The sequence below is a fragment of the Aphis gossypii genome, chromosome 2 (genome assembly GCF_020184175.1).
Source record: "Aphis gossypii isolate Hap1 chromosome 2, ASM2018417v2, whole genome shotgun sequence".
NCBI classification, from domain to species: Eukaryota; Metazoa; Arthropoda; class Insecta; order Hemiptera; family Aphididae; genus Aphis; species Aphis gossypii.
The window spans coordinates 11,388,433-11,532,611 of NC_065531.1; the positions used below are offsets into that span (position 1 = coordinate 11,388,433).

At 26.3% G+C, this 144,179-nt stretch overlaps 1 protein-coding gene and 1 long non-coding RNA gene across 3 annotated transcripts; one reads left to right on the forward strand and one right to left on the reverse strand.

The window, feature by feature from the left end:
- Positions 1 to 21,325: 21,325 nt before the first annotated feature.
- Positions 21,326 to 27,056, forward strand: LOC114121244 (uncharacterized). The gene is made up of 2 exons (XM_027983485.2): positions 21,326 to 22,623; positions 26,326 to 27,056. The coding sequence occupies exons 1-2, from the start codon at positions 22,473 to 22,475 to the stop codon at positions 26,910 to 26,912; spliced, it is 738 nt and encodes a 245-aa protein (XP_027839286.2). The 5' UTR covers positions 21,326 to 22,472; the 3' UTR covers positions 26,913 to 27,056.
- A 2,500-nt stretch (positions 27,057 to 29,556) lies between these two features.
- Positions 29,557 to 105,995, reverse strand: LOC126550038 (uncharacterized). 2 transcript variants are annotated; one of them, XR_007604062.1, is made up of 4 exons: positions 105,844 to 105,995; positions 97,831 to 97,888; positions 59,371 to 59,523; positions 29,557 to 30,009 (listed from the first exon to the last, which is right to left on the reverse strand). It is a non-coding gene; the product is annotated as an uncharacterized LOC126550038 (long non-coding RNA). The 2 variants fall into 2 exon arrangements; XR_007604063.1 differs by having other exon boundaries at positions 59,371 to 59,803.
- Positions 105,996 to 144,179: the final 38,184 nt, after the last annotated feature.

Sequence of the window (144,179 nt, forward strand, 5' to 3'; positions counted from 1 at the left end):
ATGCACACTAATAAAGTTATATTATCGAAACGTTTTTAGACGTATTACAACAACGTTTTCACAACGACGATAACTGCACATTGTTTTTATTATTATTATAGTTTATTCTTCTGGAATAGTCGAGAGTCTTGGCATTTAATACTTAAACGTGTTATATTTTGAAACACTCCATCTTTCCTTCAACGTGTTTTGCGTGAGGGAAAACTGCGATTTAAACAATTTTGATGAAACCATTTTTGCGCGTTACAACTGTATAAGATAAGTGCTAATATAGTGAGGTGGCTACATAATATTATGTATTATAGTAGTATTATAGTAGTATAGTCAATAGATGAACGATTTTCGACTCAATTACATCGTAATATCGAAATATACAAATATTATAAATTATAATATATTTTATTATATTGTGTTATAAATTATATTTTTGAAATAATATAGATTTATAAACGATCTTATCAATTTATCATTATTTTGCAGATGATACTGAATAGAATTTGTAACTCTTTTATGCTTGTTCCATTATTTTCAAAAACGGTTGGTTTATAACCAGCTACTGGAAGAAAAACCAAAATATTTTGAGCTTTAATTTGCGTGTATAATTTAATTAAAAACAAATGTCTAATTACGTTAAGCCATTGTCATAAATAAGTGATTGATCAATACAAAATATACTATATGATTAAATTGATATATTATGCTATGTCTATATGATGCGGAAATCAAACGAAACACACACTGTACTAACTTTAAATCATATAGTCGTATAATATATTGGCTATTTAGATTTAATTACTATGAGAAGCAAAAATAATATTGATAAACAGATTTCGCTCAAAAATTAAATATTCACTAATTAAATACTATTTGCATAATACCTATGAGTTCAAATATATTAATAAATGTAAACTGCAGAGAAACTGTATTGTTATTTGTCGTAATTAACACGTCTTTGCTATTTCTTGGAAATACAATTAATATAAGTAGTTGTTGTGTAATAATAATAATATATCAAATAAAAGTTAAAAACAGTAACTGCTATTATAACGAATTTATACAAAGATACACTTAGTACTTATGTAATCTGCATGATATAAATAAGATGTTAATAGTTTTGTATATTATATAATATTTGTAACAAAAGTAAGTTGAGTTCAAAACTTATTCAAAAAAGTATAAAATATATTTCCAATCGTTAAGCTACTAATAATATTAATACATAGTAGCATTTTGAAATAATCTAACAGCACCAATTCATAATATATCTATTATCTTCCTCGCTTTGGGCGGTGATCACTATAATCATCTGTGTATTTTCATGATTAGTACACTGTATTACTGTAATATACAAAAATAATGATTCTAGTAATATACATAATGTTATTAATTTATATAAATATATATATGTATTATATAGTATTATCATATTATATCAATGTAATTATTAGACAGAAAAACAAAATATGTGCCACATAGTATCTATATATTCTAAAAAACCTCAACAAACTAACTAGGTAATTTCAAGTGGGCATATCTATTTAATTAAAGAAATGTATTCATTCGGTAAAAAGTAAGTTGGTTAACATTATATAATAAGACTTAAAAAACTTTATATTTTTATACACTTTATAAAAATGTATTAATATTATCAACTATTAAATAACATCAAATAACACTTGTAACGGATATTTTCATAAAAATAAATAGCAAAACTTGTAGTGCCCATAATGTAGTTTTTTTTCTGCAATACTACACTAATTAGGGTGGTTTTTATTTATGTATATAATGTATAATACTGAGTACTATGTTAGGTATTTGATATAATTAATATAATTGCTTTATGTCTAGAAGTCATTGTGAAATTAAAAACAAGGAATATGGCTATACACGTACATATATATATAACAGAATAAATATGAACTTACTAAAAAATACCGTGAAATATTAAGTGTAATATTATGTCATACTCATTGTAGTTAAAATACATTTTGGATGATTAGTATTTTAAATAAAATTTCAATAATGTTTTAAGTTGAAATTAATTACATAATATAGTATGATTTACAATAACATTTTTTATGCATACATTTGAATGGTGAGATAAAAAAAATAAAAAATATTGATAAAATCATAACATTGATTATTTCAACATTTTAAACTAACATTTTATGAATTTTTAGTTTTAAAATAATTAGTACATTTTTGTGATTTTGACAAAATATCAACTTTAAATACTAATAAATTCTTATTAAATATTGTGACTCAGTATAATTGATGATGTATTTTAATTTCTACAAAAACAGCTTTTGAAAAATCTTCTATTAAATATATTTTTAACAAATAAAAAATATATAAACATAAAAAAAAAAACTTAAACCAGTAAATTTTTTTTTGAAATTATCACAATTTAAAATTTAACCTAAATATTTTGAAAATCATATCATATATAATATGAATTCATACGTCGAAAAAATGTTTATAAAAATTTCTTCTACTCGTATTTATGGTTATTTGTTTTAGAGGAATAAAATCGATTTTATTAAAAAATGTTAATATTATATGAAGAATACATTTACATATAAAATCATATGTAAATAGGTATTCCGCTTTTTTGTATTTTTTTTTTAGTTTTACCCAATTATTTTGAAATGTATTGGTATATTTTACTTTGAATTCCTCTCCCACCTTTATCGACAAACTACTAGCTAGATCAAATATCCAATTTGTTACCGGAAAATTGAAAATTGATGTTCCTAAAGATGACGTGAAACACACCACATATTCAAAAAAAAAAAATAATAAAAAAATAAACAAACAAACAAACAAACAAATTTCATTGTAAACCAATATACATTCATCGTTCTATACAAAAATAAATATTTAAGTTATAGGATAGAGATTTAATTAGAAAAAAAACATTTGAATTATTCTATAGACTATAACCTCAGTATAGAGTATTTAACATTTTTGTTTATAAAATCTTATTTGAACCATTATATTATATTATAATGACAGACTTAATTATACGTAACTATAAATCGCATTAAGAATCTTAATAAAAACTATTGAAATTGGCAGGTATATAATATATAATAATATCATCAACCATTTAAATACATTTTAATACATTTATTAAAATTAAAATTAAAATATTTTTATGTTTAAAATCTTTACTGATGTTTTAGTGTTTCCAATCTGTAATTTTCATATTAATTATTTTATTGCATGTTTTTTTAATTTAAAAATAAACGTTATTTTTAATAGCAATAAAAAAATATATGCATATTTTGAGAATTTTCTACATTTTAAAAAAATGCAATGACTCAATGGTAACTTTCGTATAAATAGGATACCAACTGTATTATAGAAAGTATAATACTATCCGTGTTAATTTGATTGATTACAATAAATAATCTAACTTTTTAGATTGTTAGATAATTAATCCATAAATAAATGTATATATATATATATATTAATATTATGAATGATTAAATTATAAAATTATATAATTAAAATATATAATGAACTTTAAATTACAGTTAAAAAGTTTTCTATGAGATTTTACAAAGAGTAATAGCCAATAATTAATAAAATATGTATTCAACCTCAAATAAGAATAGTGTATTGATGTTGCATATATTAACGCCGTGGTTGCTAAAAGCTAACACGCTTACAATAGTCATCAGTTCATTTCGATTGCACTATCGCAATATATTATTAAAATCAGTTTCGAGTATGTATTATGCAATCTTTAGAACTGAAAATGTCAATTAGCTAGTTTCACTGGTTTAGTAGGAGATAGGTATCTTTTTTAGGTAAATACATTTTTTATATAAATACAACTTCTAGTGAATAATGATTAATGGCCCGATTCCAGTTAAAGCTAAAACTTTAAAAAAAGTCTAACTTGTTGTAGAGTATTTATCGGTATATATTATATATTTAATTTAAAAAGCAAAACGGTATAATAGATTAAATATTTTAAAAGGAATGGGTATAATATAATGCTTAAAAACTTGGCCAAATGAATTTCTAAGCCTGAGATTAACCTTAATATTTTAAAGCAAACCATACGAGAGAATGACAAAAATATTGTAAATGATGAGGGTGGGTGTGAACTGTAAAGTAACTTTGACAGGGAAATTATTTTTTTATAACCATATTTATATACCTAACCACTCTTTATTCACATATCAAAAAATGGTAAATGGAACTTTCCTGTCAAATAAATATTTTAAACCTCAAATATTGAAAGTAATAGTGGTTTAAAATTGTAAATTTAAATCAATCATTTTTTTCATTATTTGTTTAGTGGGTTATTAGATTGTGATAAATCCAGCCATTTTAAATTCCGGGCTAAGACTGTAACTTCGTTTGATTTTAGCACGGCAATTGTAGTATGGAGTCACTCATTAAATATTTAACATCGCTTTCATAAAACACCGAAGTTCCTAAATCGCTATTTTCTACACTAAAATCTAAATTTCATAGACTAATGATATATTTATTAATTCTTTTCTCGTTTAAAGTTAAAAATAAAATTATGATACATTATTATACAACGACATACTAGGTTAAACTAACACAATAAGAACTTATTATTTGGAAATTTTTAATATTTTTTCGTGGCTTGCCATTGTTGTGTGAAATTAAAACTTGATGTAGCTTTACAACATAATAAGATGGAGTAAAAATTTCGAATACTCTAATAACCTAAATTTAAATGCTGAATAAAACATATTAAATTATCGCTAATAAATCGGTATATTAAAATATTAATTATAAGTTTAAAACATATGTTAATATTTCTCATACCTACTGTTCAAAATATGTGATTTACAACATATACTATTACACTGTATAGTATACTGAATACATATAATATGGTGTACTTGTAAAGTATATATGGTAAAATTCTTCAGTATAGTAACCACTGTATTATAATTTCGTACCATGTACTCAGCTTTAGTGTGACTTCCGAAATTGATATCAATAAATTGGCCGATATAAAAATGCGTCAACTATAATACTAGGATACTCATGTTGTGCACTTTATACAATAATAATAAAGTATGTATCCTGTCTTTATGTAGTTGTTGAAAGGTATTATTACGTCGGTATACTCGAACATTGATGTACATAAATTATATTATTGTTATCGGGATATTTGACCCTATCATTTAAAAAGAATGTCTGTTTTTCATAAACGTGTCTGAATAATAAAAAAAAATGTATACTTTACTAACATATTTTACGACTCATGTTCAGACATCAATAATTTATCTATATTTTCTGTTTAATTATTACACATTCGTGAGGTTTTATGCTTTTTTTTTATTTAAAATACGTTTATTTACACTATAGGAAGCCAAAAAAAAAAAAAAAATACTTCAAAGTAATAACATTACATAGAGTGCTTAGAAAATCATATTATCTAAACCTCAACGTATTTTATTGACTTTCGTGTATTTTAGTTTCTTATTCTATTTTTAATTTTTAAAATTTAGATGATAAAAAATAATGTTCTACTCGGAAATACTTATTTATATTAATTATGCTTGAGTTTCTTTTTTTTATTAAGTATAATATTATATATATTATATAATATTGTAATGTGTTTTTAAATATTTTAAAATAAGTTTGTTAAAATTATATAATTAAATCAACTACGCAAATACCAAATAGCTTTTATTAATAAAATCGATAAAATAAACACGGCTACGTTAAAATATCTATGATTTAAAAACAAACAAATCAATCAATTCGAATTAACAATTTCATACACATCATAATTTAAATTAAATTTCTAGTATATTCAATATGGTTTACTAAAAATATAATCATTTAGTCTTTTAAGTAAAATAAAAAAAAATGATTTAAAAATCAATTGTGTAGATTTATTTTTTAATTATTTGAAAATCGTCTCAATAAAAATGTATATTCTAAAGCAAAATAAAATCTTTCATAAAATAATGATCAATAATGATCTTAAAAAAATGAAAAGTATTATTTTATTTTTATTTACACTGATAAATTTTGATAATAATAAAAAAAAAATTATATCATATTACACTTAAATACAAATACGATTTTTACCTAGGTATCATGTTGTTATAAGAAGCATAGGGAATTTTGAAATATAATAAATCCAAAATGAAGAAACAGATTTCACAACCATAATTACACTTATAAGTTATAAGGTATATTTTCTACAAGATACAGTATTACAGTCAATAAGATCATATTTATGATCTGCTTTCTAAAATATTATTATGTATTATACGATTTCGTTTATGCTATTTAATATAAGTATTGAAAATTGAGTAAGTATATAATCTAACTAATATTAAAATGTCTATTATTTTACTAACAGGTACGTGACTATTTTTTATAATGATATTTTTTTAATTCTACATTTTTCAGTAGGCTGATGTTAAAATGTAATTCTTTTAACAAAATCCAATATTTATATTTAAAATTTAAGTAAATAATTTGTACAAATAACATTATATAGGTATAGGTAATGTATGCCATACTTCTTCAAGAATTAATAGAATTGAAAAATGAAATTTTCTCACTGTCAGTGTCAGTCATTTCTGTAAAAATGATGTAGCCGTAATATAATCGATCATCAAATTGGTTTCTTAAAAGTCTAGTACTGTCCTACAACAGAGGATTGTAGAGCCATAGTGCTACTAGACTGTCAATAAGTTTGCTACAATTGAGTTATGAAAAAATAGCGTGATTCAAAACCACACACTTACAATTTATAACCACACATTTTAGACCGTTTAATAGGTACTGCACACATTTAATTAACTTAAAAATAAATTATTATTAAATTTGATCTTCGTAAAAATAATATGAGATCTTAAATCATAATACATATCAATTAAAAATAATTCAATGTATTATAAGAAAAAAATTAAGTATGTATACTGTACCTATAGTACATTTATAATACTAAGCTTGGGATAAATTTACATCCTAGTGCTTTTGAGCATTCTATTAAATTAATTTCATTACTTATGATTTTATGATTTTAATTAAGTATGATTACCTAACTGGTGTGCGGTCCTAAACGATAACGTAATTTTAGATAAATATTTGCAATATTGAGCAGTTTGATAGAATCTGTATGGAAATGATGTATAAAAGTACGGATTTTAACGAGGGCTATTTTTCGAAAGTGTGTGATTATCAGGACCACCATGAAAAAGGTCAACATTAAAAAAGGTTCAAATTTGAGATATCCTATCTGGAATCGAATATTTTGATGCCAGACCAGTAAAGTCCATTTTTGTATTTTTCAATACACTTATAATAATGTAACCTAAACCTATAATGTCAAATATTGGTTCCAGGTTGTGTGACAACATACCTGATATTGTTATATTCACTTCAGTTCTTTATTTTTTTTTATGACTCCAATATTACTGTATTGTTTGCAAAATAACTATTTATATTATAAGGTAGATAATATTGGGTATCATCATTCATAATTAAAGATTATGCTAAAATTGTTTTCATTTACGGCTATTACAATAGTTTATTACCAATTGTTTATTTTGAATAAATAATATTACTTAATGATGAGTAACGTAACTATGTAATAAAAACAACCCCATATAATTAATTTACAAACATAATTAGGAGCATTTAATGTTTCATAAAAATAATTTGTGAATAGGAAATTTGATAAGGTTGGTATATATTATTTTTAAGATTTTCATTGTTCAAGTTAAAATTATTTATAATTATTAGACTATTTTTTTTACAAAGTCGATTTATAAAATAAAAAAAATATTTAAATTATATTTTTGTTTTAGCTTACTATTAAAAGATAAATTATTTTATATTAGTTCTCTTGAATGTCAAATCCTTCACCAACGTTTGATTCCATAATATATAATATATACATTGTATATTATTATTTTTAGTTTTTTTAAATTCTATAATATATTATTTTGTTTTTTTTTCAATTTAATTTTTTTTTGTCTAGACTAAGTTTAAACAATTGGTAATTTACTATATGTAGGTACAGTGTATAGTGAAACTAATATTAGCTGGTAACTGCGGTTATCCAATGTTTATAGTCTATAAACTAAATAAAAAAAAAAAAAGAAAGAAAGAAAGATAAAAAACTTCAGTTTTATGATCGACATCCCAAAAATTATGTACCTATATGACTGTATATAATTAAAATAATACTTTATACAATTTCTTATAAAATAATTTATTCGATGTAGGAAAAATATAGATGCAATGGTATGAATAAATAATAATTAAGCAAGAATAATTACCAATAATTTGCATTTTAGATTAAGGTTGACTTGAACATTTTCAATTTTTGTAAACGGATATTTTAATTGATGAAAATTAAAAATTAGGTGTTTGAATTTGATCTGACTTGTTGCGATTTAATTTTATTATACAGAAAGATATATTGAATTATCTCATTTATATTTTAAAAAAATCTAATGAAAATTCTTAGTAATTGGTGTCACTTCCAAGTAATATAAGCATTTTGTTGTTATTCTTTTACAATACATAAATTTACATAAAAATAACTAACTCTAAATTCACAGTATTGGACTATATTATATATTTTGGAATACAATACATAGTATCCATTAAAAAATGCAATAGTATTTTGAATTTTATAATACAAATAATATAGTATTTATCAATCATATTATTGTAATATTATGGTCTCATTTTGATAATATGTTATCACTTAATATTTTAAATAAAGAATGGCAATTGATTAAACCATACCATAATATTAGTTTAGTTTAATAAGCTAATACATCATTAGGTATAGAAATATAACATAGTTAATACATTATGTCGTTGAATATGATAATTGAAAGTATCGAAATCATTCATTAATTTTCTAGTATTCATTGTAATATAAACGTTAATATTCGAGTGTACGAGAAACGTTGAAAGTTTTAATGGTGTCTGTGATAATTTGGATGACACCTGCAGTGACCATTATGATGACTGAACATCATTTCCGGGATGACTGTGTATTTTGATCTGCGTATTGATAGTTGATCTATTGGTGCAATTTTACAGTGCAGTCTGTTAACGTCATTAGAATTTATAATGCCGATTGTTATAGTGGGAAAATGGTAACAAATTTAGGTATGATGTGTAAACTGTGGGAGGTTGTGATGGAACGGTAAAATGAACTGCTCTATCTCTCTGGTAAACCAGATTCCAGGTTTACTCGAATGTCAATTGAGTTACTCGTTATTCGTGTTTGTAATTTAAAAAATCAGACCAAAATTGATAAAGTATTTCTGAACATATTAATAGTTTTTCTCTATGCAGCCATAATTTTATTTATTTATTTAAATATATTACAATGTAGATTGTGTAAATAATAAATAAACGACAGTGACTGACAAAAAAAAATAATAAATATTTTTTCTGTTGTTGACAATTGACAAGGGTAGTTGATTGAAATCAAACATATTACGAGTCACAAGATAAAAATGAAATGAAATATTTTGTATAATGAAATATTTTCACGTGCTATATTTAGTAATATAGCCTGTAGTTGGATTTACTCGCTTAAGTATGATTTTTCAGGCTATAAATACTGCGAGTTGAAATTTGAGCTTAACCACAAGTATCTCAATTTTTTAGCATAATATTACGTCATTTAACGTGAGTTGGCCTGAATAACTAATTCTTAACCAAAAATTTGGGTAGCGAAGATTAAAGCGGAGTGTTGTACTTCTGTTACTAGGGCATCCGTATCGGCTGATCCTTTTATTTAAATTTTTTTCACTGGAATAGGTTATAATTTTGAAATAATGAATTGTTTGTGCTAATTTCTTATTTCTCGGTTAATCGGATGACGGAAATCAAGAAGATATGTTTAATCAACTGACTACCTTACTACCGATACGGTACCACGGTGTAATTCAAACATCCAGTGATCATCGGATCGTGACGCTCCTCCATGACATCATCACGTGAAAGAGAATTGATATCCAGGACCGTATTAAGTATGATTCTTTATTATGAGAGTATACATAACCTCTCATCTAATTGGGTGCATTAATTATTAACTATAACAACTAGCCATAGTTTAATTTGTAGTGAACAACTTATCGTAAACAGTAAATACGCATAGTAAAAATAAAATGTAAAAATACATATTAAATTGCCTATGCATAGTATAGTGTTAATTATTGCAGTCTGATATTGTATAGTAGTATAGCAAAGATATTGTAATTTCATTGATATTCATTGAATATGACAACATTTTTTTTTATTTTTTTTGATTATTTTATCATTTTAATGATTATTAAACTTGAGCTTAATTTATCATTAAAATATTTATATTGCAAAAGGTACAGTTAAAGTTTAGCTCATTATATTATGGTTATAGTACCTACTATATTAATATATTATATTCATTATTTTTATAACCATACAAAACTTAAAGAACTCTTATGTACTGTGTATACAATACATAGATGTTCTATTAAACATTTTTTTGAAGGGTCGAAAAGGGTCACACATTCTGGAACAATTAAAATAAAAACTTTCAATTACGTTATTGGTACACATTATCTACTACACATCCATAACAACAAGCATTAAATTAAGATATCGATTAAGTTTACAATTATCAATCAAGTAACAATAAATAATAATTAAATATGTACATAAAATAAAATCATGAGTTATGGCATGACAACGTATAGCTGATCACACATGATATTGTTGCATTAATTATTGTATGTTTTGTAGATTAGTAGAATATCATGCTAATATTACATATTAAACTTTGTTAGGAAGAAAGAAGAATATTGTGCGCCGAACATTTTTAATTTCTTATTGCTTTGAAACGACCCTCAGTAAACGTTAATATTGTATTAAAACCAACGCTTTCAATATATTAAATTAAACACACAATCAATGCAACTAAAACAAAATTATTAACTAGGTATATAATAAGTCAAATTTACAATTCGTTATAATAATATATATACGAGTATTTTACATTTTATTTACATATTTTTTTATTATGGTGTATGCCGTATGGTGTTGTAATATACCAGTATAACTATTACACACAACTTTATTCCCAAAGTACAATCGTGCATTTTTATGACGGCCAACTACCATAATGTAACACGTATTATATATTTATATTTTCTTGAGAAACAGATCGTTTAATGAGCTGTACACTACAATATGATTTTACGTCCATCACGTGTGTTACCCAAATAAATTACGACAACGGACCGGCCTCCGTCCCAAGATTGCAAAATCGACGTGTAGTATATCATATTATTCATAATATATCACAACAAATGAGCTAGATAGTAATTTATAATATATAATATAGCTTTTACAATGGGTACAGAAACTGAAAGGCACCGTTTGCATCAATTAAAAAATTGTTGGCCCGTTTAAAGTAAATAATACAATTTTGTGACATTGTCCTTGCTGTTTAAGAACTCTGCGAACTCTTAAGCGCTATAGTCTCAATGCCTACTTTGGACTATCAGTGGAATACTGATAATGTTCTATTTATTGCTTGCATATGGAATATTATCATTTACTATTTATGTAAATTTTAATTGGACATCATTATGTAATCGTGAATTATATATTTTATATTTCGTAATTATTATTTAATAATAAAAGATAAGAAAATTGTAAATTAGTCATATGGCATTTAAAGTATATGAGTTTTAATAGTTTTATTAATATAAATTAGCCTACTGTGAATCATCGTAGTTTTGCATTATTCACATCATATATTATAGTCATTATATATATATATATCTAATGGTTGATTTTTTTTCATTCATAATTTATTGTAATTAACTAATTTCGCGTTTGTTTTGTGTAATACTTAATATTACAATTTGTTGATGAAGATCATTCATTTATTCCTATAGAAAATGAATATACAATAATAATTAAGCAATATATTATACATTAACGACTTCTATAAGAATGATAATTTACCAATACGAATAATAATAATTGTTGTATAATGGATGTATTTTTGCTTAATATTCATTTTTCCAACTGATATGGACGTGCTTTACTCAGGAATACTTACAACTGAGACTGCACGCCGCATAATAGTATACACGAGCTGCACATATATATAGTGTATATAATATTATTATACTATGTAACATAAAGCGCATACAATCATACAACAAATATACTGTACAATTCAAGTAGGTACCAATAGGTTTAAAGATTGGTCCACAAAGTACCTATGTATAAAAAAATGGCCAAAAACCTGTCAACAGCCAAATCTCAGGTATTAATAAATAATCATAAAATTTGCGGTTTTAACTACGAATATGTAGAATGACAGGTATTTATTACCTAAATGATTTAAAACTGCAGTGTAATTGTTTAAACTTCTGGTAACAACATATTATTTTGATAAGAAACGGAACGCATTAAATAGCGATCACAACACTGCTTGCTTACGTACCAACAGGTCATTTTTACATATTGCGTTGTTCATAAGAAAAAAATGTTTGCACTCAAATGGATATTCATTTTACTACATGGGACGGGCACAACGGCGACACGAGTATAATAATATTATAATATACGTTAGGTTTGGTGCCTATTTTGACATATAGTCACAAAAGCAAAATGTGTATAAATAAATACGGACAAGTGCCTATTGTGAAGAACTGGCACCGAGTTTTTTGACACTTGAATCATCATATAAAATATCTACGTATGTGTGTGTATGTGTGTGTATGTACCGATGTGTACTTACCGTGGTTTTATGTTGTTAAAGGCGCCACAGGCTCATAAAGCCTATCGGCCATTAAAATAACCGTCGAAGTGTGATTTACCTGCGGCAGCCAGAGCACACACAATATAATAATAATAATAATAATGCGTACGTATAATATACCCCTATTGTGTAAATCACACAGGTATATACCATCACGAGGGTTATGTACGCCATCCGAAGGGGTACGACCACTCGTGTTTATATTGCCCGTGACATTGAAGGGCGGGTCGTTGTATTCTAGACAGCGCATTTCTATACACAATACGTACGTGCATATAAAAAACCCCATTTCAAAAATGAACTGACGCCTCGTATTTGTGTTTGACAAAAACGACGAATGTAAATTATTTAAAAAAAAAAAATCACGAGACGTAAATTATATACTTTGTTACTACAGTGGTGATGCCATTTCTGATAACCGTTGAAATACACTTTTAAACGATGAATATTAACCAAGTGGAATCGATTTATGTTTATTTAGTATATTAAGTACATTTCGGTACAATGCCAGTAATATATATATATATATATATGTATATGTATATATATATATATATATATATTAATATTTAATGCGTTAAAAAAATTAATTAAAAAAAAAAAAAATCAACTGCAAATTTCAATTGTCCATTAACATTTTTTTTTTTTTTTATAATGCCAAATTCAAGTACCTACAACTATTATATAAATTAGATAAGTAGGAACACGCGTATGCCTGTTGAAAGATTTTCAAATAAAAAAAAAGGGTAGTCAAGTGGATTACGTTCTGCTGTATAGTGTGTATCGAGTGGACCTCGGATTAAAGTATGTCATTATAATGGATGTATTAAATTTGAATCTAATGATAGATATCATTACGTACCTATATATGAAAAACGATTCAGAAAGGAGATGATTTTTCAGCCTAAGATACATTTTTCAGTTGGTGGAAATGGTTAAAAAGGTGGTTTATGTTTTAATGATCCGAATACCTCAAAATTAAATCATACCTATACAAAAATTATGTTTCAAGTTTTTACAACTAGTAATTTTTAACTATAATAAAAATCTAAAATTATTTTACTGTAAATAATCGTTATTTATTTTACACGTGAACATTAAATTTTGTAAAAATTTAAACTTAAGATAATTTTTTTTAATTGTTCGACACTCAACTTCTTTTTTTTATTAATATGAGCTAAATTTATGGAAAATCTTGTATTACGTTTCCAACTCTTAGCTACTAATAAAAAATTTATTAGAAATTTTTAACTACAAAGTTATTTGCAAGTATTCATAATTTTGACACATTTTGTCAATATTTAAATTTCAGATGCTAGCATTATTTTGACAAATTATGGTGTAAAAAAACACGCAAAAAATAACACACATCATTGTAAAATTAATACATTCATCACTTCGTTCACAATCTAATACACATAATTTAAACATAATAGTATGGCCACATAAAGAACAACAGCATAATATAGTTATATTTAGTACATTAATGGCGAAATCAATAATATACTGTTCATTTAATTTTAAAAAATATTATAAAAGTACACATCTATACTCCACACTAATAAATTTATAATACTTTTCAGAAGATAAGAATACTGATTTTTAAATGTTTTGATGAAACGTTTATTGTTCTAAACTTTGATAGTTTCCTTTATTTTATTGTAGTACACATCATGAAAGTTCATGTTTTGAATTACAAAATGTGTTGATTTAAAATATTTTCTCTAGTTTGTTATTTATTTACACTTCTTGATTTATTTATCGTGCAGAATTTCGATTAATCAAATTGCGTAGAAGTAGTCAATTCTTCAACATTGTCAAATAAAATGTATGATTTTCTTATTAGAGAAAAAATGTCTGATTTGTTGACTCTTGGTTATGATGGCCTATCACCACATGTTTTTAGCATAAAAAAAAATGTATATAAATATTATATTTTCAGTAAATTTGCTTTTTGTGCATATTATAATATGTAACAGATGGTAGATTTTCGTTTAAATTTCTAAATTTAAAAAAATAAATTAACAAAAATATTTAATTTAAAAAATACGAACATTATTATTAAATAACAAAATAATGTAATATATGCAGGGATTTCTAATTTTAGTTTTAATGCTATTGAAACCAAATATATTATTATTTATCAATTAAGAACATTGAAAAATGTAATTTTATACATTTTTTGTAGGAATATTATATGAAACTTACTAAGGATAGAACAATAATAATATTATGTTAATCGTGGTATAGTGGATCAAGGGAGGTATGAATAATCCCATAGTATTTTTATTTTTTAGAAAACGCTTAAAAATACATTATTGTTATGCGTATTCACAAAAGTTTTAGTTATTTTACAATAATACATTTTCACATACCTATTTATTCTACACAATATACACAATTTCAACATACGAATCTCATATAGTTAGTACAACCATTATACGCCTACAGTCTATATTATATTACATACAACAATACAAGATGTAGAGTGTTGACAAATTATTAATCATCACTTTCATTTAATCTATGGCGATAATAAAATTCAAAATTTTTATCTCTAATATATACTATTAAAAAAGTATTATGTAAACAAATTGGTAAAAATTAAATTAAATTATTAAGAAACATATAACAGTTTTGAAATAATGTGTATGATGTATATAATTGAATATTTATACGTTTAAAAATGATCCACAAGTATTTTTAATTTTCTATTGCTATATATTCAACTATTATAAGCCTTTGCATTTGAGAATAAAGTAGTATTATCGAATAGTTTGTTATTTGAGCAATTATATTTAGCATTTAGAATAATTAAATAATATATTATTATTACCATACATATTATATTGATTAATTTGATAATTATTTATTGCTATTGTTAATTAAATCACTCATATTTTTACGAAATATATAATTATTATGAACTTTTAGGAAAATAATAATCAAATATTATTAATTGACTTGTATTTAAGAGTTATCAAAATAAATTATGAATCACTATTTACTTCTAATTAACAACTATAGTGATAGATATCTGTATGAAATATATAAATCAATTGTACATATTTGAGAATTTTTAAATAGTTTGTTTATGACGGGACTGTAATTAAAAATATTAATTAAAAATAAATAAATAATACTTAACTAATAAAACACAAACGTAAATTTACTTACACAATATTATTTGGTGATAATTATTATTGATGTATTGGCATAATATTATGGCTAAGTTAACCGTAATAGAATAGCCTTTACTTATTATTGTAGTCTATATCACAAGTTTGTACCTAACGCCTAAATGAATAAAAATCACTATATTTATATATCACGGTAACATGAAGGTGTCTTTCATAATAAGTAACATAAGCTTTATGTTATTTTGAGACTATCGAGAATAATAAGATGCACGGTATAAAGTTGCGGCAACATTATTTAACGCCTTAGCGACTTGGAAAAATAAAAAACATTTATCAAATCTATTTTTTTCGGAAATAACAATATTGATCATCTTATACTAATGAAAATAAAATACAGATTACAAACTAAAATTAGAGACATGCAAGTCTACGACTCAGTGATAGGAATCATAAATAATTTGAGGACATCATGCAATTTTAAATTATATAAACTTACAACATTTTAGTATAAAATAACTAATTATTTCAAATTGATTCTTAAACAAATATGTGATTTTTTGATAAATAATAACCTATGAGTAATATTGTTAATTTTATTGATACTATAATTAATTGCAAGGAAAAGATCATTAAAACCTTGCATTGTGAAACGTCACAGCCATATGCCCCTCTTAAGATACGACGCATAGGAGCGCACAGCATATTATATTATTATCAACCTAAAATATTGTGGTTTCGAGTTGGGGAACGATTAACAGTGACTATCTGCCGAGTTTAGCGTGTGCTTACTGCTAAATGTCATTATTCTTAAACACAGCCTGTGACAAGCAAACTATTATATTTATATTTAAACGCGTAGGTAATGATATTATTATACGCCAAGAAGATATAGAAATGCATACCAAACCTGATAAATTACACAAAGGAAATTTATTATTGTACTTCCACAATGGAAGTTTAATTTGTAGGACTTTTAATTAATAATTATTATTTTGAACAAAATTAAACTTAATTAAGAACTAAAAATTTTTTATCGTTTTCAAAATTAATATAACTATTTATAACAAAAATTAATTTATGATTAAACAAAGTTGAAATTATTTTTGAAATGAACATTATTATTGTAGTCATAATATAAAGTCTGAGTTTCTTTACAAAATATTTAAAACAGGAGTATTTACAGTATATATCTACCACCAAAAAAACTAAATATCACCACAGTTTTTTGATACGCACAGCCTCCTTAAATATTTCTTTTCTTAAATACGTTAATATGTTATAATTTTATACCTAGTATTTAAAATTTACTTTATTCGTCAACGTATTTGGTATACTAAAAGTAGCTAATTAATTAAAAAGAACGTATGTACTAACCAAATTTCCAAATTATTTTATACCAACATACTTTTTAACCAGAATTATAAAAATAGTTTTTCTACATAAATGTATTGATAAAGTATTTTTGATAATTATGACAGGTATAAAATATATTATCATGAAATATTTGATATACCTATTAAAACACAAAGCAAAAAATTAAAACATGCCATTATTGGATTCATTTCTTTTGTTTTAAGTAATGATTGATGCATAAGCTATAAAGGAAAAACAAACATAATACAATATTATTATGTGAATTGTAAATATTTAATCAACACATTCATTTTGTAGTAGTATTCATTTATAAAAATAGTTATTTATATTTATGGGAATTTAAATATTAAATGTTGAATAGCATTATTACTTTTTAGTTACCTAAATTAATATTACCTATTAAATTATACATGTATTATATAATTGAAAAGAATCTGAATTTATAAAAATTTATACTACGACTTAGGTAATTTTTTTTTCTTATATAATTATTATTTACAGATAATAGTAGTTTAAACTTTAAATACCGCATAAATTACTATTAAGTACAAATATACAACTGATTACTGAACATCATTATTATAAAATTATTTACAAGTTTATGTGTTGTTATAACTAATATATACGCTTTGACATATTTTGTTCAATCTCAAAAAGACGTTGTTTAATAAACTGATTGCCATTTGCCATTGAAATTTATTTTAATTCGTACAAAAATAAAACATGACCATAAATACATAACAGAGACGGTATAGGTTTATGTATTATTGTGAGCAGCTGAAGAACTATATTGAAGTCTATTAAATGATACGTATAATAAAAGTCTGCAAATATAAAACATTATACTATTATATTATTTATTATAAAATTCTATAATTTACTGATAATTTTTCATACTATTATTGCAGTATACCATATTACTGCATATATTAATGAATATTATACTTAATATTCCTCTTGGCATAGTGACAATAGTGAAATAAGTGCATAAATAAACACGGAATTTGCAGTAATGGTAACTGACATAGCTAGACGATTTGATTCCATGCATTTGTTGTTTTCAAATTAATTTTGTTGTTACTCATTTGTTAGTTTGTTGATTAACATTATTTGAATGATAAATATTTTGTTTACCATAGGGCTAAATGTCAAAACGATTATTACAAAGGTAACGAGAAATTGTTATTAAGGAGTTAAACACGAATAAACTTCAATGTGTGATGAATTGCTAATGAATTTATATATCACAAATGCATAATTTAAAGTATATAAATCTATAATAAAGATGAGTTATGGGTTCGATAAATGATTATGGTATTATAATTGATTTAATTTTACTTTTTAAGTTGTAAATTATAACAACTTACTTAAGTACTATACAGACGATTTGTAAGAAATAAGCCCTTGGGGTTTCGCAGATTAAATTATACTAACCAGAATATTCTACATTGGATTGGTGCTCTTGTCAAGGTGTCTGGGTAATTTGCATCACTAACCTATCTGGTATTTACAAAACCTATGTACTACATCTACGATAATCATATATTCAAGGAACAGTGTATATATTGCGGTTACACAGAAATGTTATGGTAGAGAAATATAGAACAGAATTATACATTTATGTGGAATAAGTATTAAACTATTTTGTGTGAACACTTACAACTATGCTGTGATGTAATATATAGTAGGTATTGCGTAACTACGTAAGGCTCCTATAAACTTAGAAATAACAAGAAATATTATTTACACGCGTTTTTCGACAACAATTAATAAGTAATATTTTAAAAATAAAATAACATTTTTTATTTTTAATATTATGAAATATTTTTAATATAAAATAGTACATCAAATTATAATAGTAACATTGTCATAATTTTATTAGTGTTATTGCTCAGTCAGTCAGATATCACGACAATATAATATAAATGCAAACAAATCTAATATTGTTCGAAATATTATTTTGAACAATTGAACAAATGTTATCGTTGAAACAGTTTTGTAAATGTTTAAAACGTAGTAGGGAAAATTTGTTTGGTGTTTTTTCTAATAAAACAGTAAGTTCAAAATCTTATTTCGGATTTAAGGAAACAACTAATTATTGTGACCAACAATTTTGTACGACGAACACGCACATGCGAAAATCGTTCAATTCGTTTGTATGGAAATGAGCCATACAAAAACAATATAGTGATACTAAAACAAAACTGTACGGTTAGGTACACAAATAATATGATTTACTATGTACAACGATGTTTGATTTTTATTTTAATCATATTTTTCATCGTTTCGTAATATTCTCAATTATTAAGTACCCATTATGGTAAATTCAAAATTATATAATATTTAAGTATAGACTGGTTTGTGATTACAAACTATACATGAATACATATTATAATATCAATTGTGTTGTTTTTCTATACTCTAACGAATACCTTGTATTAGGTACCTTGTTATTAATGGTCATTATTGTAAGTACCTATTATAAGTAGGTACAAAACATTGGTAAACATAATACTTAATGTTTTAATATAAAGTTTATACCTCTGAAATAATATTATTATATGATTTTACTGTTTGCAATTGGTTATTATTAAGTATTTCATTTCAGAGCTATATATTTACAGTTAGTTATTTACATATATTTTTTGTTTTACTTTATTATAATACTAAAAACTATACAACTAAATTATTGTAGGTGGTACCTACTAAGTAATATTATGGTTTTCTATAATAAAATAGTGTCATTCATTGTAGTATATTCTAGGGATTACCAATTAATTTTTTTTTCGAAGGAAACCAATTAAAGGAATTTAGAAAGTTTTCGGGTGCATTAAAAATCGTATATATGAGTTTATTCACTGAAAGCAATGACATAATCCGAGACATAATCCATACATTTAATTAAAATCAATAAAAATGTTTTGAAAATAAATATCATTTCAACAGTCCAGATAAAATTTGTCCATTTACGATCATTAAGTGACCCACTCTATAGTCAATGGTATTAAATTATATAGTAGTATGCTTCCTCTAAAACCTAAGTAATCTAAGTGTTATCTAACAGCAAATAAATTTTCCAGAAAATATGTGCTAATTTTTATGTCAATTTACAATGGTTTTTTTTTAGTTGAAACGGGTGTTCTTAAAATGTACCTTCAACTGTGTATTATGTACCTATTCTCATGAATATATAAGCTTGTTATCTACCAATCAATATGATTTTTTTCATACTTTAATCAACACTATACTACTTGCCATTTAAATACTTACATTAAAAAATATATAATACTAGAATCTGTTCTACTTATATCAATATGTGTAGACGAAAGACGAAGTATTGAATTTCTACCATATATTAGCAACACACGGAACTAGTACCTATTATAGTTGTGTGTACTTCTATAGCAAATGACAATCGCAAGTTAATTGCTGACATTTTAACTATAACGTTGAAATTGAGTTAAAAGATTCTAACTTTAAATTGAAAAAAACAACATAAATAATTCACTAAGATTGTCTTTTTTCATTTTTTTTATTTTATAATGATTTCGAGCATTGTGCATATTAAAACTTTTTATTAATTTCTCGTCTCGCAAACAGTCCAAGTATAAATTGATAGTTCATTTGATTATTACTTCAGTGACGTATCTCTGAGGTGGGTGGCCTTTCAAAAATGCGATTGCGTATTTTTTATGTTATCATACTGTTAAGGTCATAATTTAAAGTAAGTAATATAGGTATGTATAGTAACGTGCATTATTAATAGTTGAAACTATGAAAATTCATAATTATAAATCTATGTGAATAAAAAACTAGATTTTACGACAAGTCTGCACGTATACCTTATTAATTATAACACAAAATATACGCGAAATGCGTTTTTCGGATTTCGGTCTTATGTGATTGGGGGGGGGGTTAGGGGATATAACCGAATAATCCAGGAACGGCGGTGCCCCTGCCCAAAATATAACCACACCTGTCACTAGATCGTCCGTTACCGCATAATAGTTATACCTATACTTGACACGTGCCCTTTTATCGATCCATATACCTACCATCCTTATCGTTAGCGCTAACTTTCGTCGGATCGCGAATAGAACGGTGCACGGTGACCGGAGTCACTGTTGTGCGTGCCGATATTTAGGACGTCGTGAACCCACGTACGTGGAGATCTGACTAAACTGGACGACGGTTTCGACGGAACGGTATATTATGCAATTGCGACACTCGTGCACGTTATAGGCCGATCGGTCTCCGGTGCGGTCGGCCTCCGGATTCGTATACCGAAACGCTCGCGTTACAGTTCTCTCGCGGACGAAGCGGTGACCTCGAGCGGGACAGTCGTCGTGACTCGTGATACGTTTGCGATCCGTTATAGGTTAGGTCTGACGACGATGTCAACTGTCATTGTTATATTATTATCATATAGTACGCAAAGGCGAACGGAATTTCATCGAATTTGGCGTGTGATACGCGGGGGGGGGGGAGCTAGCGTTATCCAAAATAAATGGGCTCGCGACCGACCCACAACAGCTCCACCGACCCTCGGTCGTCCGCCCGAGTGCACAGTGCACCCGTGCTGTGATCGCGTGCGTCGAGTAAATGGGTGATGGGTGATGGGTTACGACGACGTTACATTCTTCGGAACCCGAACCAGACCTAACCCGGTCGAAAGCGACCGTCGGGCGCGCTTGGCGTTTTGGCCGGCCGAGACGTCGTCGTGACGGCGTTCGAACAGCGACCGATGGAGCGTGCATGTACATGACTACAGTATGGGTGCGACCCAGCGGAGCGGCGATTCCGTCGAGCGGAGGCGGCCGTGTCCGTTCACGTTGGCACGACTGCAACAGCCGCCGCAATCGCGGTTGCCGGCCGCCGGTTTGTCGATTCGGCTTTCGGCGAGGCCGTCGTCGTCGCCGCCGCCGCCGCCCGCGTGTAGCGGCGGAGCGGGTAAACGTCCGGTGAAACGCGCGTAAACAACACGCACGAACCACGTCGTTCCGAACACCCGTGCCCGTCAGTGTCCCCGTCTCGCAGAGTAAGACGTACCCACACGGATGGTACGAAACGGTTTGGGTAAATCTAAATCGTAACGACGAGTATAGTGTTCCGGGCGGACCTGCACAACCTCCCCCGGCGGCGCGTCAACCATGTCCGGCAAAGGATCGCTGGAAGTCAGTCGTCTGATAGCCGAGGTGTACCGGAGACCGGAGCTGTGGGACCGGCAACACCCTCAACACCACAACAGGTCCGTGCTGGACCTTCACTGGGATTCCGTGGCCGCCCTGCTGGGAATCACCGGTAAATTGTATTATTATAGCTTAACGTCGCGACATTATAATACCTAGGTATATAACAAATCGTTTTTTTATTTTTTGCGGATGCGGTTGTGACCGTGGTAGGTTATTTGTGAATTATTATTCGCGCAGTACGGTAGTCGTGCCACATTGCATTTGTATAATAGTAATAATAACGGCTGATATTCGCACAGCTCGGCGGCAATGATATTATATTATAATAGTAATATTGCGCGTTCCAATCGCTCTAGACGCGCTCACTCGCACGCACAGTCCACGGGCTCGCGTGTAGCGGCGGCGGCGGTGTTGTTGTCGCCGTCGTCTCCGACCCGCCTCCACCGGTCCTCCCGCCGTGCCCCCTCCTCGTCCTTCGAATCGCCGCGCTCGGAACCAGACGCCAGCGGCGGCGACGGCGGCAGCGACGCGTTTTACAAGAGGCAGCGTTTACACGCGGCGGCCGCTACGGCGCGACCGGAGAGCACGTGGGTATGCGTGCCCGTCCTCGGCACGCACACCCGCCAGCCCGGCGCGCGCCACCCGTCGCCAGAGTTTTTGCGTTATATTATCATTGTATATTTTGTATTATTGCTCTGTAGTCGTTCGGTACCTACGTCGCACGACCTTTGTAATAAAATTTTTTTTTCGGACCGTTCGTCGCGGCGCCGCTCGTCATCAAAACCCCCCCGCCACGTATAGTCATACACAACGTGTGCACCGCACGGGTGACAGGTCTCTCTAGTGGCTCGACGTTTTCGCGGTAGACCGACGTCGGACGGACGGCGGTCAGGCGATTGTATAACAATATTATAATTTTGATCAGAGCACAAGTCTTCAATCTGTTCGGACGACTGTAACGACGGTACCCAATGTTATACGCCGCCGTTTGTGACGAGTACATTTTTTTTATTTTTACTCGCCGCACGAGTGCGACGCACTTGGACTTGGACGAGGACGACGACACGTATACGACTGAATTTTTATAATATCATTTCTCATACCTATCTACTATATTGTTTTAATGTTACAGTCCATTATTAGGTTATAAATTAATGGCATGTACCTATATATAATATAATATTGAACAATACTACCTATTTTTTCACCCGAAATTGCTATAAAATATGATATTATAAAAAATGTTCGTACAAATTCGATCAAACAGACCACATCTTGTATCACATTCGTCCAAGTGGTCTATACCCGTCGGGACCACTGAAACTTCGCAAACGATCAGACCTTAAATTTTGGTTTACACCGAAATACCATTTACCCGTGTAATGGATTATGGGTTATACTGTTCGTTCCGTTTGTCCGATTTGGCGTTTTGGCAGTGTTTACATAAGCGTTTTCTAGAATCAAACTTGATTTACTTGCGGCTTAATTATTAGGATAATAATAATTACTGAATAGAATGTGAATAATTTTTAAGTGTCTACGGTTTCATATTTTACCAACGTGATCGACGTTCTTTTTTCTTTGTGACTACACAACGGTTATATTAATTGTTCGTTTAAAAAAACCAATATAAAAAATATTTTATCAAAAGAACTTAACGTATAACTGTACCTACTTAAATTCGTAGAAATTCGTTCTATGTTTGAATTTGTTAAATTCAAGCAATTACCAGTTGACGGTACTGCATATATTATTATCTTTCATATCGTCTATTTATTATTATTGACGAATGAGATTATATTTTATATTCTACGCTACGCATAATAGTGTATATTTAGCCCGTAACTTAAATTATGAAAATATTGAAATTTATAAACTAAAAATGAAATTATTTCTTATAAAAATACAAAGGTTTCAATTATACAGTTATAGGTTTTAAAAAAAAAAATGAATTAATATCTTTCCTATAACCTACTGGATATAGTACATACAGTACATAATGAAATCGTACAAATTATTATTATTAAATACGCCTCTTCTATTAGAAGCTTTTTCTTATACATATTATATTATAGGAATCGGGTATCATTATATTTCCAAATCCTTCTTTATTTAGTTTGGTTTCACTATATAATTAAAAAAAAAAGGCAATGTACCACTTTAAATATATTATCAACGGAAGTATTATGATAGGCATCTATGGTGAAATTTTAAGCATAGTAATAATATATTAAAGGGCGTATTACATACAATACTTAAGTTATTAATTTTTGTAAATACTGCACATATAAGTGTATTATAATTGTATAGTATCGTATGTAAGGAGTAAGAGATTGTTATTCAACAAAATTTTTTAATAAAAAATAGAGTAGGTATTAATATAATGAAATATAGGTACGTTAGTCGGTACTTAACTATTTCAAGTAAAAATTATGTTATGTAAAAATAATTATATAGGTACCTATAAGCAAAAAAACTTTTTATTGAATTTACTTGAGTAATCACATTATTTTTTACTGCGTTTAATAAGTCACTTGGTAAACATTATAATACTTTTTAACTACTATATTGTAATATAAATAATAGAATTTATAGAATATATTTAGTTACAATCGCATATTATACTATTATGAAACTCTTATTTAGTATATACTATAGATAGGTGTTTTCACTGAATCAAATATAAATTATAAAATAGTTGTTCATTGATTAAAAATACTAGTAGATAAATATTTAATTAGTGCAATGTTTAATGTAATTTACTAAAAAAAAAAAACAAATAAATATTAGTATATGTGTAAATAAATCTTAATGATTTTATCTAATTTTATCATAAATATTTGTTCATTATTCTTACATAACACGTACAAAGGGTTTTAAAAATATAACATTAAAAAAAAAAAAAAAACTGGATAATGTTATAAAAATATAATATAACATGACTAATTACCTATGTATAGGTACTTAGTTATATGAATATTTTAATACATGATTTAACCTTTTTTTAAGAAATCTATAAGTAATACTTTATAATAAGTAAAAGTGTATTTTCTTAGCTCTTATAAAAATATATTATCGACTTTAAAAGTCTTTATCAATACAGTGTACATATTAAATTAAATTATTTAACTTTATGGGACAAGTCTCAAATAATGTTTGAATCTGAATAATTAAAAATAATATTTTCAAATTAACTATTAACCGATGATAAATATTGATTGCTGACAAACATTAAGAATTAAACTTTAAAACGTTATACATTAGGTAACTAACAATTAATATGAGATGACATTATACGTAATATAAAATTATTTTATTTCTTAATTTTATCATAATATAACCTAATTAAATGTGTACTAGGTATATTAAATTATTTATTTCAAGAAAACAATGTCATTGTAAATTTAAAAAGAATCGTTTACATTTAGAAAAAATCAATAAAATCATTCGAAATAAATCTGATAACAACGTATATTTAAATATAAGCGTATATAATCATACTGTCTATTGTTACATTTCCCTAACGATATGATAACTCACTTTTTTTACTGTATTTACTTTAATGCTATACTTAACTATTTGGGAAATAACAATTTCAGTACGTAATAACTTTCTTTTGGTTTCATCCCCAATAAAAAAAAAAAAAAACTATTCAATAGTTTATTTGAATTTAAATTTATTGTTCTGTTTATTTGAACTAAATTATTATTATTATTATTCATTGTATATATTTATTTATAAATCTATATTATTACCATGAAATAAAAAAAATGTAGGTAGTTTAATTAAATATTAACATTTATAATTTTAGGTAAAGCTGCCAGAGGGAAATGGAAAAACTTAAAAGACCATTTCCGTAAAGAGTACAAAAGATGTATGACTAGTATAGAAAGTGATCAAGAAATGTCTAGATGGCCATATTTTCATTCTATGATGTTCATCAAAGATCAGATCTCACACACCGTCACAAATTCAGCATACCTGTCAGATTTACAATATCAAAACATATATCCAGAAGTGGAATTAAAAGAAGAAGTGTCGGACGAAGAAAATCCCTTAAACTGTCTTAACATAGAGTACGACAATCAAAATTCAATTGAAGTGAAATCAGAGTACTCGAATCAAGATGAAAATATTTCTGATGACAAACATTTCTTATTGAGTCTTTTACCGATGTTATCCACACTACCAATGGATAAAAAACTCGTAGCTCGCATAGCAATCGAAACGTCCTTGCTCAACATAGCTTATCCAGATCTGAATACAGTGGAAAATGTTCACACTGAAAAAACTGATACCACACAAACATCGCCAAAAAAGACTGACAAAAGAAAAAAAATGACCGAAGATGAGCGACGACCAAAGAAGCGTTTGGTAAATTCAAAAAAAATTTGTTGATATTCATTATCTATTTAATTAACTATGTTTATAATTAAAATTATATTATTTGTAAATAATATTATGTTTTTTCTTTGTATTATTATTATTTTTTGTAATAAATTTGAATCAGGTTATAAATAAATAATAGTTTCGCTTGTTTTATTTTATTTAAATAATTTTAAAAATAGTAATCGTATAATTGAACTATTTGAGTGTAAAAATAATGAAACTGAGAGGTAAGTAGCATTAAAATCATAAGGCGGAACACCTTTTGTCGTCAAAAACATCCTATTACAAATAATAAACGGGTATCCGTACTAGTTTCAATGAACCTTCTATAATAATATAATATATGAAGTTTATCGCTTTTATTTCTTTATGATTATTTGATACTCATAATAGAGTTAATAAAAACAAAAAATCTAATTAACTGCTATAACGTAATATCTTATGAATTAAGTTCAACCGAATATTTGGAATAAAAATCTACGATTGTTATCAATATTATTAATAATCATGGCTAAGATCTAAAAAATTATGTAATAGTTAAACATAATTACATAGTTATTGTTTACATTCGCAAATTTTTTTTTTTTTTTTTTGTTAATTCATTCCCCCCAAAATATATATTTTTTAAATGTTTTTCTTAATCTTTAATCTTTAATCTTAGATCAGAATTTGGAGTAAAATCACTCATTACAAAAATTATAAAAAATACTATTTTTGGAGATTAATAATTTGTCTAAAAACTTGTTAAATTTTCAAACCAAATTTAAACAAATAATTATAAAATAAAATATGTTACGTTTAAAAATATTATTTTCTATAATTTTTGTTATTGGTAATTTTATTCGAAATTTTTAAAAAATAATATACAAAAAGATATTAAATGAACGCGTTTTATATATATAAGTTGTGCGTAAGTCTAAGAGAGAAAACAAATATTGTGCTAACGTGCACTTAAAAAATAATATCATTAGTATAATCATTGATTAATTAACAATTATACATCATAAACGTGTTATATTATTGTTTGACGTTTTTCATTGCACGGCTTTTGTTTAGAATAAATCAAACGACGTTTTTTGATGACAATAATATTATTACCTAGGCATGTTTTCATCGACGGTCGAATGGCATGCAAAGCTTTAACGACCACTGCAGAAGCTGAATTTTAGTGACGTCCAATAAAATATTTATTATTATTACTGTTTTTTTTTCTTTTTTTATTGATGTTGTCGAGTTCAAAACGACTAAAAGACTGCGTCGTTAACGGTACATTAATATGGGAAACCCATCGGGCGGATTTGCTACCGGGGTATTTTTCGAAGGCTTTATTTTTCTCCACGAAATGTGCCTCGACACTCGCATTCTTATCGTGGGCTCCAAGTGCGCATCCGACCGTCAACCAATTATACACATAGACATGGTATTATTATAATATGTACAGCGTGGTGTTATCGGATATTCGATCTGCAGCTGGCTTGGTCACCCCGACGATGAGCTCGCAAAACGGGCTTTTGTTATCGGCGATTGTCTCCCGAGACCCGTAAAACTGCTGCTGCACGTCCTCCACGGCGACATATTACGTATTTATGCGCTATACTTACTTGCCGAGTGGAAAACAGTTTCGGGGCCGGGTCCATCGACATGCCCGTCTTTTGATTAACTCCGGTCTCCGTCGGTACATAAAATAAACAAAAACCAATTTCATATAAATCACAAGGGTCGGTCCCTTTCAAATGACGTCGCATAAGTACTATCTAATTATGGATTGTTGCAGTGTGTAAGGCTTTTATGGCGAGAGTAGATTAGCTGGGTGGCGTCGGCGTAGGTATAGGCGGCATTTATGTGGCAACTACAAATCTACGAGTTCGATTATAGATACAATACGCAGTGATTAGTAATGATGCGATTTCTACACTTACATTTACGATGATTGCAATCGAAGTACCACCGAACGAGGTGCCGTTTCAAAAATCTCGAGCTTTTGAGATCGAAAATAACGATAAGGTTAACAATAAAGATAATAGGTGTCGGTACTTAATAAATAATATAAAAATGCATTCTGGCAATTATGCCATATAGTATATACCTACGTATTATAACTAATGTATATTTCAACGTTAAAATATACAATGCGAAAGGTATAATTATACAATGGATTGTGTATTCGTATTACTTTCAACAAAATAAATATTCTTTAAATTTGACATTTCAATTTCGAAACTAATTATTAAACAAAGTTTGAATAAAATAAATGTCTTCATTATTTACCTATGTAATATTATAACGATGACCGATATTTTATAAATTTATTGTTTAACTAAATTGTCAATTAATGTCACTTACTTTTAAGATCAAAATCAATGACAATATATTTCCTTTAATTTGTTTAGGTACATTGTTTATTCATTGTTTTAATTTTTTTTGTAGCACTAAGACAGGATAATCTTAATGATAAGTTTCAACAATTGCGTCATCATAAATCAAATTTTGTATTATACATTTATGTATCTACATAAGATATTGATAAATTGATTGAATAATAACATTATAATATAACTTCTAAACATCATAATATGCATAACAACATAAGGTATACTAATAATTGTTTTATAAATACAATAATACAATATATTATTATGTTATAAGACTAAATTGACTTTTTTTTTTTTACCAGTCATTTATGGATTTATTTATTGAAAAATAGCTGAAAATGCAAGTTAACAACTTTTAGTTCACTACACATTGAAATAACAACAATTAACTATACATTTGTACTACTTTGCGGCCGTTATCATTGATATCAATACTTCCGTCGACTACACGTTGCAAACAAAAGACAATATCACAGTAGCGTTTTGGTTTTACCAACTTCCTTTCCAGTTTCTTCATATGTGCTCGGGAACATTTGTACAGTGCATGGGAGAATTGTAACATATAGGTCTATAGCCTTCGTCTTTATTATTTTGCTCAAATCCGTTATTATTGTTATATTAATGAAGAGGTGTATAATTATCGTAATAATTGTTGCATCGTTCTTTGTCCATGGGAAGTGATCCGAACCAGAACAAGCGTAAGTAATTCTTCTTAGCCTTAGTCACTTCCGCAGCTAAAAAAAAAAAAAATAAATAAATAAATAAATAAAAGGGCGATTGTTCAGGTTCAGGGAGTCGTATAAAACACCATGTTGGTTTATCATATAAGGCAAATGATACGCTCTCTCACGTGTCTGCGACCTGCACTCAGCAGTGTATATATTATTATGTGTCACACGTTGTCGAAGTGGTTTCTTTTTCACGGTCAGCTATTTAGTTATGTTCGTCCAGAGTTTTGATAACCAATTAAATTTGTTTACTTGTGAGCGAGTCGAGTTTATCCGTGCGAGACGCCGAGACACATTCGAAATTTGTTCCACTGATTGTATATATACTATATTTTATGATATACAGGGTGTCTCGTGGGAATTGGCGATGATGGATAAAGCAAGCTAATGCGGTACAATCAAGACTTCAAATATTTGCGAAGCGTACTTAATTTATTCACTGAAAAACTTTGCGCTCAAAGAACCTTATTTTGATATACATTATCTTATACACATTATATTCGCCATAGTAGTATAATAATTATACATAAAATAACGTCTTAAAGAGTTACGGCAATATATACATGTATAATGTATATTGTATATTATATTTGATTTGATGATGATGGAATATTTTTTGTTTGACAATGTTAAACATCCTGTGTAAAATCGATATTTGTATTTATTTTCGTTTCGTTTATTATAATATTAATTGGAACGATATTATACTAACAAGCTATGTATAAAACTAATGAGCCTAGGAAAAATAGGAAGCAACGGTCTATCGATTAACGACATTTTAAATAGGGTGTCATGCACGTAGGTTTTTCATTTTTTTTTTTTTTAATAACAATCACGTTATGTGCCTATCAATAATATAATGACCAATATATATTGAAGTAAATTAATCGTTAATTATTCTATTAAATATAATAACTAATTACGCCACTATATGAATTAAAGATTACAATAATAATAAATTAATAATGATTAAAACATGACATTTTATAATAATTGTTATTATAACATCTAAAGAGCAACTGTATACAATATTAGTACAATTGAACACGTATCGAATATTTATAAAAATTAAATATTTGCGATCTATGATACTTGGTGTCTAGGAACTTTTATTATTATTAGCCTATTGGTCATATAGGTCCACAATAGTGTAAATTATTATTACGGTTGGTAATGCTTAAATGTTACTTTTTTTGATCAACTATAAAAAGCATGTTTGATCATTTTAAGAACCATTACATGAAATCATGAAATCTTTACAATACCATTGGATGGCAGAAATAAACGAAAAAATAATGCAATAAAGAGTGTATGAACAGGGAATTGTATTTTTGCGTTTACGAGCATGTAATCTTAAAGTATATTTTCATATGAAGTGCAAGTACATATAAATCTCATAATGGATAAAAAGAAATTGAACTAAATATATTTTGAGGACGCTGAAAACGAATGTAGAAATGGGGAGGAAACAAAAGAGATAAACATAAACATTTGAAATAGATGTTGTAAATTTCGATCATTTGAAGTAATCCCTAGAGCTTCAAAAAAGGGGAAATGGGTCTCATGTCAGCATGCATCTCCTCTTGTCACTTATGATAAGTCTAAAGACCCTCAAAACTTTGTCAGTTTGACTGTAAATATGATTTCATAAAATATCTTAGTATATTGCGTAGGTTTTTATAGTTAATTAATTATTAATATGAAACAGAATTGAATATAAACAATTTAAAATTTGATAAATAATATATTTCAACCAATTATTCAATTTAGTTAAAGAAAAACATATTAAATTTAATATTTGAAATACAATAATATTATACTTATATAATATCTATACCTACTTAAATAGACACTGAAAAGTAATAATGCCAAAAGTTAGAAAGAGTTGATTTTATAATAAACATATTTATTCACAAAATTTAAAATACACAAAATTGTATAGGTAGGTACATTGTTGATGTTTTAACAAAGTGTGTAAGTAGAAGCTTCCATATAAAATATGCAATATCGACTAGTATGTGGATACATGTTTTGAAATCCGGTAAGTACTTTCCGCGTATAATTAATATATTATTATTCATAATCATAACTACCGAAGGTAGAACAATGTAAAAATAATTATTGATATTTCAGGAATTTTTTTATTTTTCATGAACAATAATTAATTTTAAAATTTATTATGAATTTAGGTATTTTTGGTTGTTTGACCAACGGAAAATTTTGTAAATCATTCATAATAATATCATAACCTATGATTTATAAGTATTATATATTTTACATATTATAGCTAACTAAATAGTTTCATATATGTATGAATATCAATGCAGTCATACACATACATGGCTACACAATATAGTAGTGGGAATTTGAATTTATTTTTGGCTGGATTATAATTAATTTAACGTTATATTCCAAGTTTTATTCATTGGGAGAATAATATATATTCATATTATAATTGAATTTTACAGATTTATGGTTTTATATAATATGCTAAAGGTATAATATGTGAGCTACAATAATAATTTTGTTTTAATTTTAAACAAAATATATTTTAACAATTTTTATAATTTTCATACAATTACCGGTTTACATTTACATAACAATGAGTATAACAACATATAATATTTTAGGTACCTATTTATATTTATATATATAGCAGTGTATTTTATATGTGTGTTGTATACCAGTACTACTTGATGCATTTTTTACCGTTATATTCAACGTCTGATTTTTGATGGGCAATATATTATCTTTAGAAATAGATAATCATTTACGTTTTGATGGAAATTATTAGCAGTTTTCTACGTTTTAATTTTAGCGTTATTGTTATTATTATCTGATGTTGTTTGAACATGCGAAATCATTGCAATATTTCCAATATTGTTGCGAACCGTGTAAACACTGTAATCCGTTGTGTATGTATACGAAGTTTTCATGGAAATGTTAAAAACGTACACATATATAATGTTATGATGATATAAAGAAGATAACGTATTCGTGGAAAATCACTCGAGAGTATACAGAATTACAAAGTAATATAAGAGTATGTTAAAAATAAGCAGGTAGTTAGGTATAGTTCTTGAGGGGTCTTCGTCCATAATAAAAGACTGTCTAATGGCCTATTCATCGAATAAAATAGCCGAATTTACTATACAAATTATATTTATGTTTAGTAGGCGGTTTTGAATTTTTGTTTTCTTTTTTTTTTTACTGTTTGTTAAAAGGGTGACTACTTGTTCAACGCACCTGCTAAATAAACGTCCAAGTCACCAGTATTATTATAGGACACAAAAAGGCACATAGCAACAGTCTGTTCAGTCATGTCTGGTCCCATGGATAGAATTAATTTTGTCGTGTTAGATACGCATTATGTATTCTCGTCTTTTATATACCATAGCCGCACTCAATTCCATTCTATTATTTTCAAGGCATAAATTAATGAAAATAATTAGAGAAGTGTAAACTTCACCATATCGTATTCGAAATATTTATAATTTTTACTGACTCGATCAAAAAAAAGTATACATTTTATATTTGCGCATATAATACCAATCGAACTATGTAAAAATTTAATCAAATGTTTTAATATACTTACAGATTTTTAATTGTTTATGTGTAACCTAACTTTGTATAAAAAATGATAAAATATATTCAATGGTTCAAAAAAAAAAAAAAAGATTTACACCAATAAATATTAGTCTATGAAATTAAAACAAAATAAATGCATAAAAATCTATATACAGTGAAATTCCTAATAATTACCAGACACTATTAGTGGCTGAAATGTTGTCCGCTATTTAAATGGAGAGAGGGTTAATGAAAAATGGTATACCAATATGTATATTTATTTTATATTATTTGTATATATAAATATACTTATAGGTAGGCATATATTATTATTTTAAACAAAATCAGTTACCGAATGAGATTGCTATTTTCTAAGATAAATAAGATAAACTATAATAGTAAATAATAATATGTATGTAAAATGTGCATAGTAATATAAAATATATAGATAATAATTACGATAAAAATTATCAAAATGTATCCTTAAAAGTTTCCGTTATTTAAAGTGTATCGTATTAAAGATTTTCCTATAGATATCTAAATAGTAATAAAGTTTTCGTTCTTGAAAAAAATGTCCGAGATATCCGTTATTTAGAGGTTTTGTTAAAGAAGGTTTCACTGTATTTTATAGATCAATATTTATTTTAGCCACTAATGATCACATTACTCGAGTTCAACATAAATAAACAATAGTCAAATCTTGAGTAGATAACCTACTTATTTATGTGTTTCACAAAAATTGCAATGTACAAACATGAATCAAGGTTCAGTTTGTAAGTTTAAATATAAATTTAATTTTAAACTTGATAATTTTTAAGAATGATAAAAATCAAATATTATACTATTTTACATTTATATTTGTCTGCCGTTTTTTTTTATTAACCACGTGATTACTTTATAATTATATAAAATCGATATTATAGGTACACAATTAATTTATATAATATGTTATTTTTGTAATCAACTATGTTAACAGATTATGAGCTGAATCATTGTATAGTTTTTACATATAACATAAATATTGTGATGTTTGATTTAAAAAATAAAAAAAATGAAAACAGGTATGATTCATATCGTATCTTAATATCTATATTATATATTTGATGGATTATTTAATTAAAAACTACTGTGCATCAGTAAATTATTTATTTGAATACTAAACTTTACACATATGTAATTAAATTAACGTTACTGAACAATGTGAACAATTACTATCTCTTTAGAATGATAATGGATTAGTAAAATTATCAATAATAGGTAGTAACGTGTTTATTTATAAAATAAATTAAGATTGATTTATTTAAACAAAAATTAAGGTACAAGTCCAAAGTCAATGATTAAAAATACAATTTTGGGATAGTATTTAAATTTTAAATCTTGATAGCATATTATTTAAGTTTTAAAATGCAATCTTTATGACTATATTTAATAAAATAATAGTTCATAATAGTTAGCTAATAAAATAACTCGTACAATACAATCTACGATACACGCAATCATTTGATTTCAATTATATCTAGATTAAAAAACTGAATAATGCATTAAAAAATAGTTTATATTTTATCATAAAAATAAAAAGCTAAACATGTAGTTATAAATAAATAAGAAAACTTCACCTTGAAAAAAAAACTAAATGTTAAACGACTTTTATCTCATTAAAAAATATACCGTTCTGTATTTTACCAATACAATCATACTCGATAAAAGAAAATAGAAAAACTTTAAAAAAACAAGAATCCGAACTAATGAAGTTTTGATGATAAAAATAATGGTTTAATTAAAATTTAATTAAGAATAGAGTACTAAGAATAGATTTATAAAAGGCCAAAAGTTTGATTTTAGAATCCATTAAAATAATTTCATTATAAAATTAATTTATGTAAAATATATAGGTATGTATCATATTATATTAGGTATTGTGTATATTGCCGTTGTATGTAAGTCTTATGTAAAACGATAGCTTGCTGTATTATTTTCAAAATTACATTTTTTCTTATGACAATTCATTTAAGAACCACAAATATTGCTTTAATTTTATTATTTAAGTAGGTACTTGTTGAGATTTTTTAAATACATAAAATATAATAAATGGGAATGATACAATGATCAAGCGTACAATACCCATCGACTCATTTTTGTTCACTCATCATTGCGCAAGATAAGGATTCACTATGAATTGTAATATAATATTAAATATTATCATATTCAAAAATTATTCTGAGCTGAGTTCAATTAAAACCACGGTTTTGATCCTTTTGTCATAAAAAAAAAAAAAAATAATAATAATAATAATAAATATTGTAATAACTTTTAATACCAATAATATTTCACTCAGAATCCGAATTTATATAAATTGTTTCAGTTGGCACTCTATTTTCTATTAAATATGAAACAATACTTAAAAGTTAAAACTATAAACAATAAGAAATATTTTTATTTTCATTGTGATTTTGATAATCAACTGAAATAAATTAACCGTGATTCAATAAATTTTGAAATTATTAAGGTTTGGTATCTTCTCAATTACGGATAATAATTGTATTAGCTTTTACTTATTGTGAAATGTATACGTATTATTTATAATTTAAACTGAAATTTTTAACAAAAACTCAGAAATAAAATTACAAAATTCTTTAAATTCTACAGCTAAATCTTGTTTTAATTTACTTTTTTAGTGACATAAATCATAAATTTCTGTATCTTTTAAGTATACATACTTAATTGTGTTAATTTATTAAGATTAATTAAGTATAAATAATAATAAAAATTAATATTGAAATAATAATATTCATAATTAAAAATTTGAATAACTATTAAATTGTAACTATCGTTTCAATGTGGACGGCATTATAGAATCAAACAAAAGAGCAATATATTGTATTTTTGTTGCCTTTTTTTTTTTGCGGGCACAAATTGATGTGTCTATCTTCAAGGGTGTAAAATCTTTATCTGCGCCATCCAAAACTCGCAAGCCTATATCCGTTCCATTTAAAATGAAATAAGAAAAAAAATAAAACTTTGATCCTATGTAACTTTGCTGCGAAAGCAATTTCCTGGGTCGCAGAAGACACGGAGAACGGAAAACCGACTAGGTAAATTTACATATTCCTCCTAATATACACGTATAAATATATAGAAATATTAAAATTATATATACACATGGCATACATACACATATGCATTTAAACCGAAAGACTGACCAATTTTCGGTATATATATTATCTTCCCTCTCCCTCTCATACTACCTCACTTAGTGTCTCGAATTCTATATAATATATATTTTACGTTTATGCATATCTTGGTTTCTCACTCTGTATATCACTATTTCACTTTTCAGTGTTAATCCAGGAAATGTAAAATCCGTTACGTTATATAATATTTATGACGGCGTGGAAGGAATACGAAACGGCAGAGAAAGGGTAAATTAAAAAGGAAAAAACTGTACTTGACCGCCGCCTATTCAATTGTTATTATTATACTACATGTGGCCCGCAGGAAATGATTAGCATATCGTCGTTACAAAAAATAAAAACGCTAATGTTAAAATAATCGTCTTTGGCTGTTTTTTAAACAATTTTCTTTTGTTACCCCAACTGCCATAAACATATCGGTCACGGTCGATTCGTTTGAATAATATATTTACGTCTTCCAGTGCATAACCTCATTGCGTGCATGTTTTGTCAACAAACACTCATGTAATTGTTTGCCTTTCGTGGTATAAATGACCCAAGACGCGTGTGCGTGAGTACTGCACAGGTTTTTTTGAAAATTTTTAATTTGGAAAAAAAATCCAATTACAATTTTAAAATAACAAGAATCCATTGTCTCGATAATTATAAATCAATGTTTAACAATTATGGACATAATTAATTGACGCTCGTCTTTTAATTTATTTACTAATTTAATATTTTTAATATAATTGTACCATTGAACTTTACTTAATTCAAATTTAATGCGTAGATATATTATGCATTACTGCAAATTAATTATCTTTTAATATCGATTCCGTTTAAATAATATCAACAAAAATCTTATATTTATATTAATGGATAATTATTTAAGTATCTATTCGTCTGTTACAATTTTCATTACTACGGTATCGATAAATTATTTTTGATCTTATACAAATATTAGTTTATGAATGATGATAACATTTATATACATTAAAAAAAATATAAGTTGTGATTTTCACGTTTATTGAATATTTTAAAAATATATTATATTATGTATAATTATTATAGTAATTCAAAAATGCTTGGTATGTGAAGAAAGAAATGACCTTTAATTACCAAATTTAAACAAAATTACTATATTGGTTACTTTTAGTAATGCCAGATGGTTTGTGAGTTAACTCAAAAATAAAAAAAATAATATATTATAAGTTTCAATTATTTTCAGCATAAAATTGATTAAATGTAGTTTATGTATGTATAATATTATTTAATCAGTTAATTTTTTCAAGAAAAATCGATGAAAAAAAATGCTGACATTATATTGTTATAAGTCTACAACAATAACCTAACAGATGTCACAACAAAACAATAGAAATTAATAATTATAAAATGTATGAGAATATATTTCCTAAAATCTTTTATTCATATTAAAAAATTAGCAATTTCAATGCATTAAAAATACATGTTATCTAAAAAAGTATAGAATTACACATATTTAATAATAATTTAGTTTTTATTGTTTTTTTTTTATTTTTATAATAGAAATAAAATAAATTTAATTTTGATTATTAGGTTCTTATTATATTTTATCTGTTCTAGTAAATAAATTATTAAATTTGAAACAAAATATATTGATTGCTATAAATGAAAAAATTTGAATTACGTATCTTATAATTTTGTACTTTTACTGTAATAGGTAGTGTTTAAATTTGTACCTATTTTAAAGGTATTCTGAAATTCAGGAAATCTGTATATATAAAAAAAATTCTAACATTAATGATTTTAGTGTTTATGAATTTATTGATAAAATATTATTTTTTTTGTTAAGACTTATATTAGAAATGTCTTTTATGTAGGTATTTTGAATCAGTAAAAGTAATGAAAACAATTGATAAAAAGGAGGTTACATATCATTTATTAAAACCCACGGGTTTTGGAAACAATAATGAGCAGTTGTCATATTTTCATGAAAATATATGGTTAAAAGGTTATAGCAGAATTTAAATCATTCGTATGAATCTAAAAGGTTCGTGTTGATATTAAAATTTCATAAAATAACGGATGAAAATTAAAAATGGGATTTAGAACTAAAACGAATGTGGTTTTTTTTTATGCGAATATACAGTACACAGACATAATATTTAAATATTTAATTCGTTTATTTTCCAATTATCATACTTATTATCGACCACAAAGAATTTAACTAAATTATCATCCAGTTAATTCTATTAACGCTTATTTAAATAAAATAAATACGAAATGGTTAATAAAAGAATAAGTTCAGTATAATTGTTAATATTTGATCATGTGATATAATAATATAGTAAAACATTAATGATTGGTAATAATAAATTTCAACTGTTAATTATTTTAGTTTACACTCTTTTTTTTTCATCTTATTTATGTAAAGATTGAATATTTTATTAGTGAACAATACATTATTTTGAAATGAAATTACCTATATCCATTTCTTTTCATATAATATATATATATATATTATATATTTTTATTTTAACAAAATGTATATGATACATGCAACAAACAGAATTTTGTATCGTTTTTATTGGTTTGATGGGATTTTGAATTAAAAAAAAAAATAATAATAATATTTTGCATCTTTAGATATAGTTTACACACAATAACAGTTTTACTTTGTTATGACTTATTACAATGCATAGGTTATAAACATTGCTTAAGATGATCACTTATTGTGTCTAATGTGTCTATAAAATAATTACTTGCATATCATATTATAAATTGACCCTTATTTAGCATATATAAATTTAGTTAAGTTATTATAATATATATTTAGTATGTATATTATATATTCAAATATTATTTTAATGTACATCTAAGTACATTATTATAATTATTGATATATTATACACAGTAGGTATAGTACATATATCTATGTATGGGAAAGTATTTTATCAACTTAAAATTAGTTTAAGTTGTCAAATTAAAAAAATTTAAATGGATTTTATGATTAACGCAGTCAAAGAAATCAGGTATTTAGGTAATTAAAAATGGAGTACATTTAATAACCTAGATAATACGCATTATTACTGAGATGTTCACCACGTAAAGAGATTCATCTAATAAAAAACTAGGTATCACCTATATTGACTAATGTCCGTCACATTGCTAGTTTCAACCACGAAGATTAAAGATATCTTTAATCTTCATGGTTTCAACAAATACGTTATTATAAAAAAAAAAATTATAAAATCATTATTTTTTTTTTAAAACAATCGTTTATAATTAAAAATGGAGTAGGTCTTAAAATTATTTTTTATTTTTTTGATGTATACCTTTTACCTATAGGAGATTTTTATTTAAGCACAATCAAGTAATATCTCTTTAATTCTATCATCGAATAAAATTATATACACGTGTCCTTCGAAAGTTGTTCAAATGATTAATCATAATAACAATGTAATGTTTGGATATTTTTTTAGAAAACTTTTTTTTTGTCTCTCTTACCCGTTCTAATATTTACACTAGAAGTTTTCCGAGTTTCTGAAAAATCTACACGTTAAGTCTTTTTAAAATAATTTAGCAAGTTTCCTTACTAACTATGAAAAATCATGATCTAAAATTATATGTAATAAAATGTTTATTAGTTACTACTAAATATTATTTAATTGGGTTATTAATTTATCTTTAAATAATCCATTTATTAATTATCACTTATAAAGTTATTACCCATGGCGTCATATCATACAAATTAAGATAACTTTTTTTAATGTATATTTCAAAAACATAAATATATTTTATTTCTTAAAGTTTATAATATAAACATTATATTATACCTAATGTATTTATAATATTCATAATAGTATTATAAGTCAGTTATAGTATTCTAATGTAGTCTCTAAACTTTAGAACTAAATTAATAAGTTTCATTTCTCGATAAAAGTTTTCATCGGAAATGTATAACCAATTAAATTTGTCAATACACGTATTTCGAGAAATCAGTTTAGAAATAATACAATAATGCATAGGTATATTATAGGTGTCTAATACGATAATGGATTTGTATTATATCTATTGAACCAGACAATAAGAGACATAACTGTGCGGAATTAAGTTATGTGAGTACTGGGCAGCTGCAACAGCTGCAGCCATGCTATGCAGTCTAGACGTTTTTAGTCGATGGTCCTTGTAAGTAACATAATGGTGTTAAGTAATTCGATAATGAGTATCGTCCTTTGATCATTGGATAATAATTTATTATGTATCCAGTTTGGAAATTTCTAAGTAGACAAATTTGTAAGACTTGTAAGAGTTGTTACGAAATTCGTACCTACTCGTACATAGTTGACTGCGTGAAGTAATAAAACCATAATATTATCTGTTGAATCACTAAGATAAAAAAAATAGATATCCTACTTAGGCCTTAGAATCTTAGATAAAATATTTTACAATACAAAATCAGACAGCCATGATGCATTTTAATCACTGGTACATGGAAATATCGCAGTCTGGCATCTACAGAAATAGCGCATTTCGTGGTAAGAAGTCTTATTGTTATTTATAATATAAATATAAAATTTAATATTATCCTTGAGTAAATGGATGGGTGTCTTACGTCAATTTAACTTATAATGTTTAGTGCACGCGAACTATTGTTAAAAGTATTCAAGGCATTTGATTATTAATTTTGTCATTTTGAGTGTTATCTATGTTTAAAAAATGAATAAAATTGCTTCATATTAACCTAAATAGCTGTAATTTATATTTAAATACACTAATTTATCTGCTTTTATATACATACTTTTCTGATAATGTTATGCGAGTAACTTAGATTTATAATTGAAAATTAAATGATACTTTATCACTCGGTGATAATTTATCTCATTTTAAATCAATAATTAAAAAAAAAAAAAAATAGCAAATATTTATTTAGGTATGAAATAAAAATATAATATAATTTTATTTAAACTGTGAATTAGAATGATTACATTTTAAAGACTTAAAATAATCATACTTAATGTTGTACTACAATGATTAAACGTGTAATTACTAATTACACTCCAAACATTGACATTTTAAGCTAGTCAGTCAATATCTTTTTTTTTTTTGTTTTAGATATGACCCACTTATTTTTAAATTAAAAAAAAACGTCAACTATTAATATTGACATAGGCAGTACACTTAAATTTATATTACAATTTTAAATTATACACTCGACGGTACTTTAAATTCTGTTCATAATATTATAAATAAGGTAATATTTTGAATGTAAAAATAAATATATAGGTACTACATAGTACTACTATTAACACAATTCCAAGAATTCTGTGTTTTTATATAATACTGCAGCTGTAATACTATTGTGAATATATGTATAGATTATGAAATATAGCTAACGAAGGGTTGAACTTTTACATTTTTTTTTTTTTTTTTTTTATAAAATCACATCACCGCCACAGCGTTATTAATGTACGGAATAATAATGTATAAAATAGTGATTATTTTTCGTAGCTATAATAATATAATATCTATACCAGATCGTTAGGTATGTAGTGTATTATTGTAGTATCAAGTGTACCCAAATGAACGAATATATATTGTATGGGCAATGGCCAGTGTAATGTGTGCAACGGCGCATAAATAATGCAAAACGTTTATAATCCTGCAGACGGTTTATCTGCAATACGTAAAAAAGCATTTCTCTCTCTGGTCCCCTCTCGCTCGCCCACTCACCCTCGCCCTTACTCCGTTTCTACCACTCTTTCTCGCCGCCTCTCGTTCTCTATATTATTATGGCTCTTTTGCTATATCGATTCCAAAATACTTATCGAATGTCCAATGGTTTTATACGTATATAGTGTATGTGTATAATACACCTTGTGTTCATGCATATCGGTATATATTGTTATAATAATAATAATTGGCCTATGTTAAATTTTAAGTGAGCCCATATAAAATGCAACACCTCTTGGGACAACATTAACGGAGTAAAAAATGTTTAAATTTTTTACAACTCCTATCTGTATTCTTTATATATAGATAAATTAGTATATACCAACAAAAACTGTTAACACTATATCATCCTACCTTTTTTTTTTTTTTATTTCATGAACTTTTATCATCAGAAGAAGAGTGATCATCAAAAATGACTAAAGTTACATTTACATTTTACTTTATAGGTTAAACAAACTCTCTCGTTTTTTAAGCTGTCGTTCAAACTACAATCGTTTACTATAATTAATGGGGTTTTCGAAAAATTTTCTGCTAATCGACTTTCATACAAAACTAATATTTAGAAACCGATGTTTGCTTCGACCGATGTTACTTGTAGGTACTATGCTTTTCTGTTTTAAATAAACGATTTTTGTTTTAATGAATAGTTCTTTTATCCCTTTAACATAGCATGTTACAACTGAAAAAGACACATAATTTAAATAGAAACAATTTTAATTCACTCGATAATCTTATTTGGATCTTAAAATTAAGAACCATTAAGTTCAAAACAGATAACTAAATTTTTATAAAACTTTGTTTATTTTATATGTATTTTAATGTATGTAATTAATATTTCAATCAATTTACAAGATTAACTTAGATTTTCTTAGATTTATATTTCTGCAACTTCATAATCAATGTTTTACTTTAAATAATCTTAAGTTCAAAGCAAATGTTAACATCTCAGATTAGACCATATTATTGTGGTTTTGAGGTATAGAAACATTGTTTGTGATGGTTGATGACTTGATGTGGTTTTATGAAAATGTGCTCAACTGCTGCTTGAATTATGTATGTTTTATATGAGTAAAATACAAATAATACAATGTTTGAAAAACTTTTATGTCTTAAAATTAACAATAAAGTATTGTATTAATTAATTTAATGTTCATTTTTATCAATTACTTTAGATTCTGTACATATCGTAGTATTTATTGGTTTTCATTTTTTCAATGAAGTTTTTTTTTTTTTATTAAGTTAGTCAGTTAGTTTTGTCTGTTATTATTTTTTTATAGTAAAGGAAAACCTCGTAAAGTTTCATGTGACCTTATCTATGGATTGAAAAATGTAACTAGTTGGCACTTTAAAAGGTCATTTTTTTTATTTTATTATTAGTTTTGCTAATAAAGAAAAACTGGGAAAATTTAAAGAAAAATGGTGAAATTACGATGTTTTTAACAAAATCAATATTATTCATTTTTTCATAATTGAAAAAAAAAACACTAACCCTGAACTTTTGATATTTGTAGCAATCAATAAACATTTGCTTATTTACCAAAAATAATAATTATCAACAACTTATTTTAAAAACGTTTGAACTGATTTTCAATTCTTAAAATATTATACAAAATATTTTATTTATTTACAGTTCTATCTAGTTAAACAATATGCAATTTTTATATCTAATATCGGAGTACAAATTACATTACCATTCATCACTAACCATATTAAAGTGAAAAGATATTTAGTTAAAATTATTGTTTGTAAATTTTAAAATACATTTTGAATAACAGCGAAATTATTTAATGCAATATTTGGATATTGTTTTTGATTTTTCTTTTAATTTAATTTATACCATAAATATTTAACTATTAAAATATGAAATACGAAGTTATTCATTTGTTCATAACAACTACTTATATTTAACTATTAATTATCATTATGACTTTTTAAGTAACTTGATTTTTTAAATAGTTTAATATAAGTCTATCGTCAGTCATTACTCATTAGTGACTCATAACTCATTAGTAATATCGTTTTTGCACCTCACATTGGTAGGTACAAAATGCTGAAATCTTTGATTTATAAAATAAAGCATTTATAACAACACTATATATTCATACTAAATCGACAAACGTAGACATTGAGGCATTACTTCTTTAGCTCTCTTGGATATACGCCAATGCATTACTCATACTATTATTATAGATAGTTTTTAGTTAACCAAATCAATAATACTCGATCGGTTTAATGTTAAATCCAAGCGTGTCATTGTTAAAGTTTTGTCTATGGGCTAGGTAAGTGGTAGGAGACAATGGTATGAGAAGGGATAGTTCCGGCCAGGACATAAATTTACTTAATTACAGAGAATACAAGTTTGGGTAGGAAGTTAGTCCAAGCATATGCATATGCACCATTTAATTTTACACAGATTCAGATTATTTAATAAGTTAAGCAGGTTAAAATGTAGATACAAATAGTGTATAAGCAGCTATAAAGTAATTCAAGAAAAAATTTGAATTTATTTATAGCAAAATTAATGCAGAATATTAATGTTATTATGATAGTAATCATAAAGCCTATTCAAATTTTCTATAATGTTTATTAGTGGTTTTTATATTATTTCCTAAAAAGATTATTAATTATGATTTATATTCATTATTTATATAGTATACGAGTTTATTATTTTTATCATTGTATGTATGCAGGCCGCAGGGTGTTTTTATTTTGATTTCACAGTTCGCCGACTCCCAATTAGCTGACATCAAAATCTTTAACAGTCAGTATTCACATAATTTTAATATAATTAATATAAATAATAAAAATCAATATGTCAAGTTGTATTTCGTTTTCTTTTTATCTGGAACATCGTTTAAAAAAAAAAAAAAATAGCCAATAAATACATATGATGAATAATAAACATACAAAATTGTGATTATAGAGCTTAACTACATTTAATTTTTTTTAATTTTAGACAATTATCACAATTATTTACTCATTTATAATAATCATTTTTGGTTTATTCTGTGTGTGTAATTGTTCACTACAATTTACAAGTGTAAGTCCTGAACAAATGAAATAAAAAATGTTTATGCTTGTTGTATCTATGTTATATTTATATTATTATATAGTATAATGTATTATATTATTATACTGTATGTGCTAAAGTTCACTCAGTGAAATATTACTCCAAACTAAAATCATAATTTTTATGACTACCTAACCGCAGTGGCCAGTGGACTTTTCAATTATTTATATTCTGTGTATACTTATGAATGTATAAAAATTGTATTGAACAATGTCAATAATCGTGTGATAAAGATGTGATACAATATCATGTAACAAGATAATAGATAGTACATTATAGTTGTAAAAATTGCTATGTCAAGTAGCATGTAGCTAATATTACCATTGTTGTCGGCGAACTAAGATTTTTTTAAAAACCATTAAAAACTGTTTTTCTGGTCGAAAAACCGGGTGTTGATAAACTCTTGGAATCGGTGAACTGGGAACAAACCATTATTATAAGGTAAAATCTCATTTCCTCAATAAGTGTTAGTATTCTTGAAATATTATAAAATTATAATTGTATATTTTATTATTTGAATTCATTACAAAACAAACTTAAAAACAATAACTTAATTGTTTTTAATGTTTAACGTTGTCAATTCATTTAATTTTTATTTAATTTTTAAACGATAGTGTACATTTTTAATTTTATACTGCCCCTGAACATTATATTTTACTGAGAATTTCGAATGAGTACAATTAATTAATTATAAATATTTTAAGTTTAGTTGAGTAGAGTGACACAGAAGTACCTACCTAACAAAATATTTGTCCAATATATATACTTCGCTCATTTAAACTTAAAATATTTATAAAATAAAAAATAGTAAAAACTAATTTTAAATGTTATTATGTAATGACATTCAATTATGAAAAAAAAAATATTTTCAAAACTTTTATACTATCTAAAAAATTAATATATTTAGTATTTACTTTTAAGAAAATTAACCTGAGCATTCACAGAAAAGCAAGTTGGCGCAGCATTTATTTTTATGAAAAACTTATCCTACAGGTAATATAAATATTTTTGAACACTCTATATGATAGTAATATAAATATGTATACTTATTAATTTGTATTTTGTATATTATATTACTTCATAACATGTTATTCATAATCTTGTACAGGATTAATATATCAAGTAACATTTTCTTAATTAATTAACAGGTGAAAAATTATACTTTTAACAGCTTGGTAGTATCTTGAGTTTACCGTGTAAAGAGAACCACTCACTAAATTATTAAAACCTTACATTTTGTAACTACTTTCAGCAATCAATGTCATTTAAGTGATTAACACTCAAAATAAACACGTAATGTTTAGCTAAAACTCAAAACATCATAAGTGTCAACTATTAACACAGAAAAACAAATCAGCAAAATTAGCTTAATTAAAACATAATAAAATACAAGAAATTTAAAAAGTCTAAAACTATAACACGAAAGTAGATTTGTATTATTATTTCAACTAAATCGATATTTTAATAGGTATGTTATGATATAAAGAACCAAAAGTTAAATAAAAAAACATAATAGATTTTGATATTTTTTTTTAAATGTGTAATTTATTTAAAATTTATAAGTTAATTTAATTTTTTTTAGTATTTATTTCTAGAATATTGACTACTATAATATGATTATAACGGTATTCACACCAATGATACAACTTATTAACCACACAATTACAATAATAAAGTAATATATTATGTGCGATTATAAAAGTATAATAATATAGACCTATAAATACCTCATTATTATTTTTAACAAACCTATAACCTATATGAATATAACTGGGTACTCAGTGAAAAATTAATTATTTGTGTGATACTTACAAGCTATGAAATTTTAACTTTTTTTACAGTATATGAAAAAAAACTTTAATGTAGTCCAAAAATAGTAGATAATACCTTCGTAGTTGTAAAATAACGATGGATTTAGTGTAAAGTTGTTTCAAAGAAATAGTATTCATATATACTTTTTTAAATTGAAAAAACGTGATGAGAACTAATTTACAGTAAATCATTTTTCATAAATTAGAAAATATAGTACATTAAATACACTTGCATAAGGTAAATCAAACGAAAATCAAAAAGGAAGTAAAGCAATCACATGCAAGTTATAAAATATTTATAAGGGTACTTACAGTGAAAATACAATTTTTATGATCTTTTAATATCAATAAATTGAAAAATATGTGTTAGCACCCATTGAACACTTTGTTATTTTCTTAACTTATTAAAATTCGTAGTTTTAAAAATAATATATTCAAACATTTAATTTTGTGAATAAAAACTTGATAATAATAAATACGTATCAATATTAGAATTACCGTCTTTGGAAAGTGATAACTGATAACTGTTAAATACGTTTTTTAATTATTTATAAATTATATTGTTTTTTTTAGAACCACAAATGACTGAAAAGATTGTTTCAAGTTGTATTTTTTTTTTAACGGAAGTAAATACTGTGTTTATACCCTACAAGTAATAAAATATGGAATTCAATCTTATCCGTTCATAGGGTGATACTTATTTTATGTGATGTTATCGAAAAGTCATTACGTGAAAAATTCCATTTTCCCCTTATTGTCATCACCCTATATTTCATCAGATAACTCTATAAAAAAATAACGAGAAAACAAATAATCGGGGTATAAAACAATCTCAGTTTTTGAATAATTAATATAATTCGTTTACACAAATTTATAATAATTATAAATAATAATAATACCCATTATAGTTTATTGTATACATAAACAACAACGTTATAAAAAAGTACGTCTCGGCTGTAATAATAAAAAGCATTTTTTTTTCGATTAAATCTTGTAGTTCTTTGTAGTTAAATAATTATAGTTATTAAAATTGAATTAATAATCATTATTCGAATTTACATATTGCAACAAATTACAACAGTTCCATTATTTTGTAGCTAATAATTATTTTCATTTTATAAATAGATATCTATATGCTAATTAACTGTTTCTATTACGTGTTTTACATTTTCGTACTAGACATTTAAAACAACAAATTAAATCTAAGTTCAACAATAGCTGCTAAAATATCTGAGAAAATTGTAAAATTTAATCTAAAATCTGATGAATTTTCGTCCAAAGTTACTTTGTATCTTATTATAATTTTCTAAGCAAATGGGTATGCAATTTTTTTTGTTATTTATTTATTATTATTATTTTTTTTTTTTGCTATAGGTATTTAGCTTAAAAATAAAAATTATCATTGAATAATATTGTTTATAAAATATAATATAAGACATTAAAAATAAAACTGTCTTAAAATCGATACCGCTATTGTTATATTATGGTGTGGGGGTAATATGTTATATCGTCCTATTTGATCGACGTAAGCTTTTAACTGACCCAATTTAAACGATTCTAATGCCCAGTAAATTATCGTATACATTATATAATAATACATCCGATAGCCGCGCGATGAGATTTTATCGCAAGTGATAATTATTTTTGTTCGACCATCCGTGTATGTGGAAAAAAAGGATTACTACAATTAAACCGACCGGAACGAGTGGCATACACCGTACATACATTATAGCCGTTCGCGACGACGCAAGCGGCGGTCGACGGATACACATTATCATAATAATAACGATAATAATAAATATAACGAGAGTCGCGCGCGCGTCGATCGGGTCTCGCGCACCCTCCGAACGCGCGTTCGTTATCGAGAAAAAAAATCAAAATCAAAAGGGGGAGACGCACTCACAATAATATTATAGTATAGGTGCACGGCGGGCCGGAGAAAAACACACACTTCGCGATAACAATTGCAAGCGAACGTATTAGATCATTTAGTGACTCGCGCAGCCGTCCACGATACGCGAGTATACAATTTATACATATTATTATATGGCCCCGGGCCCATACGGAAGTGTGCGATCGTTTCCGATATGTATATACATATATATAGTGCGTATAGGACTTGCGGCGCTTACAACGCGCACTTTGGTCCTCGTGACGTGGATACGGCCGACGGCAGTGTGACTACGACGTGCCAATAATATAATATATCCCGGGGACGATGAGAGGGTGGCGGTGAGTCACGCGACGACAGTCGAGTGTGAGCCCCGAGGCGATTTCGGGGGATGCGAGTGGGGCGCAGGACGAGGGGTAAAACGCCGCCGCAGTAGCTTATAACCAGCACTGTTTGTTTTCCAATATATTATGCAAAAAGCCAAAAAAAAAAAAAAACAAACAAAAAAACCTCTTCTCGATGATCTTTGACGCGATGATTTCCGCCGCTACGGGGGTAGGGTACGTATATAATCACGATGGCAATATTCATTTTCGTTGTTTGAATTTCCGTAGGGCTATGGAAAATCGTCGGTCGTCTGATCGACGACCGCGATCCCTTTCGAATGGCTTATGTCGCAAAAACCTTTGTACGCTCCCCCGCAATGTCAACTCGATTTTATTCCGCCTTTGCTCGCAGAAAACCGTCTCCGCGAGCACAATATTATCGTTTGCAATTTGTATTTGTGCTGCGGTGCATATTCCGTCCTGCGATACGATCGACTGTAATAATAATTAATAACAATAATATTATTATATACGTACAATCACGTTTTCTCGTTCTAATTATCGCCTCTGTACGGTTACACTATATATGTGTTTTAATAACGTCCTGTATGCATCGATATAATAATATTATGTATTAACTATGATATATCATTATTATACATTCTGAAGCCGTACATCAGCGAACGACGCATAATCTATACGCGAGTGTAAATGAAAATATGCAAATCGTTGGAAAACTCAGCAGCGTATACCTATAGGTGCACATCGCTTGTCTTTGTGGACGGCTACAATATTGAAGTCTACGGTATTAATATATTATACGACTACGCTGAGATGATAGTAAAATACGTATAACGACGTTAGCGCTGGAAATGTTACGTCTTACAATATTCTCAACTATATAGCACGTTTGTTTGGGAAATCTCGACGTATGTCACTGCCTTTACACTTGAAACTATTGCATTATGCCCACTGAGCGTACACGTTGTCACTGGTCCATTTGACTGACTTTTTGTACGGTTTTTTTTTACGATGTTGTTTTAACATTTTCAACTGTGATTCACAGTGGGCCAAAATATCAGCGAGAAAAAATAGTTTTCGTAATGATATGATGGTGTTTTTAACCCTTTCATAAACTGTAACTAAATATATTTTAAGTAATAAGTATTGATTAGTAAGGTAAAAATATTAAACAGTATTTTAGTACAATAGAAAATTATTATTCGTACACTTCAGTTTTATGTATATAATATTAAAAATAATGTTTGTTAGGTATATAACGACAAATAAAAAATAATTATAAACCAATTATATACCTAGTATTTAACTTTATAAAGGATTTTTGAATACCTACTAAAAAATCTCCAATTATTCATCGCATGATACGTCTCGCTACTGATATGACCGCTAGTCACCCATCATTTTTACCTGATTCCGTTTAACTTCCCCTGAATTGTCGCTTATATGTATTATTTTACTTTTATAATACTGTATTTTGAACCTACCCTGCATTCAATAAAATAAAATACTATGATGTTTTCCCATTATCTATGTTTATAAATATCCTATTTGATTTCTACAAATTCATAATTTTCAATTGGTCCCTTTGATGTATTTAGTATTTTTCATTTTCATTTTAATTTGCAATTATTTGAACTTATGGCATTGAACTAAACGTATAAACGCAATAATTATTATTTTAAATGGCCATGTATATTGTATATAGTTTTAACTTAATTGAACATCATGCAATACTGAAATGCATTCTGATTTATTTATAGTTTACCTGTATTTAGTATTATTTCAATCATATTTATAGTTATAAGATATATCTAAATTAATTTAAGTACTGTACTAGCCAAAATGTAAGGAATGTATTTTCTTTTGATGTGTTGCTTTCTCAAGTGTTGATTTTCGTTCCTTATTATTCAAATATTTCAGTTTAAATAAATAAGTTTAGACAACTTTTGTTTAGTTCAAAGTTTCTTAATCTTTGTGCTATGACGATAAACTATTAAAATATTTCATAATTTGCGACACAAAAAATAAATAAGAATATTGAGTAATATTTATTTTAAATTGATAATGTAAAATATGTTCATAACAGATTAATATTAGAAAAGATATTAAAAAAAAAAAACGTGTTAATATATTACACATACCAATTGCTAATTTCTATGCTTAGACATGCACAATAAATTTAACTGTTTTATTACAGACATTAAAATTTTTTTTATAATTTTGTAAAGTAAGTTTCAAAGAATTTTTAAGAATCTGAATACAACATAAAGAAATAAAATACACGAATAAGTGCAAATATTTAATTTGTTTTTTTTTTTATTATTGATAAAATTATATTGGTCACATGTCACTAGTAAGTAGAATATATTAAATCACGCTGTGGTTAGTTTCAACTAGACATATGTATTGAAATTAAATTTTATAATTATTAGTTCACTTCCAACCGATTAAAAGGTTCATATTAATATTGTATGTATCAAGTAAATATCTTTTCTAAGAATAGCATGTTAACAGATAATATAATAAAAATATATTGTTACCTAGGTATATTGATATATATAAAATACTTAATTTTTAAAAATGTCTCTATACATTTTGTTGGGGGTCTCCTGTCCTTTCACCACCCACATATAAATACGCTGATTGTAACTACCTACTTAATTATATGTTTATTTTTTTTTTATTCCTGTCATATTGAAAAACTGTGTATAGTTTTCACGTCTTTCCACTACATAAAATACGCATTTAATATAATTTATGTAAAACATTGCCACCCTAGAAAAATGTACTTGGTAGTTTAAAAACTGCGCATAATATAGATTTATATTATCATATACTTATTTTTAAGGGTGTATGATAATTGTTTATAATATTTTACAAAATATATATTTCAAAGCTAATTTAAAATTTCCTTATAATAGAGTACGCCTTAAAATATATAACCTATGAATGACTCAGACATTTTTATTTAATGCCATTATTTTGGTACTTATTTTTAATATTTTTTCTAAGTAATAAAGCCTGTTTATAAACTTCAAAAATAATTACTTGATTTTTAAATCATACATTAATGACTATAAAGCGATATAACTATGAGAAATAAATTAACAATGTTATTTATCCGTAATTTGATATTTATTACTATAAATTAAAATACTCAAAAATCAAAATGAAGCTTGAATATTGAACGTTTTTAATGTAACCGAGTATTAAAATATAAAGAATTGGTATGTATTAATATCGTTAAAAATGAATTTTTGCGTTTATGAACTGTCAATCAAAAGGCGATTACACTTTTATAATATTAATAATAATTGAAAATTAACGACATTACAAATCTCAATAAAAAATAAATTGCAAAATATATTTTGATTATAATAATATATAATATACCTATACACATAGTCCCACTTGTATTAAACACATAAAAGTATGTTAAACACATATTGATTGAGTAGGTAATGCACCACAGTTATTACGATTTGATGATATTTACAGTTGAGAAAAACGAAACGAACAAGGGAAACAAAACACGATTGTGCAGTGTGCCCACGTCATTCGCTCGAGTCGCATGGTACATAATAAACATAATATTGTATCTATCTAGTAGGTACCTATTTCCATCCTAAAAACGTTGGGATTTGCAGTGTGATGGAAACGAAAACGAAAGAACGTGAATTCATCAAAATCGCATTTGGCATAGAAACACGACTTCACAAGGACCGTCGGAGTAAACACATTTCGAAAAAAATTAAAAACCATAAGGAAACAACTGTTTAGGTGTTAGGTACCTGACCGCACATTACCTCTTATAATATACGCTACGGGAGAGCTGTGAACATTAACGTGAATATTGGCGGGCGCGAGCGGTGTTTGGCTTATAATAATATGATAGTCCGCGGAATGGCAATAATCACGAAGACGTTAGAAACACGCCGCCGTATTTGTACAATAATGGAACTATCTAACCGTTTCGCTAAGTCCATAAGTCATCACTAATCTTCCGACTCTGCGAATAAAATAATGTGAGCGAGTTGAACGACAACGAAAACCTCAATCCGATTACCGGACGGACTGTCAATACGACTAAACATTGCGGTAGTGCGGGCCGGAACTGACGGAAATAATACACTCTAATATCGCAAAAGTTTTGGACTAATATTTTACTAATTTATTTGTTATTTGTATACTCAACACCGTTGTGTTTTAGATAAAACTGCTGTGTCAATAAAACAACAACGGAAACAAAAAAAAAAAAAAAACAAAAAAAAATCAAATTTAGCCATATAAATTATAAACAACAATAATATTTATAGTCTAAAAATAAAATGTCGATTATAAAGAGAGTTTAAACATTGTTCCGCGAAATGCGAAATCAGTATTACCTAGTAAATTAGTGTACGGGCAGTTTAATATTCAAATAAAAATAATCTGACGATAAAAAACGATAGGTACTTTGAAATTATTGTCATTACAGTATTATTTGTTTTTTATTGTTATGACATTTCTACAAATTTAATAATATTCTATTGCAGATATTGGCGAAAGCAAATTTGCTTGACAAATATCATATTATATAATGATCCGCTAACACAGTATGCAATCGTAAGAAAATACTATTAGATTTTGTATGTACATTTAATAAACGTACCCGGAAATCAGAGTTGGATATAAAATAAAAATGAACCCTGAACACATCCTTTTTCATAATATAAATCTATTGTGAGACAGGTATATGCATAAAAAAAATCCCTTTAATTTGCGTTATTTCACTTCCTGTTTATTATATCATATTTATTTCATTATATAGTTTAAAATATTACCTAAATCGCAAATATAGTAATATAATTCACTATCGAATCTCGACCAAAAAGTGCAAACGTTTATAAGTTATAACGTAACTAATCGATAGATGTTTTTTTAATAGGTATTTAATTTTTTCCTTTAAATAAACAATATTTTCCCTGACGAAATATTGAAATATGCTGTTTTCAAACAATATCACATTCGAGAAAAAAGTATTTTATTATTTTTAACTACATTGCTGTTTTTTTCAGTGACTGAGCGTGACATTACAATGTCATGGGTTTTAGACATTCAAACGCTAGAGAAGACACTTACAAAAACAATTAATTCTTAGTGGTTGTTTGAAACAAAACAAATTTATTTTATATTTATATATATATATTTATTTTTTTTGGCATTGACCGCACGTTTGCCCATCAATTTCGGATGAACATTTACACGAATTATTTCCAGAAGGTTTATTCTTTCAACAACAAGACTATTAAACATGCGTCTTAAAATAAATTTAAAAAAAATCCTATGACTTGGTCACCCTTGAGTAGAGATGTATATATTATATAAGTATACTTTTATCCACAGCAAAAAGTTACATTTTAATTAAATTGCAGTATATCCATTATCCATACAAATTAATTCAAATCAAATAAACTCGATTGTTTGGTAAATATATATTTTTTTTTTTTAAGTACCGTATATATTTTTTATTTTTCAGATGCCACCTTTAAAACAATTCAATCTTTTTCTGACTCTAATTTCCTGTGGCCGAGAATCCCTAATTTATCATGGTTAAAGTTGGGCTACTGGAATGAAGCCAACAGTTTATACTTATGGGTGTACACGGTACCATAATGGAAAAGTTGGGAAAAATGATTACCGCATTTGTTCTTGAACACAAATTGTATTTCTACGTTTAATTTGAAATTATTACCATTGGTTTGAATCAAGAATAAACTTAATATTCTCAGTTTTTGTTTTGTTTCATTTTACCACCCTTCGAAAGTAAGGAAAAGCATTCGGTGATTTTCATTAACGAATCAGATACAAACATTTCCATTACCTCCCCCCTGGAGATCAGTATGTAATATAAACTGTCTCCCTTTTAAATTTGATTTTGCGGAATTAAATAAAAAAAAAAACAACGGATGTGGTTATTTAATCACGGTCTTTGCTTGTCTTTATGTGAAATCCTGATTGATATAGGCCGCCAATCCGAGTGAATGACTCGTTTAATTTTAGCAGAGTCATGTAAGTGAGTTTTTCGAACCCTTTAAACTGGCAAGAGGGAAATAATTGAATAATGCAAGGTTTTGAATCCACATAGTTTCCGAAAAAATGCAATAATAAAAATAACAGACGTGTTTAAATAAATCATGGTTGTATATACTTATTTATAATCCAATTTAATAAGTTGGTAACAAATGTAAAATCATTTTTCTTAGCTCTCAACTAAAATACTCTACCTTATATTAATTAATAATTCAACTTACTTATAAAATAAATAAATTAAATACCTATAGGTACATGTTTACCTATATATATTATAATTTATAGTTCTATTGGTTATAGTGATTAATATTTGAAAATATACTAATTAAACCTATTTAATAGATTGGGTGAACAATCAAAAAAAAAATACTATATATTTCTAATCATAATTTAAATAATTAAACATTTAATAATTAATTATTCATCTACAAATTTGTATTATAAGACACAAAATGTAAGACCATCATATGTTAGATTTTAAACTAAAATAAAAAATTGATATCATATCTACTAAAATATGAAATATCAGACTTACGCTGCGGTTTGAGGGTTGCTAAACCAATTACAAAATATTATACATTTGTAAGAATTCCTATTATTATGAAAATATTGTAGAAACTGTTTTAGATAAATATCTTTTGTTGATTTAATTTGTTCACTATATACTATATACTAGGTACGTATACAGTTCGTCAAATATATATACTTCTAAAATTGTGAGACGTAACGAATAATAACAAGTATACCACTACATTATCAAATATGTTATGTCAGCATTCACAACTGACAAGATTTTTCAAAATATTAAATGCACAAGAAAGGATAAGCTGAGTCATTTAAATATGAAAAACTTGTTGATCCGTCTAAAGCATTATTACAATCTTTGATGCAAAATAAATGTCACCACGCACTGTTCACGTTTTGTGTTTATCATACATATATATTTTTTTTAGAACTTGTTCAATGACTTTCAATAACATTGTGCCTCACTTCTTCTTTAAGATGAACAATAGTATTATTATGTAGATAGTATAAAATATTTTTGGTTGTACCATAACAAGAAACGATTTTCTTGTGTATTGTTTCCTAATATTATTATACCAATATACTGATGTTTTATTCAAATACTATGTTAGTGTTATTATATCATTGTTAAAATATATTTTTAAAAATATAAATTACGCAAACTGTTCACTTATATTAAAACTTATTCGAAAATCTTATATCCAAGTATGATTTTGAAAGATGTGTATTAAGTTATTACACGTCTTTCAAAATAGTAGTTGTTAATAATAACAATAATAACTAATATGTAATAATGCATATGATTTTTGATATTTTACCAACATTTTAAGTGTAATTGTTGACTGAATTGTTTGTGATATTATTAATAACTTGTGTACATTAGTTTATTTGAATCTAATTTAATAATACATAACTAAAAAAAATGCTGAATTGTTGGTATAAAAGTTTTATGGTCTATTGGACTTCAAGTATCGTTATACTTTCACCATAGGAAACACCCTACTAGGGTGAAGGAGACCAGGAAGGTACGTAATTATTTTTCTTGGCTGATCGTAAACAGAAAAGGGCGTTTTGGCGAGAGCCCCGTGGCTAATACTATACTTCCAAAGAGCAGTTAAAGTATGTGTGCTAGCAAAACTTTATTAGTTCTCGAAACGCTTCTCTCTTTAAACAATTTACCACCCTCCTAACCAGCATTGTGATGTTAAGCACATTTTACTCGAATATCGATTACCTAACATTTTTATTTTTAATTATTTGAATTAATACATTTAAAAATGGAGAATGAATTGAAACATGTACTATTGAACCACCAGTAACCCTAAATAGAAAAAACATTTAAATGAAAATAACCATTCTATCTCTTGGGAGAGCTTATTTTTTTATTGCGAAAATACAATATCACATAGTTATTGCTATAAAATCAATTTATTAAATTATTGATAAAAATGTAATATATCTGTTATATTGGAAGAATTGTATGGACAATATAAATATATATATGTAATATTAATAATTATTTGCATTTTTCAAGTTAAATTGTTACCACCCCATAATGTATATTCAATATATCTCTATATAATATCATATTATCTTATAATAAAACTAGAGTTTTTATCTATTAAATTTCATTTCATATCGCTAAAATAAATTACATGGATATCTTAAAGTATTCTTTTAATTACCTTTATATTAATTACTAATCTATTTTGTTTCATTATTACTACGTAAATAAAAAGGTAATTATATAAAGTTACAAGCATACTGATTTTTATCACTTCCTTTAAATCTTAAACTTAGAACTATGGCAATAAATACTACAGTACTTATAGTTGAATATTAGTAATAAAATGTCTGTGTATAATAAAATTATATAAAAATAATAAAAAAATAAATTAATATTTCAATTTTCAATGCAGCTTGTTCTGAGGAAGTACCTACCTAGTTATTTAATAAAAACAATATGATGATATGTATACTGTATACACAGAATAATATGAAATTAAAAAATGAATTATTTATCTTAATTTAGTTTTTTCTGTATACATAGGTACCTAATTAGTAAAAAAATACACTTTAATAAATTAGACATTGTCTTAGCCAAGTGTAACTATTTATATTTAAAACAGTTATCTAGCTAAAAACTTATTGTAGTATTTTAAAATTAACTTATATATTTTTTATTTATTTTCTAATATCGTAACTTAAAAGTTTAGAAAAACAGTGAAATAAAATATACAGCTTCTAAATTTAAATATATATACATGTAATTGGATTATAGTAGGTACTCTACTGAACACATATTATATTATAATCAAGTATAAAGTCTAAAATAATATTGTATATTAATTTCAAGTAAAAAAAAAACAACAAAAACAACAACATATTTTCATGTTATTGAAATTTATTAATTGTATAAATATTGATACATCAAAGCTCAAATTATAGAATAATATTAAAAATAAAGATTAAATAAACAGATAAAGAAATAGAAAATTTCAGTTAATGCGTGTATAAGCTAGAGCGCGGATAAAATTGTTGTTTCGTATTTTTCTCTACATTAATGAAGTTGATTAAGAGTAGTGATTTTCTGAACACAGAGCATCAATTTTAATAGTAAACTTAGTAATTGTTGTTTATGGGAGAAAAAAATTAAATATACTATATGCAAGTAAGGTATATATAATTTTAAGTGCGTATAAAAGTTATAGTGCACTATATTTTCGTTCAAAACTATATTTTTTATGATTTTCACGATTTATTTTTGGAGGAAACTACATGCAATGGAAAATCGGCTTAAAACTGTCACTGAAATGGTTCCTCTCGCTGTTAAGTGTTGAAAACCTGCTATAGCATTATGGACGTAAAGACGTTCGATAATATGTACATTAATATTCCAGAAAAAATTCGATAATAATTGTAATGGTGAACGATATTTCTCCTTAAACAAATGAATTGTTCAAAACAATGAAAATAATGTTTGTTTTTATTTTTATTTTTCCGGACCAACCAGTCTGAGTACAAACGACTTACGAGGGTGTATATAATATACTGTGCTGCAGTGTCAGTATATAGGTATATAACAATAAAACAATCGGATTCACGCGGATCCAAACACGGCAATCCGATAATAATCAGATCGTCGTACGTATGTAATGATAATACTAATATATTATATTATATATTTATATTAGTTATATACCTATTACGTGTGGTATATCCTTCGCCCGCCACTATCGTCGAACCATTAAAATACAACACGGCCCAGCAATTTGTTTTCCGCTGTTATAATATCTCTTTCGCTCGGATGGTAATCGTTTTTCTGTCCATTCCGTCGGTCCTCACAACACCTATTCTGTAATAATAATAGCAATAATAATAATAATAATAATAATATATGAATCATTGTGGTTGGATCTGCCGACATCGCTAAAAGCTATACGGCGACAGTCTCGTTGTATGTCATATGCGTGTGCAACTGAAAATACATATATATTTTTAGCTGTATTGCAGCAGTACTCGAAATTTTGGTAGAAAAATCACATTCTCTTTTTCCCCGGTTCACTGTTCTTCGGACTCATTTTGGTACAATTCACCCTTTTGAATCAATTCTTGGACCAGCCATTTATATAAACCTAGTTAAAAATTATATATATTATGTTTTCGTAAATTTTACTAAGACGAGATACTTTTTTCTAATCTTTTTACATCGTCTTTATCAGTAATTGACAATTTGTTCACCATAGTCACCATAACTTTGTTAACTTAACTTTTTATTAAATATTAACCAAACTTATCAGAGAACTCGGAATATAAATTGTAAATTATACAAACTTGCAAGAACCTAAATCCATTGGGTAGTCTTAACCAGAATCAATATTGAAATATGATTATCTGAACACGAATCACCTGGCATCTTATAATTTGAATGTAAATTTTCTGTTTTTGTCAAGTAAGTTAATGCAAAATTGCAAACTGAAATAATATATTCGATTCTCATTTCTCAGTATATAATATGGGTCTCGTGAGATTAGTATTATGGAGTTATAATATTATAAAGTATTAATTGTTTTTACTTTATCACTAAAATGTAATAACATTTTACAGAGAAAACCATCGATAAATAAATACAATTTTATTAATTCTTATGAAATAAAGATAAATTTTAAAAATATCTATATTTAATACTTAATATAGGTATTTAAGAATCTTGTGTACCTGCACACTACTTCTATCATTAACTATATAAAATATTAATACATATATTCAATGTAAACTACTACGTCTCTACTCTCTGCTGGATTTTATTATGTAATAATGTACTAATCACCAATTTCACCAATCTATTAAAAAAACCCTAATCATTATAAAGTAAAATTAAAACAATAGTTTTTAGAAGGATTGTTTACTAAACATTTCACATAAATTTAAACATAAGCAGAATTAAAAACGTTTTACAGTAATTGACTGTTATAAAATAAGTATAAAATGGTATAATTTTTACTACATTATTCTGTTCTAAGAAATCATAAAGATCGTTTTTTTTTATTATTATTATTTATTAGATAATACACTTTTTAACAAGAAATAACTAACTTCATTTTTTGGTGTTGCAGCATTCATCCATGAAAAAACCACTTACAGAATGATGTTTATGTATTTTGTTTATAAAATAATGTAATTAAACTTTGAAAGTTCAAAAATATTTTCAATAGTGATAAATACTATTAAACCATTTTATTGTAATTAAAACTTAAAAAAAAAAGGTTGTGTAATATTTGATAAGTATCAAGCAAACGTATAGACTTTTTAATCTAAAATATGAAAATGATTTAAAAATATTTCAATTTAAATATTAATATAACAACAAAGTAAACGCGCAAATAATTCATTAATGTATTTCATTTGTTTAAACTTATAAAATGTGTGAAAAAATATTTAGTGAAAACATACAATTCACTATATATAGATATTTAAGTAATACATTTTTCGTATTATGTGCGACAATAATGCAATATGGTACTTATACTAATTAATAAAACATGACATACCTAGAATGAATTAAAATAATTCACTCTCGGACTTAATTAAAAATATCAAATCAAATATCACATTTTATGATATTAAGTGAATAAGTAAGTATATTAATTATATATTGATATAATATTATAAGTATATTAAAGTTATCTATACATTAAATGTTTTTAGTTTTTGAATAAGAACTAAAAATAATGTTGATATATAATATGAGTTTTAAACAAATTGGATTAAAAATATTCAATTCAATTAATATCCATGTGTATAATATTATGGATATTATTATTTAATTAATTATTAAGTATGTTTGTTCGTTATTACTTATAATCTATTTGGTAACTGACCTTTTTCTTAAACTATAAAAATGTATAAGCCATTAGTATTCATTTCTATAATTTTAATCGAAATAACACTAGTGGTGAAATGTAATTTTCTGAAGTGCTTCATTCAAAATAATAATAATAAAATTGTTATGTTTTTGTTAGTTAAGTGATTGTTTTGATCGTTATTTCTAACCCCGACTTTTAAAAGTTAATGTTTTTTCAAAAATAAAATATTTCTCTCGTGAGTTGAAACCATTAAAAATAAAACTTTAATATACACATTTAATTTACAAGATAAAAGTATTGTCACAATATCTAAATAGTACTAAAGCTATATGAAGTTAAGATTTTTGAACTTATTCAATGTATTTATATAAAATCTGTATGATAACAAATGCAATATTTTCCCACTTAATATGTTCTCTAATGATAGCCTAATTATAAGACTGAATCTGATCTTAAGATATTTTATGTATTGGGAAGTTATCAAAAATAAAAATAGCAGTATCATATATTAAGCATATATAATGAAATCATACTTAACTTCAAGTCATAATTTTATGAAAACTTTCCTATGAACTTAAATACTATTATAATTGTATTCACAAAATGTATGATGGTAATTAAAAATACTTATTTAGTTATGAGTAAAAACACAAAATAGTAGGTTGAAATAATTACAAAGACTATCAAATACTTGATCAGTGATAAATTTGTTTTAAATATATAATTATATTTATTGTGTTAATTACTAAAAATTTTTCGACAATATTATTTTATTATTTTCTAATAAATTAGAATACTGCTAACTTAATTTAGTATGTTACATTTTAGATACATTATTAATTTATTTACAAATAGTATATTATGATTTACCTAATATACTTTCAAAAGAACAATAGGTACCAAATAAGAAATATCCATCTTAAAACTTTTATGACATTATTTACTATTTCAATTATATTTTAAAATATATTATAATCAATATTATTAAGTTCATACTTTCAATAGGTACTATATTATTTACCATCGAAAATGATACTGTAAATACCAAAAAAGTTGGTTATATTGTACTTGGTTTTTTTTTGTTAAAATAGAAAATTTAGAAATTCTAGCACATGTACAATAGAAAAATAAAAAATATAACATAAAGAATATCTTATTTACAAGATGATATTAGTATGAGAAGGGACTGTACAATATAAGAAATCAAAATTCTCAAAAAGCGCCGCATTATAGTTAGAGATTTAACAAATCTTTGCACTAGTGTCTTTTTTAACCGATAGAATGGAGATATTTTCTAGAATGTTTTCTTTACCTTTAGCGGCTAATAGTTAATACTATTATATGATATTTACGGCTATAAAGTAGGAAAACAATAAACTACAACATAAACATTTTTTTTTCTATTAGATTCCGATATAATGTAAATAACAATATTATGTTTATTTCATAGATTTTTTTTTTTTGGTAGACGGTTATTTTAATTTTGTACTAAGTTTATTTATTTCTCTAAACAATGATTATTCAATTGTATATTTTTTTATTCTTCCGGTCGTTTTAGGTTCTAACCAGAATGAGGAATGTATTGATTTTACAATGCTATTTTTTTTTTGTTTGTTTGTTTTTGCGTGTGTACACTATAACTTGTTGAAATAATGCTTCAATTTAAAACTTCTAGGGTAGTTATCGATGGTATAGTGAATATCTTTGGTGCATTATAGAGGTCAAAAGTAAGAAGTTTCCAGTAGTTTTAAAAAAATTGTGAAAAACAATAAACAAGTGAAGGAAAAACTGGAATTTTTACTCGAAACCAATTTTCGACTAAATTGATTTTTTATTACAGTTTTAACTCATTAACGAATCATTGTAAATATTTGCAACTTTTACCAAACGTTTGTATTAGTGTTACCTATACAAAGTTAAATTTTAAAAATATTATGGCTTTTTGAGCTATTTATAGAAAACTGAATATTTCGATTTAACTAAATATTTTGTTTTAAAATGTCGATAAAAAATTTTGAAAAACTTGAAAATTTAATTCAAGATTCCTTATATTGTTTTTATTTTAATTAAAAAAAAAAAACACACACAACGATCGTTAGGCAGTCACAATTTAAGTGTTTAAAATTCATATAATTTTTAGTACTTATCAAAGGTTAATAAATTTTATAACAGATTTTCCATTAGTTTCTTAATTTTTTTTTCTTCAAATAGCTATTGAAAAAACGTCATTATACGATAAAATGTTATGAGCGTCTGAATTTTAAATTTATTAAAATATTATAAATATAATATTATTCGTTTTATTTGACAAATGATTTTTACTCCCCTACTATTATATGGAGGTGGTACTAAACCTCGGGTAAATTACTCGATTCTACAACAATTATATAAATTCATAAGCATAAATAATGTTAATTTATAATTTGAAATTAATATGTTTTGTTTTATTTTACCCACTTATAAAATCTAAAGTTATGCACAAAGAATATTTATATGTATAGACCTTAAAGCATTATAAAATGTTATCTGCCAAATATCACACTTAATTTATCAATTTTATGCAGTGATTAATCTAATAAAGGTAAATCATTTATTGTTTTCATATTTTTAAAAATTGTTATGTTTTTTAATGATTTATTGTATTTTAAAATCATAAAATATATATTTAATCAATGAAAGTTACCATAAAAAAATACCATAATATTCGACCGTAGAACTTTTATTGTTTTTAATTTATTTATAGGTGCCTTATATTTAGACAAATGTTAATAAGTCATAATAATTAACTATTAAAATCCCAAATGAATAATATGTTATCCTGTGCTACCCACCTTTTTTCGTTGATTATACTGATTATAGAATCATATATCTTTTATCGATTTATTTCACTTTCAGTTAAAAACTAAGGAAATTAAAAAAAAAAAAATACATTTAGCACGATCTTGTCTAAAATTACTATAGAAAGCAATCAATCACTTCGGTATATTATACAGGCCAATAATATGACAAATGTAATAAAATGTCAAGACTATTAAAATATGAAAGCCGTATTCAATTAAAAATTAATTTTTTTTTCTTATAAAACACAATGATAAATTATTATCTTAAAAAAAAACCTAAGCTAATTCAATAAATTTGATTTTCTATTGAAAAGTTAAGAAGTAAAGTAACAATGAAATTATATAATTTATTCAATGGAATTGAATCCTAAAACAATTAAAGGGTTTTTGCACAATCTAAGATAAGTTTGCAGAAGTCAGTGAATTGCACAAAACCCATTTCGACCATAATGCTGGAATGAAACATCAAATTTAAATTAGAATGTACAACCTCTATTCCAAGTGGTCAAACTCAATAGCTGCATTTAATCTTAGATTAAGATATACTACGCACAAATTTTGTCGGTAGATGGACTTTATTAGTTGAAGTAATTTAGAGAATTAATGTTAGATTATTTTCATATTATTATATTATTATACAACAGTTTAATACGTCTTGTATTTATATATAAGTTAACATTAATCATATTATAAAAGTGTAGACAAAATTATTTAAATTGTATACTAATTAAATATACTTGGGATTAAATACACATCATACATATATATATATTAACAACTAAAATTACACAAAACAATGATATTAATTTTGTAATACAAAACTTAACAACTCTTAATACAATGTTTTCAATATTTTTAGTTAAACAACAAAAATTAGTATCTTTTTTCATATATTATACAGTTAACATCTCTTACAATAACATTGACAAATTAAATTGAAAATTAATCAAATTATATTGTTTGAATTGATTTTTTAAAACTAAACGTTTTGTTTATTTACAATGTTTTTGCAAATGAACTAAAATATAATAGCTGTTTTTGTATCGAATTATTAATAGTTTTTGTAAAATAATTTGAAGTGATGTTCTCACAATAATCCATAATTTTCATTATTATTTTAATAAGAGATTAAAAATATAAACAATCGATATTTTTTCAATTCATAAGTAAATACAACAAATATAATATTAAGTACACATAAACAACATAAATAAAACTACCAAAATAATAAAACATTGATTTCAGTCAACATTTTTATACTAAATTTTATACCATTATATATTATGCAATATAAAAAGAACAATAAGTCTATAGTATCAACCAAAGCATTCAATTTCATTGTTCACCCTACCTATATTCAAGTTGAATTCGGAAAATATTATTTTTTAAACGTTGGTAATATATAGTAGTCATTCCAAACCACCAGAACAATTTGGTTGTTTAAATAATTGCTTTGATATTCACAACAAATATATTTTGTATTTTTATTTTTTAAATGTTCTTTTAATAATATTAAAAGTGATTACCTACTGTTATAATAATTCCAATACCTACCTAGACTATTTATTCATTTTAAACACGATAGTTCTTTTCAATTTTATAATATCATATAATTATAAAAAAAATATTAAACTATTTAATAATCATTTCGTTTTTATCGTCTCATTAAACGATTGTTAATAATCTACATTTTAAGTGGGTATAATATGCACTTTAATTCTCTCTACTCTATCTATCTATCTTGCCTCGTATACTGCAATAGTATTTATATATTATTATTTCTTTCGATACTAACCGTTTTAATGCAAACTATAAAAATGTTTAAATTATACTATACAGACACAATTTTGTTATTTAGAAACCTACAAAGGCCATGTGCCAGTCTGATTGAATTTGCTTCTACTTATAGCGAGCACAGTAAGCGCTGTGGACGTATAAATGGTTTGTTTGCTATTCACTTGAAATCCATTTTCATGCGGCGGATACTTCGATCACTTTAATATAATAGGTTTGCTCATCAACAATTCAAATTGGCTTACGAAATGGACACGTTTCCGGTAATGTTCACCTGTTAAATAAAGGGTGGTATGAGCCATGGGTAAAGAATGTGACACGGTTTTTTTGTCGTATTTTTTTCTTTGTCATTACGGCTTACCAACTATTACTTTGAAAAACGTATAGGTACAAGCTAACTGTAGGCACGCCTACGCGTATTATGGACTTATGGTACTAAATTGTACGGCCAGCACTTACTGGTTATTATACTATAGACAAACACATTTCACAGAAAAAAAAAAAAATGATAATAATAAGTAAAGATTAAGTTTTTGCTTCGTGAAGTATTATACCTATATACAATATACATATCACCAACTAATAAAATATTCGAGACTGCATATTTTGTTTAATTATGTTAATGCGTTTATACATAATAATAATTATAAAAATAGTAATTCAGTAAAAAGTTATGTAAACGGAATAAAGAAACGAGTCATCTTCGTTGATTAGTATAGCAACCGCTATATTTTAGAGCGAAAGTCTGTTATTAAAGCTTTGTAATTTTATTTATTACAACTAAAAATTATAATTATAATAATTTTAAAAAGTCAATATAAATGGATTGTATTTTTTAATAACTATCAATTTTAAAAGCTTTTGGTTTTTTTTTTAAATTTATTACGCAAACAGAATAAAAATATAAATAAGTATTATAGGTAGTCAATTAAAATTTTTAATGACTACAACTGAAGATTTAATTCAATTATAAAACAAGTCAAATAAAATACAAATTATTTACTTTTTTTTTAAAAATAATAATTCACATCCGTTTTGTAATTAGAAGTTATAGAATAGATGAGGTTATTGACTTTACAAAAAAATTGTCTACCCCAATAAGCTTTATTAAGCTTTATTAAGGATGATTAGTTATCAGTGATTAGTTCAAAAAAGTCTAGTTTTTTTTTTAAGTATATTATATTATGTTTTATAAAATTTTGGGGAGGGGTAGTGTGATTTAGTCAGTGACATTAGATTATTAAAAATATTATTATTGATTTAGATAATTCGATGTGTAAATATTTTAGATAACTATTAGTTGTTAAAAATAATTATTAGTTTTGTTAGTACCTATTAGTTATTATAAAACTAAGTTCAGAGAAGCATCAGCAGCTTCATTTATCCATATTCTGTAACCAACCATTTTTATTATACATTTTTAACTAAATTTTTAATTTGGAGCATATCTGTCGTGGAAAAAGGTCACGATAAAAAAATATTCGTTCATTTTTTTTTTTTTGTACACAGAATTCAATTTTTAAAATATTGAGAAGAATTTCAAGTTATTTATAGACATTTGAAAAGGTCGAATTTTTTTTTTCGATAAGTAAAAGAAATAAAATATTAGTTTATTTAAACTATTTGAATAAACCTACCTACTACTCATTGATATTAAAAAATAAACTTTTTACTTGGATGTTTTTATTTCATATTAATATAAACTTATCAAATAAAATAAAGTTACTACAATTTTAAGAGAAAACTTGCTACTTTATTTACTTTAGTTTTTAAATTATTTATAACAATATTTTAATACCATAAGAATCGTCTGTTTATAGTATATGATTTCGCAATATATTTTAATATCATTTCATTACTTCATTATTTTAATCAATTTTTACTAGTTAAATTTTTTCGAAAAAAATGTTGTGGAATTGAAAAATTTAGTAGAGTAGTATGAATTATTTATTTTTAATTGAAGAATAATTTTTATTCAAACTACAAGGTTCATTTATTAGATTTTGTTTATATATTTATTCTAGAAGTGTACTTATTAGATTATTTTCTCGTTCAAATATCTTAAAATTATTCAAAACTTCTGAATTAATTATATACATTTAGTTGTTTAAACTAATTAACAAAAAGTTATTTTTTTTTAAACATAGGTAAACGGTGAACAAATAATAGTTTTAAACACAAATAATTTGTATACAGCTATTAGCATTAATTTACACAACCAAATTTATATCAGCTTTTAATTCACCAAAAAAAAAATAATAATAATAATAATAAAATATTTAAGTACTCTGAGTTTTTAAACAGTTAAACAATTTTAAAGTCTAATATTATTTGGTTTTTTTATTGTAAGATAATATTGATTATTTCATATTAATTTTGTATGTTTAAATTAATCTAGATTTAATTGTGCTATTTAATATTGAATTAAACGCAGGATATCGTTTGTGACAAGTCCCATATTTTTTTAAAAATATTTAAGAGATAAAAATGAAATTTTATATACTGTATAGTATTCTTTTAACGATCATTTTATAATTGTATAATGTGTTTATGTGGATGTGTCTGTGCAGTCACTACTTAACTTTCTAAAGTTAAGATTGATTCGTTTATTTATAATTGTTAATAAAACATAAGATAATTTTACTTAATACAGTATTTTTTCTACGATTTTTCTTTAACCTGTGTATTATAAACATATGATTAAATGTTATGTAGCCAACATCATATTTTTTGCGTAATCTATAATGCAAGTTGTTTGATGAGTATAGAAATTACAATAAATATACAAAAAAATAAAATATCATTATATTTTAATAATATTTAAAAACATATCAATTAGACAAAATAATAACAATAATAATATGTCTGGTATGGAGAGTTAGTGGGATAAAATTCCTTTAAAAGCAATGTACTTATGTAATGTCTTTTAAAGAACCTCTCAAGAATTGCAGCAATTACTGTGACAAAACTCTATTGTAAATTCTGTCGACACTCCAATAGATTTAACGAGATATAAGGGACATGCTGTCACAGATGGTCTAACTAGAGGACGATGGTGTAATAATTTGTGAACATTGAAAAAGGAAAAAGTAAAAATCATCGTGTATAATTATTATACTTTATAAGTACCTATATAACATTTTGAATTCGAATAAATGTAATATAAATCTTATATTTTGGGTAATAAAATCACCTAATTTATCTTTTATACATGTATAATATATGATACATTTATAATAATTAGTAATTTATTTTTGAAAGAAATTATTTAAAATAAATTTTTTTATTAAAACTCTATAATGTGATAATGTGTTTTAAATTGTTTCCATAATTATTTTATTATTAACTAAATATACAATAAAAACTTAAATATTAAAATTTTTTTAACATTATTCATCAAAAAAACAGTTATATATTAAGATTTAATTTAGGTAAAGTTTTTATCATACTCGAATTATATTCGTACAATCCATTAATTTTAAAATAAAAATATTAGATATACATCTATATCTATATATACATATATATAATACAATTATATTCAATTCCTAACAATCACATATAATTATATAATTAAATTGGATAACCCTATACATTTTTTAATATATTTATACATAAATAACACTTTAACATAATTAATACAAAATGTTTACATAACAAAATAGCTTTACAAGAAATAATAAAACATTTATTCATAAAGTTATTTAATTTTTTGTTCACGAATTTAGTGAATAAATTATATTTAAATATTTTTAAAGTAATTTTTTATTTGTTATAATGTATACTATGCCTTGTATCAGAACATAAAATAGCTAGCACATATTAAAATTATATTTAATAGGATTTTTAATAATTTTGATTAAGTGAAAATACAGAATTTTTGATTGTATAACAAGATTTTTGTTATTTATCATGGAATCAATCGTATAAAATAAGTATTGCGTTTGTTGTACTTATTAGTAATTATTTCTATATTATTATTTAAGAATATCTAACACAAAATATATGTACAATTGAAAAATATACCTATTTCATGTTTAACAAAATTTTACATTGAATAATAACAAAAAATAAAACTAGTTAACTCCTTCTGCTGTATATTACATTTTGAGTGTACCTTAATATAAAATAGATCACTATAATAGATTTGTTAAATTTTAATTCAATGATAAAACATTGCATATGGGAACCGTTTATAAGTCTCATCCTCTATTTCTATAGATATTTTTTATATACATTATTTATTTATATTTGAATAAGTTATTTATTTTTACATTAGTAATACTACAGGTTGAACTAATTTTTACCAAAAACATTGCATATTCAATTATAATATCATTCTTTAATAATTATAAGCCATCACCAACGTGGTGTACACAAATAATTTAAAATTAGTCAAAATATTTTTAAAATATAATTGTTTATAAAAAATGGTTATAATAATATGATATTTCAAAAAATTTCAACTCCATAATATAAGTAAATAGTAATCAGTATATTTTTAATTAAAATCAAATAGCAGTAAAATAAAAATTGGTTATTTTGTTGTCTAAATGTTCAATTAGTCAAAAATTTAACTTAAAATAATTATGCTTAATAAACAAAATTGTTATGTTATATTTTCTATTCTTTGAGATTTTTGTAATAAAAATATAATAGAACCTTGGGCTAAATTTTCTAATATTTATAAAATATTTAAATTGAATATTGTGTGGATTATCAATTACTATACTAAATAATTTTCTCAGGTATTTGGATTTTTTCTGGATTTCAGAAATAAAGCAATTAGGTACATGTTAAACTTTAAACATATTTCAACAGCACTTTATGTACAATTTATGTAGGCATAGTATATTATATTTAATACAAACAAAATATTAACTTGAATTATAGACATAATAAATAATAACTAAATCGCTCCTTATAATACTAAGATGGTAATACGTACACACACTTTATAGTGTACCTATATGTTATGTATTTCTAGAAATAAATTTCATTCGCTATTTTCGCAATAATATTTTCATTTATTTAGGAAATGGCGTGGGTGAATGATGATACAATGGAAAAAATCGATTCATTTGTTTTGAGGATTGTTACGGAATTAAGATTACCACTTGGGTTTCTCTGGTACAAGTAAGTATCGCTTCACTGAACTAAATGATAGTGAAAAGTATGCCCCATAGGATTGAAAAACTTTTTTGGAATTAGAAAAAAAATATATTGTTATAAGTCTTAGCAAAAATGATACGGTGTAGTGAATTAGAAACTATAATTTTATTTAATCGGTTTAACATCAAATCCAGATTATATGTAGGTACCTACATAATGAACATTTTTATGACGAATACATAACTGCTTATATAATAGTATAATACATTTATGTTAATTTATTACTGGTTTAAATTCTATTTTAAGAAGATATTTTTTTCATATGTTTGATTTTCCACAGAGCTACTATTAGTAATTGCAACTTACAAGAAGTTTCAAAAATTAGTTATTTTTCAGTATTTAATAATTATTGTAGAATAAACAAAAAATAAATACTTAACCACTATAGCTATAGATTGACCGCAAAAAATTTGCTCATCTTATCAGTTTAGATGTTAAGATATGATGCATTAAAACGTTATTTTTCAACATAATATGGTCAGCCAAATGATTTAAAATATAGTATTTATTTTTTTTTATTTTTAATAATTTGTTAAAAAATACCCCTTATAAATAAGTATGTATTATAACTTACTTTTTATCATTTTTCAGAAGAATAACTTAAATTTTAAACGTAACTCAAGTTACCTCTTTTTTTTTGGAAATAATAATATACTAAAAACAATATTATTGATAATTTAAAAATGAATGTGATTCAAGATATGACATTGTTCACCGGTAAATCGAATATAAGAATTTTATATATGATTTGGTTTATATCCACTTTATCAAAGTAAAGTTAATGATGAACTCAAAGGAAATAAAGAAAAAACAGTATTAAAATAATCTATTAAATATAAAAAAAGAAAACAATTGAGTTATATCCTTCTTATTTGCAAGAGTTGTCGGTATCGATTTGTAAGTAAAAAATAATTAAAATAAGTAGTTATTTAAATAATGAAATTTTTATTTTTATTTATAGTTAATTTTTTATCACACTGATAAATAAGTATAGTTATTACAATAGTTAAATTAGTATAAACTTATATAATTGATCGTCTATGTATTATAAATTATAATTAACATCAAAATATTTGTTATTATTTAATATGTAAATTATTGTTAATTAAATATATTTTTTTAAGTAACTGCTATGATGTGATAATTTTTCAAATATACTAAAATTAACTATAAAGTGAAATGTAAATGTAAATAAAAATATATAATATTCTTATACATTTCAAACTTTATAATTTTACTGATAAACATCAAATTTGTGTTGCCCATTATTATCTTAAAAATGCAATTTAGTATTTGACGAATTGTTTTCATATTTGGACTAAGTGAAGTATCTTATAGTTGTATCTTTTGATTAATGTTTGAAAAATATCTCAAATATTTGATAATAATAAACTATGCTTTTGTATTTTATTTGAACAAATAGAAATAAAAATATTATTTAAGACTTTGTTACTGTATTTTAACAAAACGGGCACCTTTAACGAGCAATTTTAATAGATAATCATGGTATTATGTCAAAACAAAATATCTAATGCCTCAATAAACTAAACTATAGTATAGTTTTGATAGAGTAAAAATATAAGAAAATCATATATAAAATAAAAATTAACACATAACATATCTACTGTACAATAATAACAACCACAAGTTTCATCCCCTGCTCCCTCACAACGTTATCCAATTTATTCTGATGATAACCCATGAGAGCCATATGTGCTTCTTGTGCACCAAATAAGGTTTTAAGCTGATGAAGCCCAAGGGAAAAGTGACACATAGTAAGAGTATACTTGAACCTCAACAAAAACTACAGATTTGATTTTCTCTATAAAATTAATATAAATACAGAAGACCAAGAGTTGAATCATGGCCATTGTCCATACATTTTTTAAAATAAATTTCATTAAATCTGTACAGAAAATTGTTTGATTTAATTATTTTTCGCTCAATACAATATAAATTCTTTTGATGTACCTACTACAGTTTTCTTTATAAGTATTTTATAAATTTCCATATTAAAAATATATCCTCATTATTTATTTATGTATATATTATGTATTTAAATCAATTAATATTTATTGAAATGTCAAAACAGTATAATATACCTATTAGGTATTGACGATACTAGATTAGGTACCTTTAGTAGAACATTTCTAGGTTTTCTTATAAATTGTAAATTGATTTCGAAACTAATTATATATTAATTATGAATTTACCATTTATTTTTTATATTACCATTAAAGTTAAATTTCTAATTAAAAAAAAAAAAAAATTATTTGTTACAACAAGAAAACAATGCTGTCATAAAATGTTCTTTAAAATATCACTATATTAAATAAATTATACAACCGTAAAAGAGGGACTTATGTTGAATGACTTTGTTTAATTATCAGTTGACAGAGTATATGCATTTTATTATTATTATTGTGAAATGAGTGTAGTAATCAGACGGAGACGCTAAAAACGGCTTTCACGCGTCGGTACGTGGACGATTTGATGGATCGAAGCACATGGTACCCCTTCGCCTGTCACACGCCATGCGTAATGATCAAAAATTGCATTTGACATGAAACAAGAGTGCAATGTAATTGCGGATTTGCCGGTTGGATGAAAAAATGCTGGGTGAGGAAAATAAAATAAAAGTTGAAAGTTGAGCCACAAAAATAGGGTTTTATGAAACACTCCAACACTCTAAGATAATTTACTTTTTATATTCAGTGGTTATTTAATGAGTAAGAAAAATTATGAATATAAATTTCCAAAATATTAAACGCTAGGTATAAATTGTATATATGTTTATTAAGTATTCATAAAATAAGCAGTGATAGGAAAGAATGCGTTAATTTTATGTGAACTATACATGAATTCGTGCAACATTCACGAAATTAACTTGGATAAGTTAAACATGAACTACTAAGTTTTTATTTTTACCAATGTAAACGTTACTGGTCCGCTCATTGACAAGTCAACTATCATAGTTAACAATTATCACTCATAACTCATGACTGGCATTTGAAACTATCATTCCATATATGTACCATATTATATCGAAAAAATTAAATATAAATTGTACTAACAGAACAAAAATTTGAAACAATATTAGGTTCAGCAGATTTATTACCTTGGATATAAGAGAAAATTCGGCGAACTATGTTGGTTAAAGTGGTACAAGTGTCAATTGAATCATGATTTGTCAAAGTCTAACCATTTAGATTATAATAAAGAATAACAAAAAATAGTAGGACATGTTGTAAAATATACATTTAATTACGAATGACATTACAAATTTTGAACACAATTTCATGTGCTTACGAACAATTGTGATTAAATTTTTCCCGCGATACGACAGCCTATGTGCGCTGTCTTAAATCTAATGTTCATGGACTGGACAAAATACTATCTTAATTCAAGAACTAATCAATTATACTAAAAAAAACAAAATGATTCGTTCCATTTTTATTGTATAAATATCAAAAAACCGTGAGTTGCATAAGATATAAATGCGATGACCACAGGTTAAAATTGTACAGGTGTTTACCCTAATACAGTTTGATATTATGTGTAAAGTAAATGTTTCCAAGTGAAATTTTAAAAGTTTCGATTTCATTTGTTTTATTCGTGGGCTTTCGATACTTGAAGAAAACTGATACCTTTAGCTAACTGTGAACTGTAAAAGAATTATTTTTATAATTCTTCGTTAGAAAATTACAAAGATTTAGAATTTAATGTTTATAGTTTTGTACAAATAAAATCCCCAGTGAAAAGTACCTATTATGGTATTGATTTTTCTGCAGTAGTGAAAACTAAATTTAGGTAACTTTTAGAATTGTATTTTTATTTACAGTGTTGTGTTGTGTATTATTCAATATTGATTGACGTCTCGATAGACTTTTATAGAAATGTTTATGCAATCGATATTGTAACAAAATGTTCAATTATAAAATTTACTCTTATTTAAACTTGAAGAACTTAAACAATATGGTAAATCTATGAAATTAACTTTCGCATCACTGAAAATAAATACTGTATTTTTTTTTCTTAAAATAATTGAATTTATAATACTAATACATATAAAGTTAATTAATAAAATGATTATAAAATATAGTAAATTTCCAATACATGCATGGAGTCTACTAAAAATAATATAAAATAAAAAACAACATCAACTTTATGAATTTTAGAAAAATAGCGTAAGAATGTATACATTTTCAATATTAAAAATTAAATTTGAGACTAAAACTAATAGCATTATTATAAAATACAGCATGATTTATATGCCTCACTTATATAGTGAGCTCAATAAGACAAATAAACATAACAATTAATAATCACGAAACACTATATAATATGTGTTACTAGTATAGGATAATAATAAGTAAATCAATAGTAAATCTAAAAACAACAGCAATTTATTTTACATAGGTAATAATCATTTTGAATTTTTTTATTTCTATAACTTGAGTTTTAAATTTTTTAAGAAAATGTATTATTTATGATTAAAGTATTTAGTATAAAGTGAATAGATTATTAATAAATAGATCGTAGTGATAGTTATCATTACGAAAAAAAGTGTACTAGCCACTAGGTAACTATCTAAATTTATTTTTCATAATTCCACATTAAAGTTAGTGCATTTGTAGATATTAGATATGTTGAAAATAATTTAGAGTAGTGTATAGTGTTTAATTATGATAAATTTTAATATTAATTTTTAAGCATTTTAATTAATGTTCGTATAAAAAATTCATAATTACAGATTTTGTATTTTAATTTAAAATTTATTTGGTCCGTAAATTTAAAATTTCACATTTTCTCAACTTTCAGTCAAATATTATTACATTTTTAATTTCATTCTTTAGTTAGTTAAATTAATATTCGTTTAGCTAACCTTAATATTTTATTTATCATACATTAAATGAGTATATGATACTGTATCGATGGATCTTATCTACTAATAAAATATTATACAATTTATATGTCATGTATTTTTTTCGATTAAAAATTTATGAAAAAATACGAACATGGTTAGAACACTTTTTTTAAATAGCTACAGTGTTCATCGTTTTATTTCAATGCAATATTAAAATTAAACGAACCATACACAATAAATTTAAAAAAATATATTATCATTCTAAAACAGAAGTCAAGTATGATATAGATAATGGCGTATGAATTCATATCTATCATCAACATTACTTTTTTATATTTATATATAAAGCATATTACATTAATAATAGTTTATTATATATATTATTGTAATTAAAGTTCTATATAAATGGATTAATCGTCATTCATCAGTGTTAATCTCAATTTCCAATTATCCATTGATATGGCATCCATAAAACAATAATTTCCTTCTCAACTCTCGAGAGCCAGACTGAATGACGTGATTCAATTTACAAATAATCCTTTTCTACAGTTAATTTAATACTTGAGTTTATAAATATAATGTGTTTTATCACAGTAAATTTTAATACAAATAAAATTCTCTTATATCACTTTTTTAATTTCTTTTTTAACTACTGAATTACATATAGGTATACAGTAGTATTTATTTTTAATAACACGCACATATTACGTGTTTATATTAGTATACATATTGTTTATTCGATTGTTTAACAGTAGTCGCATTAAAAAAAAATTTATGAAATAAATTTACCTAAAAATGTTACAAATTTGCTTTACATTTTTACTAGAATTTCTTTTCAATTTGTATTGAATTATCAATCCATAAGACAAAACATGAAATATTTTGAGTTTTTTAGTTTTTACTTACCTAAATATATTGTCTGAAAGAATAAAATAACACATCATTATAAAATCAATAACTCTCTCGCTCTGTTTAGAATCTAAAGAAGGTAGCAAAATCAACATCATCCACACGCTGAGTAAAATGTAAACTATTATATTCGTTGAACAACTTTTATCTTATTCAATTTAAAAGGAAACAGTATTGCCACATTTAAAAAACAATTTTCAGCAGACTAGAAAAATCATTTTTATTTCGTTTTTTTAAATTTAGGGGCTAATGTAGAATTTTGAAAACAGATATTTTTTTAAATACATTAAATGTGTAATTTTACAACTTATAATATGATAAAAATAACTTCTTAAAATTAAAATAAATAATCTTTCACATAATATTAATATGGTATAATAACAGGCTATAGATATTAGTGTAACTAGAATTTTAGAAGCCTATGTCATATAATCTTCCTTAACATGTTTAAATAAACAAAAGATAACTATTAATTATTACGAACTATTTTAAATTGAAAAATAAACACTTAATAATAATATTAAGTCAAATAATTTGTTCAAAACATAAGTATAAAAACGGGTAAATGAACACATTTCAAAAAAGTACTATTATAATTATTATTGAGTCATTTGACATTAATTCTAAATGTACAAAAATATTAAAAATATGAATTACAAAATTAATAGAAAAATATCATTATTATGAGTAAGTACATTTCTTTATATCATTATTCTAAATTTTGAGTTTGGTGACGCCTAGGCTCATGCCTTCCGGGGCCTGTGGCATTGGATCACCTAGTCCACACAATATTTACATCATTGCCATTATGTTTTCATTATATTATGTTTTTTTAAGTGTAAATTGCTCCTTATTTCGGTACCATATCTATATTGATCTACGGTGGCTTAGATCCTTAATACGGCTTTGACTAAAGAAAATATATAAATACGAGTATTTATTGAAATAAATTATAGGTATTGTTCAAAAAAATTATTTTTTTTCTTTTTACCATATAAGTAAAAATTTCATGTAAAATAAACTAAATCCATAAATTATATTTTAAGAAAAATTACGTATCAAAATTATGTTTTAAAAAACATTTTAAATAATATATATATATATCATTAAGCTAATTTTATAGGAGTACCTATCTGAAATATTGATATTTTATTATTATTATCAATCACACTATAGGTACATTATATTATACTTTGAAATCAAGACATGGTTGCTAATGATGTATCCCCGCCAGAAACTTTTTGAAACCAAACTCCTGGTTTTAAAATACAGTATTAAGAGAGTTCAAGAGTATATAGTTGTAACGCCTGGTGTTTACCAAAAACTCAATAAACTTCTGTTATGTTGTGTGGCAGCATTTTATGACCATTAATAAACTACAATTTATCGAGATGACTGCGTGGAAATGCCAAAAACCGACGTGGATGAAATTTACAAATACTTTAAGAACAGCTATATAAAAGCTAATGGCATAACAATTTAAAAGACAATGCTACAAAATAAGCATTTAATGATAGAATAACGACACACATTGTGTATTTGTGTGAAACATGTTTACTGTTTAATGGTCAATGAATAAAATATTAAGTTTATGTTGTTTTGCAATATTAAACAAACAAATATAATTATTATTGCTCGAAGCAAAATTGATTAAGAAAAATTTTATCTAGATAATCAGTTGTACATTATTTTATTGAACTAATAATGTATAAACAGAACAATCATAAATAAACATTAAAACATTTATGCGCAGTGAAGAATAACTTTATATAACATAATAAAAAAACAAAAAATAAAAAAATAAAACATAATAAAAAAATGAAAAATAATAGCCACATAAGTATACATTAATAGTTTTATTACGTAACTTTATAACTAGCTGTGGTTTGTGGATGAAAAATATTGCGAGTTAAGATAAACTTGATAGGGCCCTAAACTGTTAATAATATCTTAGTAGTTGTACATAAAATACTAAAACTATTAATTTCGTTATACAATTTAAATTTACAATATCCCAACATATAGATTTTGTCACGATCACAAATTTAAATAATGTTTTGTTAACTAAATTCTCTAAAGTATTATTCTATTTAAAGGTAAGGCTTCTTATTAGCTTAAACAATTATAGGTATTGCATTTTTTCCTATAATTTAGTATAAAATTACCGTATTTCATTACAATATAATAAAGGAGACACACAGTTGTTTTACAGTAGCTGTATTATGTGCATACCTATTACTTACAAACAACAGTATATTAATATAATATACAAGTTCGTTATAGTTTATTTTTGTGGGAGATATATATATAATTATTACTATTATAGTTTGAATAATAAATTAAATGATGCTTTAATTATATCATGCTAAAATAATGTGAGAATAACATGTGGAACTAAGTAAATTATGTTTAATTATTATTTATAATTTTATAGTTTTAGAATAATTAATGCAATTTTAAATTCAACAATAGTTCAGGTAAAACAATTTTAACTTTAGGTACAACTAGTTTGTAAAAATTTCCCATCCTTTGCACGTTGTATAGACATGTTTAATGTTGATAGAACAGTTATGTTAAGTACCGAAGTTTAAATGTGTTGAATACCAGTTTTGTTTAATTAATTAGTTTCACCTATTTCAAATTTTTAAATTTTTATCGGTCATAAAATAAAACAATTAATTGACATTTTCAAGACTTTTTATGTGTGTTAAAATGTTGTACCTAACGTTAAATAACAGTTAAATTAAAAAAGGTGGACAAGTGGGTATTGCTTTGCTGTATAATAGGTGGCGAGAGAGTCACCATAATGAATGTGTTAAATTTGAATACAAAGATGTATCATTGTATTCGAAAAACAATTTTGGGTGGAGATTGTCTGTCAGTCTATATCAGTCTATATCACTGAGTATGTTTCATGATTTATATTTGAATGCTAGTAAAGTAATATATTTCACTATTAGTACTATGGTAGGTTGATTTTGTTGAAAACATTGTATTTATTATAATATTAATACTTAATTATCATAATGATATTTATGTACGTATACCATTATAATACTAAAAAACATTTTGAGTAGATTCATAGTAAAAATATATGATGTCTAAAAGTTAAGCTATGTTAAGTCTCTGCGAATAACTTTTTTGAACTATAACAAAATAATTAATAGTCATCGTTATTTATCATTTAAATGTGTTATTTCGTCTAAATTTAAATTTCAAAAGTGCAAATATTGTCAATAATAAAAAAAAATAAAAATACATTTTGAACATTTTATTTGGTAGGATATAAGAAATAATTATATAAACATATATATGGTAACAATTGCGATGTGACAACAGTTGTTCATTTTTAAATTAAACCAACATTTTAAATAATGATTGTCCGTAAAAATGCCTTGTTTTCTTAATTTAATTGTTTAAATTTTACCGGTTATTTTGAAAAATACTGGAATTTTTTTGAATATTTAACCAACCTTCAAAGTAGTAGCTAAAACCAATTTTATATTAAAAACCATTCTCGAAATTGAAAATTGAAACATTTACTTATCGTACACATGAACAAAACACACATCATTGTAAAACCAATATATTCATTGGTACGTTTAAAATCGGAAACAGTTAAGCTCAGTTCTATTTAAGTATAAAATAATTTATTGTTATTGTAAATGTACATGATATTTATAATACCTACTGATTATAATATTTAAACTATCAATATTTTAATGTTTTAAATATTTTGTGCAACTGTTTTAATTAAATTAAAATACATATTTTATTTTTATTTTAATAATCAATATTCTAAAGCACACTATAAACATGATCTTGAAAACAAATGGTTACGTTTCTTTTCTTCTTTCAAATTATATTTTCCCTCTTACATCTTCTTTAGATCATTAATTGTGTTAAAGTGTGATAATGGTTTTAATGTTTATAAGGGCATATTCCGACCCTACGTATGTCATTACAACGTTAACGTTTGCACATAAAAACATACGACTTACTGATGTCAGATTCTCTATTCACGGTCTGCAGAGCTTGCCAATCCGATCAATCCGACCCCCTTATATTCATGTGGGTACGTTTAGACGTTTTACAAAGTGATCGTAATGACGGATAATCATTTTTTACCCTCTGCCAAATCAGAGTTGAGTACAGGATTTGTTCCGGAAGACAACGCATTTGCCTCCCCTGTTCCGATGATCATGTCTGGTCACGTGGAAAATTTGGGCACTGTGGGTTTTTCATGTTTATTAATATTTGTCATATATATATATATACATATATCATGTGTTTTTGCTGGACTTCAATCAAAATTCCACCGAAGCAAAATTATAAATTATTGTAAAGCGTACATGTTTTTAATTTTAGTTGAATTAAATTATTTTATATTAAACAAAATAAAATGAATATGTTTTTATTTTTATAGATTTCTGAATTATGCATTTTGATTATATAGTGAACAAATAAACTAAATTGAAAAAACTAAATTTTCTTAGCAGGTCAACCTATTGAGTTATAGTTAGTTATTGTTAAATACACCAATGATGCAAATCAACAGTCTTATTTACTTAACTCGACGTTAAAATGACGTCTGTACATAATTTATTAATATTTTGCATTCATTAAGAAGTAAATATATCTTATAATTATTATATTACACATTATTAACTATTTTAAAAAATATCTAATAAATGAAATTATTATTTTTTTAAATGTTAATTATTGAAATATTTTAAAAACATTAGATGGGGAGAATCGTTATGATTCCTCATTATAACATTTTTCTAGTTTCTCTGTCCACGTTTTGTGTAAATAAGAAAACTGCGTCTGATACCGTTTAAATTATGCATCAATCGAACGAGAGAAAGCAGAAGTTAGGTTTAAGTTTTCAGCGAGATTATTTTGAAAACCAAAAAGATGTAGGTATAGCCGTTCATTTCCTATACCAAAATAACTTATTTATGTGGTGTGGGATGGATTTTGATTTCATAAAGATACCCTAGAGATGTATCCCGGAAGTTTTCCTCTTAGATACACCATACATTCATCTTACATCCATGTTCTGTGGAAACCTTTAGTTTAAAAGGATCTTACATGTTGACTATCGGGTTTTGATATTTAAACAACGTATAGGTAACTTAATTTACATAAATACTTTTACTCGTAAGATAATTTTAGGTTTTCTTAAAAAAGTTTTTTTTTATTATATTTATTAAAATTTGAATACTTATGTCTAACTAAATATTTTCATTCCTTAGTTTTAATAATAGTTTTAAATTATTTATTATTTGTACCTACTTATGTCAAAATAAAATATATGTTTTGCTTTAACTTGTGTCTAATAATATATGTTTTATACTATTATTTCAATATAAATACAAAAATACCATATATTTAACAATATCGCTGGCGTATTATACAAGGAGGATGTGATACATATCAGCTCTGAAAAAAAAAATATATATTTGAACTAATTCTATTGTATTTTAGAGAAAGTTCAAACATATTGTTGTTTATTTAATATATTCATATAAAAGAATGAATATATTTTATATATTATAATTTATAATATTATATACACTTAGTAGTAACCAGCAATATAAAAAATGATATGCTACAACTATATAATATATAGTATTGTATATACTCGTACATTCGTACATTACATATAACATAGATAATAATATGTCAATTATTTAGTTTCTTAAATAGGAAAATTATTCATTCCTTGATTCATGCCCTTTTATTTATTTTTTTTTTTCGTCATCGCATTCACTTATTATTCTTTACGTGAACAGAATGTGTAATAAAGAAATTTAAAAATAAAAAATGCATATTATAGATAATATATCTAAATTCCGATTTCACTATCATTATTAAATACAATAGTTTATACCTAATATATTATATTATTATAAACACTTTAGAACGGATAATTTTTATTATATGTACTTATATAAATTTAATTTTTAAAAACACTTATATTTATTATTCACAATAATATTCTACATAGTGAGGGTCATTCTATATACACTTTCCATTTGCCACATAATGATTTTAGAAATATTTTAACTTTTTAAGTTGCTTTTAAGCTTTTTAAATTTTTTTTACATATTAGTAGAATACATAATTTTCAAAATATTTAGACAATTTTTAAGCTAATTATCACAGTCCTATTATACCATTCTATATAATAACGTACCTTGGAATTTAGTTATACGTTATAATAACAGAAATATATACCTAATATTATGATAATTAAGCAATTTTACAATATTTCTGGAAAAAAAGTCTAGGTCCATCTAGGTTTTACTACTAATCATAATATAAATAAATTATAAAATATCTTTAGAATTAGATATTGATTCACAACTCACACTCAGAATCATTTTTTGAGTTCAATTTTTTATCATTGAATTTGAATTTAACACATTAATTTCAATCATCTACTCGATGACAAGAAATACTTGAAACCTACTATGTACCTAGCAAGACGGTTTCTTTGGTTTTTTACATTTTAATTCGTAGACTGTTATTATTTCGTTTTATTAAATTCTAAAATGTTAATCCAAGTCTACACAATGAATGCGAAAAATAAGTTTTATCTTGTAGCTATTGCAATAAAGCCACGTACCTACCAAAAGTACATAATATAAACAGGAGTTAATACAGAATAAATTATTGTATGTATACAGTTTCCTGAATAGAAAAATTCCATATTACCATATAAACACCATACACGCACACTCTTATTACAATGTAAGTAGATACAACTGTCGTTACTTCTTGCTCAAATACACAATATAAGTTAAGTACATAACAAAAATAAATGAATTTAAACTAATATTATATTTCCATTCAATTGATAAGGATTAATAATAGAAAAAAAAGGTAGGATATTGATGTTGTAAACACAAAAAATATATAAAAAAGAATACTATCTATCGGTGATGGGTTTCGAGAAAACCAGGCCGTATACCAAGATTCGATAAGAGAGAAAAACGAACTCGTGAGTCATAATATCTCTTTTAATAACTCTTTCTCAGTATTTGGAGTATGCAACTTTCAAAGGATCAAATGCTGTTAGGAACAGAAGATCCCATTTATTTACTCGATTAAATAATATACAGTTTCACACACACACAAAAGTCTTTAGACATTTTTAGCGCTCATTTATTTTTCACGCTTACCTGTAAAAAGAGCGCGTGTACTTCTTTGTGTTAGGACTTGATAATAATAAAAAAAAAATAAATAAAAAAATGAGAAATAATTATATCATTAATTTTTGTCACCATCCGTACAATTATAATGACCTTTTATTTTTTATTTTTTACATAGATAATTTATTACCCGCCCTAATTTGTGTCCATGTACAATATAAATATTATTATTACACATGTAACAGCCATCGATCGAGTTATATTATTACAACGCATTTTACAATATAGTTTAGGCAGATGTCGTGTTATAATAATATTGTTTATAGCTTATGATAAAAGTTTTTTTTATATATATAATTTATATTATGTAAATTGGCTAATTGGAACAAAGTTTGATAGTAATTTGTGTGGTATTTCGTCGTTACGAGTTACGACGTGTATTCATTCTAATGTCAGACAACCACATGACAGGATCGAACACATATATAGATCGCCTGATCGGTGGTCGATCCAGACATTTGTATCAAATATTATAATATTATTATTATTATTGTGTTTTATTTTGAAATAAATAGTTTACGACTTGACAATATTGAAAAATATGTAAAATAAATAAACAGAAATATTCATGTGTTAATCTAGTTGTGTTAAAAATAACTAAAACTATAAGCTTAGACAATTTTTTAGTGAATCTAATTTAATTAAAACATAATTGAAATTTGAAAATTTGACTATTTAGTTATTTTAATTTTAAATTTTATATTATGATTATTTTAAAACCATCATCGACCTTATTTTGAGATTACTTACACAATTTATAAAAAAAAAACTGAAAAAAGAAGAAAAATTAAAACTTTAGAATATATGTAAATACTAGATTTTTAAAAATAGTTTACTCTTTTGAAGACTGCATCGTGTGCAAATAATTTTTTGGTTTAAACAATTTGAGAAAATTCTATTTATGGATATATATATATATTTTATTAGAAATTTAAGACAAAATAAGAAAATCGATATTATTACTGAAAATTGTTCATTCTTAAAGCACCAATAGGATTCAATTTCTTACCAGAATATATGAATAGTTTCTATTTTATAAAGTGTTTTAAGATAAAATATCACACACATCATTGTAAAATCAATGAATTTATTGGTAAATCATATAAATCTAAAATTAAAGAAAAGTAACTTTTAGACAATTTAATGTTAAAAAGTTTTTAAGATTAGTGATTTGTTCTGATGATGTATCTTAAATAAATATGTTCATGAAATTTATGTGTAATAAATTTACTTAGATCTGTATTATTTTCTTCATCATTCTTCGTGTAAACGCATATTTTGTTACCACACGCCATTTGTTAAAATATTGTGAGTAGCTAAAATACTGGTTGACATAATACAGAAGCTCGAGTATATTACCATTAGCTATAGTGATGTGATCAATAAATTATATATATATATATATATACACGTACAAAACTAACTAACCTAACTTAATCTGTAGGTACATATTTATACATTTATACATCATATATTTTTTAATTTAAACGATAATTTAATCAATATAAACCAAATACATCTCCCTCATATGTTATGTAAAATAATTCCGTCAACAAAAAAATCTGTTTAGAAATTAATTTTATCGTTCATATTATTAAATTTATCAATATTTAATTAACATTTGCTTAAAATTTGGAATTATGTACAGTAAAAGGTTTTTAGCTACCTATCAAAAATAAATAAAATGTATGAGTTTTTTTTTTTTTTAGCAGGTTGTGAAAATCATGTCACTCGTACATCTATATAATACGTTAACTTTATTCGCTTTTAGTCAATTAAAAATATCCTTTATTTTTTGTTACTACGCACGCATGTCAAATTGACAGTTTCAACTTTTCCGACATTATTTTAATTGCATCAGTGTTCAGTGCCTGATGTTTTAACCACGTTTTAATCGTTAAACTCTTGAAAAACACACAGTGTGTTTAATTAAAGAGCAACGCCAATTAACTATACACTGTTGTATTATCATGTTTTCTACCCAGTACCAATTCAACGTTTCCATAATATACTAGCTAATCGCCTCATTAAAACTTCAAAATAGTATTTAGTTTTGCTCTTAATATTAAAAAGCTATAGGTAAGCAATTATTTTGTATATATACTCGGAAATATGCTTAAGTGTACCTATACCAAAATACTCTTAGTTTAATTCGATTTCGAAAATATTAAATCTACGGTTATCAATTTTCACAGTATGGTCTTTCACTATGAATAGTAAGTGATAATATTTACAGTAATACATTTTACAGTCATCGTGATGTTATTATTAGTAATTACATTATTAAATCGGTTGGTAGGTATATAGGTAATAATATTTAGATGTATATTTTATTGAAAACAATAACTAGCAGTCGGTATACCTAATACACACTTCTTACGACTTTTCTACGGGACGAATAAATTGTCTATTACTACAGTCACCGTGGCCGTAACCGGAAACTTATTGCCACAGCTCTGGCAGGATCTAATCGTCACGCAGCGAACACCTCAGGCGCGGCGGCGGCGGCAAAAAATAGGGTCAAACGTAGTCCATTATCCGACTGCGACGACGAAGACCGTGGAGAACGCAACATCTGCAAGCGTAACACCCTCCCTGACACGTTTAACGTTTGGCGTGAGTGTAATTATTTTTACCCACCATAAAACGTTATTATTGTATAGCCATAGGCGCTGATTAAAGGGCTCAGGGAGAAAACGTTACCCCGAGAACCTACTAAAATATCTTCAGAATCGTTTCTTCACTCGCCGAGTTTGTAAGATGTATATTGTATATAAACGTGTTTTCTGAATTTATAGGGTTGGCGAATATAAATTGTTCGTTTCTTATAATATTTCATCACATCTATATCACAGTATAGAATATAGATAAAACCTATGATGTTAGATTAATAATAATATAACAACTAATCTTTAAATAAACTAATATTTTTTATTTTCCAATAATTCTTGTTATGTATTAATAAATGATTTTTCAGAGACCGTTTCATTCTTTTAAGAAATAAAAAGTTTCACAAATAAACGTAAATTTTAGTTTTATTTATTACCGAAAACTGGTAAAAAAATTGTGTAGATTAGATTAGTTTAGGTCTATGAGGGTAGATACTTTTTAGAACCTTCTATAAAATGATAATTTTAATAATTTCAGACACTTAAAATATCCATCAATTATATAATATAGGCAAGTTACTAACTGACAATCTATAGAAAATGTATGTTATAAATTTCTAAACATTTAATATGACATATTATTATATTATTATTATTATTATTATTTTTTGAAAATGAGTATTTACACCAGTTAAGTAGCTAACGAAATACAAAAATAATATATTATAATAACGTGCTAAGGGAAGACACTGTCGCTTGATGTGTCTACTACTTGAACCATATTATTGTCTTTGTATCGAAGACGCCGTGAGAAAGAGGAACCCGCAGCCCATTTTCCGATTGAAATCTAATATTTCAAACAACTTAAGGACACATACAACGTTGTTATATATGTATATCACATTTGACGGTCTTACACTGCTGCCTATTTGTATTATACATACATATTCGCCACGTGCACTTTAATATCAATTTTCTCTATACGCAGTAAAGTTGATTTTTTCTCACACATGTGTGTTTTTTCCGCCGTTCTGTCTTCGACGGCGGAACTAACGCTGACACGCGACGAGAAAAATAAATAAATATCAAACCAATATCTATCGAAGTTTATATCGAGTTTTAAATCGAGTTCGACAAAGAAATCGATCATCGGCCCCGTGTCAACGCGCCGCGGTGAACAGCATATATTGTTTTTAATTTTGCAGTTTCGACTTTGCGGTCGTAGACTTTCGCAGTTTGCACACACTGCACCCCATTGTAGAACTTAAATGACGTTGGGTACGTATCAATCGGAATTATTGTGCGTTCCAATAATACGATTACATACGACCATAAATAATATTGTTTTAGTCGATAAAAATAAAACGCTTAATATTGTGTTTTAAGTGTAATAAATCCATACAAACAACGTTTTTAAAATAATAATTACTGAGATTTTATCTTAAAAAATTTAATTAAAGATTTTACGGTTTAACACGTTTAAGCATTATTTTTTTTATAAAATGTTCAACGACTTTGTCGTTAAATGTTTAGGTGCGTTTATACGCGGTCACGAATAAAATATAATATATAAAAACCTGTCCTGTAGGCTTCCTTTGTCGGTGATGCTACGTGTTGGTTTCCATGATTTCGTCATTAATTAATTTTCACATTTACATTTCGAGTATTATTTTAATAAAATCACGCATTATGATCGATTAGTTCCTTTTAGCTCGTATAATATAATGTGTATACCTAATAGCCGGGGAAAATTATTTTGTTATTATTGTAGTTTTTTGTTATTCCAAACGCTGTCCGTTGAAGACTTGAGTTCAACCTCTATCAATTGCGTGTTTTCAATTTTCCGCCCACGAAATACTTTACAATGATGCAGTAGGTACCTATGTAACAGTATAACGCTTACAAGGAGGAGTAAAATTATAATTGATGCATCAGTGTACGTTTTCTTTACAAGTATTATACGGTTTTGTATAACCGTATTAGTATTTACATATAGTCTGCTTCACACGGGTCATTTGGGTGGTATTATTCCGACGGCTGCCCAGAAAATATAATATGCGCTGCGACAAATTTGGTGTATTATAACTGTACCGCGTACGAGACGACGAGACCATTCACGGTGTGAGTGTGTTATTGTGATATTTGTGTGTTTACAGGCCAAAGATATGAATTATGGCGCATGAAATCGACTACCGGCCTGTCACTTTTTGGTTTTTTTTTTTCATTTAAATACAAGCAGGGTAGCGTCGTACGCGTAAGAATATACGGGGAGGTGTTTCACTGCCACACCACCTCTTGTTCGGAGTAAATAACCGTACAAAATATCTGTTTGGTAAAAGAAACACGTATATAAATATATTATATACGCATAATAGTATTTGAAATCTCCGAGTTGAATATTCATCAGTGCCGAGTACAATGATGGGATAATTTCTATGGGACGGTGTTGCGGAGAAGGGTTATTATAATATGCATTGCGTATAATGTGTGTAGTAGGTACACAATATGTACGTAAATGTGTGCATACTATATTTTTACCACGCGTATAGTTCAATAAACACAGTGACAAAAATTGAGTACATTTTCCTTTTATAATATTGTACCTAGTTTAGGGGTGGTAGATGCTATATAACCTACCACCGTATACGAGCATTGTAAAAAAAAAATGATTTTTTTTCAAATTTATGAAATCTAACCTTAATAATTCTTATAAGTCATCCTTCTTTCTTAAGTATTAACGAAAAACAATGTCTATATTTTGTGTAATTTTGTCATTAAGATTTTCTAGATTTCTGTTTATTCATAGAGATGACTATAAATTCAAGTCAGAGAATTTATTGGACTGTCAACGATATAGGTGTATATTTTATTATAACTGTAACATAATATTCATAAAAAATATAAAAATTATATTTTTAGAATTAAGTTTTTAAGAATAAAAAATATATTTTTACTAATTCTCAATTGAAATGGAATAATTATAGGTAAGTACTTATCAAGTAAATATAATAGTAATGCGATCATTTATAAACGACTCAATACAAAGACAATTTAAATACACGCTAACAACATTCTGAACATTCAAGTAATTAGATAAAAAAAAAAGTCCTGATTTGAACCTTAAAAAATAATTAAATGAATACAAATTATGAATAAATACGTACCTATATATTAGCCTCGGATAAACATAGTCAGTGAGTTCAATTATGTAATGGAAGAATAAATAAAAATATGCATAATAGAACAGGTTATAAGAGCTTAGAATGACTACCGAATTAATTATTCAAGAGATAAATCGAAACTACTACTCTTTTCCCGTAATATCAGGTTTATATTAATTTAACATAATTATATTCCAAGTATTGTATAAAACATTTTCTTATTAGCTTATAAGTTATAGTTTTAGAACTATTCAGATAAGATATTTTCACATATAATTATGTATAAGGCTTAGGAAATAAAGACATTTAATAAAAAGTTAACCGTTTATATACTATATAGATATAGCTAGTTACTAAAATAATTAAAATAATATATCATATTTAAAAAAAAAAAAAAAAATTAGTTGGAGAGTTGAATAAAAGGAAACAAGTTCTCAACACCCGGTTTCTGTATTCCGTATAGCTGTTATTATAATTTAACATAGGAATCGTAATTGAAATAAGTAATTCAGTTGAGGCCGTTTGATGGACAGGTGGGTGATTTCAAGTTAAACATAAATGCAATGCTTCAGATTATAATTAATTCTCCTGCGATAATAAATAAAAAACATAATATTATACACAATTGTTGCATACGTCATACATACCAAGATCTTAAATCGTTATAGTTTGATAAATATTATTAAATTGATATAAACGTTTAATTTTTTTACAATTAAGTTTTGTCCAACTATACGATATAAGTGACGCTAACCGTAAGCTCTGCAGTAAATATAAAATCAGTTAATACCAAAGTGTAAAGAGTTAGAAAATTTGGGAAAGTAATGAACATTATATGGTTTTTTTAAATTATATTATTCGTCTTATTGAAATCAATAGATATTGTATAGATTAATAAGTAATAAAAATCACAAAAAACACTTGCAAACAATACCTAACATCTGACTTCAAATTGAAGCAATAATTAATTAGACAATTTAATTTTTTATTACCCAAGCAAAACAGATCACAAAGTACAAAAACCATTTTACATACATACACTATAATTATGACACAACACTGATATTAAAATTAAAATAAGCTATAAATTGGTTATCATAATTAAAGACGTGATTCTCGCACAGTAAACATCTAAAAAGTGTACAACAAAAGTGTTGAAATTTGGAAAATGTGCAATTATGTTTTAAAGTATTTTCCATAAAATGTAAAAATAAAGTCGTATTTAATAACGATTATATTTTTTTGAAATTTATGTAATAAAAGTATAATTATATGAACAATTATTAAAATTAAAACAGTATACAAAAACATTATATCTATATATAAACAAATAAATATATAAAACTTTTTTTTTTATTTCAATATTTTGATTAACATGTTTTTGTCGAATATTTTCAAGAGTTTTCAATCGACGTTTACTAAAAAGAATATTTGTTTGTAGACTTCGGATCTAACAAAAATTATTGTCAATAGTTCCAAGCCTAACCGATTTTTATTAATAACAATGATATTGATGTACCTACACTTGTTTTTTTCTGCAAATATATATTATTGGAGTCCACAGTCCACTTTAAAATAATAATAATAAAAAAATCTATGCTTTTTCATAAAATAATGAATATAAATAAAAAGCAATTAGTATTTAGCAATAAAATTACAACATTAACAAAACTCAAGTATATATCCGTACAATACGTATACTTAAATGTTACACTTTGTATAAGACTGTGATTTACATTTTTTCTTATTACACGATGAATATAATTTTTTTTGCAACAACCTACTCTGGAAGATTGGATGATATAATAAAAATTTAAAAACGAAAAAGCATTTCAACAATAATCGACTGTTATCGTCATTTATTTATTAATTTCGTATCAATGTCATAATATAACAGTATTATAATATATTTATCATATAGGTAAGATAAATAGGAATACACGTACTCAAGAGATAAAAAAATTTAGCCCGAAGGTCCATTTTCTTGTCTTTTTTCGAAACTTTTGATGTTTCTATTTTTTTACTATACTTATTTATTCCACTCGCTATTTGAAAAATAATCATGTATACAGAATTATGAAGGTGAATCTTTATTTGGTTTATTTTCTTTATTATCATCATTATTATTACTGTAATTTGTTTTTATTTTAGTTTTTCTGTAATTAGTTTTAAAATATATTTAATTAGGTATGTTAAATCTAACTATAGATCATTAAATAAAATAATTGTTTATTTGTTTGAGTACAAACTGATTTTAATATTATTATTATTTATAAGGAGGTATTTAAATCCAATAAATCAAGTATCAATATATTCGAATTAAATATTATAAATATATATATATATATATACATATATAATATATATATATATACTTATTATACATTTAATGTCATAATTTAAGTGGATAATTTACGTCTTATTTTGATGTATTATGATGGTGAAATAAAGAAAAAAACCTAGTAAATTGTAAAAATATTTTCTTGACATTGGAATTTATTTCGTTATATCAATTTTATGTGGGTAACATTGTTACTTTTACTAAAGCGTCGGGTTTATTTTTATGAAGATATCTTATATCAAAAAAGTTAAGACTCCTTTCGTGTAAATTGAAACTGTAAATTGTTTAAATTTGAATTATGAGAAAACCCTCTAATGCAAACAAAAATTAAGTAACCAGCTTGTACTCAAGTATGCATGTGTCTTGTTTATGATTCATACACTGCAGTAAAATGTGTACAATATGATGTGCCATTGTTAAGTTTTTTTTTTGGGGCCTCGCATGTTAAAAGCTAGTTCAGTATAATGGATTATTTATTTTTAGTACTTTAAATAAATAAATATAAAATAAAAAGTTTTTTCAAAGTTTATGATTTAATTTTAATTACCTGCTGTTTTCTCATAGCTGTATTATTCCATTATAATACCATATGGATATTATTTTGTTTATCGAACATTTTGAAGTATTTTATTCAGCAGTAATTAATAGTTACCAGTTACCAGTAATTTCCATATATATTATGTAAATGATAAATAAAAATTTAATTAAAATATTAAGTACCGAAGAATTATTAAACATAATAATATCAACTTAAGATAAAATAAAATTTTTTAAATACACAAATATGTATTTTATTTTATATTTATGTATATACATATACACCTAACCTAACCTACTGTAATAAGTATTATACTTAATACATTCTTTATTAAGTATCTACTTGCAATAAAGCTAATAATAATAAAAAAAGTTTCCTCTTGTAGATGAAATCCAATTAAGTTTTAAATGAAAATTAAAATCAAAACTTATTATGTTCTTAGAGTATTAAAAAATATTTTTATGAACGTTATCTCCTTTAAAAAAAAAAACTTTATAGGTTCGAATAAAAAGTATTTTTTATGTACAGTATTAAAATAATACAGTCCCCGAACAGTTCTTATAGAATAAAAATACAATGTTAACAATAGTTATAATGGTTGTACAAAAATGTGCATTAGTACATTGCACAAAAGCTGAATAGCACGACCTATAAGTTTGTAGAATTCCGGTATTTAATTCATCTAAACTCCAGAAAAGTTGTCCATGCGATAAAAATACTGAAGTCTAATAATATCTGTTTAAGTGACAATGTATTGCTTGACAATCATTTGATGGTATCGAATTCTCGTGAACAACAGCCAACATTTTCCTTATGAAATGATGTGTATTATGTGAGTTTTAGAATATTTTTTACAGCTTTTCATTAAAGTTAACCACTGTTCTTAAAATATGAACACAGAGTGTTCGTATTTTGTGATGAGACTGGACGTTATACTAGGAATGTTTTAACGGAGGGCGTTAAGATATATTTAGGGTATAGGTAAGGTAATATTATGTGAGTCAGGTATAGGTTACCTATTTCCCTCGAGTTTCAGTGACCCTGGGTTGTGCCGGAAAATATCTACTGATACATAAACATACATTTATATATGCGTCACTGTTCATCAATATGCAATGACTAATGATATATTCATACTTCTATTATTTAAAGTTTTTATTTTTTTATTTACGAACAGATATTCAAACCATAAGTTAAATTTATTATTTATACTCTGAATTAAGTTCCCATACAGCCAACCATCGTACCAAGAAATGGATATGGAAAAATCCGTCGTTATTCCAAAAATGCGGTATCGTTGCAACTAAATATTTTGGAGAAACGATAGTATACATAATATATAGATAACTATATTGATTTAATGTAAAAATGTGGCTTGACACGTACCTACATAAATTATTTTATATGTTATACATCCCTTCGTAGAGAATATTATGATTTGTATTTTCAAAACAATATACTATGTACCTACATCATAGAGGAAATTAACCTATATAAAATAGAATAGCGGACGAATTTTTAAATTTTAAGACAGACAATTTTATAATGTCATAATATTATGGATTTAATATCATAATGTGTACTGTCACATTTATTGCACTTACATCAAATAAAGTTAATTAAAATTTCAATCATTAATGATTATTAAAAATTTACCTTATTTTTATTTTTTATTTTATTAATTAACTGTGTATAGTTTATAAATAGCACGAAGTCTGTTTTATATTCTATACGTATAATATATTATAACAGATAAATGCAATCTATTGGTTTTATAATGATTTGTTTTTTTTTATCTGTATGTGCACATTTTTATTGTAAAAGAGTGTTTCTATCATAGATATTGAGTATGTCTAATGATTTTTTAGGTAGCAACTTTTACTTAATTGGATTGGTAGTTCAAAAAAAGTATAAAGATGAAATTGTAACAACTTTTAAAAAATATTTCAAAATGGAAATTTTTACTCAAAATTTATTTTTGACAAAATTGATTTTATTTTATTTTTTTTTTTTTTTTGTAATTAGCTGTAAAAATTGCATTTTCAACAAGTATTTATTTTAACATAGACTTTTAACAATTTTTCATATATTTTGTCCGGTTTTGTGTAATTTATAGACACTGCAATTTCTAAGTTTTTTTCCAAGTTGCTTTTCGATTTATTTATGATGCAATTTTTATTTGTGAGTAAAACGCATGTAAATGTAACATAATATCCCTCTATAGCTGCTCTCATCTCAATTCAACAAATAAATAACCAACGTTAACACATTTTTTTTTAATATTAGCTTTCAAAATGTCTAAAAAATTCAGCGGAACCATGAAAATATTTAAATTATTTTGAGTTTACAAATATATTATTTTTACTCATAGGTAAGGTTTGAAAGTTGGATAAAAGATTCCTATAAGTTGTTTTTTAGAATAAAAAAAAGTGTACATAACTTTTTAATCATAAATAAAATTAAATATGTATTCAATTTTTGCCATCCCTTATTTAAAATATTAATTAAGGGATATTACGTAAAAATTATAGGTATTTAATATTATAACTATAGTTAATAGTTATCACCATTGTTTATATTTTTCTTGTTTTTTATTTTTACTTTTTATTCAATGCGCAATAAAATAATATTTATTCAAATCCAATTTAAAATTTTGCAATACCATATATTTGCTATTGTGCTATATTTGTTATTTACGTTTTTTACTGTTTACTTATAATATTTATTGAGTTATAATTGTGTAAAGAAAAAAGGTTTTAAAAATAGTAATAATTAAAACATATAAATGTCTGAAAAATTATTTTATAAATATACATGCATAAATTATATATATATACATATATATATATATCCCAAAGAAAATTTACTCAGTTAAAACCATTTAAATATTTATAAATAATATTCACTTATCCTCTTTAAAAATGAATTATAATTCCGCATATATTATATTGTTATTATTATTGTACAAATATCACAAATATACACTTATCTGCTGTTGTTTTGTGAGGAAATAAAACGATGGCGAGGGGTGTAGTTAGACTATGTGTGACCGAAAAAAAAACAGAATGATACCTCGAATGTTTTAATATTTAAATCGCGATTATTATTATTATTAAAACGAGAAACTTTTTTCCTAGGTTCTCTGCAGTTTTTCCATCAGTGAGAAAACTTGAATTCCGCAGCAGTCAGGTATAGAACGACTACTGTGATCTTGATAAACTTCGCCTGGTCTCGCTATAGCGAATTAAAAATAAAAAAACTTGGGGGTAGTATATACAACGTAATAAAATACTACAAGAACCGCGTTATTATTTAACTGTCCCGGCCTGTACAGTTTACACGTAAGTACATACCTATAACACCTATATATATTATCATATCCTTATATCCTTGTATAATCCCCGTGTGTGCAATGTGTGTGTGTGTGTGTGCAAGTGAGTATAAAATTTAATGGGAGTATAAAATAAAAACTACAACATCTATCTATGTATCTATCTATCTATCTATATATGCACACAGCGGAATAATAAAAAAAATTATGATACCCTTTAACATTATGGTGATCGCTTTTATAATGCATCGAATGTGTTGTTTTACGGCTTGTCACGGACAACTCGACACTAATTGAATTTGGTGCCAATAAACTACGTTTACATTCCCAAACACGCAGATGAAATCGGTCCTGAACAGTTAATGTTTATCGGCGAATTATTCAAATTTTAAAACAATATACCCGCAACAGTACTTGAAAACTGAACGCTATCACACAAAAACGCATTGTGTATCGTGTGACGTCACTGATATAGTATGCCACTGAATAATTTATCGACAGAATTATAGTCGAATTATAGTGTGGACTCGACAAAATAAACTTTAAATGGTCATAAATTTATAAATAATAAACTATTATATAAATGATAGATATTATATAATATGGGTTTTTAATATTAACATTTTCATGTTAAGATATTGTTAAAAAATAAAATATTTTTTATATGAAATATTATAAATTTGTTCTAAATTATAATCAATTTTTATCTCCCTAAATATTTGCAAAGATATATAATTTTCATAGTTGATGTTATACAGTTACAATGAGAAAATTAACTCTTAGTTGCTCCGGAATCAATTCATCTATATCGAATTAGGTAAAATGGGTAGTTAGAAATCAACACGTACGCAGCCCAATTTTTGTGGCAAAATTCAAAACAATGGTTCATACGTTTTGTAGGTAAATAGTTGCCACTTATTATACAAATAATACATTTTAAAATGTAAAAAATTGATATGCACGTTTAATATATTTTAGTGTTTTTGATTTTATATTATTTCAATAGTTTTTAGAGCATGAACGTCCGAGCCCTAAATTTTTACATTACAAAATTAAATTACAGGTACCTACATTACATTGTAAATTATAATATAATTTATTTTATTTTTATTGTATTTTTTTGTGAAAGAATCGTTTTTAGATTTTTATGTTATATTTTCGAGCTGATTACAGCATTTTTTGTCTTGCCCAATTTCGTGAAGTACCTAACCTGCAAATTCGTTATATTTAAAACACCGTTCCTTATTATTATTATTTTCTGATTAGGATTTTTGTAAGGCTATGCCTAGCAACCGATGATTTTTATAGTTACGTTATCATAAAAACTCGGAGATACATATATTTTTTTAAATCATAATTTAAAAAAAACATTTATATGATTCAATGATTTTCTATACAGCTAAGAAAATATCAAGTAGCACATTTCTTTTTGTTATAGACCTATCGATTTTTGTATGCGTGTATACTGCGTATTAGATATAAAAAAATAATAGGTACATTGTATAGGTACTTACTTTATAAAATAAGCTTGACTCCGCCTATGGTGACGGGTGAACGTCCGTTGACGACTACCTACAACAAGTATATACATAATGTATAAATAATAAATACATTATTATATGGACAGACGACGATACAACAATATTATATCATAAAATTAACGTCGTAAAAACTAGTTTTTTCCGTGCACATATTATGCTTAACACGGATAGGGGAGGTACTGTGTCTTTATAGATTATAACGAGTCATCATTTAATTAATAAAGAAAATACGTACATAAAATGTATTTTCCAGCTGTGTGGCACATCGAATGTTTTCCCGATAATATATTATTAATCTGCAGTGTACATCTTAAGTATTATAAAATATATTATATTATTGTATATATTTTGATTTTGAGAAGAAAGTGGTAACTTATAGAGTGTTGTTGACTCAATGTGATACTGCGTAATTGTATTATGCATTCTAGAGAGAATATTATCTTTCATCATACACTCAAATTTTAAAATTCTACTATTATTATTATCAATATAACCAATTTTATTTTTATCGTGAAATATGCATTTAATATCAAATGTATTATTCTATGCCATTTCATAATATGAGATATTTTGTAATAAATGAATTTGATTTCAAGTGATGTAACAAATATCTACAATGTGAAAAGAGTCGTATAACAATTTAAAACTGTTATAGATCAGATCGCAGTGTCGATAGCGTGAAGGAAAAAATTAGGTTGTCTTAAAATCTACAGATTATTTTAGAAATTGTTATTATTAATATTATTTTTTTTTTAGAAATATTATTGTACATAATTTTACACATAATTAGTTAATTTTAAAAACAAATAATAAGTCATGATTTATCCTCTGCATTAGACAAATACAAAATAAACTATTGATGTCCCATGCTTTAATATTACAGCAGAACCTTAATTGAAATATTATATATAATATTTTTTTAAATAATATCAAATATTATCATATTTCATAGAAAAAAAGTTAATCCTAATGATTCAATAATATTTTTAATCAAAACCATCTTTGTAAAAAATGAAAAATAAAATATTTTATTATTTGTTTTTTATTTTGTGAGTAATAAAATATTTTCAAAGAAAATGTATAGATTATTTTTTTCATAGACAATTGTATGTTCTATAATGAAGGTAATATTATTATATACTATTTAATATTTATAAAAGAAAAAAATATAGTAAGTTGTTGATTTAAAACAAATTATCATACAATTACCATATTTAGCAATTTTTAAACCATTTTGAGGCATAATGAAATGGGGGAGTGAGTTATTATAATCATCATCATAACTATGTTTTTTTCTGATAATAATGAACAATGTATAGCAATTTATCAAGTTTCTGGATCAAATATACGTTTTCTCTCCGTGTATAACTAAAAACCACCATAAGGTTTAAATAATAATAATGTTGTAATGATGGATATTTATTTTCAGCGGCAGTACTATATTTACATTTATGATTAGTAGTATATAATACGAATAATAAACTATAAACTATGTACTTATTCACACTATAGATCTAAAACTGTGCTTGTTTCTGATAATTGAATTATTATGATGAGACTGATTTTTCAAATATTTCTTTCCGAATTTTACCCGTGATACAGTGAAATAAACTAATAATAATTATGGCACTATACGAGTGACAACATATCGGTAATTATTACGTTAATGCTACGTAACCAGCCAAAAATAAAAATAATGACATTAAAACGTTAACGAATAACATAAATAATAGTAGAATACGTTAAACTTTAGTGCTGCCAAAAAAGGAAACGGGGTTTTTGGCAACACAAATTCGCATTTAATATTTTGGCCATGTTATTTTCAGGACATCGTACGCACGATAATGTTAACGCACGGTCACCGGCCGTACACATACCTACATTAGACTATTTATGTAAATAAAATATTATGTTTGTGCAATAATATGTATACGCTGCTTTTACATATTTATATATTATAAATGTGTTTGCCCCGTTTTATCGATATAAATTATCGAGTCATTAACGGAAACCAATAATGACGATATTTATGATGTGTTGGACTTGGATTGTGCGAATAATGCGGTTTCGATAATTTATTTATCTAATGTAACTTTATTATGGTACTATTATTTTAACGGCAGACTGAAAAGTTTTCCAAAAATGTAAACGTTCGTCTACAATCTCATTCAAAGCTATGTGTTCTCTTCAATTAATGTTTAAGGTCTTAAACATCCCGAGATTGGAATATACCGATAAATTAAGTTTTTCAAGTTAGGTTAGGATAGCATATTGTGCTTTGTGCATTAGTTGGATCACCAACACTGTTGCAATCGTTACGAGTTCGACACGAGTTCGCGGTATGTAATTTAAATTTTTTCCTAGTATTAATATATTTCCCCCCTAGAAGCAAGTTTTCCACTAAGCATAATATTTGGTATATTACTTATTTACTACTATAGAACATTAGAACAACTACAAATAGTTGTAAGATTTATTGTTCAAAACTTAATTGTTGTTTTTACTTAAGGTACCGAATAGCCAAATATTTAACAACTCGTGGATATGCTAATAGATCTACAGTCCAAAACATATTCATATACAATTCAGGAGTAACGGTACAAGAAGAAAAAAACAAATGAGGGAAAATTATGCTCGAGGTTTTATAAACTTCACTAACATAATATAATTTTTAAAGCAATATGATTCAAATGTTCGACTTTCCCTCAAAGTATATAAAAAAAGACGATATACTACATTGCATAACCATATCAAAACGATTTTAATTAATTTTAATTTTAAACAATTTCAATGGAATTGCAGAGTGACTATCAACTATCAAGTATAAAAAAAACTGAGGAAACAAAATATGATAATTCACAAAATTAAATAATTCTAATAGATAATGTTTACTATAATCAAATAGTAAATACATAATGAAGTGCTTAGAATCAACTCATACTATTCCTAAATGGACTTAAGAATCAGCTAATATACACAAAATGCAAATGCAATACAGTTAATAATAATTATTTAACAATTTTTTACAATTTTAAACAAAAACTTATTGATCATCACTCATCAGTGGCAGTTATCTTGTGATTATACCCGGGCGATGTAACTGATAAATATTTATTTATTATAGCATGAATTATCTAATAATTATAGAATATTCAAAATGATAATAAATATAAATATTTAAAAATGAATATAAAAAAGTTTTCAATATATTTGAAATCTTCTGATTAAATATTAGTGGTATATTAATGTGGTTTTTGGTACTTGGTGATGGTGAGCACTATATGATCAAATCATACATGATGGTGATAATTTCTGATGTCTTGTAACAAACATAATCATTCTTTGTTGGAGAATAGGTAAGGTTTTTAACAGTATGAACCTAATATTGTAATCAATAGTCTATTAAAAATTATATGAATATTCGACAGTATTCAAGCTTTGATATTTGATAACACATACTTTAACAACTTTTTTTTTAATTTACTTAAATTTGCTTTACACTTTAAATCGACAATATCGAATAACAAAAAATACTTAACTAATTTATTTAAAAAATATTGTTTTCTTAAATGTGACATGAATAATTCATAAATTCGTAAAATGCTTGTCCTTGTAACTCAAATATATATGTTTTAAATTAAAATATCTGTATCTGCACACATGAAACCTTTACGCTTTACAGTATCTTAGAGTTTTTTGCAATAGAGTGAATAGGTATTGTATTTTACTTGTATATTAAGTATAAGAATCGTTTATTTTAATACATATCAACTTAAATAAAATATTATTTGTACCTCATCTTACTTTATTGTAAAACCGTCATAATTACAGTTTAAATTTTTTGAATATGCTTTGTAATTAATTTATTACAACTTAATAACATTTTATTTTAGTATCACCTCCAATCTTATCAAAACCCTGACTATATATTGCATACCTCATATTCAGTCAACTGCTTTAACCAAAGTCGATTTTCGTAGCTTTATTCTCTATAAATATTTCACTATCATATTATGTTAATTTAGATTTTATACAAGAATTTGAGCGATACTAAGCCCTTATTGTATCTACATTATTTTGTACATAGCTTTTTGCCATAAAATTATCGTATTAACCGTATCAACCGTAACTATTCAAATATTCAAATACCTATCAATAAAGTCAGTACCTATTACGCGCCGTACATTCAATTTACAATACCGTTAAACGCGATTATTTAAATTATATCACATCGTACGACGTGTTATCGTTATTTATAATATTCTCTTCAATAATAGACAAAATCATTCACGTGTCAATACTCAGTATAATTTAAAACTATTTTCTTATTATTACCAAATTGTGTTTTCGGATAACGCTAAAAGGTTCCCGTATCGGATTGACATATAACATTGTGAACACAAATTATCGGTTCTGAGGTTGTCAATACATTATTATTATTATACGTCCCTATATCAGCGTTATCTGCATAATAATAAAATAATATCACAATAGATAGGTACATTATTATTATTCCTATTTCAAGGTATATACTATAAAGTGCCATATTATTCTATTCTATTATTATTTATATAACGTTTTGTACTATCGCCGAAAATTAGGTACCTATATAATATAGAATACATACACATATTCAATTATGCGTACTGTCTACATGGCCTATATGGTTATACATTGGTTATTGTACATACTATTATAGCTAGATGGAAAATTTGAAATACTCGGTTATTATGGTGCACACGAACATAATAATAATATTATTGTTTAATCGTGAAATCAAACGATGACCACATCTATCAACAAATTCCTATCAATACGGATTAGATGCTGCATAAAAGATGAAAGCTCTTTACAAGGATATGATATTACAAGATGTAAATATACACTACACGTCATATAGTTTTTCAATCGATATAAAATATACCTAACACATTCCTGTTAATTCCATTTAAAATACAATAATTATCAGATTTAAACCAATGATAATATTTTGTTTAAATAAATCCTACTGATTTTAGTTCCTTATAATTTATTATTCAGATTATTCATGAAATCAGTACAATTTTATGCTTTAATATGAATTCAATTTTTTGTTTTTAAGCCTAATTTATATAGCTGTTTTATTGATAAATTATGCAAATATACTCGCTTATTATATATTTTTTTTCAAATATTCATTATACAATCTGTAATATATACTATAATTAGAATAATATATTAAAATAAAAACTTTAATATCAAATTTTAAAAGCAAAATTAATGTAATTTCAATTTTGTCGTATGTATTTCAGTGGTATTTTATAAGTTTTTAAAGTGCAATTCAAATACATAAAATAAAGTTGAAGTTGTATTCATTTCACTTTCAACATTTGATAGTAAAGTTTGAAATATCATTATAATAATATATACTTCTATGATATACCAAAAACAAATTAATAATTGAAATTTGTTATTTATTACCCAACTGTCCTAACTTCTAGTTACTATATACATTATACTATTATTTATCCAAATTCCTGAACTATTTATTATATACTATAACTGCATGTTTAATAAATTGTACGTAATACCTACAATATGTTAATAATATTTTAGATTTTTACAAAGAATTATCAATTATAATTTATTTAATTATTTTAAATTGAATTCATACATTTATTACAACATTTGCTTATACCGTTGACAATATAGTCAATTACTTTTGCAGTTTTAATGACATTCTTTATACTTATATGATACATAATATCTAACTGGTACCTACATATTATTATGTACTCAGTAAGCAAATTTAATCAATTTAATATTAATAATGAGAGGGAATAATAAATTATGTAAAGTCGTTAAAAGTTAATGGTGGCAATATAGAATAAAGATCATGATTATTTTTAAGTTTGTTCAAGAGACGTCAAAGTTTTTCGTTGTGGTTATAAAAAAAAAGGTTTTTGAAAGTTTTATTCACGCTTTTTATTTGACTTAGATATTCGAGAAGAAAAATATTTCAAAAGAAAATGAAAAAAAATATATATATACGTATATAAAATCAAGCGAACTCCGAGGAAACCGCGCTCGCAGTATACACACTATCTTGAAAAAAAAATAACTAAGTCCACTTGAATATCCTGCGCGGAACGTCGTCTGCAATTGCGGGTCGTATACTCGTATAATATATATTATATATAGTATATACTACATGTTATTATAATCATGCTGCAGTCTGCAGTATCGTGGTGCAACCAGTTTCCAATGGACGACGATTGCTCGCAGGTGTATAGTTTGTTTGCTCGTTAAATAACGCGCAGCACAGTCCATATTATATATCCACGGCGAAGAACGCTTTTTATGGGACTCGAGATAAAAAAAAAAAAGTAAAAAACGAGGGAAAAATAAGAAAATAAATAAAAAGCATGCGACAAAAAAAAAAAGTGAGTAAAAAACGGTGGAAAGCAAAGATTAGGTTTTCGAAACTCCTTAGATATATAAATGATATACATTGTATGTATATATATATATTATATAAATATATAGCCACCGGTGTTTGTTAATGTCTTTTATCGAGAGGAAACATACACGCTCCGGTGAAATTTTACACGGGATATAATATACACGGTGTCGAGCAGTGTACACGTGTGTGTGCATTCTTGTGTACGAAAGAGACTATATAAGAATTTTGAGAAGTATTATAAAATTATTATTATAATACACTGGCGTATTATACTATATGTATACATATATGTGTGTGTACAAAATTTCGACGGCATCGAAAAGAAACTCCAAGAAAATTAGTAAGTGTTAGTGTACGAGGCGGGTTGGAGTGAGGGTGATTCAATATACGTATAGCAAACGTTATTTTTTCCGTATCGAGCGCACGCGACTTGCGAAATTCCCATCGTACAGTACGAGTCCGAAGGGAAATCTTTTTATTATTATTACTATTATTTTTATTTTTCACCGGCATTAACATTTTTATGGGACGAAAAACGGAACGAAAAAAAAACCCCGAATTTCGACATTATAATATGTATAAATAATTATTTATAGGGATAAAATAATGTTATTAGGGTGTGCGAAAAAAAAACAAACGGAATTGAAGTAATCCGATAAACAAATATAATATTGTTTACAGAAGTAAATGGCGCTTTGTTTTACTATTTACGCGTGTATTGTGCGAGAATTGTAAAATTATAACAAAAATATAATACAAAACCATAATAATATATAATACCGGTACACGTCTATTGTCACGCATTTCTATACGAATATACGATTATAATCGCACGTAATTGGTGTAATTTATTTTTGAAATCAATTATTCAACACACACACACACACACACACGTGGTGGCACAGTGCATAAAACAAAAAATAAATTTAAAACGTAATTTGTATGTACGTCCGAATATCCAATAGCTATAATATTATTGTAAACACAATATTATTGCATACCTATCTGTGTAGAATTAGAACAAAAATAACCAAACGGGAGGTTAGGTGTTTTAGAAAAGTATATTTTATTTTATCATTTTTAATGCGGTGAAATTATTCGAAAGAAGAGCAATGCAACAATATCCCAAGGAAGATCATTGTAAATTATGTTTATGATAAAAAAAAAAAAGACAAATACAATAATAGAGCGGTCATTATTCACGAGAAAACGAAAAAACTTATTTATTTTTTTATGAAGTTCTAAAATAATTTTCACGCAAAACTTTCAGGGGGTTTTTTTACGGACGAAATTATTATAAATGTTCATATATACATACAATACATTTGTATGTGTATAAATATTAAATATAAATTATATTATATTTTCGGTTTGCGTTTAACGTGAAAAAATACGTTTTTTAAAATTACATTATTACGTAATTCAGTTAATGTTGTTATTGAAATTATATTTAATAAGCAAATATAGTTTACGACTTTATAAAATGTAAGCTATATAAGACTCGTGTACCTAATCAGTTTGTATAAAATAGTTGATCGTCTTACCAATTAAGGTTTTGTATTTTCTTAATGCTTTCATTGTGATGGCACCGGTATACTCGTATTCCCTTGATACGTCATGTTACTTTTTGTACTCTCCATAACCCACTGTTCTCATTTTTGTGACATGAAACAAAAGTAACGTAATTAACTTGGTGCGAAACCTTTAAAAGTGTTTGGAATATAAGTTTTAGTTTAAAAAATTAAAAAACCGACCGCTGCTTAAAATATACAAAAAAAAAAACATATTTTGTTTGCTTAATACATTATTATTATTATTTAAAACAACAAAAGACTGTTCACTTGGATCGAACATTTTAGACGAAAAGCCAAATCACCATTAATAATAATAATTGAAAAACGTATTATTTATTATACAATGCGTCAGCTGCTGCGTGTGTAGCGTATAGGTTATGCCGCCGGGTGAATAGAATAAATGATATTATAATTGATTAATAATATAAAATATAACAAAGACTTTGTATTCTTTGGTGGCTTTCGTATTATTCCGACAATATTGTGTTATAGTTTTATACGGATTATTTTTAAAGAACAAACAATAATAAATTATAAATAACTATGAAACAAAATAAGAGTAAGGAAGTAAGTAAGTAAGTAAGTAAGAAAGAAAGAAAGAAAGAAGGAAAAGAAACTTGAATGTTCTATTACACGGAAACGTCATTAAAAATAACTCGACCATTAACTTTAGGCTTAATGTCAAAGTGGATTTATAAAGATGTGTGCACCTCAATTTTGATTGTTGATTCAGTACATTTGGTTGAACTCGAGTTTAAATAACCATTGTTGACATGAACCTTATAATGTCTCGTTATTTTATTAAATGTTAACAGAGCTTATTAAGCCGATAGATGCACGTTATTATTGAGCACGTAATATAATATTATCTGGCGCCAACCGGAAGACATTTGTATAGATGTGAATCGCTCTTGGACCCTTAATCTGACCCCGATATGTAGGAAAACTCTCTAGACGCCCCATTGATGACTAATCAAAATGTCCGACGACATCTTATAATTCTTTCTGGAAAATGCAACCGTCTTTAAGTGCCACGGACAAAGAAATTAAGATATATAAATAAATAAACAATATACATAAATTGTTTTGATTTAGGAGGTTCCTCGGTGTATTGTAAACATTTAAGTATAATTAATCATCCTAGCACTCGCAGGACAAGAAGAAACAAAAACAATTATTTACCATAAATGTACATTCAAACTATATAATAGTTCTAACAAGGATTTTCAAACGATTACTTGTTTTAGACTCACCGTCCACCGTAGATATTCAGTTGCTACTTGCTAGCTATTGAATCTAAAACTATTAGCCAACTCGGAACTAAATATTTTAGACAAATTTCAATACAAACTGTAATTCTGTACATCCGTTCTTAACAATAAATTAATACTCATAGATACTTACGTTATGTTTTAACGTGCTCTTTGATAGACCACTTGAATAATTTAAAGCTATTGCTCATCTTTCTGTTATAAAATTAAATATAGCTACAATATACGTATGTCTTATAACTAATTAAACGTATACATACAATTGAATTTCAAAATAAATTAAATTTAAGTCAATCTCTACATATAGGGCCCTAAATCAACCCTAGCCTACTTGCGATCAACTCTTTAATCAGGCCCTGATTACATAACAATAATATTATAATATTTATAATAGGTTTATAACCAATATTTTTTATGCAGTTCAAATGTTGGCTAAATTAAATACTAAACGAATAATAACAATTTTAATTGTTTTGTTGTAATTCAAAAAATTATTAAATTATTATTTTTATATATAGTATACAATACACAATGATATTTTCAAATGTTAGTAAAGCATGCTGTAATACATGGCTTACTGTTACATTGGCGGTGGAGACTTAGGGCACGGGGTGAGTGACAATATTGTTTTGAAAGCTAGGAACGAGGACGTCGGCGGCGTGCGTCAGACGCGCGGGACCTCTACACGTTTCACGGGGTCCAGGACTTCGGCTGCCATCGGATATGACAGATGAGGCCGTCTGCAGGAAATCGGGGGCGAAACCTTAGGAGAGTATATTATATGGACCGCGGTGCGTTGTGCCATGGTCCATCGATGACTCTCTTTTTCAACGATCCGCAGCTGGCCGGTGTGTATCGTATCTCCGGTAGCCGTAGCCTCGACAGATCCTCAATGAATTAAATAATTATTATTAATAATAAATAATCAATAATTATTACTCTTAAAATATTTACAAAATTGATTGTAATTAAATTAAACGAACGTATAATGATAAAGTTATAAGATAATAACGTCACCCGGCGCAGCTTTGAAGTCCAATCATATGGGTAGCAGTGCTGCCAATCAGAACCAACCGAATACCGACACTGGCGTGATGGAAGTGTAGATTTCCCATAGACCTTTTATTAGTATAAGGTCTATGGCAGTGGTCTCAGTCTCAAATTACCAACGGGCCATATATATTTACGTCAAAGGTTAGCGAGCAAAACACTTTTTTTACTCATTTGTATTAAAATAAACAAAATAAAAATCAAAATTTTTGAAGAAATAAATATTCATTGCGGGTCACATTGAAAGGGCTCGCGGGCCAGATGTAGCCCGCGGGCCGCGTGTTTGAGAACACTGGTCTATGGGATCCCACAGTAGAGATGTTACGGCGATGGTGTGTACAAAAACTGGAAAAACGGACGCCGACCACACAAGAGGCGAAAGATGCGAAGCGACGTACATGCAACTTGAAGGAAAGGGAGAAGTTAAATGTCCACTTGGTTCAACGACCGATTTTCGGTGTTGTATCGACCGACACGGAACAAAAAAGGAATGACGATCCGCACACGCGAATACGGTGAAGAATTAACGGACGAAACGTGGTGGTTAACATAGGTCTAAACATAGTTTTAGTAAAACTAAATTTGTGTTATTACTTTTAATTTAATGTTAATAAAAATTTAAGCAGACAATATTGCCCACAGCATTTCGTAAGTTATTAACAACGATTTTATTTTAAATATTATTATAGTATATAATGTATTGATTAACAATATGTATACGTATACATAATGGTCACTAGGTACCTACACGTAGATAATTAGATTATATTTGAATTTCATACCCATCCGATGATAATACAAAACACAACTTTACAAAACAAAAACTATATTTCTTGTTTTCGTGATTGACAATTTGTTAATTACAATATCATCACAGAATAATAGGTACAGGGCTGGAATCGACATTTTTATCAATAGAAACAATGCACAACGCCGTTAGTTATTAGATCGCGCACAAAGCGTCCCACTGTCCATTGTGTTGAGGATGTGTTGTAAAATCGTTGGTACAATCTACCCATACCCTGCACTTCACAGACCAATCTAGTATTATAGTCCGTGACACGCAGTTAACAACCACACGGGCCATTACAATGTACTAGCAAAAATATTTCCTTATACGAAAACAAATTTATTATTTACTCGTTAAATATTATGTAGAGATTTAAAATAATGTGAAATATGATTTGTAAAAAAACTTTCAGAGGGATTAACATTGCCCCCCCCCCATCTCATTTGAAATTACGTGGGTGTAATTTTTCATAATTACATACGATAATATATTATGTTAGTATTGTATATTTTCAGACACAGCAGGATATAAAAATAGGTTTTATCCATCATTAGTAATCTATCTGACAACAATTTGCGTTTATCATAATTAAATCAACGGGAAAATCGTTTTTTTTTTTTTGAACACTGAACGTTCGGCTCGATATAATATAATGTATTATAACCACGTCTTTTCCGATTGACATTTATTATTATGTTTTGCCTCTAAAAGCTACACTAACAATTCAACAAAGAGTTTTCAATCTATCGACACAATCAGTCAGCCCGCAGTGCACGTACCAATAACAGAAAAGTTCTCGATCGCATTCTAACGATTTCCCCCTATACTAGTAATTTCACTGCAGAATATGACGTTGACGCATGATACTTTGATGGATGGGAAGACACAGCGGTTAACACCCACACGGAAAATATAACTTTTAAAATCAATAAATATATAATATTATTTTAGTATAATATGAAACTATTGTGTTATATAACTGATGAGTCGAGGAATTATTGTAGACCGTTGAAATCGAAAGAAACATTCTATATTTGTATAAGATTATTTTATATTTTACGCTATATAGAGATATTCGTTAAGTAAACTACGTTTTTTTTTGTGTTCTCTCTTTTTCAGTTTTCATTCTACTGCCCTTTAAAACAAGACGTGGTAATACAATTTATAATATGCGAATGTCCGTTACCCTTGTCGTAGCCAACATAATAATAATAGGTATATAGTAATACAATATTATAGTACCATATATACATTATTATTATCACACTAGAACGATCGATTCAAAACACTCGATCGGGTCTGTCCGCCGCAGTGGTTTGGGATTTCGCGTTCGAATGAACAGATTTCGCCAAATAAAATATATACATATACGTGTGTACGGTATTTCGACGTGTGTGGTGGTGCCGTCGTTTGGGTCGGTTGGCCGATGCGGTAGAGGAGGAGGAAGATACTTGTCTATATAATGTTGTGCTATACAGTGTTGTAGTGGAAATATTAGTCGTCGTATTAATATGTTATGTGTTGGCGAACGAAAAAAAGGCGGCTGCAGCATAGTTGAATAGAGCAATGGGTCTTTCGATCGATCTTGTGTTTCGCCTTCAGACCGGGACAGATGGGGTCGTCACTCGTCATTCGTGAAATCAATCGGTAAAAATCGGTACCTACAACGGTCTGGTTCACCTTTTACGCGCACAATGTGCGCACACAGCCGAGTACTTACCTTTTTTTTTCAATTATTATTATTATTATTATTATCCTGTCCGTTTTCGTTTCGCCAGGATTCTGCTCGCCCAACCGGTTTCGAGACGAACACCGACGACCGATTGCTCGTCGTCGTTGTGTGTACACATAATGTAGGTTGTATAGGTGCTCCTTAGTCCTTACTATCGGCAGCTGCTGTCAATGCACACAATATGTGCACGCCACAACGCACGCGCTCGTATGGATATTCGTGTGCGTTAAAAGGCACGCTTTGGGTGTGCCCAGCCAGTATTTATGCGGTCGAGTGTCGAGATAATGCCGCGGCAGACGGGGGAGCACGTCGTCGGCGCAAATATTATGAAAAAAAAATAATAACCTAAAACGTCCTAAACATATACACCGGAGCGAAGCATTATATAACGTATACAGGGGGTATGCTCATAGTGCACTCCCCCCTGCGAAGACAGATTTTTATTTTCGATTTCCTGTATACTGCGCGTACGTGTATACACTTTATAATGATGTGAAGGGTTATTCCTATATCTACGAATATACGTCGTTGTTCACTACGAACACAACTAACTGCAGTCTAACTCGATCTAATTTATTGATCCTCGAATGCAGTCGTCCTGTAATATAATTTTTCGACAAACCTAGTTTGAATTTCGTATATTGAATAACTCGGTTTTAGAAATAAACTATTAGGTTATTGATAATATCACTATACTGTCGATTTGGCACTTACGACGGTCGATTCAACGTCATATATTTAGTTTATACTGTTTATATTATCTTGTTTGACGTGCACGATGAACAAGTGAAATGATAATATCTTAATATTGTACTCGTTTCACTAGTAGATAATAAATGTTTATACTATACCATTGCAGATTATACTAAATGTATGGCGATTGACTACCACCAAAATTCGTGTCTTGTAATGCGTATTTTTGATTTGGATCTACAACTGTGTACATTGTATTTATTAGTAAACTGTAAATGACACAAATAAATTAGTTTTAATTGAATCAGTGTAATACACGATTTTGTGTGTTTGAGACACTGCTTTGTGTCATCATCTTCAAACAATTTCTTAATTATACATTGTTATTTCAATGGAACACATTACGCCCACCTACAATCAATATCCAACACACATCATACAACACTTACACTAATTGTAAAGATTGTTTATAGACTGTGTAGATAAAGCACATTTGACTTAAAAGTTTAAATAAACAGTGTTCAGAACACGGTTCCGCTTACCTCAGGACACAATTTATGCAACGCATTTTACTTAAATATTAGTACCTACCACACAGATCAGACAAAACTTTTCAACCGGATATATACCCTATAACAGTATTTCAATAATTACCTTGTTCGAAATAAAATAAACGTATTGAACAAGCCACACGATTTGATACACTTTTATAACATTACGATGATTGTAAAAATATTAATATTTTATTTATTATTAATTGGTTATGGTCTAAATGTTATTGATATCGTTCTGGTAATGTGGGATGTTGCTGTTGATAATTATCATAAATATTATGTTATTTACTTTTTATTTTTTTTGATTCCGCAGTACATTTAGGGTTTTTGAACTGTTTGCGTTTATTTACACAATTCATAGTTATAATTGTATATTTATGACACGGTTCAACGAATCTGATGAATCTAACGAGTTGCAATGTTATTGTGATTAAAACGCGTATAATATTTGCGATTTTTAATGATTTTTCAGTAATATTGATACATTTTCTGACAACAAACAAGCCTACAGTCTTATACTCTTAAGTGACATTGAAATGTAACAATATTTTGTGCCTCATTCATTCTAATGTTAAAAATGACTGTGCTTTATCAAAATCAACAATTAGCGTGACGATAAATAAATGTGTGTAGGTTATTGATCATTTGATATTCATTTGATAATACTAACTTTAAAATTATTACAAAATCGATTTATGTGTAAATAAAATTAGCAACATTAATATTTCAGTGTAAAGAATGTTTTGATCTTGGAAATATGTCGTCACAGTTATAAATTACAAAAATGTGGTAACCCGTTGAAATTGTGTAATACCAAAATTGAAAGACATTTCAATTACAAAACTGATTGATTGTAGATTTAAGTCCTGAATTCAAATTAGATATTTATAAGCACTGAAAAATAGTATATTTTAATAATTATAATATATATTTACACATTATCATATATAAAGTGAAATATTTAAAAAGTATCTTCCTATTTAATAGTTTTACAAATATATTAATATTATGATTTTTCTAAAAAAAAAAATAATTTATGTGAATTTATGTGATATTATTTTGTTACTGATAAAATAATTTAATTGAAATTCTCAAATTCTAATGTGATAGCAATATTTGGGGATGAGTCAATGACAATACTTAAGTACATTTTGAAATTTTGGTATCCTCTATATTATAGAGTCTATAAGCTACAATATAAATATAATAAAGTTGTCTATAATACTTATAGGAGCACACAATACAAAAAAAAATTCTGCAATTTTTTTTCAAATGTTTAATTATTGTAGCTATAGCTAAATGAAATTAAAATTTAGTGAATATCTTATAAAAAATAAAGTATTATTTGTATTATTTGCGAGTCATGATGATTTATGGCGATTCATGATGCGCTGTAAAATATCTATTTTAAGACTTAAAATATTTAAAAAAAACTAAACGTTATATTGAAATAATAATACATTAATCGTCTGAAACGTTTAAAATTTAAAATAAATTTCAAAACTAAAATTTTTAGGTAGGTAAATCGTTGTGTGGAAACGAAGAACATTTGCACGTATAAGATAGGCAATTACGATGGACCGAGCCCAATGACGTCACGTGTATTTTTTCAATTCCTCATCGTTCATTGATGTGAAGAGAAACGTTCAACCTTTATCATTTGTCTAATAATTGATTACTTTTTCAAATAAAAAAATACTTTTTTTTGTGTTAAGTACTAATTTTTACTTATTGTTGTTGCAAATTAAATACCATCTCAAAATGTTTTAAACTAACTATTCATCAACATTGTACAATTTGTTGTACAAGGTGTCTGTAACGAATAGTTATCAATAATTTAAAATCATATTTGTTATTCTGTACAATATAATATTATTGTACATAATTTTAGTATGCACTTTTTTTAATTTTATACACATTTACATTCAAAAATGTATATTATATATATATAAATAATAAATATAGGTTTATACATTTTACATACTATATACTTATAGTAGTATGACGTATAATAATACGCGCAGATAGGATATGGACAGGTAGATACTTAAAAGTTACATTTATTTTATAGCCGTAATTACTATTCATGGTAGCTGTGTCTGCTGTTGCATGTAAGATTTGATAGATAATATCTTCTTTTTATAATATATGTAATATGTTTTATGTTAGAATTATAAATGATAAATCATAATAAACAAATCTTAAATAATATTAATGAATTCATAAGTATACATTTAAAAAAAATAAGAATTATCTGCAATACATCGGTATGATCATATTTTAAGAAAAGACGTTATATCGTCAATCATAATATTATAATAAATAATAATAATGTATAATGTATATAATATATATATTTATATACTTTATCCGTATGACATTTATAACTACAATAATATTGAATGTGTATTTTTATAGTTTTTTAAATTTGAAAGATAAGTTTAAAAAACATCATACCCATAAGTTATTTAATTATTGGTATCATTGAGTCCAAAAAACACTAATTGTGTTATTAAAAATAATAGAAAACTAATAAATTAATCTAACTATAGTATATAATTAACAATTTATTTCAACAGTCATATAGTATTTATTTTGTCTACCTCATATTGAAAATAACGTTTAATAACATTAAACAAACATATAATTCAGATTAATTAGAACAAAAAAAAAATTGTTTGAATACAATTTAGGCCATAAACAACATCCTGTGTCGCTGTTTATATTTATATTAAATTATAACATGTAAATATTTTTAATTCATGTCTAACGGAAAAAGCAATTATTTTTCATAGCATTGTTTTTGATTTTTATAACTATGATAGGTACGAAACACAATAAAATTATTATCAATGACCTAACAATTACATTATTACCGTCAAAGCTGCTTAGAATATAATAATATTTTATATTTTATTATGTACCATGTATATTGTTTAATAACTAATAAGTATCTAGTTGCTTTTATTTTTTTTTTTTATGAAAACTGTATTGTGATTATTGTAAAGTACCTATATGTAGGTTGTTTATGAAACAAAAAATTAATCTCGAAGTACCTATATAATAGTATAATGTATGCATTGAAGACGAGAAGTTAAATAAAAAAAAACACATATAAGTAGTGTTATCACTTATAGTTCCCCTTTTTTTATCCAGTTAGTATCTACTATCTACTCTCGCAGTATTTACTGTTCATTTTACAGCTTATATTACTTATATTATATAAATTATACGTACAGAGTTTAACCACACAGAGTTAGCCTTATCGGAATTCAAATAAGTGGTTAGTGTAACAAGAACCCTCTTGTACATCCTGTTTTTACACAGTTGTTGTGTTATACGAGTACACACACACACACACATATATATATATATATATATATAAATACATATTTTTCAGGGATGGTATTTAGTTGATATTTATGAGATAAGTAAAATTACGACTAAGTCAATAATTCTGGTTTTAAATCCTTTTTTAGATAAAAAAAAAAAAAAATACTATGAGTATTTTTTATTAATTCAGAGAATTCAGAATACTAAAACAATATTCAACTATAATACTTAGACTATTGTGTAGCAGCGTAGGTACCTTATTATGATTCTATATGGTCATAAAATCCCTTATTCTCTTTTAAATAAATGTGTTTTATCATATTTTAATTAATTATTTAATTGTTTTTATAATTTTCGTATTGTAATATTTACTTATAAAAATTTAAATTAATGAAAACTAAACTATAGTACACACTTTTGCTAACCTCGGGGTTTAAATACGTAAATATATTTTTACTCTACCTAAAGTTGAATTGTAGTTTTAATTAAAAAATATGACATCAATAATATAGTTATGCTTATAGCTCATAAGATATAATATTATATTGTTTTCATTTGTATTTTTTTATTTAAATAATTTTACAAGGTTAATTATTTAAAGGTTTATCATAGTATAGTTTAATGCATTTAAATTCTTATAATTACGAATAATTTCGTGCAATCTTATAGAAAATACAAGAATAAATAATCAAATACTTTTTTAGTATTCAAATTAGGTTTTTTTTAAATGATTTTTCAAAGTATTTAACATTCACATTTTTAGCCAAAAAAAAAAAATTTAAAATACTTTATTTGTTTAATTTATACAATTTTATTCTATCACATAACAAAAGAATATATGAATAGATATTTATATCGTATAAGTCATAAAGTATCAATATCAAATACTACGAATTTACTAGAAGTTTTATTATTATTTATATACCTAGAATCTAGGTATACATAGTTGAAAATTTCGTTTTGAAAGACACAGACTACAGACTATTTAATATAATTTTATGTACTATTATATAGTAGCGTATTTAAATTATTTATTACTGCTGATCGATTTTATGGTACAGTTGAAAATACCTTTATTGAAATAAATTTCTAATGCTAGTTCTATCATACGAAATATTTTTTTGTGTCTGTATGACTTATGGGAAATTTAAAAGTATAAAAATAAAAACAAATTGATATGCCAAAAAACTAAATCTTGTTTCAAGGTAAAAAGAAAATAATTTTAGTTATTTTAAGTAACTATGAACTTATTTTTTTAAATAAGTTATCTATATAATAATTATATTCGAATACTTTTTTTTCTACTCAATAGCTATTGAAATAAGTATTTTAAATACTTTTCAAAGTAAACAGACACCTCAATTACTTATCTATACTTGAATCCTTCTTTTTAACTAATTCAGATAATAGGTACAAGGTTGAATGAATATATTTTTTTTTCTTTTATTAGTCTACTCTTGCAGATAGGTATTACAACTGCAGAAGGCACACAATGCCAAATACTCGGATAGTCGGATATGAGCTTGATGAAATTATGGGCAGCTGAAGTTACAACTCTTTTTTTTTTTATTAATCAATTTTACAACCCGGCTTCATAGGCCATTAGTTACAGTTTTTTTTAAAAAAAAAAAAAGAGAAGTTACAATTATCTTCTTGGTGTTGGTAGTTTTACATTATAAAATAGAAATCATACTGCAATATTATAGTATTATAGTAGATATATACATTATACACTAAACAGATACCTGATAAGTGTCTTCCTGTCAACAATATGGAGGTTTGTAAGTTGCGGTAACGTGTTTTCCAAAGTTAATAGCTCGTATACATTTTATAAAAACTGAAATAAACCACAGCTACCTGTTGTCTACCAGTAACGTTTAAAAGTGAATAACATAAAGTAATATTAATAAAATATTTTATTTTGTAAACTTGGGTCAAGATAGTATTAAAAAAAAAATGAATGTGAGCTTAGTCGCCATGCCCCACACCTGAAAAAAATTGTGACACTTAACATGATAGAGTATGATTTCAATAGTAGGAAAACGGTTAATCGTTTTAAAAAAGTGACACATTTATATCAAATAATTACAATATAGTTGAAGTATTGAAATACATATAATAATATTGAGTTAAGCTTTCCACGGATAACGAAATATTAAATTTAATAATTTAGTTTTAAGTAATTTCTAACTTAAACCCTTTGTTTATTGATTATTTTAGTTTATAGAACGTAGTCATCATTATGACAAGGAGTAAAAACAATATTTTTATAAGTAAACAGGTGTCGTCACTACTTGTTCCTAAATCACTCTCGATCCATTCCTGTTACTTTTGAATATTAAAAAAAACCAGTGGCGATGTGTAATATAATTTACCCTGATAACCACAGTTCGTACATAATATACCTGTCTCGTATAGCCGTGTATGTACATTATACGGCCTTTATTTTGATAATGAAATAGGTACGCCGAAACATCATATTATGTTTCAGAAATGGCAAACTAGTTTAAATTGGGTTTACGTTGAATCTAGTGTGGTATTTCCGAAACACGCTTTGTGCATATTAATTTTACTTTAATTAACAATATGATTAATTATACGAGTACCTGCGAATATAATATCTATAAACCATAATATGTTGCCATGGTATACGAGTATATCGTGAAAAAAACAGATACACAAATGTTCTTGGTCAATCGTTTTCAAAAACAAATATTTTGTATTAAAAACATACTTTTAGGTACGATGAAAAACATATTGTTTTTAAATTTTTAATATTAACGATATAGGTAAATGAGTAATATTGTTTTAACTTTTAACAGGTTCCATAAATTATATTTCTATACGTTTCTAATGTAATTTTATATTAATTAAATTTATCTTATATAACGTTATAATTACATAGCATAGTAATGTAAACAATAAATTTAATATATTAGGTTCTAATTACAATTGTAATATTGCACAATTCATATTCGGTACCTAACCTTAGTCCACTGATATAATTATCGTTTTCTGTTTATAAACAATAGTTTGTGTGGTAAAATTATTGTTTAATACATTGTTTTTAATCTTCTACATCATAGTGGCATAGTATTATAGGTAACACAAACATTAAGGTTTAGTTTTAGAAATTTCAACAAGACTAGTGGTGATTCTATGAGAGTGCAACTGTAAAGTGTTGACTCTATACGAATACACATTGCCTACATTCTAAGTACCTATAACTTTGACTTTTCATAGTATACATAATGTTTTATTCCATCAGAGGTGTAAGTAATTATATTATACACTACTAGTCTAAACGAATATTAAAAATGTAAATCATTTAGGAATTAATCAAAATGAAATAAGAATTATTTAGAAAATGCTTTTAATGGTCAAGTTATTAAGCTGCATACGTCTTGTTGTGATCGTAAAAATCTATTAATTGTAAATGTTGTAATAATATTTCGATTATTATAGGTAACGGCAATACGCTGTAATGATGTATATAGTAGATACCTATACACTATACAGACATAAGACATTCGATGTGTAACTATTATTATTATAATAAACATGCTCGTCGCGTGCGGTACTTAAATTATATACATATAATAAATAATAATACAACATTTGGCACGTACGGGCCATAAAAAAATAGTACGAGTATGTATCGTATGTACGCCATCAAAACATTATGAGGCGTGATTTACTGATTAAAGATTCTGCTGGCCGATCGAAGGACAAGATTATGAGATACTCGAAAATTAAACAAAAAAATATCATTTGGCATTTGACGAGTAAGTATTGGGTTGTACAATCGCGAATCACAGCGACATTGCCAACATACTACGAGTACAATACATAGTCAATAATAATTAATAGTATATATTATAATATACTTATAAATTAAAAACGTTTGCAACACAACCGGTGTAAATAACATTGGCATAGGTACAACTCGAACTCGACAATTGCATAACGTAACATTTTATACGTTATACTATATCAATCGACCTCGGTGAAAATTAAATACATAAGTTTCTGTTTTACCAAAATGACGTATTGTGTTTCACTGTTTGGATAATAAATGGATTTGAAATTTGAATCGACTCGTAGAATTATAGAAAATTTGGAAACTCGTATATGTATATATACGTAGATATGATGTACGTGATACGAATGTAATGTTGATAAAAATAGGCTCGTATTTTTGTCGTCGCCCTCCAGTGGTCAACTTTTTATGAGCTTGAAAAACATTTTTCTCCATAGATCACAAATCGCAAAGTGCAATTTTTTTAAAAATATGTAGGTACTTACGAACTGCAGCGTGTACTCGCATGCGGGTAGCCAGTATTTTTTTTTTAAATTTCGTATTTTAATATAACACGTGAAAGACTACACAATCATTTAATTGTGTCTTCATTCTAATAATATAGAACCATAAGATAACGTTTTTAGTATAGAACTGAATCATATTAACATTATATATTTTTTGTACAAACGTGGTCGAGAGAGGATGTTTTAACACCCAGAACACTCCATGGCTACACCGCTCTATAAAAGTACCCTTGGCATTCTATATATTTTATACGTATAATATATACCTATATAATATGTTACAATTTAGAAATATTATAGTATTAGGTATACCGTGTTAGACTATATTGATTTATTGCCTGTGACAGGATAAATGTGCTTTCAGAGTATAAAAATTAACGGCATTTTAATTATGATTTATGAATAATATGTGACGTGAACGAAAATACGTAAAGTTTTGAATTTGTCAATGAATAATCACACGATGTACCTAATATGAATTATTAATAATGTAAAATTAATGTTGTTTGTTGTTCTACGTAAATCAAACAAATTTCTACATATACTTTTATAGTTATGTTTTATAAAATCATAGTCAGATGTAAATTCAAATATTTTCAAAATTTGGTTTAATAAAATTTTGTTTTAGATGATTTAAAAGATAAAGCCAACTATGTGCTTTCCAAAATGTAAGATTTACACATTAACACATTAAACATAAAGTATGAATAGAAACATATTTTGTAAGTATTTACAATCAACCAAATTTAAAATTCAAATTTTTTTATTTTTTAAGTATGATTGGCAAATATTATTTATTATTAATACAATATTATGATCTAAATATTGTGGTCTGCGTACAATTGTTATGTTTGTTACTTTACAGTTAGTAATTTTATGATTTTTTTTTTAAGTTAAATACAATTTTAGTTATAAGAGTAATGACTGACTAATGAGAACAATATACTACCGAGTACATTTATATGTATAAACCTCAAGTGAGTTTTTATTTACGGACTTATGGTTGCCATTCTGAAATGGTGTAACTTAGTAGTCGTAAAACTGAAATGATTGATAAAAATCTTAAAAAAATATACCATGTAGATAAGAAACTACCACATTAAAAATAGTATTATTCATGCGATGTCGAATAATAGAGGTGTTATATTTTTGTAAAGGATATAATATTATCATGTTGAAATAACTTCTTTAATTTCAATAGAATCAACTTTATTATCTGAGACAGATGCAAATCTCATTGTAATTTTAAATACTCGCACTACATTTTTTTGGTTTAAAATTATAAACAAAATTACTTAATATAACTACATTATTTAACAACATATAAGATATAAATTCTATTTCTAATAATTTTCTATTTTTTTTTTCTAAATTAATTTGAAATAGTGAAAAATATTCAACACTAAACAGTAAATCAAAATTAGCCCAATTAGGGCTTATTAGAAATTATATTATTATATTATAATACACTAAAAAAAAAAATAACAATGTAATAATTCACCGTTTTAAATTTATTGTAATTAAAATAATTTTTGTTCTACGTTTTATTTTTTGTCTGTAGGTTAACAATTGTGCGTTTTTAAATATTACATTATTTATTATATTTTTAACGGAATTGAGCAAAAAAGCCAAAAAAAAAAAAAGTATATAATTAAACATTAAAATGAAAAAGATACGAATACTAACAGCATTACATTATCACATTGTAAAACCCTGTATTATTACGTAATATATCTATAATTCATACCATTTTAAAAATTTGTACACGAAATTAAACATTTATTGTGGTGTTGTTTCGAAACGTGACACGAAAGTCAAAATACGATTTCCCACCTCAACTAGTTAGTCTCTATTCTCCCGTGATAAGAATATGACACCCTTATAGAAACGTCAACCAGCGGGTTAAAATTCACGTCGTAAAACTCGTTATAACATGTTAATTTTAACCTTTGGTCGTCATTTCCGCAACAATTTGAAAGATTTTCTGTTGTTTGCAGTTTTCGACATTGAAATTTTGCAGTTGGCACGAGAACAATAAAAATAAAGGACTGTCGCTTTTGCGTATTTGTAAGACTATTAAATTATGTACAGAGTGACGTAATCCTCAGGATTTCGTCGAGATTTTGGTGAACACACAATGTGTTTAAGGTGGGTTGTTTACCTACTAAAGTGTAATTTTTTTTTTTTTGTTCGATTCTCGCCTGAGTAAAATTCGTCTTTACACAAGAAATTTGTCAACGTGACCAGCTATTGTTAAGCCGAGGATAAAAAAAAAAAAAAATACAAGATAATAATAATAAAATATATATATGCGTTGGGTCATAAAAACTTGTTTCACGGCGAATCGGATTTCAAAAAAAGATAGTATTCTGTATGCGGTCGTCGTACCCCACCACTATAGTAGAGTGGCAGATGTTTACTCGGTCCGTCCCGTGCGCGAGTGTGTGTTAAAAGCTTAAACACAGGTAAACAATCCATTAACGGCGACGACTTGGCGAGGGCATTCATCTTGAAATCGAACGCGCCATGTGTGTTCTGAAATACGAAATGCATTATAATTGTTTATACTGATGCAAATGCATCTCGTCGTCAACAGTCCGAGTGGAACCTCTTCTATATACACACACCGCCGTGTACCCATCTCATACATTATAATATGCTTCTCGTGTCCCGTCGCATATACACTTGCCACTATTTACCCGAATACGTTTCCGTCAAAGCGGCGTACGGTGTAGAGTAGTCGGACTAAAAGCCATCAGACGTCGTGCCACATAACGGCTTAAACCAAAACCATGTACTACTGAACCAAATTTGAAATACGCATATCCACTCGATAGAGTCCATATAATATCGTATGATTCGTAACTTGTCGCTGATAAATGATGTATACTATAATAATCGAAAAATAGATCATAAAATATAACACAATACCTATGATTTTCTTGCAGATAATATTGATATTATTTATTTTTCATGTACATAATTGCCTGTACTGTACAATTATCGTGTAATAATTTCTAGACTTTTGGAGGGTTCATTTATTCCAATATACAATTTTCATATTTATTTTATATTTTGTGGCTTTATTTTAATTGCATGCCTTTGATTGAAAATTCACCAAACGTCATATCAATATTTTTGTGGTGCTCTGTGGAGATCAATAGGTTCAAATTTAAATTATACGGCCATTACCAAGTAACTACCTATACCAAAGATAATGAATGGCAAGTAGTTAATATTAATTTTTGATTAGCTGCAGCATAGTCAATTACTGAAACAAGCAATAATGGTCTACTAATTAGGCAGGTATATAATATGATTAAATTTTAAATTGATATAATATCATTAATAAATTAATTTCATCGGAATATTCGATGGTTAAACATACAACGCAATATAATTTTATTCATATTATAATATTATATATTACGTATTATACCTGATAACTGTTGTGCACTATCATGTGTGTAGAAAATATTAATCAACGGATTTAAAGCAAAAGGATTATGAATCCAATAATCTTATTAGCCAAAATTGAAAATAGTAATATATCCTGTTTCATAATAACTCTAAAATTACATATTTTTATTAAACATAATTTATCGAAAAAATAAATATATACCTACTAGACGAGCAAGTAATAATTGGTAATAATATTATAAATCTCTAAAAATTATCTAGAATTTAGAATTATATAGAATTACCTATCTATATTAATCGAGCAAAATATTTTCACTCTGAGTGCATACGCCTAAATAAATCGATTTAAATATTAAACTTGTAACAACCACTGAAGTCGTTATGAACAAATAAGTTATAGCAATTAGTAAGAAATACTGTTATTCTAGTAGCTATAGTTTAATATAAGATAAGGTATATATAAAAAAGTATATTATAGATAAGTACTATAGGAAGTTGCAACTTGTACGAGTTGTACGATATTCCCGTAAGTTCGAGGACAATAAATGCAGTACGCAGTAATAAAATATTGTTGTGTTGTACAAACCACTTTGTTAATATATCATAAACTATGCATAATATTGTTATAAGAAAGACATACATAATTTCTGCACGGCATATGCGGAAAGGGGCCACAGATATACTGTATTTTTATTGACATTGGCGTCGTTCGATATAACATCGCAATACATTATAGAATACGTATTAACATATTATTATGCATTATTTTACAATCTTTACATAGCATTAATATAAATAATAATTGATGTACGTGGTATCGCGTGTAATACTCGCGTGTACAACGGTGCACACACAACGGAGTTTTTGTCATTATAAGCGACGTGTGAGCCGTAGTACTGTAACAGTTATAATAGCTGATATCGTTAAAACACATAATGATATAATATATAATTATTATTATCAATAACAGTTACAATACTGTTTTTTTTTTTTTTGTCGAAACAAATTCGATCTTAAATTCCGCCGTTCAGGATAATATCTCCTTTTGGTGACCGTGGTCCGGGTATATCGTAATAATTAACACTAAAAACGTAAATTTTCATCGATCGTTGCAACGCGACCGCTTATTATTATTATTCATGTTAGCGTGGTATTTTAAGTGTATAATTATTACCTATATTACAGTTTAGTTACTGTAGGATGTGTTACGCGTGTAACCGTGTAACTCTTCGGTACCAAACGTGAGGCGAAGGTACTTGTACCGAGTTGTACCTCTATATTTACCACATGTATTATTCGTAGATGATGTTTTAATGTCGGTTGCACGTGTGTTATGCCCCACCGCCCGCCGCAGTCGTTGGAGTACCTGCGAGCTGTATTGTACGCATAGTTTATTTACATTCCTGCTACACCCCAAGCCGTCATCGTTGGCTCGTTATCGACATTGTATTATATGTTGCATCGGTAAAAACGTACATTGAATTTATTCCACCACGCTATAATAATAATGATATTAAGCTTGTACGATCATTTTTGACCGGTCGCCCGAGCGTGATGGTGCTCGTGAGTCTTGAAATCCCGGTCCAAGCACATACCGAGCAAGAATTTCGAATTCTCGCTTCCAACCGTATACGGTTTCGGTAAAATGTAAACTCGTTAACGTGGAAAATTAAAACGTGGGTATTATCATTCTATATTAACCACTGATTTCAACGATCCTCCTCTCTAATTTTCTTTTGTGTCCAGTCGTCGACTAGCGAGGGATGCTGAGATGTTGTTTTAGTAATAGAGTGGATGCTAAATTGTCACCTGGTTATTGGGTTTAATTGTATAACTACAATAACTATTGAACTATAGTGGTGAAGATCGGTAAGTGTACGTAATGAGATGTTGCTAAATAAATCTATATTATTGTAAAAAATTTGGTAACGTTGTAATGTAGTGCACCACCATAGAGTATTACTCTATCTACCGAGTAAACTTTATAGGCGCCAAATTACAGTGGTGCAATCATCGTCGTTTATCCTGTGGTAATGTGATTATACAGCTTTACTGGAAGCAGTTTGATATAGTTACCTTAGAACATCTATTCGATAGTTAATCGTAGACACGTCATATTTCGAGTCAAATAGAATCGCGACACGCCGTGAAGATTATGTCATATTCAGTGTTACAAGTTCCGCATTGATGGTGGCTAAAGTCACGTTGAGCTTCGGAGAATGACTAATTATAGTCTGCTCCGTCTCATTACGGTAGCTGATAATTGACGTAATAATATAGAACTTCTATTTCCAGCAAATGGCCAGACAAAATACTTGGTAAAGTCATAAATGAAACCACCTGTGTGAACGCTGTCAAAAACACTATCTTAAACGGCCATTGTTTTGTAGATGTGTACAAAGCCTTCAAGTACAAGATAAGTCATTAACACAGTTATATTTTAAAACATTTTAAAGTAAAATATAGCGAATATTATATAATATACAAATGTATAGAACATGGACAATATTGTGCTGTACAGGTAGCAGATAGGTGCTTCAATAAAATATTACTAAATATTGGTAACTACACGGAATAAATAAAATCGTTTGGTATTTAAAACACAAATATATATTTAGTCACCTACTCGTATTTTTTTTTATTTTTTAATCAAATATAAGTCAAAATATATAAAATTCAATCTACAATAATATGTAAGATAATTTTGTTGTTGAATACATTCAACATTTACTATTTAGTTCTCACTAATAATTCTTCTACAATTATACGTCTTATAATGTTTTACCGAATTATTAGGTAATGCTATTGCATATAAGTTAATTTATGACTAGATCATAAATTCAAAACCTCTTTATTGAATAATTTTAAATTAATTCTATTAATATTATAACAGTTATAACTTTGGAAGTTACTTAGTTAAAATAATGCAATTGTTTTATTCAATATAGTATTTAACTAGTTTCGGTTGAGTCAAAACTTAACACTAAGTTTATTATTAATTTATTGAATAGTCGTCACTGGTAAGTTGTAACAACTAACAAGTATGATTTTACGATATAAACCTTGTGATTTATTCATAACAATATTATAATTACACACAAATATACAATATAATATTATGATACCATAGTATTATCGTCGCAGCTATGGCACAATGACTTTTTAACCATCACCTCTATGCGCATGTTACGGAAACAAAATAAAAATACCTCAACGATTCCGTAGCAGTTATAAATAATAACAGTTCCACAGCGATCTATCAACAGTTCATGATGGGTATCGCTGGCCTCTGGAATAACCATAAATGGCATCGATATTAACGATTTATTATTATTAAAATATATTATAAATTATTTAATTTTGACGTGGTGCACTACTGTAACTATAGGTTATATTACACTATTGAGACGATCATTGAAATCATAAGAATATCGTGGACCATGACTAGCTTGATGCGTTCAGATCACTGAAATATTTCACTTCACACTCTTGGCCGTCTATATATAATAATATATTATATTCTATATTATAATTATATACTCGTCTAAACCGTGGTGCGTCCGATCGTATGCCGTCGTTTATCGTCTATATATATAGCTATTGTAGTATTGTGCGTTTCGTGTTGTTAATTACCGTTCTATCGATCCCTCTCTCGGACAAAAAAAAAAACCGTTTAAATACGTATCGACTGCGATGCGTTCATGAAGACGAAATTTCTCATTTACACGATAAATATCTCGTGAGCATCACTGTACAACAATAATTTGTTTTCGAGAGAATAATAATAATAATATTAATAGTAATAATAATAATAATATCGTACAATAGGTCTCAAGCTGAGGCCTGTACCTCTACTGCTGTAGTATCTGTGTGAGTGTTTATGCGTATGTGTGTGTGTGTTTCAGAGATTGGAATCGCGGTCATTGTTGTCTGCCGAGTGCCCGAGTCGACCGGCCGACACGTGTGCTGGGGGGTAGGAGAATAAATAAAAATATATATATAGTTGGGTACATAAAATATAGGTGTATAGAGTTAAAAAGAGTAATCGTAAAAAAAACAAAACAAAACGGATATAAAATCTCGCAAGCCACCTGACACGGGCCTTTTGTAAGCCAGTAAAACGGTTTTCGTATATTCATAAATCATAATCATGGTGCCCATTGTGACGTATTGAAACAATCGATACCCACCGGCCCTATAATGCGTTGTCGTCACTATAACACCTAACAATGGTTTTGGACTAAAAAATGTGTATAGTAACGTAGTATTATTGTACGATTGGAAAGCATACAAAAAAAATAAAAATAAAATAAAATACATTTAAAAATCATAATAACCATTACACATTGTCAAATTAATAACTATACGGGTTAAATTGTTATTATTCATTGGTCATTAAAATGTACGTATTAATAAATTCAATAGGTGTAATAAAAAATAAAAAATATAGGTATGCATTAAAATAATATTATAGGTAACGAGTTAAAAAACTACTAGTTTTCGTAATTCGATTCATATAAATTAGTTGAATACAATAAGTGAAATATTTTAATAATGATTTGTACATCTTATACTAAATTAACTAACATTTTTTTTTAGAGAGGATTTTTACATGAGCATTTTTTATAAGAATGCATTATCTAATAAGCTTATTGCATGTTGGATCTATTGATCTTAATTTTATTTGATTTTCAAACGGTAGGTAACACACTAATAAAGATTTAATTATATTCAATAAGTGAATTAGTCACATATAATAATTTCTTATACATTTTTAATCGATTATAAATAACAAATAAATTGATAAAAATAAAATGAGAAACATTAAAATTGTTTTTGAAATATTGGGACGATTACATATATACAAATGCTGAAGGAAATTAATTTTAAAAACATAGTTGTTGTAATAAGAAAAAAAAAACAAAAACAAATTGCATAAAAAGTACATTCAAATAATATAAACAGGATAAAGTATATTGAAATCAGGATTCAATTGAAAAACATCACATAACAACTAGTCGTTCCGTTAAAACTTTTCAAATGAAATGAACTTTAGTATTCAATATATATTCAACTTTTTACCGTAAACTCACTCAATTTACTTAAATGAACCTTTTCAAATACTTCATATTTTATTTTGTTTTTGTTTTTTTATTTATCATTTAAAAAACTGTTTAAATAACTGTATACGTTAGTATAAGTAAATTAGACTACATACAAATTAAAAACATCAACGATTATATAAAAAAAAAGATAGTCGGTTATTATGTATAAATAATAACATATAACACATATGCTCCTACATTTTTTAAAGTGAACAAGTAGGTATAATATATTGATATACCATATATTTCAGAATTGTCAGCTTGTAAAATTGTTTTGACAATCGATATGAATGAGTTTTTAGTAGACGTTTTAGAAAAAAACATTTTTTTTATCAACATTTTGGACACATTTTTGATTAACTCTGTGAAGTTATTGGAAATTAATAACAATTGAATTTAAAATTAATGCATAATATGATTATAGGTACCTATGTTTTATGGATTTCATAAATAACAATTATTTCGTTATAAATTGGTCAGTTTACATTATTACTTTTACATTCACGGTTTAAATTCCGATTTCTTGTATAGTAGATAAATGAAATATATTATAATGTTTACAAAAGTTGAAAAAATGACGATGATGAACTGTATTTATTAATTTTAATTGCTCAAAATACATTATGTTTAATCTCGGAGTCAAAGAACTAATAAATAATACCTGGTGCCATATTATATTTTCTATACTCTATAGGTAGATCGCATTACATTTTATCAGTCCTAAAGATTTAAAATTATTAAAATTATTTTTTTAAATACTAAGGCACTTTCTCTTCCTACTCGATATACATACGAATCCTGCTAGATTTCTTATCATCCTGGATGTTTTATCTAAAATTATTTTTATTTACCAATACTAATAAATATCGGTTTTTTTCTGTAATTATTAAATAGGAACTTATAATTTTTTTAAAACTTTTTTTTTTTATTCAATAGTTACCAATAGTGTTTTATGTAATTTTTATTTTCATAAATGTACGAAATTAATTTATAAATAAATTATAAACCTAACTTTTAAAATACATGTGTGTAATGTGTAGGTATGTAGGTATGTTTCCATGTTAATAATGTTAAACACTAGATCAAAAATAATGCATTCCTAATAATTTATTTGTGGTCATGTATATATAATATATTCTTTTGAAACAGAACATTTAGATTGAAAATGATAAAATAACTGATATTTTGATATATTTATAGAAGAAACAGCAAAATTCAAAACACTTTCAGTGCGATTGTCACTTGGAATTTTCGTATGACATCATAGTAAAATAATCATTTAGTTTTCTTCTCAAAACTCGGACCAAACAGGTATTTTATTGTTTTGGAAATCACGTTTGGAACCAGAATTATTAGACATAAAGTCGTGTTTTGTATAAGAAGAAAAAACATACACACGCAACAAAACTCATAAATTCCCATAATTTTATACCGTGCCGACGTTCTCTTTAGAAGTTTATGTCACTAGTCTCTAAGAGGATCTATCCAATAAATTTCTGTTTGCACCATCTGCTTATATCTCCTAAATATCATTACATAAAAACGTAATTTAAACATAATACGCTTGGTTTTACTAAAAATTCGCCGTTATATCGAAAGAGAAGTAATGTATATAGACAGATACTTATAGATGTTATCTTTGAAAAACTACGATGCACTAGGGGACATTATTTCCATACAATATAAAATTATATCGTGTTAGAAGTGTTTGTTTAAAACTCGTTTTACTTTTTTTTTTTTTTGTGACCCGTGCAAAACATTCTTTCGAATCAGCTATTCAAAAATAATATTATTAAGTTACAATTACCCAGAATCGTATATCTATCAGAAACGACTTTATTATTCACAACGGGTTTTCATGATAATGGGTGAATATATACCGAACAAGTTTCATAGTTTTGAGATCGTACAATTATTTCAACATTCCGACCAGTTGTTTTAATACACACTTAATAATAGTCCAGTGGCGTCAATTGCATTTTATTTTTAATACGCAAATAATATCTATCCACATTAAATAAGTTGGCAGTGTTAGACGTTGAGCTCACATAATTGAAAAAAATTATACGAGTATAAGGTAATTTCTTAATATCGGGATAACATTTTTACATACACGCATTACATGCATTTATATTTTATATTAATATCGTTTGCATAAAACCGATATGTTTTCGAAAAATATATACATTGCTGATATTTGAACAAATCATCTGTTATGAAAATCAAAGAATCTACTGAACAACAAAATGTAGTTGAATAACAGCTTGTAAACAAAGAACATATTTCGGTTAGAAAACAGATTGTATATCGTTTCTACGGACTTTTTGCTAGCAACTTAAATATTAAGAATAATGGCGATAATCCATAGAATATAATCGATATTTAGTTTATAGTTATGTTTTTTAAGTACTTATGTAAGACCGCCAATGTGGGCTTCAAGGATAAAAAATAAAAATATGTATTACTAAAATTTATAACATGATCTTACAAAGCTTACTTCAAAACAAAATTTATATTTTGTATAAAGTATTTTTTTTTTTTATTCATTTTTTATTAGATACCACATTTGTTATGTGTAGTTAACATTGTTAAGACGACATTCTCGTTTAGATTTTACTGAAATTTTATAAGCATATAAATACCGGGTTCTGTACCGTTTGTGTGTCTGATTTTATGAATAATTTCAAGAATTGAAACTTTTGAAAGTATGAAATTTAATAAAATTATGTGTTTTCCTACAATATAGTACGTCTGCTCTACAATTATATAACAATATAACAATGATTTCAAAATACATAATTTATTTCATAGAACACTATAAATTAATACACTGTTTGGAACTGTCACCTTTTTGTATTTCCGTAATCAGAATAACTGGTGTTCACCAGTGTTTGCCAGTGCAGGGTGTGGTATAGGTTTATCCAAGGTTTTAGCTTTTACTACGCCATACCACATGATAACAGATATGCATCTGGTCCATCACACCATGCAGTTTTCTAGACTTTTTGTACTGTGACCACAAACGTCCATACAATATTTTACAACATCAATCTCTGTCAATTTTCCATTTGACTCCATATACTTCAAAATTAAAACTTTTTAAAATTTTTTTTTTTGCATTTTTATCTGTTTTCCAATTTTTAGATACTGTCCATGGTATAGACTATAGATTATAATTATATAAATTAATAATACAAATATTGGATGAAATAATATACGTACGCCACAAATATTATAGGTATACATCATTGTTATTTATTATACTATAATGTAATATACTTACAAGTTACAATTAAAATATTTAAATTAACAAGGACAATTCATTTAATTGTCATAGTTGCATAATTGTTTGCTCGTGTTCCTATGAATGGATAATATACTAACTGTTGCACGTTGTTTAAAAGTAAATTATTATATGAGTTTCATAATGAACACTATAGAGTAACTATTTGGGTATAAACTATATAACATTTGCTCAAAATATACGCGATTAATTTTCATGATAAATAACAATATTTTAATTTATAAAGTGTTTATTAACACGTAACTATTAATAATATTTATAAAAAGAATAAAAACCCAAGTCCTAAGACATCCATACAGTAGATTCAATATAATAATAAATAATGCTCAAATTAATCACGATTGGTCATCGTTAAAAAAAAACCAATGAAAAAAATCAGACTTTTCTTTTTAGTTGTCACCATTATTTGCAATATGCACTGTTTATACATTATGTGAACTTCAAGGGTGTTTTTATTTATTTTTACATATTATTTACGATTAAGTTAAGTTAGGCAAATCAATCACAGAATTAATGAAATTCAGAGGCCTTGTGACACATTATAGCATTATAATATTATTATATATTAACGTTTTTATACCTTAAATTTAAAAAATAATATTAATATATTCTTACAAATAAGATTAATAAAGATAACACAGTGAACATTTTCAGAAAATTAAAGTAGTTATCTCAAAGGTGTCTAGCTGTTTATATTGAGACTATTATATTTTATTATATTTTTATTAATATGTCATACGTAGGATCACTTATATACAAATCATAATATTGTGTGGGATTGTTCTTATTTGTGTGCCAAATCTGTTATGAAAAAAACAACCTGATAAATTGTCGCACTTTTATTTAGTTATTTGCATGTGTCAAGTATATCTGTCATTGAATAGGTTTCACTGTAATGGATATGTTAAATTTGAATTCATTGTTAAACTATTCTTTAACGATTCTGAGTGGAAACGGTTTATCACACTGGCATACTTTTAAGGATATTTATCCAATGAACGTGTTGATTTTATAAAAATGTGATTTTTTTGTGTATCCACTATCATTACCTTTAATATTCTGTGTTTAACAACTGAATGCATATTGTTTTTTTGTTAGGAAATTGGATCTATATGGTTATTTTTTGTTTTTGTTTGGGAAGAGGGGGTTATAGTAAAAATATCTTATTACTTACTTAATAACTCTCCAAAACAAATATTTTAGGATGCACTTAGTGATTAGGCTGAAAAAATCGTCTTCCTTCATAATCGGTTTTCATTTATAATACCATTATTAATGCTATAATAATATTATTTAATTATTATCATTGAATTCAAATTTAACATATCCATTACAGTGACCCACTCAACACCTACTGTAAGTACAACTGAGTGGTATCCACTTTACCGATTTTTTTTTTTTGTTTAAAAATACAACTTTAAATAAATCTAAAATTTAAATTTGAAATCTGTAAAAACAAAAAATCATGTACTAACTCATAACTATTTTTTGTTAAATTGCATATAAAAATTAAACTAAAATAATTTTAAAATGTCAAATGTTTATAAATATCTTTATATTAGCTTAAATATTTTGAAAATTACGTTATGTTTAGAAAATATGTCTTAATCAATATAGTGAAAAATTTCAAATTCCTACGATTCATATTATTTTAATAATAACAAAATTTGTCTAGAGTACTGAGTAAATCGTTAATATATTCGTAGTGTTCGTCGAAAAATACTAGTTGGATATTTTGCTTAAATATTGTTCATAAGTTACATATTAATTTGTTTGTGTACTATATTTCACCATTAAGAATATTATATGCTATATATTTATCTGGCACAACCGATTTTTTTCACGTGCCGCTGCAAGTATGTTTTTGCCATGGTTTTTACTCTGGAACTCAAGTTTTAATATCTGTACACCGCAGTGCACTATTCGCAACAGCGAGCAAAATACTAATAGACACGAGTCCTGTGCCGGAAGTTTATAATGAGGGTTTCACGACAACTACCATCCAGTCGTATACTCTAAGAAAAGTCCGGACTCACCACTTCAAAATGATGAATCCGTATTACAATACATTTTCTTTAACTATACTTTGTATGTTTCATTCCTTTGAATAATCCGCCTAGCGTAGTTATAACAAGTACTCAAAATGTATTACTTAAGGGTTAACACACGCCTTAATATTTTAGTCTGATTATTATATATTTTGTTTGTTGAAGTGTCTATATATAATATTGTATGACGCATTAACCTCTCGAGCATTATTAGACACTCTAATGCGAACTCCGGTGAAAATTGAATGCCCTCATCCATTATATTAATAATTATCATAAATTTAGTGTCCAATTGCCATTATCATTTACTGTAAACGCAATTCGTATAGGAAAGTTATGCACTAGAGTACTAGACGTTGATATTTGTATACGTACTACATGGAACCACTATAATATGTGGATACTTCTCCACGTGTGTACGGAAATATCGAGTATTTTAAGTGTACGCTTTCATGTGATGGTTGATATTTGTTTTTAACCTTCCTTGACTAAACTATGAGAACGTTTACATCGTAAATGAGATTTAATTACAAGAAAATAAAAAAATACGTAAAACAATTATTATTTACACTTAAAAATTAACGGGACAAAGATTTCGCCAGTTCTGCGTATAAAAAAAAAAAATATGGAAACATCATATTTAAGAATAATATGCGTCTCGTATTTTCGTATTGTAAGATCGTGATCATAAATATATAATAGTAATAAATATATATAAGTAAAAAAAAAAAAAAAATCATTACTATAAAATAATATGTGGGAAACGTAATAATGTTTTGTTTGCCATATTATAACGCATTGCTGTGTACATTGTCTACTATAAAACACGCCCCGGTTACCTATACCACTTGTGTGTACGATGAACATAATATTACATTGCAAATATAATATTTATAAGAATAACACATTTTACACTTCTTATTTCATTACTATCCAAAGGAAATATAATATTAAAGTAAGCGCAAAAAAAAAAGTGTCTGTTTCAAAGATGTAGGTTTATTATCATGTTTCTCTTTTTAATAATATTCTATTTAATGTACCAGTATGGTGTTAAAATCCATTAATTTCTATTTACTGCGGTAAAGAAAACTAATAGGTACCTAGGTATTATTACCCGACTTATGAAAGACCGTTAATTATTAACTTATTAGTCGTATATGGTTTTCGTAGATCAAGGTCTGAATTTCGGTTTAATCAAATCGTTTTCGATATATTATCTTATATAACAAAATTAACCTTTACAAAACGCCAGAAAACCTTGTTTGGAAAATCCATTTAGAAATTACGAATACTTTAGTTCATGTAAATACTGCTTCGGTCGTCGCATTAATAGTTGTTTACCTAGGTACTACATTACCATCTCAATTTAAATATATTTTTTTTAACTGATGTTTAAAATCAATGTGGTGTACTTATTGGTGCTGTGGCAAACCTACTTAAACTACGGTTTGTATAGTATAATATATGTATTTTTTTTTTTTAAGAAATTTTTAAATTTGCATATCGGTTTAACGTTTCACAAATTGGTAGGAGGTACCTGCAGTTACGTATAAAATGATTTTTGAAATTACTGCGTCATTCGATTGACATGATAATAATATTATAACAAATATGCAGTTAAGAGTAAAATCGATCTGCAAAAAAAAAAAAAAAAATTCACATACCTATACATACATTTAGCTTTTTTTTTTCGATACACGTTTAGTATTATTTTTTAAAACATAATTACTCATAGAACGTTTAGTCGACTTTGACATCGTTTTTAAAACCAAAATCGGAATAAATTAGGTTATTCGTCGGATTTCCGAGTGTTTTGTTAGTCATTATGCCTACCTATATATGTTGTGCGTGTATACCGCGTACTTATAACGCGTTTCCCGATTATGTTACTCTGACAGTCTTCGGCCGTCCTTCTCGCAATGTGCGTCGGTCGTGTTCACGCGTGATTAATGCAATTGTTTCAATTCCATCCGATTGTCGCTCGCTCGCTAATCGCCGTTTGCCGGCCATAGCTCGTGACGACGACGACAGCGATTATTATTAATATTCAAGCGCCACCGTTAACGCGATTATTATTTATTAATCGTACGGACAGACGCGTGTCACGACTCGACACTTGCGCGCGTGTGTATCGAACGCATTACGAATAGTGCGGAGGAGTCGTCTCGCCGTAATTACACGCCGTAATAACATAATGCGACATAGATCTTAAGCACGTGCCGAACCCGGGCAAATCGATCGATACCGCGCACGGCCTTTTCGCACACAGCTAAATACAAATAAAAAAAGTTTAATATGGATAAAAATATAATCCTAAATATTTTACGGCACGATTATCGGGGGAATTTCGGTATATTGGGAGCGCATGAAATGCAAGCCCGTAAGCCTTATATTGTCACCCTCGAGCGACGCACAATAGAGTCGGCAGCAATCTCCTATTTAGTTTTATCTCACTTTTTTACTACCTAAATATAAATATAAATAAAAGTATAAATATGAAATTTAACGACTCGAACACCATTCGAAAATTTCCTCTCGGGACGTCGCGGGACCGTTGATCCCCCTCCCCCCCACCCCAGTCCCGTCTCATCATAATTTTGATCTTGGCGGCGTGTATAATATCCGTCGTACGGCCGTTTATATTAAAATAATAATAATGAATGCATACGTCGTTATAATGCGTGTACAAACACAGTAGATCGTATCGTACATAGCAAAAACGCCGCTGTAGTGTTATTATATATCTCTGTGCGAAAGAAGAACTTTTGTACTTTGCAAAACTTCGTTCGATTCTTTTCTTCCCCGCTCGACCGTGTCCCGTGCATAGTAATTTGCGTGTACGTCGGACGGTATGATGGAAAGTATAATATGGTTGCGGTAAACCGTAAACGCACGTGCAATATGGATACCATTATAATGTTATAGGTATACGTCAAGAAAATAATAATAATAAACAACAACGGCGTAGGTATGCTATTTAATAACACCGCAGCGATGTAGAACACGTGATTAACATTTTTATACTTTGCAAATTTACAATATATATTTCGTTAAAGATGGTATATGTTTTTTTTTTAATTTTTCATTAATGTCTCGACCAACAGAATTTCTCCATATACCTTAAACTAAAAAAAAAAAAACGTTTTTATACTCTCAATACATTGTATTTTGTCCATCGATGATTTAATTAAAAACATCAAAAAGATAAAATAAAATAAATACATTTATAATTATTCAATGTATACATTTTATTAACAATCTAAAATATGCAGACAATGTTAGGAAGGAGAAAGGTTTTTGCTTAAGTATGTTATTGACTTCTAATACCTACTCTCTTACGAATAATTTAAATCCGTATAATAAATATTTCTGAGGGTTTTCAATTATAATATTATATAACTACTGGACATTTATCGGGTTACAACTTATAAACTGTTTAATTTATTCTTTTATTTCAATATGTAGTTATTTAAAATAGTTAATTTATTGTTTTATTTTCGTTAAACACTAGATGTGGAGATACAAAGTTTTGCAAGCAACAGATTTAAGTATTTACAGTAAAGAACTTATTAACTTTTAAAAATGTCATTTTTAAAAACTCCAATTATCTAATATCATAAGTTATTTTTTTTTAAATTAAATAAGTTAAATCTTAAAAAGATTAATAATTGTTACCAAATGTCTATAAATGTTTTAATGGCTGTCTACATTACTCTTATAAGATACATCTAATAGGAACTATTAAATTAAACTGATTTACACTGGAAAATACTCCAATTTATTTATAAATAATAGCCTACATAGTGTATATATATATATTATTAAGATAGGTAATACAAATATACAACCAGCAAGTCATTTCAAATATTCATAAATTCTTCTTTTTTTTATAAAAAATATAATATTCTTTGTATTTATGTTTATTATTATTTTTGAATTAATACTAAGGTAAACAAGATTAATATAACATTATTAGTTATGTTCGTTGCACTTTATTCTGCTATCACTTTTTTTTTTATTAAAAATTACAGTATATAACTGGAATAGAATTCTTATTTATCACAGTTATATACGTACTTATAATTCCAAAACTGTTAACAGTAATTTAAATACATTTGATTTTACTCAAATATACAATATAAACAAAATACGTTTGATTTTTCATGTTGTAAGATAATTACTTAAGTACTTCGATAAAATACCAATATTAACTTGAGCTTAAAATTGTTAAGGAAAAACTATAAGATTTGTTGACTTACAAAATAATTTTAACCAAATGATAAAAAATTAATAATATCTTTAGTTGAAATAAACAATTATAACAATTATAAACCGTTAAGCAAAGAGTACACAAAATTTAAAACAATTTAATTTATAGATATATTAATTTATTTTAAATTTCAATTTATTATTGATAAATGGTTCCTATGCGAATTAATTAAAAAACTTAATATACTATGACTTGGTTAAATAAAAGTTTATACTATGTTTGGTAAAGGTGTTCCTGCAATAGCAATGGTTAGTTTTCTGTCACTGAGAGGTTTTAAATTTTAATAATTGTCTTATTTTATCTAATGTGACGTATAGTACTTATTTATATTATGTTATATTTGTAATTTATTTGATCTAAAAATCTTATATAAGTTGCTTGCTCCTAAGTAAAATAAAAAATAAAAATTATAAATTATTTAGGTCGTTGTTGACTCGTGACTAAAATTGTATGGTTAGTATTTTTTGTCCATCATTAATAAAACACTAGATAATATCACTATTGATTAAATAAATATACTTTAATAATAAATATTAATGTTAGAAGTGTGTGTTTATTATAGAAAATTATAAATTATCTAAGTTTAAATTATTTATACTACTATAATAGACATTAATATTTAATGATTTCTCGGAAATTTTCTACGAACTATTTGTTATAATATAGTTAATCGATTTTAAAAAGAGTTTATTTGTAAAATAATGTTATAGCAAAACATGAAATATTACCATTGAACCTATAGGAAGTTAACCTCAAAGTGAATATGCTAGAATTTTATTTTACGACTTTTGAATATTTCTTTAAGGATATGATGTTTACACATAATATTAATTACTTCAGTATGTTATGGTCTTATGGACGTAATACAATTTATTTTAATAAATTTAATTAATTTCACTTAATGTAATTGAAATGTACTACAATTCAAAACGATTGATACTTCAATTGAGTTTAAAATTAAATTTTTAATCAAAAAATTAGATTAAAATAAAAAAAAAAGATTCTAGATACAATATACTATATTTATTCGCTAAAAATAGATTATGAGAGGTATTTAGTTTAAAAAACTTAATTTTTATGTCGGAAAAATAAAGGCTAACTATTCACTATTATTGAAAATTGCTATCGGTAAAATGATAACACAGCTTAATAAATTGTACTCCCTCAAGATTATGTTTATATTAGATACTACCTGAAATTTATTTTTTCTTTTCATGTATTATATGTATGTAAATAGGTAACCAGAAGCAAAAAAAAAACAGAATGTTAGTTATGGTACATGTAGGAACTACCAAAATGAAAATAACCAGTGATTGTTAATCACCTTTGTTCTACATATATTTTTGAAAATAATTGTATAAATAATTGAAAAATTAATTTATAATTTTTGCAAACAATATTTATCTACAGCAAAAATAAGTAATGAACCATACAATAATTTGTAACTTATTCGCAACCATAAATAATTACAAATTTGAATTCCTCTTAATGGCTATAATAAAAATTATTAAGTATCTATTAACAGCTACGAAGTTGTAATTTAATTAAAACTAATTACTTTTTACACATATATAATGATTGAACCATACATATTTTTTAATTAATTATAATTAAATTGTTTCTCATTATAAATTAGTTTTTAAACGAATAAAAGTCTTAACACGACGTCTTTATAGTACTAAACTCCACTATCCGCTCTTCTGCAGGAATTCGTACCCTTGTCTCTTGCCGTGCTTATCCCGATATTTATTTTATTTCTTTACTTCTTTTGTCAATCTTAACCCTCTAGCATCAATCGCATTCCATATATCCCTGTCTACCCCACAAGGAACAGCTCAATTTCTGACAACTCTTCGCACTCTATCTCGTACGGGCAAAACTACCACATGACGCGATCGATAAAAGTCCCAACTAATACAACAAGTAATGCTGTACCTAATGCTATCCGATAGTAGCTCTTTAAAACCATCACTACGAGGTAAAAACAGCGCGACTCGGTCGACTCTACCACTTTACTTAACCACTGTTGAGACCGGACTGATACCGAGGGTGACAAAGGTTTCTCTCTCCGTTTAGTGCAGTCATACAGATCAACTCTCATCCGACGTTTATGCAAAATATCTATCGCCAACGGTTACACTATATATTTTTCATTTTTTCTATCGTTCAAATTTTACCAATAAATCATAATGGTTTTCACAGAAAATCATATAAATCTATAATACAAAAATATGTATATATAAATAACTACGGCGTGAATATGTCATGTTAGTTTTGTGTTTCCTAGATAAAATCGGATACTACACAGCGATCGGACTATGGCCACTTAGCACATCACCGCTGCTATCCGCGTCATACGTACATTGAATATGCACGGCCAGCTCAATAATTTATTTTAGTATTTCAACTACCTACCATCCAAACTACTCTATGTGAAAACAATTTAATGCATTCTGTTTTATGTTTTTGTGATTGTACACCTCATCAAATGTCGTACGGTGTCAAATAAATAAATAACAGTTTGGGTGGTATAACAACATTTGCATTCATTATTTTTTTTTTTATAAAATGCATCTGAATCAATGGTGCCCAACCCACGGTCCACAACTTCCGGGCCACTTATTAAAAATTTCTAAAATAAAAATATATAACAACATTAATCATTACCAACTATAACTATATTATTGATCGTATAAATACTTTGCTAATCAAACTAAATAATTATGACTTGTTAATTTCTATGAAATAATACCCAATCTATAGTTTATAATATAGTCAATAAAATATAAGAAAAAAAAGTCCAATATTATTCTCTGATATGTTGATAATTGTGATAGTTCGCATTTTTTTATTTAACGATATTGCTGGAAGATAAGTATTAATTTAAGTTACACATCAAAGAAAAAAAGGTTGGGTATCACAAACCCAAACCATTTGATGTAAAATAGTTATAAGCTCTATATTATACTCTTTTGAGATAATAAATTAAGAACAACAGATGTCGGATAGTTACATCGCATAACAAGTGCACATAATATTAGATTCTGTGCGGAGTAGAGATGATTAATGTACTGATTTTACAAACACGTGTGCTTTTTTTGTGTACGTGTTTTCTTTTTTGTGTATATGTTTAGTAGGTCGTCGGTAAAATGCTACGATTTTCGATTTGATTATAATTGTTGATAGCAAATTTAAAAATTTGATCTGGTTAGTAATTTAAAGATGTCAAAATTAAAAATATTCAGTAATTTTTTTATAATCGGAAAAACAAACAATAAATTAAGGATAAACGGAAGTTTTTTTACACAAATTCAATATTATTAATAAAGCAATTGTTTTGTAACCGTGGTTACATTAAGACTCTTATGTGTACAAAGTAAATATATAGAATAGTAAGCACTTTGATTATAGATTGTTTGAAAAACGTATACCAGTTGTAATTGTCATCGATGGGCGATGACTTTCTGATGAGGATTCATAATCTTCATCTTTCTATACAAACATAGGTACAAAGCACAATGGTTGCAAATGCATACAAATACAAGATATAAATTTAATTTAATTAATAAATTACTTAGATGGCATTTGATTAACATGTAACCATCTTCAATTATATAATTTTTGATCATTATCCACATTTTTTGTTGGGAATAGTGATTTGTGGAGTTGATATAGACATGCTGCCAATTTGTGTTTTAATTAAAAATTAAAATGTATTGTAACCATTGGAATATCAAATATTGATTAAGTTAAATGTATTATTTCCTTGATTTGATACCTCTGCTTGACATAATATGTTTATTTTATAAAAAAATATAGTCATTTTAAGAATGACATATTGAAAATATTGTATTATTACTCTATGAAAATATCTATCAAATTTATGTGTATAATAACAGTATTCACATCGTATTAACCTTAAGTGTCCTATTTTATTCAGTTTATTTAGATAAACACGTTTATCTATAATAGCCTAAATAATAATATAACACATGACGTATGCCTAATGTTTCATATAATCATATTCCTAGCTATTACAAACGCATACAATATAGTATATGCATAGAGCAATCGGAAATAAGTAAAAACCTGAATCGATTTTTTTCTTTCGCACTCACACACACATACACATTATAATGTATTATTATATAGTCGTGTTAGAAAAAAATAACTTTTATAAATTCGATTTTTTCTTTTCGCCGAATTTAAGGTTTTATCTTTTGGTGTTTCTTACTCTGTATCATCCCATCAAAATATTTTTACTTTTCCCGGGGGTCGATTCGTATGTAAAAAAAAAAAAAATGTAGAACTTTTTATTTGTTCAATAATTCCACGTACCCGTGGGATCGTATTGGAATATTCCAGGACACAAACGCGTCCCGAGTATGGTCTCGAAGGTCTCTACACAAACGAATACGAATGATTAGCATTGGGAAAATGCACAAACCCTTATGACCCGAACAGAAAAAAAAATCGTTATTCACATGTCAAAAGGTCTCCGGTGCAGAATGTCAAATGACATCTGAGTATTCGACTTTTCACCACCGAATCATACTTATACATTGTCAGATCTGATCATATTATTGTATATGTATAAAATTATCATAATTATATTATTTCCTACATGCATTAAAAAAAAAAGGTTGGTAAGTGATCATCGCTTTACTATACATAAGGTATTGAATGGTTCACTGTTATAGGTCTGTCAAGTATGAATTCAGTGATTTATCATTGTAAACAAAAAAACGATTTTTAGCGTAAACGATCCAAAATATGTCACTTAGTGAAATGTTTATTTGATATAACTATTGGTCATTCATTTTACTTTTATTATTACACAGTAAGTTGATATCATTTTTGTAAAAATATATTATGCAATATAAATATATATTTACCATCAGCTTATATAAATCAAAATGAAATAAAATATTTCTAGAAATACAGTAAAACAGTAAAAATCTATACATAGTACCTACAAATAGATCATGATATAAATTAAAAATGGAGTAAAGAAAAATTCATAGTAATGTTCTAATATAAAATACATAAAAGTTCTCATAAATATTTTTTTTATATTATAATAAAATAACTAACATATCTTTATATTTTATTGTTTAAATAAGTAATTTTGTACAAATTGGAACTTAAAATGTCTATAAAAAATTATTGTCTTTATACATTTTTAGATTTTATGATTTCAATATGTTTAAAAGTTTACTGTAATATAATATAAACATTTGGTGAAAATTGAAAGTATTTATATTTAATCGTTTTTGAGTTAAATCAAAAAAACAAAATTGATTTGTTGAAAAATTTCCAATTTTTTCTTATTTTTTTTATACAGATTTATTAAAGTGCAAATGTATAAAAGTAATTGTTTCGATTTTGTTGGATGTATCCTTGTATACTTTTAATTTAATTAATATTTTAAATTTTTTTTCTTTTTTTGTAATTCAATATATATATTTTAATAATTCAATATCAAAATATTAATTACATGAGAATAATTTTTTATATTTTAATATACTTTGCATAAATAATATTATTTTACACAAAATAGTGGATAAATATAAGTATCTAATATAAGTAAATATATTATATTTTGATGCATGCTATCATATATTGCGCATCGAATTAAAAACTAGTTTTATTATAATATAAGATAATATACTGGTATTATAGTCATATAATAGTATGAATATCAATATGAATACAATTTAAACACCAACCGTAAGCAAAGTTTTCATCAAAATAGTTTTATCTTACATAAATATAATATTCACTATGATATTATGATATAATTTATAATAAACATATTTTCAGTAAAAAAAATAGGAGTTAAATCAGTGGATATATAACAAGTATGAGTGTTTATAATGTAAAGTATAAAACAACGTTTTTCTAGTGAAATCATTTAAAATAATAAGTATATTGTATTGTACAAATATTATATGCAATATATATATAATATAAAAATAATATTAAGAATACAATTTAGTTACCATTAATTGGTTATATAATATAATATAAAGAGAGCATACCACTTGCGTCCGAAATTATTATCAGTAGACGTCTCGCAAAAAAAGATTCAAATACGGTCATAGCCTATTTGCGTCTCGGTATACCTATTTTTATAACTTAATTGCCTCCCGAAAATATCGATATAATCGATATCAATATGTTACTAAAAACACATTGATATTATTTTAATTTGTAGTATAAAAGTTTCATATAATAGTTATTATTAATTCAATTCAAATATGATAGGTATAAATTTATAATAATAAAAAAAAAAAAATCATATATTCAAATAAAATATGGTTAGGTATAAAATTTAAACGAAACATTTATTATGATATTTAATGGAGAAATTTCTTTTTTTTAAACTTTCAATTTGTTTATTTAGGAAT

Bases quoted from the DNA above. Each gene is read 5' to 3' on its own strand.
- LOC114121244 (XM_027983485.2), top strand. From the start codon at position 22,473: ATGTCCGGCAAAGGATCGCTGGAAGTCAGTCGTCTGATAGCCGAGGTG. The intron at 22,624-26,325 runs GTAAATTGTATT...TTATAATTTTAG, and splicing joins CGCCCTGCTGGGAATCACCG to GTAAAGCTGCCAGAGGGAAA.